Below are 131,990 nucleotides of genomic sequence, written 5' to 3'. Positions count from 1 at the left end.
TCTAAGCCTAAATGTCCCAGTCCTCTTTTTAATTGCTGGCTCTCTGGACTCGTTCTAAACACAAACAAAGGCACAGTGGAGTGGAGTGGACAAGCATGGGCATGCACAAACACACAAGAAAACGATATTTGCCTGCAAGGAAAGATAGGCTGATACAGTAAGTAATTCTGGGGAAAGATAATAGATAGCCCAAACCAACGCTCTGCTGATGGTAAGCTAGCAGGAAATACTTATCAGCTAGCTAACTTTAAAAAAGTAAAATACCCTGCAAGGCACATGTGGTTTTGATCAGAAGGGTGAAGATATTGCGTGATGGAGTACATGAAAAACGCATCTCTCTTTATCTCTCTCTCTCTCTCTGAAGCCTTTCGCACAAGCTGCTGTTGCTCATGTTATGCTTCTGCTGCAGTCTTGTCTTTTCTTCCATCATTTCTGTATTTACTATTTTATAACCCAGCCAGCATTCTTATTTCAAGTATCAAATAAAAAAGGATTAAGTCTCTTCTGATGTTTTTGACTATTTTCTCAATTTCTCTTTGACTGTTTTGAATATCAGGAAACATGGTGCTGAACCTTTGCAGCCTTCTGAAATGGGTTGTCAGCTTGGATTAACATCATCTACGGTGGACCCTCAAAGTCCAAATCACTGTTGCAGGACTACATCATATATGGGATAGCTATTTGCCTTGTGGTCAACACAAGCGAACACACACACACACACACACACACCTTATAATAAATACTTCATAATTACTGAGACCAAGAACAAGAAACAAAACTGTGAAAGAATTATTCATCAGTGCGTTCCTAATAAGTCATTAAGTACAACTTAATAAGAGTTGCTGATTATTAACTGGGGATAAACTATGTAAGACACTAAATAAGAGAATCATTAGGTAAGACTTAGATCTAACAGCCCACTGTATTTGAGTTTTAATACTGATTGCCTCTGCCTCAAAAACTAAGTGGCAGTAAACAGCAAAAGTTCATTTTGCATCACTTTAAGTCATAAAAACATTAATCATACTCAGTAGTTTCTCAGTACTTGAGCATTAAAAAAAAGAACAACTGACTTTGGAGTAATCTTGAGTATTGTTTTGTACCACTCAATTTTTATGGCTAAAGTTATTCAGGTATAATTCATTTAGAAAATGGGGAATTAGATTGATTAGAGATATTTTAAACCAATTATTCCCTAATGGTTCAGTAATAGCATCTTCTAGGCAGTTCTTTGGCAAACAATAATTATCTTTAAATATATCCTGGATCTGGATTTGAGAAATGATAATGAACAGTATCAATAATGAGGTATTTCCCAATTGGATCCTCGTTTATTCTTTAGTAACTAATAGTTTTGTGCTTTTTTAACCTAATTCATTTAAGATTCAAACAGGAATGCCAAGATCAAAGAGCAGGAAATGCAAAGAAATGATCGTTTGGGCTTTTATGGAGCTAAAACCAGGTTTAGCACAATCAAGAAAGAAAGTAATATCCTTCAGGCATTTTTTTCAAAAGGAACATTTTTGATTTGTCGGTTGTGCGGGAAATTCAGTGGGGAGTTTCATCCAGAACTAGTGAAAGTTTTCCATCTCAAAATATGCTCAGTGTTTCTGCAAATCCCAGTAAGAAAAATGCGTAAATTACTCTACAACAGTCAGTAACTGTCTCTCTGTCTGCAGATAATTTGCTCTTTACTGTCTGACAAAAGAGCTTTTGGAGTTCTTAATATTACCAAACTTTATCACCAAAAACAGAACATTTATGAGGAAAAACAACCGCATTTATATAATAGGCCAATGATCGCTGTTGTCTTTGTTTTCTGCACTGTGAAGTTACTGAAATAGCTGGTGTTTAGGTGTCTAGCATTTATGCAGGCAAACATGTCCGGACAAAGGCCAGGAGAGGTAACAGATCTACCCAACAAAAGGACCTCATACAGTCTCCACAGGGGAAAGAGGGGAGACAGTCACAAGTACAAAGTCACTACATGATAATGCACAGACAACACAGACACACACATGCATTCACAGCACTTTCCCCCCCAGGCACATGATGACATTTCAGCACCTCACTGAGACTATCCCACCGCTGTGCCTCTTGCATAACATAATTCCTTCACGTAGGATTGTATGCATGTACGTCCACTTATGTATCTGTCTCCTAGTTTCCCTGTCTACACATCAGACCCGATTATCTTCCCAGTCTTCCATGTTATCTAACAGCATGACTGGGGAAGGTAGTGTCGTGCTGTGAACTGGTTGAGACAGGAAGTAGCCGGTCCTGGAGGATGAACAGAAACCTGTTCCCACACTCCAACCCAAACATTCCTTTATTGGACTTAATGCAATTATCCAAGGAGTGGGAAGAAATTAGTCAGTAGTTTAATGATAACTCCAAGTTATGTACTGTATGTGATGGCATGTTTGAAAAAGCAGAAAACAGAGTTGGTAAAAACAACAACTGCAGGTGGAGAATGTTATGCAAGTAGAGAAGTAGGGGGGCTCCAAAAACATCAGGATGTTGGGGTGTGTTTTTTTGTTGTTTTGCTCTGTCTGCACTCATCATCTGGTGGGATGCTTGTGTAATAATAACGCACACACAGTCTTCTGTCAGCTGTGTGTCAGAGCTTAGGATAGGGCAGGGTAAATGAATATCAAAGCCAATTGACCAGTTGAGTTTTCTATTGAATAAACACTGGTATGAGCACCACTACACAAGTGTATCTGTTTTTCCCCTCTCTCTTCCAGCCCACCTGAGCTGGCCTTTCAGCACAATAGACTCCACCTTTTGATCCTTATCAGATGTCATCACAGTGTGTATGTGTGGGTGGCAATATCAGTTAAGAGCTGACGGGATGAGATCGGTTTCTCATTTCATGGTTCCTGCCATCTCTGTTGCAAAACATATCATATTGAAATTCATGAACATACTGTATTGGAAAGGGAACAAAAAAAAAGTGCACATCCCCACCCCCAACCCGCCAACATCCACCGTGCCAGATTTGATAAAATCATTATCATCAGCCATGCGAGTAGAACTGTTGAATAATGCATGCATTGCTGGTCCACAATAGCACATTCCTCCTGGCCTTCTACCTTTCTCCAGGAGTCATATTAGCTACTGGTTGCTCTTTCCACTGCTTAGGGTCATAATAGCTAGTCTCTATTACATTTTCCATTAGCAGGGGACATCACTATAAAGACACATGTAGAGCGGTATGTGGACAAAGCATGTGTTGAATAGACAGACACATGGACAAGATGCCTACACAGGAAGACACAACTTCACTCATGAATAGTGACAACAGATTTGACTGACAGACTTTTAAAATAAGGTGAGCATCAGTAGTTAGACTACATGGTTGTCTAGTGATTAACATTATGACACATACACAGGAGCTGCTCATCCACAGAAGCCTGTACCATGAAGCTCCCATCACACTCTGTTTGTGCTGATGTAAATACTGGTGTGTAACCTCATGGCTGAGTTGCTGTGGTTCTTAAATGCTTTCACTTTGTAGCAGTACCATGTGTGAATGTGAATTATCTACTGGGAAGAACTTTAACAAACTGTCTCATTGCACTGGTACCACACTTAAATTCAGTAAGCATTTTAGAATAACCCTTTTTTTTTTTCTTTTTTTTTACAAATGTTTGTAAAGGCAGACTGCATGGCTAGGTGCTTGATTTTATAAACATTTGGCAATGAGACAGCTGAATTCAAAGATTACTGTTCATATCACATACGCTGGATATCTTGGGTTTGACAAAAAATGTGATATTTGTTGTTCAATTTGTCAAGTATACTGGGTTATACACACCCCAACATGCAGCCATGTATGTACATAGAGCACACATACTGTACCTTCACTTGTTTATTTATCTCAGTTTCTTGACAAATATCTTCATCTCAACCAATAAAATAAAAGAAACACTATAAAGATCCACATTACTGGATGTGATGCACATATGCTTGCAATTCTATTTTAGATGCTGCAAGTGAATGAATTCTAGTTCACTGTTATCAGCCTAGGAGCTGATAGCCCCTAGGAGCAGATGGACAAAAAGAGCAAATATACTGGTGAGTTGATGTTAACAATTACTAATGGGCTAGCTGGTTATTTCCCATAGACTGCAAGGTCACACAGTACCACATTAGCCTAAAGCTTTGAGTCTATAATGAATATTCATGTGGGAGAGGTTAGTTCATTACCTGCGGTGTGGTTATCGAACAGGAACATTATATATTGTTCTTTTTATTCTGGTCACTCTCATGTTACTGCTCCTAAACCACTGCTGCACTTGTGTGGTTTGTTAATAGGCTTTTACAGCAAAGACAAACATGACCGTAAGCCCATTGCCTGCTGTCTAAAAGAATGGATTTAGTCATTTACAACATTGTTGTGTCAGATGCAGAAGTGTACTATTTCCACAGTGCGGTTAAATCTACCGGAGACGCCATGAAGTTGAGTTAAGCAACTTTGGATTGCCCAGAAAAGTAGGGTGTTCATAATAATTCTTTGTAAGTGAGACGGAAGCTAGCAACATAGTCAGTATTTCAGTATCTACCTAACTAAAGGTATGAACGAAAGTTACATCTTAATGTACTTTGTTACTTTGATGGTCTGGAGAGTTCAGACTATGTTGAAGAAGACTGGCATATCAAGAACTGTACAAACTCTGTTTTTTGCCCTATATGATGTATCTCTATGTGTGTTTGCACATGTCCCAGTAATCACTACATCCATTTTCCTGAAATATATATATATAAAGAAATAACGGGTAGCTCAAGACTTTTCCACTGTACTGTATATTTTTAAACAGTTTCAAAATCAGTACAAGACAAACATAAACACAGAGGCATCAATGGCCTGCCTTTGAGTAAATTAGTAAATCCCTGATTCCCTTTGTAAATGTATGGGCTGTATTACAGTTAGCTCACACAGCTAGCTCAGTCCATACTAATAAAGCACTCACTGAAAAACACTGGCAGCAATGTTTAGCCCTTAATTAGATAACACACTGAAGTTGCAGTTAGACCCTCACAGCAGAACCACTACAAATCCTTTCCCTGGAGACACTACAAAATCATTACTACACTAAACTAATTTACCATATGTCTTTTTGTAGCTTATACTGAGATAAACAGCATGATAAATTAAACAAGATGGGCACTACAGTCAACATGAATTTATTTTGGAATCAGGTGGGTTTAAGACACAATGGTAGGAGCACGAATGTGGGTTGAGATGAGACTAAAATAGTCAATAAGTGCGCAAAGGGAAAGAAATATGTGTGTTGGAAGAGTCAACAGAGATGTAGATCTTTCTACAGAGGTCTACACGAAACAGGGATGCTTTAATACAGTAGAGACGCCAGTTGTATCCACATAGTAATCCATTAAAATATATACAGGGCACCTGAAGAGACAGTGCATCATTAATAATGTTTAGTCAGGATAAACTCTTCTTAATACTCCAAGATGACTAAGCCAGATACAGAATTAAGTTGTGGGTATCTATGTGCAGTTTTTCTGAGGGATCAAAAGAAAAGAAATAATCACTTGTCACTCAGCATAGCTCAGCCCAGATCACCAGAGTAAATACATGAAATCATACTCACAACCATAATAACCTTCAATGTAAACCAAGAATGGAGATAATTATGGTGATGGATTAAAAAACAATTATGTGGGATAGCAGGACATGGGAGTGGTGAAAACACTGTATTTGTTTCTGTTGTTCTTTTGGCTTACTTCAGCTTTCTTACTTGCGCTTATTTGTAAAATACGTACCAACAAGCGGCAGCAAAAATAATACGTGACGTGTGTGTGTGTGTGTGTGTGTGTGTGTGTGTGTGTGTGTGTGTGTGTGTGTGTGAGCCAAAGACAGAGGGAGCAAGAAAGTGGAGAACAATGCGCCATGTAGGTCTGTCATCTGGGGGAGGAGACAGATAAGACTCTGGCAGGGCTCAGATGACTGTGCACACAAAATAACCTTCTGACCTCGTCACAACCTCATGAGCACTAAACTGCACAGCAAATTTCATCATTTCCACTGCCCCATACAGTCTCACATACACTGACACATACACACACCAGACTGCTCTTTTGTTATGAGACCCATGAGCTCAAACTCTTGTGGGGTTACAACCTCAAACATCAAAAGAGTTCACTACTCATCAGGGACTCTTGGACAAGACTTTAAATGGATTCAGATGTGACATCCTGTCAAAGTGCTAATATGTCACGTAACATGGCTCAGCAAGGTAGATGAGAAAGAACTCAAAGGCAATGAAAGGATGCCTAATAACAGAATAATAAACCCTTACTATAACTGATAAAAACTACAAACATATATATTATTATTTCAGTAATGATTTAGATAGCTAACTGGTAGCTGCCCAATGGAAGCACCTGCAAAAACTTCTCCTACGCAACCACCCAATACACACACACATATGTACCTGTGGCAGGTTAACAAGGAGGATATATATTAGTCATTCAACACTGATTATTATTAGTATTGTTATTGTAAGCATCTCTGCAGTATAGCATTCGGCATGTAGCACTCTGCCAAGAACAGCAGCTAGATTCACAGGCAAGAGGTAGCTTTTTTTAAAAGGGGTTATTTTTTTCTTCTTCTTTTTTCTCACCCACTTACTTCCTGCACTTAATAACACATAAAACACACACATACACACACACACACACACACACACACACATTTCCTGCTCATTTAAGAAATTTTTATGTATGGGTTATTTCCAGGTCAAGCCGCAGAGACAGAATGAGACCCTTTCTTGTCCTCCAGTTGTGCTTGTCTCACTGCATCACTCTTTATCTGTAACACACAGCCATCTCAAATCCACATCATCTAGCCCCAGGTTGCCCGTATTGGACAGGGTTAGCCTATAGTGCTACAGGCAAAGTTTAGTTTCAGCATTCAAGATATTATTGTATAATATGACCATTATTATGAATTTTGTAACGATTAACAAATTAATGCACATATTTAATACTAATGAAATAAATGTTTTTTTGTTCTATAGCATTTTTGTTTATCAATTTGGTGATTGGTGCTAAAAAGCCGACAGTTTCTCCCTAAAAGGATTAAGAACAGTAGCATCTTAAAAGGTGTAAAATCACAGCTTTTAATGCAATCACTGCTGCATCCACTGAGTTTTAGCCAGTTCAGCTAAAAGTTGACAGCCCCAGCAAAAGAAAAAAAAAGCCAGCGAGGGAGATAGGGAAAAGAAAATTGGAGATGAGGTTAAGAGGTTGAGTGTGGGAAAAGGAGGGGAAGGAGAGGGAAGAAGGGATTAAAGCCTCAGAAGGTATAGTGTTGCTCTGAAAGATGACGGGCTGATGGCTGCTCCCACAGGACTGACTGGAGGAGTAATCCCAGCAAATGGAAGAGTTTAACAGTTACCACCCACTGAGAGAGGAACATAGAGACAGAGACAACCCACACTTACACAAACCACAACATGTACACAGACATGCACACATATGTACACGAACAGCATGTACCACAGACAATAAACTGATGCACAGCTTTGGGACCATAGAGAAGCTATACACAAAGACAGAGACCAGTTTTTACTAATGCATTTTGTTTTCTTTTTTACATCTGGATGTTAAAATTAAATCATCAGAAAAATAAAATATATACAAATTTGAACAAGCAGACACTAAATGACAAAATCCTCCAGAGTGCATAGGTGGCAGGTATTGTGCTGTGTGGTGTCAGGTGTCCTCATCGTCTAACTTTGAAGCTTTCTGTATGCATCAGCAAAACCAAGGGCCATTGTGCCCTCAGAAGAAGAAAAAAGGGAAAGAAGACAGGACTGAGGGGTTTTTTCTGCTGCTGTGTCTGTGGCAGACTTGGACTGCTGCAACCCTACTAACACATCGTTTGGTAGGTTTATGCTGTCTCAAATAATTAAAAGTAAAAACAGCCAGAAAAATGCAGACAACAGGAGGCAGACAAGGATGGGATTTAGTGATACTAAAATATGCTGCCAAGCCACTGAAAAAGCCAATATTTCATTTGATGATTTGACACCACAAATAATAAACAGACAACAAATATTATGTTATTGTCCCTTTTTTATTCTGAATAAGTAAAAAAAACATGTAATGTCTCACAACATCAAATGAAAAGTGTTCAGATCTCAAATATCATAATAACATTTTTTTATATAGAAATAAAAGACAAAAACAGCAGAACATTGTGTCTTGTATATTAGATTACTTGTTGATTGTTCTGTTAAGGACATGTTTGCTATTATCATTGTTCTTTGTAGGATCTGTATTGTTCGCATTCAAAAAAAAATGCTTTTACAGTAATCACTGTGGCATTTAAACAGGCGATCTGATGCTGAATTAGTGAATTAGTGAATTGATTTTTCAGTAAGTATAATTAAATGGAAAGCACTGGTCATATAGCTCAATTATGCACCATCATAAAGAGATGGGCCCTCTCGAGACGCTCTCGGTTTCTCTCTTGCTAACGCAAGTATCCGCTGCTTTCGGTCGTGTCACAGCAATGGATGCCGACCTTTACGTGTGTGAGGTGAAGCGGAAGAAGCTGTTTTTCATGTCAGACACAAACTGATTGTTCCTCTTGATACGATACTTTTAAAAGAGTGTCAAATTGCCCTTCCTCTTTACCTTTAAATCGATTAAGTGATCAGAAAGTTTGAACCACAACCTCAGGGTCAGTGGCTTCAGTGTCACAGTTAGCGAGCAGCTGCTGATCCTGTTGAAGGGCATCGGTGTATAATATGTAGTTCAGGACTAACCACTCTATCCACAGGTTTAATTTTAATCTTTACCCAAATGTTGTTTAAGCTGAAGAGGGAGTGTTGTCATAGTAACTATCAGCACAGCTGTGATGTGGTGACAGACATGAGAATGGAGGCCAAGTTTTCAGTATAGGAATATAACCATGTGTGTGATACTGCTTTAATAAAACAGCAAAATTAATTAAGAGCAATAAACAAATAAATGGCTTTCTTCCAGGGTTCGCTCCCTTCTTTTATTCTCTTTTGCTGAAGGGACGGAAAGAATTTCATTCATAATTTTAATCCTAGAGGAATTTTCTCTTCCACTTTACCTTTGCCTATGCTCTATAGGAAGTTAAGAACTCGTCCGGCTGATTTACTGTAAACAGCTGAGCAACTGTAAGCACAGAATTGAATAAAAATACCCTGAAAAAATACAGCAAAGTTGGTTCCACTGACTCACAGACCTGTGTATGATTGGTGGATGGATGGGTGATTTTTCTTCCTATACATCAAAATAATTACTAATTGTATAATTCAAAAATAAAACCAAAGACAAACATGCTGCTGAAAAGATTTAATAAATTAGGATACCATAAGCTCAATTTACATCACTAATCCATTCACCATTTTGGTACTACCACTAACTTTTAAGGTAACAAAATAAAGGAATCTAATGTAACACAATTTATATACATTGAAATGATCACAAAATATCCCTTTACTCTAAATAGCAACCAGCTGATTGGGAGATTAAGCAGCATTTTCTCAACTTACAAAGTTCCCTTTGTTCTCAGTCTGATGGTGCGGAAGTAAAGAGCCTGTCAGGTCAAAAGGGTAGAATTACGTAGACTCCCGGGTGTGTTCAACAGATTGACATAATATGATGCATTATTTTGTGTGTAATGATATCAGAAAGGGTAAATTTTTAATTAGAGTTAATTATGATTTGGTATCGGCTGGTATTCACCATGTTAACTGTAACTGGCTGACTGGCGTACTGGCAAACAAGATGAAATTCACCAGTGGTAATGACATATGATCAGCAGCTGGGTCCCATTAAATTTGATGGTCAGTATTAGCTGGGATCCAGTCACATAAATTGTTATGAAGACTTTGTGTTCATGTAAGAAATTGTAAGTAAATAGTGAAGGAGAATAGAATAAAAACTGTATGGGCCCGAGTGTAATTCAGATGTTGCTTTAGAAAACAACTCCATCAGTTAGTACAGTTAACTAGTTTTGTTAGCAGAGCTTGGTCAATTTAAAAAAAATCTAAATTATACAGCACAAATAGACTGTTCAGCCTTTCTCGGGCGCATATACACCAGCAACAGATTGTTCACCTGAAGCCAGTTGGCAGAATGATGACCCTCGCTCTAGCCATCTCTGTGTAATTGCAGGTGTTTTTGACTCACCTCCCTCAGCAACAGGAGTCCAATTAAAACAAGTTAATTGTTGTCCAGAACTAACAAGACTGGGGGCACCACAAGTAATTAATGAGATAACTTTAAACACCAGCAAGAGATTATTTCTATCCCTCGTGTGCACACAGAGATATAGGACCGAGCGTGAGTTATAGTCCTATGCTATGCAGGAAACACAGCCTAATCATACAATTAAGGTGTAGCTCTGATTAATGGTTACATTAATGTAACAAGAACATACTGCATTTAACTGCTTATGGGTTACCTTTGGCTAATTTGCATCAGTTGATATATATTGGTGCACAGAGGAGGTCAAGTGGTCTTGTATCCTCCTCAAGAGCCAATGGCATATGTCGGTTTTCAGAATGTTACACAGATCTACAACAAAATTAAGTAATTTAATGTCATTTGTTTTCCCCTTGTGTTCCACCTTTCCACCAAATTTCATAAAGTTTAGTTCCACAGTATTTGCTGATTTACAAACAAATAATGAAAACACCTCAGCTGAAGAAGATCAAGCAGAAAAGAAAGTCCACACAGCACAACAGCAAGATGCATCTAAGACTACATGCGAGGCTAAATCGTTTGTAGAGGTGAATTCAGAAATTAACAACAGAAAATTAGTTGCTGATGGAATGTTTGCTTCAGTTTCTTAAATTTTAGATTTTCTGATTTATTTAGTTTTATAATTTTTTGCATTTCTGGAAAATAAAATATTTTGGGGTTTTCAATTTTTGTTTGCACAAAACCAAATTTTAAATAACTCATGTTATTTTCTGAGATTTTATAGGTCAAACAATTAAGAGAAAAATTACCCAGCAGATGCAGCCCTAGTGTTTCTCTTCCAGTTCAACTTGCCTGAGCATATTTTACTTTCCAGAAACGTTTCACAAGTAGATGAATAATTAAGCGAAGCATGGTGAGAAGTGTATAATTTCAGGCTGGATGTTTCAAAGGATCCAAAATATGCGCATATTAGCACAGTAATTTCCTCCTTCATCTCAGAGAGTGTGGGGGTCAGAGCCAAGACTTTCTCCTTTATCTGGAATGGACAGAAACAAGAAGAAAAAGACTGTGAGGGAAGGAGCAGCCACATATATATATATATATACATATATACATATATATATATAAAACACCCATCTCGCCCCTGCGGGCAGTTTATCCTTCAAGCTCGTGTCCTCTACCAGAGGCCTGGGAGCTTGAGGGTCCTGCGCAGTATCTTAGCTGTTCCCAGGACTGCACTCTTCTGGACAGAGATCTCCGATGTTGTTCCCAGAATCTGCTGGAGCCACTCACCTATATATATATTGTGGCATGCAGAGAAATCTTTACGAAGAAGCTCACAGAGAGAGATTGAGCTTGTTATTCAACCCCAAGCTGGTAGGGAGAGCTCTTTATTAAAACACTTGCTTGCGCTACACTGTGCTATACTGTGCTTCGAGGGTCAATAACAGCATAACAGAACTCACTTATGGTACTGCATCCTTTCTCCAAAACAATAACTGTCAGTGACTTTGTACCGCAGTATAAACACAACATTCAAGGTAACAGTTAAAAGTAACGTAAACATAAACAATAAAACAAGAACATCTAAACAGCAGCACATGTCCCAAGGCATGATGGGAGAGAACTAGCTGTTCCCCCAACACGCCACACAATATGTATATATATATATATATATATATATATATATATATAGTGGTTTTTATCCTGCTGGGAACACTTCACACCTGTGCAGGACATCTCATGCACACACGCAAAAGAGTGTTGAATGTATACACACAGGTGCACACAGCACAGAACGAAAGGTCAAATAAAGACAGAATGTAAAGTTTCTCCAGGCAGCAAAACCTTTAATTCACTTCCCCTTTTCTGCTCCTGTATAGACATTTGCTTTGATAACAGCTAATGGGGGTATGAATTTCCGTAACAGAATTCTGTTAGCAGGGGAAAATCTGAATGAACCAACTAGTAGAACAAAAAGGGCAGTGTAATATTTCAAACCTATTCAAATCCATTTATACATGTAAAATATGTGGATAAGTGACAAAAATGTCCCTTTTATTTCTTGTGCTTTGATGCAAATGTCGTGTTAACGGCTGTGAAAACACGATATAGTGACCAGAATGTAAGTGCTGTCTGTGTACGCATTTATATAATACATAAAGCCTCCAAAGCTGCTACTCCATAAACTTTTAATGTACAGACAAGACTTAGTTTCACTTTAACAGTCAACGTCCCAAATATTCTTATTAAATTATGATATATAATGCAATATTTGTTTAACATGGGTTACAAAAGCAATAATCATTGAAAAAGATATGTCACTCCCTGTTTTTTTCCCTTTATGACAAGCAGCATGTGGCTTTTTAACATGATATCAAGAACACTGCATGCTCATGAGGTAGTTCATGTCCTAAAGTACACCCCCACTTTACCTCCTGTCTTAGTTCGTATTCGAAAATAACCTATAAAATAAACACTATTCTGCAGTGCATAAGACTTTAAACTGGTGATTGAGACTATAGATTCATAATAAAAGTCTTTACTGTGGCATTAATTAATTGGGAAGTGATGTTATTCCCATACAGTACTACTTTTTGCACCCAAAAGCTTACCCAACTGCAGCATAGAAATAATGCATTTTCAAACAATTTCACTTTTCAGAGCCAGATTTCATCCATATTTCATATATATAGACTATAGTTACATCCCAAGTATAAGGTAGTATTGGAACAGTAAGCCAAAACTTACAAAGCTAGTATAATTGCACATAAAAGCTTTATAAGAGTGAAAAAGAAACTAGGCAAAAATAATTTGTTCATACCGAAACTGCAGATTTGGATCATGCTAATAGCTAGAGATAAAGCCATCCTTTCTAGAAAGAATAATAAGCATCTCCTTGTGTAAAGGTGCGAGTTATAGCTTCCCAAGGCTATTGCTTCACTGAGTTCAAAGGTCAAACCCATAGACTGCTGTTTGACCATAGAGGAAAAAAGGGTTGTGACATGCTAAACTGAATCCTTTTGCTGTCATTTGTTCATGCCTTGCTGAGGCTGGTCTGCTGGGCTGAAAAACATTTTCATATTAATATTACACAAAACCATGAACCTTAACGTTACTTTTATTAAAGGTTGAGAGCGCAAATGTATATTGCCGTTATAAATATCATGAGAGTATTCAGTGGCTTCACTCGCATGATCACATGACACATAACTCAGAGGTCAGAGGTTAGGTCACAGGGGCCTTGTAATTAGTCTGGCTACAAAGCATAGAATAGCATCATAGCATGGGCACCGTTTATGGCATCTCACCCCTGACCTATGGCTCCTAGTCTCTAAAATATCCCCGTGGTAGACAGTGGTAAACAGTATACAGGAAAGTGAACTTTCACCCTAGAGTACAGCAGAACCTCAAAGGGGAGTTACTATCAATACCTCAACATGAGAATTCAAACTAGAATTAAACTTCTATTTTAATTTCATCGGTAAGCGTACAATGTAGTGCTTAAATCCCAAGAGGGGGAGTGTACCTTAAATCACAAATACTGCAGTTAACGTCGTAAGCCAGCCATCCTTCATTTTTTTAATATTTTGCTAGGAATATGGGAAATAGGTGCTCTGTTTTATTGAGAAACAAGCAAACAAACATGCAAATATATTTTAAAATCCAAAAACAGAATTCAAACAATTCTAACAAGCTTGAACATCAAGGTAGGTAGTCTTCAGGAATAGTACTCCAGGCTTCGTGAAGGACATTCAGAGTTCTTCTTTGGATGTTGCCTGACTTTTGTTCTGTTCTCTGTCAAGATGATCTTTGCAAAGCTGTCTGTTAGGTAGACACAATACTGGTTCATCCCTTGAGGTAGGTGCCTTTGTTGCGCTTCATAGGTTATGTTTAAGTGGCTTAACAAACAAAGAAAAATCCTTTTTAAAGGTAGAAGAACTAAACTGAAAACTGAAAGTGAGTGTAAAAGCATCCAATGTCAAATAAAAAAATTCAAAAACAAACTAAAAAAGAACTTCAGAGAGCTTGGACAGCACTTAAAAGCACCTTGGACACAAAACATAAAGCGATGAAGGGTAGCTCAAGACTTTTGCACAGTCCATTACCAATTTATCGATGATTGCATTTTCATTACGAACCTGAATGTGAAGAAATTCCTTTATACACCAGTTAGGAGACCACAGATCTAAACTAGTATTTTTATTTTCTCAATTCGACAACCAGGAATGGACAAAAGACACAAATGGGTAATGACTGAGAACACAGGTGAGCCCAAAACAATATGCTCAGAGATTAAGAAAACACCCAGACGACCTTTACAGTATCTTCTTGGAGTCCATTTCTCAGTGGAATAGAGCTGTTTATTAGGCAGGGGTGCGGCCATGCGTTTTGTGTGCAATTCATAAACACGAATCTGTTAAAGAAAAGCCGGTACAGGCTGTTCGGTTGGAGTGCTGGGCCATACACGTTCTACTGCAGCCTGGGGGAGTAACAGTAACAGCCCTCCTCCAGAAATGTGAACACACTGGTTCTCCTCTGTGGCGTTTCTAAGCACAAAGCTGGATGCCTATTTAAGAAATACAAAAAAACAAAATCACAAGTACAGTACACTCACTCATACAGACACTTAGGCATGCCAGTAAAGTGTCTGTCCCTCTGCTTAGCTTGCATAACTTAGTTAAAAAGAACTAACTGTGAGTCATCCCTATGTGAACACCAGAGGGAAGGCTTTACTATCACAAGTATGACTGTGTAGATGTGGGTGTGTGGTATCGGTTAATAGGCTGACATCTCGTCCTTTCTTTTCTCATATGATGCACACACAGATACATTCGTCACTGCAACTACTTTAGAAACAAATATTCCTGTAAGACTGGTATTTTGGGGAAGAACATACAAAGCCTCTGAATTCTAAGCAGTTCAGCTTTCAGTGAATGTGCTGACAGCCATTTCTTTATTTGACACTAAAAGATTTCAAAGAATGAGAAGCCGTATAGTGTAAAGGTGACAGTGACAAAAATAAACAAATAAATGAATAAACATAAATCTTCCAATATGATCTTCAATCAGCAGCTGGTTAGAGTCTCTGTTGTTTTTCCATTACGTTCTGTGCTTCCATACCTAGTTTTGTTGGATTCTCCGGCTCCCATGGCCTCCCTACCTCAATGTCAGCTGCATTGGTAGTGTCTATTATTCATCACCTCCACTCCCAGGCTATTTATACCAACTTTTACAGGCAGTCTGTCTTTCTGTTCGGCTGGCTGCATCCATCTACTTGAATAGAGCGATCTCAGCTTACAATTTTAGGCTGCCTCAGAGTTCTTGGCCAGATACAAAATCATTTCAAGTTTAAATGCTTTCCCATTTAAAAGAATATTGCAATCTTAAACCCTGCAAATTCAAGTTCTTTTCATAAAATACTTCGTGCTTTCATTTTTTTTTGTAACATTTCTAGTACCTGAATGTGTTCACTAGCAATATATTAACTATTAAGTAGCAAGCACAGCAACATAAATTTTGTTTCATGTGCCTTGTTAGAGTATATGATTATTCTACTCCACATCTTCAAACCTAAACATTTTATTTATGAATTTAAATTGCACATGCTGCAGCTTGCCTTTGGATTGCTCCCTGAGGCGTGGACTTCACTGAAAGAGCCTCCAATCTCCCATTTACCCACAAGAAGAGTACGGTCATGTCAACTCACATGGGAGCAACTTACATTCAAATGAAAATGCAATTTAAGCAGCCACACACTTGTTATCGGTAGGCAGAGGTGTGCATACTGTCTGAGATAGAGACACTGTTTGTGTCTGTATGTATTACTGTGTGTGTGTGTGTGTGTGTGTGTGTGTGTGTGTGTGTGTGTGTGTGTGTGTGTGTGTGTGTGTGTGTGTGTGTGTGTGTGTGTGTGTGTGTGTGTGGGTGGGTGGGTGCTGGTCAGCATGGGTCACAGCTGTTCAGTCAGGTTTCTCGATGAATGGATGGCCCAAGATTTTTTAATTTCAGCCTGGCTTCCAATGTGATATTTCAGCAGTTTGACACTCATCGCCTGTGTGACATGTACATGAGAAGTTTATATTTACAGGAAATAGCAATTAATAATTTAAAGTAAGGATTTTTTTCCTTCTGTGTAGGTCCTGATCAGCACTAACACACTAACTTGTGGATGTTCGCCTCCACTGATACATACATATTCTTTTATAGTTTCTTTTAGTAAAAATGCACAAACTGTGTGACAGGATTTTTGATCTTAATAAAAATACAAAAGCTGTTTGGATTCATTTGTGCTGGAGTACAAAACCAACAGCTAATTGTTACAGATGACTCACCAAGAGTAAGTGCCCCCTCTAGAGGATGATTGTGGTTATTACACAGTGCAGAATTCAAATTCATCAATTTTATGCGTTGTTACCACTTTGCAGGATTTCCCTGCAGCAAAATGAAATTTCATCTAGAGCAAGGAAATCACTGTGAATTTCATTTGCAGTAACTTTATTGTAAATTAGATTTACAGCAAGATTTTTCATTGAAATTTGCAATAAAGTTTCTGTAAAATTACAGTAACCTGTTAATAGTGTTGTAAATGAGAGGTTACTTAATTTACAAATTATTGAAATGTCTTTTTAAAGTTGCCTGATTTTTTGTTTTGAACTATATTGTAGTGGAACATCTAAAGCTAATATTAAGCCAGTTTTTCCCAACCTTGAAATACCTCTCATTGCCTTTGAGATATTTGGAGATAAATTACCTGCACAGATCCTACATCATCATAGGTACTGGCCATTTTTAACCTGCAACCTTTACCAATCTGTCATATACATCAACACTCTTAGTTTAAATTGTACATTCATTCTTTCATTATTCCTTTTGGGATCAGAAATATTCATATACAAAAAACACATAAATGTGTCTATTGTCTCAGTGGCTGACAGTGCCCCACAGGCCTCAATGTGAGCTTGAAGCCATTTATGTTTATGTTCTTTAATGTGTAGGTGCTCACGATACACAGATTTTGAATGAAAGCCAGGGAACTTCGGTAGAACAAAACAAAACTATTCAATCGGATAGTTATTTGAGGTGAATGAAATACAGTTATAGTTTCAAGCAGTTTTAAGCACCACATCTGAATTTTAAACCTTGAAAGACAATAAGTTCAAGCGCTTTCAAGGGTTTCAATAACCCGTATGAACCCCCCTGAGGTGATGACCTCAAGAAGCTCATCGAAAGAATGCAAAAAGTGTGCAAAGCAGTAATCAAAGCAACAGGTGGCTATTTTGCAGAATCTAAAATATAAAACATTTTGAGTCATTTCATACTTTGTACATTCTCACTGAAGGGTATGTTTGAATGTAAATAGTCATTAAATTAAAGAAAAAAAACATAACATGAGGTCTGTCCAAACTTCTGACTGCTAGTGCATGTCTTATTTTATATTTAATCTTTCTCACTACGTTTCTTGAACAAGCTAATATAAGAAAAAAATTGGAATCTTTTAGCCATAAAATAGTCATTGAAAATGTCAGTGAAATCTATGGTGCCCTTTTCAAATAGCTGACTGGTGTTTCATCCTTACATGTTTTAGAGGATCCACACAGGTTAAAAAAGGGCTACCATTTAACTTCAACTACAAGATCACTCACACACACACACACAACAAACAACTTAGATGAACTATTTATTTTCTTCCGTAAGTATACAATTGTTCATCACTTGTGCGTTACCAATTCTTTGGGATGCTAACCTGGAAACATAAAACCCATTCATACAATTGTCATGAGGAACAAACAGGGCAAAGCATGGCTCATCTACTTGACTGCTGATTAAAAGTCACAGAGAACGGAAAAGGACAAACTGTTACATCAGGTAGCTATATTGGTCTTGTTAAGTGCTCTATGACAAACAAAACTGAACTCAGTGCTTCATGTTCTGTTAAGTTGATTACTGGGTAATTCCAATGACTCCACAGGCCAGACGTCCACCAGCATTACCGGTCTTCAGGCTCTCTTCATTTCCTCCTTTTCCCAGGTCATCAACCTTCTCGTGGATCTAATACAAAGGACAAAAAGGTTTTCATAAACAGTTCTCAAAGCTAAGCCACATACAGTAACTTGAGACTTGCGATCTGGCATATCAATTTCACATATATTGAGAATAAAAGGGAAATGAAAATAAGCAGAATGGAAATTAACAAAGTGACAAAGGACTGGTATTTTTCACTTACCACCATAGTTCTTCCAATGATGGAGTCACGACCTGTGAGGGTGATCACCTTGTCTGTGATGTCAATCTTGGCAACATTATCCGCTCCTGCAGTCACATTCCCCAGGTCTCCAACATGCCTGTTTACAAAGGAAAAACAAAACAACCTTGTTTTAAACCAGGGGCGTCAATGTGGAAAATATGAAGGAGAAAATATGGAATATTAACTGTATTTTCATCGTTTTTACAGCTATTCCTGTTGATACAGGTTTCCCCTGATGATCATTCGTACTACAGCAAAGTAATTAAGTACCAGTTAAAAGACAAAGTTAAAAAAGTAAAATATATAAATAAATAAAAATTAAAAGTTCCCGCAGTTTTTTGTTTGTTAGTTAATAGGTCCACAACTTAATTTATTTTTTTCCTTTTCTGTAAATGAGCAAAAACTTTCTGCTTTATGATTACAGGACAGCCTGGGAAATGAGCTACCACAACCTTTTCTTTAGTTTTACATTTATTTCTTAAAGTGTTGTGCTGACAACATGTCTTTGCCCCATTTACTACAGCATGTCTGTATCAGGTAAATAACTGAAACATACTGTTGAAATTGCACTTCTTTTTCTTATATTAAAATCCCTCAGGATTAAATGTGTAGGTACACTTATTTACACCAACGGAAGGGGAATTTTGCTTAAGATCAACGTAGGCTGCATGTGGCCCTTGACGCAAAATGAGTTTAATATCCCTGCTTTAAATCATCTTAATAACTGACAACACAGATGGGAGGTGTCTGTAATCTTGCAACACAATATTAAACCACTTACACTGCTGCTCTGAGCCACATGTGTAGTACATATTGCATGGATATAATATAACCTACAAAAAAAACTTAAGATTAAAAAAAAAAAAATTTAAAAAAAAAATATCCCATTAAGATCGCTCAAGTCTCTTTTATTGTGAATTTTGTTTACATGATACAACACTGCAGAGTGTGACGATGGTATATGCTGGCCTTACAGTTAGGATTTATTCCACATAATCTATCCAGTTTGAAATGAACTGAGCATATTGTTCGTACGTTCCCTTCTCTGACTTTCCTGCGTTGGTTTCAACTGTCAATTTTAATTATCACAGGTTCCACAAAACTGGTGACATTTAAGCTTTAAGCTGTGTTCCACTCTGAATAAAAACCACATACAGGCAAATCAAAGCTACGGTCAAACCTAGTGTTAATTGACAGTTTTAAGCATCATCCCCTAACACAGACTGCATGCAAAATTATGCAAACTCACCTGAGCTATTCTATATAGGAGTAAATCTATTAAAACCATTTGCAACTTTGAGTGAACTAACTGACAAGTAATCCAGGGGTATTTTTGGCGTCCCTTAGAATGACACAGACATATCACAACAAGGCTCCACCCTTTTTTTTTTTTTTCCATCTTTTTTTTTTTTTTTTTTAAATATTGCTCAAATGTCAACCTCATGTCAACCATGATCTGAAGCTTATTTCAAAGCACCCTACTAAATATTTCAGTCCTTTGTAACCATTTAGATTAACTTTTATTGTAGCCATTGCTGATGAGTAGTGATGGTGCATGAACCCCTGTGAAATTGTTGAATCTTTCTGGCCAACTGTTTCACCAGAAGGTAAATCACACGAAGCTCATTTTAAATTACTGACATTTACTGGTCATTCAATGTACAGCAGCTCTGCTGTGATAATACATATGTGCTACATACCAGTGGACATGTACCTCAGAGATTGATTTGAGAAGATGTGTTATTACTGGGAGGTATCATGTCAAAATCCTCCCTAACTGCTGATATATTTTGGACTTTTTGTTGATCCACAATGTGCATAAAATCTCCTTGCAATTTCGTGATGATCCTCAGAATGACCTCACATCCAGTTTATGCAAAAAAATAAAAAGCTAACTCCCATGTCTTTCCAACAGCTCGAATCATATAACAAGGCAGTCACGCAAGTTGCCACGTGATATTCTAAAGAATACAGGCCTAGGCAAAGGTTTCATTTGGACACACCCACTTTGCTTAACACAGGCCTTGGGGCTTCAGTGTCAGACATAACATTACTACTAATGAGCAATATAATAACTTTTTATACTGATACTCTTCCTTCAGACTGAACTCACCTTTCTGCATCATTAGGCCCACCATGATTCTTGTTGTAGGGATTGAAGTGTGGGCCTGCACTAATGCACCCTGGGTAAGAAAATATATATGAAACATATTGAACTATTGCAAATTTAGTCTAGATTACCTAACCTAGGTGATGCAGTAACATTATCAAATTCTGAAAATTAAGAAATCCAAGTCTCTTTGGATTTGGATCTCTTTCACACACAGAGAAACTTACCGTTTGTGTTGTCTCCAAAAGCATGGACATGGAAACCATGCTCACCAGGGGTAAGGCCTTTGATTTCTCCTGTCAGCTTCACAGGGGCTGAGTCATTCTAGCAGATCAAAAACACAAATACAAAAGAAGCTCTCTAAGCCAGGTGGCTAGAAGGATGGGAATATTGAATGAAGATTACTTCCATTCATGCTATTGAATGGAAGTAATCTTCTGACAGACATTCCTTATAATCACGTAAGGAGAGGGAAAACAAAGCCGGGCTGTAGGATTTGGTGCCAAAAAATTAACAGACCTTTCAGATCTACTACAAAAGGCATACTCTCAAATATAAACCTAAAAGATCTTATTAAGTCGAACTACAACAACAGTAATGTTCAATAAGTTTGTTTTAATGCATGGTACAGTTAGTTTAAACTGCACAATCATGCATTCTGAAAGTTATTACTGGAGGGTGCAATGCATTTTCTACGGAAAGGGACAGGTGATCATTCATCACGTCTACACAGCAGGAAATCTCTTAGAAAACTACCTTTAAACCTCCAAGCACCTTAAGGCAACTGTTGTGATTTGGTGATCTAAATTTTTAAAATGCACTGAACTGAATTCAAATGATTGGTTACAAATATTACTTATACACAGTAATTTACACACAAAGTTTGATTTGTTGTTAATGACCAGTCCGTCTCTTTGATAGTGAACCATGTGTGTTTGACGGTTGCACAGTGCACTTTACCCTTATCAAGAAGGCCAAATAAGCGAAAGGCAACGAAAACAAGGAGAGGCAATGACTCGGCAAAAAAATAATGAGCAAATTCGCGTTTGCTCGTTTTGATGGATCACAATAATATCGAAACATTTTGCCGGCTGTTTCGGAGTTACAGCAAAAGCGTTACATACAGAAGTGCTTGCCTGGTTGGTGAAACCACATCTGGCCGTCTGTTTTAGACTGGCTCTGCAAACGTTGAACTTACGCAACAAACGTCCTTCTTATACAAACAGCCTGGGCGGGCCTTAAAAAACACACCTTTAACCATTAACACTGCACAGGCTTTAGTGGCTAAAGGTTACTGCTATAGTGACAAGCCAGTGATTTCATATAGCCTGTTAAATGCGTGGTTTACACAAGCAACCTACCTACTTTGAAGTGCAGAGTAAACTGAGGTTAATTAGCAACGGGGTGACGTTGAATATGAGACCAGACTGCTAGAAAACCCACGCAAATGTGCACGAACTGTCATTCACAAGCTAACGCGTACCTAGCTAGCAAGCCAACAGCAAGCTAACCATTAAGACAAGCTAAAGAGAGCAGAACTTGGCTAGCTTAGCCGTCGGCGATAACGGTAGCGTTTCGCTTTAAAACGGCTAAATGCGTAGTTTGTGGGACGGTTTTTTTTTCCTCAACTTGAACGAAGAATAGCCCGTCTTACCTCCTGTTCAAAATAAACTGTCCCACTAGTGTCGCTAGCTCCCTTCAAAACGCAAACAGCTTTCAGCACCATCTTTGCAGAACTTTCAGACACGAAACCCAGCCTATGAACGCGTGGTCTTGCTTTTGACAAGCGATTACGTATACTACATAACTAATAGGCGGGTGTATGCTACATCAACCAATCAGAATCAAATAAAATTAAAAAGGGCACATTTTGATTGGTCACTGCTAAGATAGTGTCTTATCAGACAGACGGAACAAAATCTATATAACGACTTTATAAAAATAATTAAATATATGAAATACACAGATAAGTGAGAAATATTAATTTGTTCTGAGAAAGATCTGAGAAAGTTCCCAGTACTTAAAAAAATGTCATATGTATCCTTGTGAGTACTACCAGTCAATAGCCTACTGCGTAATAAATTGGTGACGGTGTAGCCTTTTGTTATAGAGGTGTAGGTGGAGCTAAACGTTTTATGCAGTTCCTTGTTGCTGTTGTTGATATCTAGAGTAATGTTAAAAAAAAGTGCATATCAGTGCATATCAAAAATTGGTCCTCAGTAGGCCTTGAACTATCTTAATCACAACCTCATATAAACAACACAATATAACACATTACAATGTCATTAATATTGAACCAGTGTGTGAAAACCTGAGTATATGTTTATTGCTGCCATAGGAGTTGAGAGTAAAAAATCATAATCAAACTGCTAATCAAATTAAATTGATTAACCGATCATCAGCAAGTGTGAACACAGCTACAAAAGCAGAAATTTTGGCAATATGTAGAAAGATATCAGCAATGATCTTAGAGGAGCATCTGTTGCTGTCCATCAATCTGAGAAGGCGTATAGGGCCATTTCCAAACAAAACCAAAGCCAGCATATCAGCACAAGCACTACACTAACTGCCAAGCACGGTGATGGAAGAGTGATGATCTGGGCACCTTATCACTGCGGGCACCAAGCAGACCATGTGGTGGTACTCCTCCGTGTACCACAGTCAAATGTGAGGCCATCTATGTTACAGCTAAACCTTGAACAAAATTGAGTCATGCAGGAAAACAATGGTCTCAATCACAGCAACAAATCTATAACAGAATGGCTGAAAATGAAAAGATTCGAGGTGCCACAATGGCTCAAAGTACACACCTCAACCTGCCTCAAGTGCTGTGGCAGGATCATAAGTGAGCTGTGCATAAAAGAGTGCTTGCAAGCCTCAATAAAATGAGGCAACATAAATAAATTTCTCCAGAGATGTGAGAGACCAATAAAGTCAAATAGAATGCAATTACTTCTAAAAGTGCTAAAACTGGTTCTATGAGCCTCTGTACCATGGGTGTACTTAGTCTTTCATTGCTTCTACATTTTGTCTTAGTTTTTGATAAATAAATTGTCACACGGTGTAATACACCATGCTACCTTTTTACTATTGTTTACCATAGCTGTAAACAACACAACAAAAATGCATTTTACTTCTTTTAAATTCCCAGGAAAGTAATGATTGACTTAGTTCAAAATCACATCAAACTCAGGCCTAGTGCAGGTATGTCCACGTCTGTAGACATCATACATCATACTACATAAGAAAAAAAATTTGAACACAAAAATAATTTGGTACAAAAATAGTTTATTAAAAACAATATCCTATGGTTGAAATATTGAAGATTTTATGTCCATGTCTTCTGCATTTTTTTAACAAATCATAGAAACATCTGTCAATTTTCAAACCACTAGGAGTTAAAAACGTTAAAGCAAAGGGCCTCTGTTGTTCCTTCCAAGTCGACGCGTTTCTCTCAGATAAAGAAATCACAGATTATTAACAGAAATTACTGCGAGTCTTTCAAAATCGTCAGTGATACAAGCATATTTACAGCAGTGTCCCAAGCAAAGTTCTTCATCTCATCGCGTTAGATATACCCTCTTTGTCTCAGTTCGTGTGAAATTGTTCGGGAACAAGTATTATGCTTGCTGAATCTGGGCTTGAGATTTTAACAATATCAGATACAGTATGTCTACAGTGATACAGAGACCAAGTTAGTAAGCTGTGTTTTATCAAAGAGCATAAAAGCAAATAGCTACAGGATTCATTCTGTATTTCCATGTAGTCAAAACTAATTTATGACTGTGATGGATGGACAAGATGGGAAATGCTTCCAAAACACAACAGGACTCTTGTGTGTGATCCAAAAATGGACTTCTACTAAGAGACAAACAACCACGTACACAGAAACTTGTATCTATCCTTGTGAGAAGTGCAAGAAACCCGGGACCCTATGTTATTAGAATTTGGCTTACGAAAATTGTTCTCCCATGTCTCAGCAATTAGGGGACAAAAAAAACAAAAACAAAAACCCTAAACATTCTAGCTCACAAGAATCTAAAGCTATTTACATTTTTCCTCCCCCTGAAATTTGTTAGGTTATTTTCCAGCAAAACATAGTGTTAGGAGTTATGAGTTATTTCTGATCCTCACAGGGTTAATCAAAATGCTCAACATCCACCTAAGCTTGGGCCTGAATATTTGCACATTCTGAATAGTTAACAATAAAATAATAAGATTTTTATCTGCTGAATCTGAGGAAGTCACTCTCTTTCTTTAGCTGAGGAAATAAAAAACAAGATGCACACACACACACACACACACACACACGCACATTAGGTACGAAAGTCGGGGGGGGGGGGGGGGGATAACGTTTTCAGTGGCAGTTTACTTGCACACCTTTATGGTGCAAACATTGTTTTCAAAATTTGGCAGACAGTATTAATTCTTAACTTTACCAGTAGCATCTTCTTTGTTTATACTTTTGATGATCTGTTATTCAAGGTGACACGTTGATTTGCTTGCAAAGGACTTTTATTTAAGCAAGACAATTTCTGAATGTTTAGATCACTCTGACTACCAAAACAAAGCCTACCTTGGGCTTTTATTGACCTCATGTCAATATCAAGGTTAATCTACTTTACAGATTTTATTATAGATTTATACTGCCTCTGTTATAGTTTAGGTTCTTGGTTATGACCAGTTATACAGGTTTGTGTCATATAATCAAATCCAAACACAATAAAAGATTTTGAGAGCGAACACACTGGGATCAGCGATGTTGTGACGATACAGTTCGATAATAACAAGTTTTATGTTTGTTTTTTTAAAGAGACCCTGTACTAGCATGTCTTTAAAAGTAACATAAAAAAACTGTTATGCTGTGACTTTTTAAGGATACGGTATATTTCACAAAATAATCAGTTATTGCACTAAAGCTCTGTTTTTATTCTTACTGATGTGATTCAACAGGCAGAAAGTGGGGACATAACTCAAAGAAGGGCTGTGTTATTATTCCAACGTCTAACTCAAAGTGTATATTACCCAAACATCAAGGAGTTTGTATTTCCCATTTGTCTTCTTTTTTTCCTTTTCCTTATTTAAATTGCAAGCCCTGCAAGTAACTGAATTTGATTTTAAGGCCACAACAACCCCTTTCAAACTTGTGCCTTCCTGGTTGTGAAAATGCAATGAGAATTTAGAGCACAAAAAAAAGCAACAAGATAATTAAAAAACAAACAAAAAAACAAACAAACAAAAAAGCCTAGGTATAATGGAGTTGCTTGAAAAGTTATTCAGTGTTTGACATGATGACAATTTGGCAAATTTAAAAACATTAATCTAAAACAATACCATTTACATCTTTGAAAACATCCTTTTTTCCAGTAAATTAGGGGCGTGAAGTAAAAGAAATGTGTCATACAAATCAGTCGTTTCCTTCGTTGGCAAACCAACTACAGCAAAAACAAATAGGTAGAGCTACATGAGCATGCAAACACTGTCCGTTCTTATAACCTGCAGAAGGGAGAAAAACTACGGCCATTTATCCAAAGTGATTTTCACTTGTTTTGAAACACAGGCCTAATTTTGACACGTGAAGCCTGACGACATCAATTTTCATAAGCTTAACAACATTTGTGGGCGATCTTTTCGACTTACTGCCCAGAAACTGTCAGTCAGTGACGAACAAACTGTGATTAGTTTGAATCAGTCTGCCAAGAACTGAGACTGACTATCATGGCAGAGACACGTTCCTATCCATCAGTGGTTCACAGCAGTCTATGATGCAGCCTCCTCGCTTGTTTCTGTGGGTTCACTTTGAGCCGGCTCAGAGGGTGCCGCTTCTTCTGTAGAAGCAGTTCCCTCTGGAGGCGGAGCTATAAGTTCTGATTCTGGCTTCTTTTCAGAAGCTTCCACACCTGGCTCCTTACTGGTTTCCTTGGTAACCTCAGGGGTCACGCAAGGTTGCTCTGTACTGTTAGGGGTCCGAAATCTGTCCATGTTTTCCAGTTCGGCTAAACGGTCATCTTTGTCCCAGCGTGTGGTCCTCTCACGCCGTTCTGACCGCCTTGGTCTGTCTCCTTTTGCCTCGGCTCCTCTGCCTCTCTCACGACTTCCTCTTTCTGTTCCCTCCCCCCTCGCTCGCTCCCTATCTCCATCATCACCCCTGGCACGTTCCCTGTCGCTATCGAGGCTGCTTCGCCTCTCCCTCCAGTCCCGCCTGTCTCTGTCTCTGTCCCGATCCCGTTCTCGATCCCGGTCGCGATCCCTGTCACGATCTCGGTCTCTGTCTCTCTCCCATCCTCCACCCCGGTGATCGCCTCCATCTTCCTGCCATCCTCCAAGCCTGTCCCTACCATCCATTTTATCACCACCTACTCCTCTCCCTCCATCGCCAAATGGACGCCTGCCACCTCCAAAACCTCTTTCCCTGTCTCTTTCCCTATCTCGATCCCAGTCTCTGTCCCTCTCTAGCTCTCTGTCCCTGAAACCAGGCCTGTCTCCCCTGAATGGTCTGCTATCCATTTCTTCTGGCCCCTCTAGACTCCGAGGACCGCCTGGTCGGGTAAAAGGAGGTGGACCCTGAGGAGGGGGGCCATGCCCATGAGGGAAAGGAGCCCTTAAATTGTGCGGAGGGGGCATCCCAAAGGCTCCTTTAGGTGGAGGTGGCTCATGGTGCTGCATCATTTGAGGGTGTGGCCCCCTGGGCATCATCTGTGGGGGCATGGGGGGCATGCCGGGGTGAGGTGGCCTTGAGCCATGGGGTGGTGGGAAACGCTGCATGTGTGTTGGTGGGGGAACAGGAGGACGCTGGAGGGGAATCAAACCAGGCCGTGCCCCTAGAAGACCACCTGAGGGGGGTGGAATGCTGCCGGGATGGCCGCCTGGGGGCCCCACCAGAGGAGCACCTGGAGGTCCACCTGAAGGAGCACCTGGAGGTCCACCTGGAGGAACGCCTAGATGTCCGCCTGGAGGAGCACCCAGAGGTCCACCTGGAGGCAAGCCTACCTGGTTAACTAAAGACGAAAACCAAAGTATAGCATTAATATAACTACAATGTACAAACACTAACTACAAAATCTTTGGTACTATATTGCAAAACAACTAAGTGACTTTTCTATGTTTATTTAGCAAGAAAATAACGCTTTAATGGTCAAACATAAGTCTCTTTAGAATGGATAGAGGAGAAGGGAAACATCACTTTGATTGGTGATAGGTAAGAAAGCCAGACTGACCCATCTGATTATTAAAGATGTTGGGAGCCTCGAGGGCCTCGTCATTTTTCCGGTTTCCCAGACCTGCTGGGTCTAGAGGGGGGTCCTCAACTCCAGTTTTAGAAGGAGGAGGGGGACCAAGAGGCATAGCACCAGGGAGAGGAAAACCTGTATAAGAGTAATAAGAGGAGTTAGGGTCCTGTTTGATTCAATTAAAAATGACTTGGACTAAGCTGGATGGGTAAACTCTGAAAAGGTGCACTTGTGCAGTTTGTTGAAGTAAAACAGCAAAACCAAACTGCCAAAATCTCATTCATAACATGCATGCAAGTTAGCAAATGAATAAATGTATTTCTGATAAACGTAAATGTGAAAAGAGAGAAATAACACTAGTCAACATCCACTATCCCCCATAAATATTAAAATACAAGAAACATGGATTTTGTTCTGTTTTACCCTTTAAATCTTTATCATTACGAACTTTTTGATCTCCTTCTGACAACATGATAGGAACACAAAAAAATGAAGTCCTGCATGATTTGCTTTCAGTCACAATCATTTTGCTTTCATGAGTGAATTAAGAGCTTTTTAATGACTCAATAAATGGGTTAACTGTCATCATTACATACCTCAGTCCCCAGCTGCCATCATTATTAAATAAAATGAATCACAAGTATAAAATTGACTCTTTTCCTTTTCTTATTTTCTATTACTGGCAGCTTCCAGTGCTGCCCCTCAGCCTCCTAGTTGATGGTATCAATTTCAAACACATATGTCGCTTTATTCTCAAGTTATCACATTCACAAGATTTTTGTAAAACTTGACCTCTAACCTTTAGGTCAAGGTCACTGAGATTCAAACTTGTCCCAGATTTTAAGTGGTAATTTGAAAATCGCCTTGTTTTCCAGTTATCGCATTCACAAACTTGAGTGTCCAACAACAATACCCTATCAGCCTTTTACGGCTGAGGGGTATATAAAAGAAGAAAAAAACCCAAACAAACCTGAGAGCAGACACTGTATAAAAAAAAGACCGTAATCAAAAGTATGATGAAATAATAGAAATTGTTACCTGGAGGCATTTGCATGGGGTTGAAGCCAGGTCTGATGAAAGGAGGCGGCGGGACACCTGGAGGGAAGGAAGGTGGAGGCATGCCTATAGGCCCAGGAAAGACAGGAGGTTGGAGAGAACCCACACCAACCATTGGCTGCTGCATTGGAGGGACCTGAGAACATTTAGAAGTTACAGTTGATTTTAAATGAGAGAAGTGTGAGACAGTGTTTCATGTTGTGTTTCTATCCAGGTATGCCTTTACTGCACTGACAGTGCATTTGGGATCATTGCAATCCTGAAAAATGGAACTGCTGCCAATCAGACACTTTCCAGATGGTGGACAAAAATCTGACCGTACAGATGGCTGTAGACACACTGCTGGTACCCCTCTCCTGCCCTCCTCTGTACATACATGTTTGAAAATATTTTTTTCTTTTCATCAATCCATAAGACCTGTTGCCATTCAGTCCAGTTCTTGTATAAAATTTGGCATTGGTCAAAAACAGTAGCAGAATTTTTTTCCCCATTTCTTTAGGACTTGACTTTCTGTCAATCTCCTGTAGACCGCTATTCAGGCCTGCCACTCCCTCTGTTCTCCACTTGTCAAATGTCCTCAAATGTTTCATGGACACAGCACGCAGCATGCAGCTAGCAGCTCTTGGGGAATCACCCATTTTGTACAAAAATACTATTTTATGTTTCTGCAACAGGCTGCTAGTAATAAAGTGTGTAAATATACAACTTAATTAGCCATGTAGCACTTATTCATAGGTCAGTGCTAAGGGGCTTAACAAAAACGCATTTCTGGAAAAACATTATGGTACAAGGACCAGACTGAAATAAAACCGCATGTGTATATGACACGACATCGATTACCTTTTATTAGAGCTGGGCGATATAAGATTTTTTCATATCACGATATGTTTTTTTTTTTTTCATTTCAGGCGATAACGATATATATCACGATATAAGCCAAATAACTATATTTGTAAGATTTAAATGTGCCGCTGCTCACAAGTAAAATGTGAAATAATCTGCAGCTTGTTTTGATTTAAATATTTATTTCCCATAATAAGTTCAACAGGGTAGATGTACTTAAGGAACATGAGACTTCAGTTTCAGATAAATAAAGGCAAATATTGCAAACTACACAAAACGCAGCCACTAAAGCGTTTAAGTTTCAAAATAGAACAAACAAAACAGACTACTAAATTGTCAATTCCACTTAGAAACAAAATATTAATTCTAAAAATAAATCTTAGTTTGTTTTACAGAAGAACAGACAAAATTGACTAACTTTTGTCAATATCAAATAAACTGAGAACTAAAAGGAAATTCTCAATCTCTGCTTGTTGTATAGCTTAGCTTTTCAAACAGTTTTAACAGTGACTTTAGTCTGACAAAAGCCGAATGACGAATTAGCGCTTTCAGTCAGAGATTGAGCATGCACCGGTTTATTGTATTTCCAGACTTGCTTTCGGCACAATTTACAGTGCGCGCTACTCTGTTTTTTGTCAGACTTGAAATAGCCGAAATACCTTCACACTACGGAACTTCTGTGGCCCTTCCGTTCGAAATTTTCTCTCCGGCATTGGAACCATCATCGGTTTTTTCTTCGGTAACCTTCGCTCACGCTCTCGGTTGATTTTTCTCTAGTCGGCAAACTCATTTCCTTCATTACCTGGGAAGCCCGGCTGCAAAAACAAATACACATGTGCGCCTTGGCACTTGTGCTGTACGTAACAAGTCACATGACGTGACGCTGCGGCTGTGATTGGTTCGGCTCTGCGCTACTTAATTTGGATTGGCTGTTCTTTTTTTTCTTTTTTTTAAGAGGACAAGAGAGATGAGGCCTATCGCAATAGTTTAATTTTTCTATCGAGAAAAAGTTATTTCGCAATACATATCGTTATCGTTCTATCGCCCAGCTCTACCTTTTATGTTACTTTTCCAACACCGTCTCCAATTTTCTCATCAACATAGTCCATTCAGCATTTACATACCCACAACAATAGCAGTCAAACACAGCTGACTGCATCAAGATTCAGAATCTGCTTCTTTCAAATTAGCAATAAGCAATGCCTCTCAGAATCTAAGATATGACGATACTGGTAACAGCTTATATGGGGGTTTTTTTTTAACCTGTGTAGGAGGAGCACTTGGGGCGGGTACAGGTACAGCTTGTGTCTCCTCAGGCTGCTGTTGCTCTGAACGGCCGTTGTGAGTGAGTTCCTCTGGGTGGTCGAGAGCCTTCCTTGTGCCACTCCACTCTAGAAAAGACAGCATTTTTTTAAAATTTATTTATTTTTTTTTTAATTAAAACAATATCTCTGAGGAACAGCATGACTCCTTAACCCCTACAAAATCGTACTGTATGTGTATAATAACTTTCATGAGGATTGGTGCAGCTTACAGTGCTTTACAGTTGACAAGCCAATAATAAGGCAGAGCAAATGTAAAATAACTGGTAAAAGCAACATGAGGTACACAGAAGACAGAATAAAACATAAGAACACTAAAACTAATTTGATCTTTTAATTAAATAACAAAAATGAATTAAACTAAATAATTCCAAATAAAGTGTATTCATTTTTTCTTTTTTTTTCTTCTTTTTTTACCTGGTGATAAAGTGTCCACATCGAGCATTCCTCCTTCTTTAAGCTCCTCTAACTGGTCCTCTCTGACTTTAGACCAAGGTATGTAGGTGACACCCAGCTCCACATCCCAGTACTGCTTATAGTCAGCCTTTATGCCCTTGTTCAAAGCCCAAGCGATCTGATAAGTAAAAGCAACTTATTAGTTTTTTCCTTTCCTAACAAAACTAATACATGACAAAGCAACAATCAGTGTTGCTCATTCACCTTAATGGCTTTCTGGTTAACTTTGAATGTTCCCCTGCTGAGCTTCTGTAGAGCCCTGAAGGCATCTTGCCTATGTATCATGACAATATAAGCACAGCCACGTGGAGGGATCATCTTAAAGAGAGAAGACAACAAAAAAACGAGTGTTTAAAAACAAAAACAAGGAAGTCATAATCATCCACTTTATTAAGCCTGTAATTAGTGTTATTATTTTTTTAAACAGGTAGAGCCTTTGGTGCAAATTTGATGTCAGCATTTACTCCATTTCCATCACACTTATTGACACAAACTGTATCAAATACAAATAACAAAGCTGAGGATTTGAGCTGTCTGTGTAACAAGTTCTATAAAAATCAAGAAAGTATATAAAGTCAAATTTACTACAAGCTGACTGAAAGATTTAGTCAAAGTGTCGGTTGCAGGATGACCTCACAGTTAGATAAACTGAAAGCTGATCTCTGTGAGAGAACTTACATTGATGGACTCTATCTGCCCAAACTCCTCGAGTAAACAGGCGACATCTTGCTGCTGTGTTCTCTTGTCCAGCTGGCCTACCCAGAGAGTAGTGCTGCAAACTAAACAGGAGAAGGGACCAAAAAGTTAGGAACTAAAGAATGTAACTGAAAGTCTTACGACACAACAAAACACTGTGTGCACTTAACATATAATGTATAATAAACAGATGATGACTTACTGCTGACTGTCTCGCTCTTAATTGGTGGAAGACCTTTCTGCCGTCTCTCTCTCTCCTTCTCTCTCTCCCTGCGCTCCTGCGAGCGTGAGCGAGGTGAGTGATGACGTCGATCCCTGGAGCGTGAGCGGGATCGCCTGTGCCTGGATCGACGTGTACGAGAATTGGACCGTGATCTCCTTCGCTTTGGAGATCTGGGGAGCGGGGGGAGAAGACATTTCAACTCAAAGCATTATATTTAAAAAGTGTATACTAAGAAGATTATCTACATATGGCAAAATAAACAGGAAATAAGATATAGCAGTGTGAACAAGGAAACCTAGTTTGAAAAATGACATCCTGTTTTAGATGTTTACCTGGAGCCTGAGTGTGATCTTCGGCCATGTCTGCCATCTCTCATGGATGAATGGTCCACATCCATTGGCAAATCCTGACATAGTATAGAGAAGACACATTATGAGTAAAATCTGTTACAGTGACAGAACTACATTTCTGTGCAAGTCAAAGTTACAGAAGACCAAAAAACAAAACAATTTCAAAACATCAGAATTAGATTTTCTGACATTTTTCTCAATTTGCTACAATTTTATGAAAGTATATAAACTGCCCAACTACAATTTATTGTGACATCTTTATGCTACTGTTTGTCTACCTGTTGTTGCTGGGCTGCATTCTGGTGATGGTAAACCCCAGGGAAGCCTGGAGGCCCAGAAGAACCAGAGAGGGACATCCCTGGCAGCATGTGGCCCATAGGAGGCATCGCAGCAGGAAAGCTCTGTCCTGGCGGTAAACCGTGGACCTGGAGCTGCCCATTAGGAGGAAGAGGAACCTGAGGGGAAGAAAAACATATAACACCATCCCTCAAATCAGTTTCTCAGTAACAAACTCAGTTCTCCGTTTTATTTCAGCTAGAGAGCATATACTGTAAACAGTTGTATGTGCATATATAATATGCCGTAATATGATGTAATCCTATTGTTAAAACAAGCTACAAAATGAGATGTTAAGATTTGTCAATAAAGAAGAAGCTCTTTTTCATTTAAAAGTCTTGTTCTTTTTACCTGCTGTGAGATGTCCTGTGGTATATTAATCTGTGGTTTAAAGTGATCCATGTGCTGTGGAAAGGCTGGAGGCTGCTGCATACTGCGATGACAAAAATACACTATCAGCTCCACAGCTTTTATTTTGTTAAAAAATACATTTTCATCAAAGCTTTCCGCTTTCTGGTATCACAGACTGCAGCATATAAAATAAATTAAGAAGCTTACAAGGGGGGCTGAGAGGAGATTTCATCCTTCTTTGTTTCTTCTCCAACTTCTGGTTCATCATCATAATCAAAACGGTCCAGCAATTTCTGCGAGAGAAACACACAAATAATGATGTTTTCTTCATGTGGCAACGCTTCTACAGCCTCACTTTTCCTTCACTGTGCTATACCATGTGATACCCTTCAGCCTTCTAGCAGATGCACCTATGATATAAATTTGAAAAATCTAGGTTTTAGGTGGGCATCTTTACCTTCTTGACTGAGGGTAAATAAAATAAAATAAAATAAAATAAAGAACATCATGCAAATACAAGAATGCATTGTCACCTTGTCAAAGGCTGTCTTCTGCTGGGAAGGCTGGGTTAGTTGGGCGGGCTGGGAGGGAAGGGGAGGTTGTGGCGCGACCATGCCCAGTCCAGCAGAAACATTTGGGGCCTGTGGTTTAATAATCTGGGGTGGAGGCTGGGTGTTGGTCTCTGGCTTCACTGGCTGCTGCTGAAAGTTCTGCAGCATCTGTTGGAGCTAGACGCCCAAAACAGAGAGTGAAAGAAGAGTCAGTAATAAGGATGTAAAAGACACTTAAGAAGTAACAAAAATACAAGAAAGTGAATGAGGCAACAATCTAATGCCAGTCCGCATTAGTATGAACATACCTGCTGACCCTGTGAGGACTGGAAGAGCTGTGCCACGGCAGCAAAGGCATCAGAGTTGTGCAGCTGAGCAGCAGGTATCATGGTGGAGTTTGCCGTTACCACTGTAACTGGCTCTTTGGCTGGAGGTGGAGGAGAACCTGCCAGTAGAGAGAACGTTTGTTTTCAAATGCCAACATCATACATCAACATATTAATGTTATATTAATAAAGCAATGCACAACCTCAAAAATTACCTGGCTCATCTGCGCCTGTGTTGGGTGCAGCACCACTGCCAGAGCCAGCTGCCATGTCCAAGAGGGGCTGAATAACTTCAATCTTGAACACCCCATTTTTCTGCCACAGGTTCAACACCCGCACAATCTTACTCTATAAATGAAAATAATTTAGCACAGGACATTTATCATTACAAAAGAGCGCTACCCATGAACAGATTTAACTTGGGCAGGCAGGTAATCCAAATATACTAACAACCCCCCCCAACTATAACTGGCAACTCATTTTATTATTAACATCTTTAGTCTTTTATCCTGCCAAGAGAACAATCACATCTCAAGATCAGTTATAGATTTAAGAAAAAAAAAAGTAAAGTCTAATCACTACTGACTGACTAACTAGATCCACTAGTTCCTTGAGAGCTGGCTTTCTAAGTCACAACTGTGGTAGTTCTAGTCATCATGGACAGGAAGTTATACAGCCCTTTTCCACTTTAAGTACTCAGAGTGGCTCCCTACTAGAAGCCACAATCATGCAGTGCTTTAAATGCTTTCTATCTATCACACACAATCACAGTCTGATGGATATGTTACAGGCAATTTGGGGTTAGGCATCTTGCCCAAGGATGCTTCGACATATGAAGTGAAGGAGCTGTGGGTCAAACCATCAACCCTGGGATTGATGATAGACTCACACCATCATCATTCACTTGCCTCCTGGGCAAACTCCAGCTCCTATATCTCTAGCTGGGGACAGGAGTCCTTAAACCAGAACCTGCAGCAGGGGTAGAACTGGTTGATGTGCTGCAATGCCAAGCTCACTGGGACTACTGCACAGGAGTAGTGTATACTGAATAAATTGTTTGGGAAAGTGTGCATATGCTACCAGTTTTTTGCTCCTGCACACACACATCCATATGCCTGCCCCACCCACCACAAGGAGAACGTAAATCTATGGGAAACACTGAGACGCGGCAAATACTCAGGTTAATTTGCAGTGCAATTAAACTGTCACCAGGTTTCTTCTCTTACCCTGTCTTCCACGGGGCAAAGGCAGAGGTTCTCAAAAGTTCCTGTAATGTTTTTGGTGAACCTTGGTCCAAACACATCCTTGTCAGGTCCAAACTGGTGTCTGGACTGCCTAACAATGGAATCCACCACATATAAGCCTGCTACCTTATACTCAGGCTTACACTGGAGGGAAAAGAGGAAGAAAACAGCAGAGTTTATTGGTATTTAGTGAAGAGACACAGTCTGTAAACTTTAATTAAAACAGACTTGGCTCACCTTTTTTATAAACTTTTCCACAATCTGAACCACATGTTTGTAAAGCTGAGGAAGAGAGGAGCAAATGAGCATGCCGTTATATTATAGATCCCAAACATAACAAATTAAATAAATATACAAGAATCATTCTAATGTCGTATTCTTACTTTCATTGCTTTGATGGCAGATTTGGTGATGGAGATCATCTTTGCCCGAGATATTGGGGGTTTGGAGTCCATCAATGAGAATAACTAGACAGAGAAGATAATCATTAGGTGAGATGGAGAGTCACGACGCTGGAGGAGTGTCCAGGGTGGTGCTGATCACTTCTATTTCATCACTACTCCTCATCTCATATCAAACAGCCACATTTGGGTCTTTACTGCATTCACGTTATAATTGCATTAAATGATAGATGCAGACCAGGTAGTTATCCAAGCAATGAATATCCCAGTTTATACAGGCTCATAAAGATTAATGAGGATCTTTTTTAACCCATCTGCTGTAACTGTTGATCTATGTTAAAAGCATGGCTCAGGGTAACTTGAGTTTATTTAGTCATACCGAAAAAGGAAACCGCATAAATAAATGGGTACGGTGAATTCACAAAACACCAGGACCATTATGATGAAAATGAATGGGCAAAAATCAGGCATATTTCCGTTTTGTTTTCATAAATAAAACCACTTCAAAGAATAATGCAGTATTGTATTTCCCACTATAATTCACATCAAAACAGAATTTCAGCTGTTCCTCAGCTCTGCAGAGTTCCGTTGGCCTTTTTGAATGGTTTGCAACATAACTCACATTAGCTACAACATACAGCTTTGTGACAGTGTGCGCTTTTTAGCATGCAAAATGTTTATTCAGAAAAAAATAGACAAGATTGAGAGGATCTGGAGAAAATGTAATTTAGACATCTATACACCTTTGAAAACAAGGTTAAGTTTGTATTCGAATATGAGTCACACGTGTGTGCGTATCTATATGTACCAAATAGTGATTTGCATTCATTGTCAGCCACTACTTTCTCTGCTTGGGTGTGAGACAGAAACTGCAATTGAAACTGGACGATATCGCTCAAGAAGCATCGTGGGCTGTTCACAACCACGAGAGCTCAAATATGGTACAAGAAACATAATCGGAACAAGCGTGTTAAGATGCGACAAGAAATGTCTTTCTGCCCCTCAGTCTCTGTGGTGAGTCAAATCCGCGGGTGCAGGCAGAAACACCAAAACATGGCTTGACTAGTGTTTTGACTGGACTCCTAACAACATCAACCGCCTTTAGTCAGGCCTTGTAGTAACTTGGCCTAGCATCTTCTTACCGAGCACTGGTTTTAACATTAACGAGGCTGTAATGAACATTCAGTCTGTTTGTGTACAGTGTGGTAACAAGCCATTGCTGTATTGATCTTTCTACCTGTGGTTGCGCGTTCTCATTTGCATTGTGTTGGTAACCACAACTTACTCCCACAAGCTAGCAAAGCGGCAGTCACTGGAAACACTACTGACTGGATATTACCGTGTAAGCTTAGTCGGTGGCCGAAAATCCAACTATTCCTTTCAGTAGCATTCGTTTACTTCAGGGGTGCCAAACAAGCGCAACACTTAAGCCGAATAAGATGTCCAGTTAACTCGCCGAGCAGGCCCACTGCTTCGACCAGCTAGGCTAACTCCAGTGCAACAGTAGCAGCTCCATGATCAGCAGCACCACACTAGGGGAGTTCAGACACTCAGCGAAGGCCACTTACCTCGTGGTTAAAGGCGTTGACGGCATCCATGATTGCCAGACGCTCCGAGCCTTCCCTTAAATTCCCGGTTTCCCGCTTACAGCGATGTTTATTAAAGAAAGGGTCGGTACAACATGTCCGCTCCCGGTAGCTAACGCCTGTTAGCTTCGCATTGGAGGTGTTCGGGTCGGCGGGTACGGCAAAGCATGATGGGATTCAATGTTGTTGTTCTAAGTTTTGTCCACTAGGGGGCAGCATGTTGCGTGGACAGGGTACATGGTGCCCTTTGAAGGAGACAAGCTATCGACACAAACATTTGTTTTGTGACTGGGTTGGGCAATGGATTTTCCCAAGTGGCTTATGACAAACTGGGATTGTTGTGGAGGGCCCAATCAGTAAGCTGGAGTTAGTTCTGGTCAATATTAGTTCTTTTTTTTAAATCTGTTTATAACTACATTGGTGCTCTCGTGGCCCCTTGCAAAAATGAATTGGCAACTCCTGGGTTTGACCACTCATCTTTACTGCACTCCAAGCAGACTATAGAATCAAATCAAAAATGGCAGGTCTGCTTTGCTGTCATACTTTTGCAATAAAAGATTTTTGCACTGATTACTCCTTAAATGTCTTATTCTACGATGATATACATATATATACACTAAAATACATTCAGATTTATTATTAACAAGTACACTTTTTCCTCAGTAGCATCAATATAATTATAATAAGTAAATATCTTTAATGTGCACATCATTGTTTACACTTCTCTTAAGTTATATTCACTAGTAGAATGTTCATATGCAATATTATGCATAATATTATGCATAACATGTTATGAAATACACTAAGAACATTTTTTAAATCAAGATATTTAAATATATCAATATGTATGTACACAAGAAAATCATCTAAATCCAGATGCATTTTTGTTTTTCTAGTCAATTGAGCTTAATGCTTTTTAGTTAATGCAAATTTATTAAATTCCACATTTTAACTAAATTATTTGAGTAAAAATATACTTTAACTCATATTAATTGTACTTAAATAAATATTTATTTATATTGTTTAAGCAATTTTGTATTTTATCTATACCTCAGTTAAATGGTTTATTTATTCCACCCACCCATTGTCTCCCACTAATCCTATTTGGGGTCACAGGAGGGCTGGAGCCTATCCAAGCTGTCATAGGACAAGAGTCAGGGTGCACCCACAGAGGTCACCAGTCTGTCGCAGGGTTAATGGAGTGAGACAACCATTTACATCTATGGTCATTTTAGACTCACCAAGTAACCATCTCAGGCGGTTCCATAGTGTTCTGGTTTATACATGTGAAAGGTTGCTGGTTCAATTCTGAACACAAATCCCTTTTGGGTTTGTATCTATATCTAAATCTATATTGGAGGAAGTCAGAGGAGAACATACAATTTCAACCCCAGACTGGATTCAAACCTGCAGGATTATTTCTTACATGTGAAATTATGTTGCATCTGATTTGTCTTCATTGTTGTCTTAGTAGTACGACAAGAAAACCAGACAAAATATATTTAAACAATTTGGCCTTTAATATAACACATTTAAAATTAACAGCTTTGACAAACTGCAGCTTCATTTACAATACTATTCCTTCAATAAGACACGCATGTGTAAAATGTTACCACATAAATACACAGAAGGTTTTTAATGGTGCATTTATTCATCATGTGCTTTAAATATAAATTCAGTCTTAGTAGATTTTGATACAGTATTAACAAGTGCACTAGATTTTTAGAAATGAAGTACTAATTAAATTATTTCTGTGCGAAATTAGTTTCTTTTTAATAAATTAACCAGGAAGGTGTACTTTTTGTGTCTTTTTTAAACACAGTCATTACTCACAGTGGAGGCTTGAAGAATGGGTTATATCTCCAAAATCTGTCCACTGATGATCCACTGATGATGTTCCATTTAATGAGATGTGCCTGAAAGTGTGGTTTTGTGGCGATGTCCTTCCCTGTGCATAAAAGCATTAACTACAAACTCCAGTTACTAAAAAAATGCCTTTTTCAAGAAAAACAGATTTGTTTGAACCATGTTTCAGTCAACATGACTTTCAAAAGAATAGAAGGAATGTGACAGAGATTCTGTTACATTTCTATGAAGTCCTTGTTCACAACATAATGTTTCAAGCTAAAAAAACAAAACAAAACAAAACACTTACACTTACAAAATTTTAGCCAAGCTCTGAACACAGTGGTGGTGACACCATTGTTTGCTTAACTACCTAACTACCTAAGGACCTGGACACTCGGCAGTCACTGAAGAAACAACGCATCAGTCTGAAGTCAAAGTAAACTTTATTGTCATCACTAATGTAAACAGTATGCAGATATGAGACGACATGGCTTCAGCTACTGCAGCCATCCTGATGTTTAAAAGAGGCTAACGAATCAAGACAATGACCCCAAGTGCAAATCAACAACAGAATGGTTGAAAAAGAGGAAAAAAATATGTTTCTAATGGCCAAGTCAGAGTACTGAACTTCCACTCACCCAAAATGCTGTAGCTTGATGCATGTACAATCAAAACATTAAGGAAATTTAATAGTCTGAAAGGCTTTGTGGGGAGGAACAGTCCAAATCCTCTCTACTGTTGTGGAAATCTTATAAGCAGCAAAAAGAAAAGCCCGATTGCTTACTGCTGTCAAAAAAAATCATTTACTTTTACCAGCCTGCTTTATGTGTGACTTTGTGTCATTAATCAGATAACATTTGTTTGTTTCAAATAACTCAGATCACTGTCTGATCACTGAGGGTTTGGATTCCATTAATGACAGACAGACTAGTAATGATCACACCACAAATCAGTAAATAAAATAGTTCCATGAAGTAAAATGCATCTGTGATATCATATCACTGAGAAAACACCAGATGTGTTTCAGCAGAGAGCAATATCAACCCCCCACCCCCAGAGTCCAAACCACACTTATTTAACAAAATTAGCTGCAATGAATTATATTAAAATAATTAAACTATTAAATATTTTGTTAACTTTCATCTGTTCGCTTTGTGAAACATTCTAAAATAAAGCATGACATTTAAACAAGTAATGTAAGACATCAGACTTAAAATCTGACCACTGATGACCACCCTAACCCTAGAAGTACTTCCAAGTCTCAGTGTGTAATTTCAAAATAAATCTGTTTTGTGTAGAGTAACAAAAATAACCTACAGTACGTTTGTATTTAATACCTGTCACTACTTGTGCAGACAAAAAAAAACTGACCTGATGATCTCATTAAAGTTCTGCAGTCTTATTACTTTTAATGCATAGGATTTAGTGCTTGAGCTTGTAGTATAGAAATCATCCAATAGATGGTGCACTTGTGCTATCAGTTCTTTGCCTTAATGTCTGGTTTAGTGTCTAGAAAGCATGGTCCGTTTGGCACTGTATATGCATATCTAGATATACTCCTCTCACTCCTTCTATGCGAGTGAAATGAGGAAAACAAAACACAACAGAAACAGAGAAATAACCCAAACTAAACCCGAATAAGAAGCTAAACTGACACCTTCTCACACAAACTCAAAACATATGCTTCATGCTGGCAGGATTTTTTTTTAATATAAACTGAAAGGGACTATTTAACAATTTTGATTACATAAATTTCCTTGTCAGGTGTTTTTTATATATTTTTTTTTTCAGGGCTTGCAAGTTTACCGAGTAGGAAAACATACATTAGGCAGGCAAACCTGAGCCGAAGACAAACGGAGTAGGAAAATCTCGCCCCTCCCTGCAGGTGTCCTCCTTTGAGTGATGAACACCAGCGTTAATTAGGCCAGAGACTACACCTCAGCCACCGAGGAGGAAAATTGTTCTTTGTCTGACTCTGGTTTACTGGAGTACAACTTTCTATTTTTGGCAGAACTCCGGGTTCAACCACAAGAGGGGAGAAAAAAATCCTCAAATATATGCTAGCTGGTCAGAGACATTGTTTAAACTGGATGATTTATTGCCAGTGGCATATGTGTCATTGTATATGTGCCACTGCAGCTAACTAAAGAGAATCCTCTAGGCGCACAGGCATGGGTGTGTTGGTTTAGAAGGCTACTTTACGCACAATTGTGCCTAAATTAATCACTCAGAAATAAAAGAGGACTAAAACAAATATATAAATATGTATAGTTATTCTGTTGCTGTCTCCCTCTCCTGACTACACGTGTATTCTTGTTCACACCTACAATCCGAGCGCACCACCAAGCGCATGCAGCAAAACGGCGAGGCGGTGGTACCGGGTGGAGCTGTACCCGTGCTCCGCCCGCCTTCGCTGATTGGGTTGAAAATTACCCCGGCTACCAACAACATGTGCATTTTTTTTCTTACCCTCTCGCACTAAGCAACGCCCACACGGAGGACCGGGAAAGTCGCTTCAAACTGCAAAACACGCTGCTTGCTCTCAGACTAATCAGGAGACGAGCGTGTTTGGAGAAGAGAGGCAGAGCTCACCTTCATTAGAGCCGATGCTTGTTGTTATGCTTTTTTTAAAAACCCACCTAAGTGTTAAAATAGCAGTCAGGTTACTAACTTAAGTCACTGAGTCTGTTCCCCCCTTTTTTCTACCGTTTTTTTTTAATCTAAACTCATTCATTAACTTCAGAGTGGTCTCGGAAACTGCTGAGTGAGCTCACTTGGTGCTTTGGGTGAACAGGTGGCGCAAGCTCCGGTACTCGTAATTTGTTATTACGCAGATAACGGAGTTAAGATACTTTACCGGACGTTAAGCATTTAATACCTGCATTTAAAGTGGGTGTGATTCGGACTGCGTATTATCCTCCCTTGTTAAAAGGGGACACTTGACAAGGGAGCTGTGATGCCTGTTGCAGACAGCGACATGGTAGTGGACAACGGGCACGGGTTATACGAGGGTAAAATTCCAAACAGTGCCGGGAATGAGAGTATCCTCCCGGCCTCCCTATGCAGTCCTGTAACGGACATCCTCAAGAACTTTTACCACACCAAACGGGTCGGGAACTATATGATCGGGAGGAAGCTGGGAGAAGGATCGTTCGCCAAAGTTAGAGAAGGTCTCCATGCGTTAACAGGAGAAAAGGTAAGCGGACCGCAACAGACTGTATAAAACATCGCTTCTTAATATATATATATATATATATATATATATATATGTATATATATATATATATATATATATATATGTATATGTATATGTTAAAATCTATTTTGTGATCTCATGACATGTCATCTGGAATTAACAGTTGGCTTGACTCTTATAATTCATTGTCTTTTTGTCATTTTAATGAATTTTCTTTTTAATTTGCTGAGTTTTAATTTTGACTGTGCCTCACCATTTATTGCGTCTGTAGTGGTTTTAAATTACATTTCATTGGACAGAATCAGATGTCATGCGTGCTTGGCAACGCATTCCTTTCGGCTGCATGTGAACAGTGGGAAAAGTTGTTTATATTGCGATGCAATGCGCCAATCCAGGACTTCCTAATTAGTGGTTCTCTCCTCAGAGAAAGTGATCAGCTCTGATTGCGCTGAGCCTTTGTTAATTAGCGCATGCGGCATCACACCAGCAGCTGCTGAATGCCGAGTATAGGTTGTGCACAGCAGGAGCTCCTCTAGTGACAATATTTGCTAATTGTGCGTGAGAGAGACACAGTTATCTATGGGTGTTTGTCCCTTCTCCAGCCCCGCGGATAACGCGTTGATCGCCCTGCGTTTCTGAACCTATGCTTTGTTTGCTGCTGCTGGTGATCTCACCGTATCTCCGCGGTGGGCGCGCTAGAGTGTGACAGGACCAGAGAGGAAAACTGCCGGGCCTATAAGAGAGCAGAGCTGCTACTTGAATATGAAATCTTGTCGTTGATAAATGGGCTTCAGCCTCATTATGATTCCGCCATCGCGGGGGGGGGTTGATACGGGCTACCATTGGCCACTGGTTGCCTTTGTCTCTTCAGGCTTTTTTGAGAAGGAGCCAAAAAATTTGCATATTGGAAAAACAAGTACGTCTCCTTTTTTTTCTTTCTTTCTTTTTTACTGTTCGCTCCTGCATTAAATGCATACCATTTCTATAGGTAATGCGCAGGCTATAATTTGCGCATGTGTCACTGAAAATTCCTAAATTTGCATATTAAAAATATTTCGGATCACACCCAGCTCCTCCCTTGCTGTAAAGCAAACGTTCCTCTCACCCACCCACTCACACTGTCTTTGTTGAGGATGATGCAAACGCTGGCAATCGCACATCCAAACACTCTCCCTCACTCATTTGAATACAGGCGTCCAGCAGGCGCTTGCAGGGTACAGGAGGGTAATGAGTTTATTCAAGCACATGGGGGTGAAATACAGGAGGATTCCCAGATCCCCCCACCCCCACTTTTATGTTTGTTTTACATTACTAGAAAGTCAGAGTAAATGCATGGAATTTAAAAAGCAGAAAAGGGGTATGGGGGTGAGAAGAGGAGAGAGATGGGGCTGTCATGGGCAGGCAGCTCAGGAGGTCATATGTGTGTGTTTTTAATGTCTGTAACCCACTTTCCCCTCCATACCCCCCACCCCCTTTCTGTCTGAGGGGCGCCTGATGATAAACAACCGAATCCCTCAATAGCCCCCAGGCAAGAGCGCACACCCCTCCCCCTCTATATCCCACCCCCTCCTCATATAGAGTAGCCAACTGTAAATACAGTGCCCACCCCACCCCATACATACCCTGCACTCCTTATCCATGCTACATTGTGTAAACACAGGCCATCTATTATCGTGACAGAACACTGCACACACACACACACATGCATGCACATACAGGCAGGTTTAATTAGCAGTTGTAAAAAGGTTTTCAGCACTGAATCAATTACCAGTCCTGAAAGGATGAAAGTAAAAATGAAAGACAAGCTGAAGGTCAGAAGAAAGAGAAAACACACACACACACATATGCACACACTACCACTTTGGCCCTCACCATTTCATTAATGGATATGGTGATTAGGTTCACTTGTCATGCCTTTCCATGTCTGTGGGCTCTCCTTGAGATGATTTGTTGTGCGTGGTAGCCATGCTCTTGAACTCAGTCTAGACGGGATACAAGGAGACATGGATGAAATAGAGTAGATGGGTATGTTATTGAATGTAATTATCAATAAAACTGAAGGGGAGTCATTGAGTTAAAGGACATGTTCTGGGGCGTTCGTGAGGAGATTCTGTGGCTTTCCATCTGTATTTGTCTCAGCTTCTTGTGTGTTTGGCTGCAACTAAACCTAGACAAATGGGGGAATGTTAACTGTCCATTTGGCCTTGGTGCCTTCTCAGCATATAGGGTAACATTTGCTTTTCATCCCAGTTTATGATGGTTCATTAACCCCTCCAGGTCCTTCTCACACACACACACACACACACACACACACACACACACACACACACACACACACACACACACACACACACACACACACACTTCCCCCTCAGCTGCAGGGCCTTGTGGCTCCCCCACTAGTAACAGCTCTGAGGGAGAGGTCAGTTTTGAGTTACATACTCTGAGCAGCTCTTCACCTGTTACGCCTGGGCGCTCTGAAATCAGCACTGTGCTCCCTTCTCCATGGATATTATTCACAATATTGCATGCTGCACAGTTTACAAGCCCAACAATAGCTGTTAACTTAGTGCTTTGTAAAATATAAAAATAACCTCACCCTCCTCTCTCCTCCTGCATTTTTTTTTTCAGGTGGCGGTGAAGGTGATCGACAAGAGGAAGGCCAAGAAGGACTCATATGTTACCAAGAACCTCCGGAGAGAAGGTCACATCCAGCAGATGATCCGCCACCCCAACATCACTCAGCTGCTGGACATCTTGGAGACAGAGAACAGCTACTACCTGGTGATGGAGCTTTGTCCCGGTGGGAACCTCATGAACCACATCTACGACAAGAAACGCCTGGATGAGAGAGAGACGCAGAAGTACATCCGGCAGTTGGTGCTGGCTGTGGAGCACCTGCACAGGGCTGGTGTGGTTCACAGGTAAAAAACCAAACCAAACCCCAAAAACATTAGTATATAAGCATATAATTACTGTTGCATTGGATATGGGTCAAAGTTAACTTTAAGACTTCTGGGTCAGACATGATCCTCTTTCCCAAAGTGTGGGTTAAGTCTTTCTTATGCACATTACTATTAATCCATGAAAGCAGATCTGTCTTCACAATAACTGCATTGTAATAATTTAATGTTTTCCATTTAGGTGTGAAGAGCAAAAACATTACAGCAATGCAATCACAGTATTGTTAATTCTAGGGTTTTCTCACATAGATTTATGGGAAAAAACATGCACTGTTTCTGCATATGTTTCCCAAGGCTCTTGTGAGGAATAGTCTTTGTTATTTAGAGCCTGGGAACTGAATTTCTATCACAGTGAGATGGCCTCTGTGGATAACAGGATTTCTGCTACTGAGGAGGGATCTGAAGATACACAATAGACTATGAAAATTAAGCAGCATGACCCACATTAGGAGGGGTTATGTCACGGTTCAAGAAGCGGGGGGTAGATTGTGTGATACTAAAGGTTATCTAATCATCTAATATAAGGTTATCTAATATAAACATGGACCTTTGTTTTACAGGGACCTCAAAATAGAAAACCTCCTACTGGATGAGCAGGACAACATAAAGCTTATAGGTAAGCCCCGATGCTCTGAATGTTTTTTCTGTGCACAAAACGTTATACAGAAATTCTGTACATGTATTCAAACATAAAAGAATCCACATGGAAAAGAGTAATGTTCCCTAAGCTCTCACCAAAGTGCTAACACCCCTGTGTTTCTTTAATGGGCAAGCTGAAATAATAAACCCACTCCCCCCACCACTCCTTTCCCTCAGATTTTGGCCTAAGTAACTGTGCTGGCATCTTGGGATACTCTGATCCCTTCAGCACCCAGTGTGGAAGTCCAGCTTACGCCGCCCCTGAGCTACTCTCTAGGAAAAAGTATGGACCAAAAGTGGATGTCTGGTCCATGTGAGTTTAAAGTTGTTTTAAGACATTTGATAATAAACATCAGTTTTAATTAATGAGTGCACAGAGAGCTGAAGTGTGTATTTGGGTCTTCCAGTGGTGTTAACATGTACGCAATGTTGACTGGGACACTCCCGTTCACCGTGGAGCCGTTCAGTCTTCGGGCCCTGCACCAGAAGATGGTGGACAAGGAGATGAATCCGCTACCTCCCACGCTGTCAACAGGTAAGGAATGAAAACACGACGGCACAAACCTGCTGTGTGCAGATAAAACGTAAAAGTGGAGGGTTTTTGTGATGTGAATGAAATCTGATTGGCTGGCCTTCAGAATTTCGAAAAATGATTTTAAAAGCTGCTTACTTAAAACTCTAGAAGCAAAAGGATAAATAACTTGAGGCTTAGTGGCTTTGACATATTTAAGATTCGTTATTACTTCTTATTTTAAACCCTTCAAAAAAAAGTTCTGTTTTCATATATCCTGCTTAAATGCAGTTAAAAACCGAAAAGCAAAAAAGCAGAAAGACAGGTGACGGGTGGAGGGATGTACATTCGTGCACATCATTGCACACGACAGCAAGAAATTCTCAGTGATTTCACTAGTAACCATTCCATCAGAAACAAAAACCTGATAACCTTTTGTGCCTCTTTATCAGGGATTAGGTAGCTCTTCCAGTGAAGCCGCTGGCACAGATTCAGATTTTTTTCTACAGTTTTTCTTTTGTTTGTTTTGTTTCTTAAAGCAAATGATTCAGTTCCTGAGAAGGTTGGTCAATGTTTTTGTAGACTTTAGGAAACTAAAATTGCTCATAGGCTTGACTTTGCCTTAGAGTCACTAAATATAGTATAAATGTCCTACATATATATTTAGATATAATTACACAAATAAATTCAAAGGTAGTTCCTCAGAAGCTTGCGTGTGTTGTGGAAAGGGTGTGCATAGGTATGACGAGAATATCAAGTGTCAAATTCATTTCACAATCTCTGCACTCGTTCTGCAGTCACTCCTTCACGGCACGTCAGAACAGTCGTTTGCATTTCACTTATATGCAAACTAAAGGGCGATACCTTAACTCACTTTTATAAGCACCTATCATTCTATAACGACATGCATCTGACTTCGCAACTGGGTTCATTATGAAACAATTTACTTAATAATGATAACTTTATCAGTTTCATCTATTTTGTTGTTGCATAAGCAGTTTCACTTTGCAGCGTTGGTAATTCAAAAGAATCTTGAATCTTAAGAGAGCCAAGTTTGTGGCCTGGGCATAAACACAATGATAACACGACATGATTCTAAAACTTGTGGTAACATGTTCTGGACCGAGAAAGCTGCTCCTGTTTTACGCGTTGATGAGCTTGCAGAAAGAATAACAAAACACATTTTGATTTTTCTCGTTTCTCAGCTGCCATCTGTCTTCTGAAGAAACTTCTTGAGCCAGACCCCAACAAGCGTCCCAATATCCACCAGGTGATGGCTGACTCCTGGCTTCAGCTGGCCAATAAGAACACAGGGGCACCATACCTCAACAGGTAGATGTACACAGATTTAAATTGCTCTGAGTTTGTGTTTGCTGTAGTTTGCATTTAAAAGCTTAATTTGTCAAGCATTGTTAAATATTCTTTTTTTTGCGTTAAGGATCCACATTGAAGAAATCAACCACACGGTTTTGCTGCATATGACGGAGAAGATGGGCTACAAGCACAGTGAAGTTCTGAGCGCCGTCCTCACCAATCGCGCCTGCCACACTTTGGCTGTCTACTTCCTCCTCAACAAGAAAATGAAGAGACTCTCCAAAGAATACAGGGTATGTATATTCATATACTTTCCTGTTTGACGTCAGTGAGTTTAATGAGAAACGTTTATTTTACTCACTTGCACACCCTTTTTCCGAGGAGTTTGTCATAGTAATATTTCAAAAGGACCAGGAGTGTTTTTCACACCAATAAAGTGTTGTGACGGGATGACACAAAGCATTTAGTCATCAACACGTGGCTGCACAGCACGTAGAGTCGGCTTTTAAATGTTGCTTATGTGTCTGTTAAGGAGATGCAGTTCCAAGAGAAAAAGAGAGGAGAAAAGCAGAAAAACGAATACTTCCAGACCCAGTGGAGGAAGCACGTCGATAAGCTGACCATACCCCCGAAACAGACGCCCGTGTACCTGGCTGTCAGCAAGGGGCCCAGCAAGGAGAAGAAGCACAGAACAGGTGAGGATTTGCACAGTTGAGTGCAAAAATAATTAAAACAACAATTAGGAAGCAGTTTTTTTTTAATGTTCACTTTATTTATTGTATCTATTTTATTTACTTTTATTCATACAGGGTAGGTTGACTGAGCATGCATGTTCTTGTACAGCGACCTGTTTCACACACACATAGTTACCCAGTCATCCATCCATCCATCCCTCCATCCATCCATCCATCCACTGTTTGTCTGTGCGTTCATCCATCTAACCACCCACTCATCCATCTGAGAGGAAACATCCAGGACAACTTGCCAGTCACTCGTGGGGCAAACACAAACACTAAAATCTTAATCAGAAATTACTTAAGAGAGCATAATGCAGAAGTAAGTTCATGATATAGAAATAACTGAACTGACTCAAGCTTACAAGAGAGAGATTTGTACACACCTAAACTCCCTTCTCACTTACCTTTAAGTGGTATTGAGAAAGTCTGTGTGTTACAGATTTGTCTTCTGTACCTTTGGCTTTACATCTGCTGTCAGATCATTGTGTCTGTCAGGATCTTGTTAATGGCATACAGACAATGGCTACTCAGGCAGAGGTTTAAGAAAAGATGGGGTTCCCACTTTTTTAATGAATTCATTTTAATTTTCATTAAATATTACAGCAAAAAACAATGTTTCACAAAAGCTAAAGTGTTTCTAATTTCATCCTCAGGTTTACTGCGTGCCATAACTGGTGGGCATCGTAATTCACCTCTGGCACCTCCGGGCACAGTTGCTTCTTCCTCCATGGAGTACCTAGAGATCCACCCTCTATTCCCCAACACGCCACAGCAACGGAGGCGCCTGGCCACCCTTCCGCAAGTCAACACGAGCCCAGAACACAACATTCCCGCTCCTCCTGCGCCGTCGCCGATTGGCATGCATTCCTTCGGCTCGCTCGCCAAAGCCGAACAAATCGAAGACACCCCATCTTCGCCCTGGTACAAGCTGACTAACGGGACCCTGTCCCCTCCCCGCCACGTCTCCGCCTTCCAGCCTGACTCCTCTTACTTGAAAAAAGCCACAATCCCCAGTCCGCCTGTCCTCATTGTCAATCCACAGCCCAAGAAGAGCACCTCGACAGATTGGTGTGGTTCTTCTGACACTAGTGGTAGCCCTCCCAGCACTATAGGAAGTCCCCCAGGGAGCTCAGCTTTTAGCCCTCCAAAGTCTGCCTTCAGTCCCCTCAATCCTACCTCAGCTTTTAGTCCTCCTTCCAACAGCGGTAGCAGCGATCCCGAGAGCCCAACGCATCGCAGCAAATTCCCCTCGATGGGAATCGGACAGATCCTAAAGAAGAAGGTCCAGCTGCAGCCATTTACATTTCGGCCAGAACAAGTCATCGAGGAAGTTGTGTCCCCTCCTCCCTACCCCATGCAGACTCTCCTCTGTGCTTCAGGTGCACTAAAGACCCTCTGCTGAGTTATAAGATGATTTAAAAAAAAAAAAAAAAAAGTTGGACTGAACTCGAGGCCCCTTTCAACATTTTTATGTTGGGAGAGGTCTTCCAGAGCGGCCTTTTGAACTGTGAACTGTCCCTTTATTGCGACTGAGCCACTTTTCATGACAGACGTATTTTAAAAAAAAAAAAAAAAAAAAAAAAAGGTGGTGAGAATATAAAATGTATTACCTCTTGTTACCACACTTATTATGTAATGTGAGAAGTGACACTGAGGAGATAAGATCTGAACGGATCCATGAGCAATGACTAAATCTCTCTGTGTCCTAAATACGGAGTGGACATGGGACATCGTGTAATATGAGCCTTGCCAATAACAATTGTACACAAGCACACACACACACACACACACGAGTACACACTGAACGATGTATTATAGACCAACTTAGAGATACTCTCTTATGTAACATTGGTGTAACTGGTTACTAATTGAGCCGCAAACTGATTCACACCAGCTAACAGACCCCAACTTTTACCCTAACCCTGATTTTACATGTATAAATGTTTTGTCTCTGTGAAAACTACTGTATAATAGCCACTGACATCCAGTCAGCTGGCACTGTGTCCTATGCTGACTGGATGAAGAAGCTCACTGCACTATTCTTGAAAACCAAAACGTATAGTTAGAACGGTGTTTAACATCTTTTACCTCACTGCATTTATTCATGCATTAAATGTGGAACAGCAGTCGGCTGTGACATGCTTGTGTGGATCGTGTCACAGTGTAGCAGTGTGTAAGTGTTGCCATTAGAATCAACACACTAAAATAGCCGTAGGTTGCAAGAGTAGAAGCATATTCTCACTTTTATATAAACGTCCTCATAAACCTTCACTCAGCACTGATAGCAACTTTTTTATCCACAAGTGTTGCATCACCTCTAAGACCCACAGGGAATCTGTAAAAGTCTTGACTTTCTCACAGCAGGATATGCCTGTTCCTAGTCAGTTTGTAATAAAAATAAATAAAAGAAAAAAGAATAGAGCATCAAAAGCCTTATGAAACAGATCAACCTCACCACAGGTTGAGTGTATGAAAGTGGAAAGAACTGCTACTAGGATCATCTGCGGAAATAATTCACTTCCTTTTGTCTTAACGCTGTAGTTTGTGCAATAGTCTTAAGTGTTAACTGCAATGATGAGTATTTGCCAAGAGCTCTGAGACATGTGAAAAATGTTCCTGTAAATAACAGTGCAGCTCCTGTGTTCCTGTTGCTTACTCCGTTCTGTATGAACAGAAGTTTAAGACGTTTATCTGAGCCGACACTGTCACAAATTAGTTGCCTGTACAAAACAAAGGGGGAAAAAACGAACAAAAAAAAGGCTTCCACGGGCACACGAGGCTTCTCACTGTTAAAATACTGTAGAATCTCTTCATGTCCAAATGAAAAGTTGCATGAGTCAAACTTGTGTTGTCAGCATTTGAAATTATGTCTTTGTACCTTTTTTCTGGTTGATACTGAGATTGATACGGACTTGGGTGGGGGGGTGTCTTTTTTTAAGATTTTGTAAAGGATGGTTTTGTTTGAGTGTCAAGAGATTTCTATGCTGTATAAAGTATTTTAAATATTTATACTGAATCCTTTATGTGTCTGTCTAGTCCTTTAAACGCACCTGCATGCTGTCTGGCTTCATTCTTGCACGTCACATGTTCACATGGCACATCTGAGACTTATTGAAAATACACAAACTTTTAATTATGATCATTAAGTAATAATATGGTACTCAACAGAATCCAATATTCTTGCTAATTTATGTACATTTTACCTAAAGTCTGACATCTATACTTCATCCTTAAAGCTCTCATCTACTGGAGGACTTGATGACGATGTGTGAAAGGATTTATGTTACTGAATGTGCCACTTGTCTCACATACCATATGCATTTCCCACGAAACACCTATGAGAGGTTAAAAAAAAAGCATGACACTCCCATGCAACAGCTGAATGATCCTTGGTTTGGCTACATGCACACACACACACTCACACATACGCTACAAGCCCTTCCTTCTCACGAACACACACGTTATAGACACTAATCTACTCAGCTGTGCCTCCCTAAACCTCTCTGGGTGACGCTGCCCTGTCGAGACACAGAAGGGGGATCACCAGAGCTTTGAGACAAACAAGCACATGCACAGGACACCACAAACAGGGCTGTCCGATTAAATCAGCGTGGCTAAGCTGATAAAAGCAGAGGGGCAAGAGGAGCCCTCAAATATGTTAAAGCCAGAGCCTTTTGTTTATCAACGACAGGCCAACGGTTAGTCAAAATCCCTGGTTGATCTGGTGACATAAACAAGCTCTGACCAGGAATACTATGCATGAAGGATATTACTGCACACAGACAGATAATATCATGAAATATAGTTCAGTGTTGCTGCGGTAATTGTGTAATTTACCATTAACCGATAAAGTCAAGGACCCAAAAAGGCGCCGCTTTTGACTAAACACGTATTGTTTCCAGAAAGTGAGGTGATAGATTGTGGTGGTGAAGGACATGTTGTAACAGTTTCTACCTCTTATTTCAGCAAAATCAATGAATCATGCTTACGGCAAAATAAACCGTGGCTGTAACCGAATGCACGAAAACTTTTGCCCATTTCCCGAACACAAGCATTTGCTTTTTTCTGGTGTCAATATGAATCTCACACGTTGTTGGTTGAACAAAATACAGTCAAAACCATAAACATTTGAAGGGCAATGCAATTTGCTTCACTTCAAATCCACCTTAAAGGACTGAAACCAATTAAGATATAACTGAAGTGTAGACCTGTAGCTTCAGTTCAAGAGGTTTTAATGATATTAACATTTAATATATTTATGAATTAGAGCAATTTTTCTTAAGATAGTATCTGCATTTCCTGAGGCTCCAAAGTAATTAGACAAATGACTCAGCAGTGGTTTGGTGGCCAGGTGTGGCCTTGTTATTTCATTAAAAATTCTACAAAGTAAAAGCTCTGGAGGGTGGTGATCTTGTTTCGTTATAAAGAGTAAAAGCTCTGGAGGGCAATTTTTTTTCATTAACTGTTCACAGGAATTTAGGAAGTAAAGGACGCTTTCAGTGGGATGAAGAAAAGAAAACACACCTAGGGCAATTTAACTACATTGTAACTACCTAGAATAGCATGGAATTATTGGCATAGATAAAACCTCTTCACAGCATGTAGCAGAGTGTAAAACACTGTCACAGAGGTACATGTAACCTGGTCGAAGTCTACGATCAAGTGACGCTTTAATAAATTTAGCATTACCACCGTTAACAGTAGAAAGATAAAATTAGTAGTCGATAGGAGACCTCTAAAAAAACGCACAAACAGATGTTGTAACACTCATTATGGGGGATGGTTATTATGTGACTTTTAATGATTTATTTAAATAGTTTTTTTTTTTCGAGTTGGAATAATTCACACTCCAATCCACACAGGGTCAAGTGTATAAAGGCTAAAATATATACATACTTTCACTTACAACTTTTAATATATGGAGCTGAATGCATTTTAATTTGACAAGAAGAGGCCTGTTAACTTCTTGTTAGTGATTACAATTAACAGCAACTGGTAGTTTCTCAGGTCTAAGCTGGGAAATTAACCTATTTAAATTCTGCCTATAATAAGGGTCAAATATCCAGCCAGAAAACTTCCAAAAGCACATGTATATATTCAAGCATATATGTCTAAAATCCAAAATAAATTCAAAATTTTAATCATTAAAGGTATATGCTGTACAATCATTCCACCCTGGAAAAAGAACCGTTCAAAAAAATCATGAAAAAAGCTCAAATTTAGGAGTGACATTCATACCTGCGATTGTATATAAAGATCTAACCACAACAATCCTTTGGGTTTAATATACAATATACTATGCACCAAGAAGCCCTAACAGCTGCTGTAAAAAAAATAATCATTAAAAAAAACAGTCAGTGGAGTAGAAACAGTTAGTCAACATTAAGTCATCCAGACCAGCTCATTTGCAGCTTTCTCGTCTGTTTTTCTGCTTAGAGATCTTACATCTGTTGATTCAAGCTCTGAAAAGTGAGCAACTCACATTACACTAACAGCTCTAACAGTCGCTAAGAAAACAATCCTGCTGAACTGGAAAGATGGATAGAAACCTTTCAGTATTTCAACGGCACCACTCTGAATACATTTGCAAGACAAAAGGCATTAAAAACAAATAACATAGCTTCTCTCAAATAGATATTGGATACTGTTTATCAAAGTCATTTTCTCGCCTGACTACTTCTACCATTACTGCACCAGTGACATAAATACCACCATTTCCCACATCCCCAGTGCCAGGGTGCATGGACCACCTCATAGCCTGTCAGCTGCCACTTGTATCATAGTAATCTGAATTGTGACACCCATTTTAAATGGTAAATGGTAAATGGCCTGTATTTGTATAGCGCTTTACTTAGTCCCTAAGAACCCCAAAGCGCTTTACACTACATTCAGTCATTCACCCATTCACACATAGGTGATGGCAAGCTACATTGTAGCCACAGCTGCCCTGGGGCGCACTGACATAACATACTGTGCAAACGTCTTTAGACAACACTTTCTTCTTTATATTTTGTAAGGAAAATAGGAAAAAGGAGCTGTGACTTATTGAAATGTGTGAACACACATGGAAATGGAGTATATAAGGTGAAAACAGAGTTTGCAAAATTTTAACAAGCTTAAAATTCAAAATGACGATCTTTATTCTTCAACACTGAAATGCTGCCCTAAACCATGACAGAGCCTCCACACTGTTTCACAGGTAGCTGTCGACACTCACTGTTGTACCTCACTAGTGAACTACATGCTGATGAAAATTTAACCCAAAAATCTTACATTTGAATTCATCACTCCATAAGACCTTTTTGAAAGAATGCACACAGCTCAAATAAGTTATGGGAACATTTCAACCCCACATCTGATACCAGTGAACAAAATATTGAACTTGAATCTAAATATCATGCTACCTCTGATCTCTTCATCAAGACAAAACTAGACTCAAACTTTCATACAATGTCTTATCTTTAAAATTGAACTTAAAATTTCTACTGCCTTTATTTGTATTGGCAACTTTTATACTGGTATATGAAGATTCTAAATATCAAATATTTATAGTTTCCCTCCGAATAACATGTCACATTTGACCTCTGACCTCACTTTAACATTTCACATCTGCCTTTCTTTCAAGTTTACCTCAAAATCTTGTAAGAAAATCTTGTCAAGACAAAAAGAATAATTCCAGATAAATAAAAACCAATAAATAAATATGTTCAAAATTATTATTATAAGTATATTAAAATCAATTTTAAGAGGACAAATAACAAAATCTTGCACTTTCCACTTGTTTTTACTGCACTGCAAACTTAATCTTTAACAAGAAGGCAGAAAACAACATAAATGTATTTAAATTACAATACTATTCCCTTAAAAGTAAACCCTGTCCTCTTGGAGTGCTTCTTGTTTTGGTTTTTTGTATTTTCCACGCCATATCAACTGTTTCTAAGCTGACTGAGCTGAGCCAGTGATGTGACCCAATTAGACCTTTCTTTATCTACTGAAGACAAAACTCAGGGCAGGAAGACCCAGAAACAAAGAGCAACTGAAGATAACGCATGGCAAGAAACTCAGCATTTGGTGTCCATCATTTTCAGACCGACTAGAGTTGTTTCTCAAATTACTGTTCAGTCTGCGAAAATGGCTGTAATTCCTAAACTGTTATTGCAACATGTCCGTTATTGTGGTGAACAGAGGCAAAAAAAAACAACCCAGTATCATCCAAATATTGAAGGACCAGACTGTGAGTCCCTATGTAACTTTGAGGAAAATGATTTTTAACCTCTCACATTTTCAAGGTTGAACAATTTATGCAAAGAATAACAGAGTTTCAATAAAAGTATTTGGTGAGTTAAAGCTTCAGACTGCTTTTTGTAAGAATCTGACTATAGAGCCATTAATCTATGTAGTCTCAGGAAGCATTATTGGGAAAACGGATTATTATTAAAATCAATCTGTGTATAAACAGATCAAGTAGCAATAATAAGCTTGTGATAAACACCCCACCAACATATGAATGGAGCATAAGTGGATATTTTTATCTCTTTAGAGGAATGTTAACATTGCAGCTTGTTACATATCATTACATTTATAAATATAAAGACATTGTAACACTTCTTCTTGTTGTCTGGTTACACAGCAGATACAGAAATTTAATTTAATAAAACCTTATCCTGCCAGATTTAGAACAGAAGTTGAACAATTGTGACTTTGCTGTCAATATTCAAAATTGTGCATGATTAATAATTCTCTTTGGGGAAAAAAAAAGAAAAAAAATAATAATTCTGATTAGTCAGATGGCTGGCATCCTTTTAATGTGTGGCCAAACTGACCACTTACTGTCCAGCAGGAATTTAGTTTTGTCAGTCTGTTGAGGCTTAGGTCCTGATGACACTAATCCCTTTTTCAGCCCCCTGCTCGTCACATATACAGATAGACACACGCACACACTCTCACCAGGGTGTCACTGGCAAAGGGACGAGGCTTTGTGTCTGAGAAAAACAGACGATTAACCTGCTACACACACCAGGGATGTTTGCACACAGACAACCTGAACATCCAGGTCCAGCCACACAGACCAGTACAGCCTCCCTCAGCAGCGCTCACACCAGCAGAGGAGGAGGAGGAGGAAGAGGAGGAGAGAGTGAGAGGCAGCCAGTCTACCTGGCAGCCACGGTTGTACACAAAGACTTAGGGGGAAATAAACAAGCAGATGTTTCTAATGAAGTAGGAGGCTTTGTTTGAGCACTCAGAGGGGATTGGGGTTATTCCGTCAGACGAGTCACCGACTGGCCGGTTATATAGTTCCATCACAGACACAGAGGAAGGTCATCAACCTTGAGAGGGCGGCAGCCTTTGCAGAGACGTTTTATTAGTTAATATAAACTGGGTGAAGTTGAACAAAGGCTTAAGATCATCCTACATTTGGGAACCTCCCAGATGAAGACGTTTATTAACCGACCTTCCAACAAATCTGTGGGAAACAAAGACAAAGATGTCACCAGACTGTCTCCTTGACTTAAATGTAAAAAAAAAAAGAGAGAGAGATTTTATTCAAGCATACTGTTGGTTAGTCAACCACGCTGGAAAAGTAGGGGCAATCAGCCATGGCAAAAGTCCAGTGGGATTTTTATACATTTGTTAAGTAGATAATTTATTTTTTAATAATTATCTGTTTATTACATCATCATTATTATTATTTATTAAACAATATTTTTAAAGCACTCAGTGTTAGGAGGCACAGGGAACATGCACAGTTTTGTGTAAAATGAAGGGTTAAACCAGGAAATGGTCCAAAACCAGCTGTGAGCAACTGGTGGGGTGTGGTCCCTTTGTCAGAGGAAAACCAAATACCATGATAGGAAAAGGCAGAAAACGAGGATTAAATAAAGTCATCTATTGCGCAGGTTGAAAAAAATAGTACAGAAATAATGTTTTCAATGTTTTCCTTCACAAAACATCTGACGCAACCATCTCATTGCCACTCTCACCCTCATGTATTATCAGAACCAAATTACAAGAAGCATCATATTTAATGCTCTCAAAACCAATAAAACAGAAACATTTGCCTTCTCACAAGATAATCCTTTTCTATCCATCGAAAAAAAACCAAACATATTTTCAAAGTTGGCACACAGGTGGCACTCCCTGAGATATTTTTTCCTCTCCAAAAACAAGATCAGAAATTCAATCAAAGAGCAGAGCACAGCCAATCAGCTCGCAGAGTCCGTGGCAATAACAGCATCAGTCTGAGCAGCCATTGGTCCTCTGTTTCACACAGAAAAGGCTTCAATTGGCTGCTGCCGTGCCGAGGCTTCATTGCCTCCATGGCAACATTGCTTCCTTATTGCTTAGGGAAGGTGAAAACAGGGGAGAGAGGGGAGGCGACTTTCACTCAGACGCTACCTCTGCATTATTCATCCTTTGTCCCCGAGTGCTTGTAGAATGAGAGGTACTGACAGACGTGTGTTTCTATGTTGGTCCTGGTTTGGGTGGTAACGATTGGTTCAGACGTAAGAGGTGAACGGGGTGAAATCGGTGCAATAATTGCACTCAGTAGTGCAACACATCCACCAACACCAAGTCTATATATAAAAACAGCCAAATGAGTTCAGAGGCTATCCACTGAGCCGTTCCCTGAGATGCAGACTTTAAACAGAGGTAACAGCCTTTAAGCTTCATTTCTTTCAATGGGGAAAAAACAAAGCAAACTGGGAAATGTATTCCAAAACGAGCTTGCTACCCACCCTGTGTAACAGGGTGCAACAGCGCACATCTGGACTGGTCGGCTGGCTTGCATCATCCATCCGCAGGATGCGAACAGGCAACTCATCCTTAAGCGAGAGCTGGATAAAGACAACACCTATGCTGCGACCACCGCTAACAGAAACAACAAAAACCATGCGGTTTGTTTGTTGTTGTTTTGACTTCGCCCCCACCCCTCCCCAACTACCAACAACAACAGTCGAGGGTGGGGAGAATTAGCGGGAGGGGGAGGGAGAAAGAGAACCAAGGGTGGAGTTACGAGTGAGAGAGAGAGGAAAACATCACACAGAGATTAAGGTTGGGGGGCTGGAGGGGTGAGCTCATTCACGACTCTTCCCTTGTGTGTGGTGTGTGGTTGAACACGAGTTGGGGGGGGGGCTAACGTCTGTTGACAGGCATGCTGGCCAGCGAGCTGGCTGGCTGTTCCTCCGGCGGTGAACACGATGACGAGATGGCAACAGGCAGTCAGCGTAGCACGTGCTCTCAGTTGCCATCGCAACCTGCCCTTGGATACAGCGTGCTGGTTGGCCGTTTCTCACTGTTGTTGTTGTGTGAGGCTGATGAAACCTCGTGGGTGAGGGAGGGCAAGCGGTACGGCGTGGAGCTGCTTTTTGGTAGAAAGTGTTGCTAGGCACATTAGAGGTCAGCTAACAAACAAACACTTTTTAATGCGCTAATATTTAATCAACCCACTGACCCCGAGTTAAGCAACCTTCCCAGTTTTGAAGGTCTTAAACTGGTTGTTTAACTCTTAAATCCAAGAAATACGTCTAATTAAAGACAAAGCAGGATAAGCCACTGATCCCCAAACAATTTAAGTGCAAAAGAAACATTTAAAAAGATTATCCTGACAGTTTAAAGTTGTCTCGCTTGGTTTAAACTGCAATGTGAAACTGACAATGCTGGAACATGTTTGAAACTTCAATGCTTTATTACGCAGATGAGAAAAAACACGTAACTTTGAGAACAAAATGAACAAACCAACAATGATTAACGCACAGAGAAACAGATGGTAATTTCCACCCATTCTGAAAAATTCGGTCATCATTGGAACAGAATAATTCAAATACTCTTCAGTTCCTGCGACGACTGGACGATTAAAAGCATGTATCCAAGCCTGATTTCAAGGCTCCACACTTGAGGGAGAGAACAAAGAAGAGTGTGTGGCCTTGAGTCGAGTGGCCAGATCAATACAGCATTGTGCTGAGTGAGCAGCCTGTTTGATGAGATCCCGAACAAATAAACATTCTGCTCGTAGCGCGCATTCATTCTGCACTACGACCTACAGGGAAGACTGTGCCATGAGCCGCGAGAGCTGGCAACGTGATTGATTACAAGTGCAGGGAGGCTTTGTTTCACCACTGGTAATCAGGACAAAGCAGAGTGGAAGCTTTGTGTGTGTGTGTATGTGTGTGTTTTTAGGTGGTGCGGTCAGGACGACTCATGTAACTCGAGGAATATGTCACAGATAAAAGCGTTAATGTAAAGGTACAGCTGAGCGGTGTGGATATTAAACATCGCTGTCAGGCGTCATCGCATCCCTCCTGAAGGCCAGTCTCGATCTCCTCTAGCCTGTGTGCCATGGACATGACCAGCATTTTCATCTAGAAAAGATTGGGGGGGGGGGGGGGGGGGGGGGGGTGTGTTTCATGGAAAGAGAGAAAAGGATGGTTTAGAAATTGTGTTGCGTTTTGGGCAGGTAGAGGAAAGAGAGAGGAGGGAGGGATTCAGAGCGGAGAAGAAACAAAGGGGGAAACGGGACAGGTGGGAAATGAAGGGAGCAGCGGGAAGCAGCAGTGAGGAAGAAAGTGGGGAGGAGGAGTAAAGATAATTGGTACAGGGAGACAGTGAAGAAGAATGAGGTAACCCAGAGAGGAAGTGGTCAGGGGCAGACGGGTGCGAGGGGCAGTGAGAGAGTGGGAGGGGTGGGGGAGACAGGTCACTGAGGGTAGAAGATTAAAAACCCAAACAAGTGTCTGCAAGTCACAGACAGACAGACGGAGGGACAGGGAGGCAGACAGACAGAATACATTAAGCATGGCATCAGGAGCCACGAGCATCATCAGATACCTGAGAACAAAGACCGGGAGCAAAAGGGTTCGGAGAGAGAGCACGAATGCCACCTGTGTTTACCAAAACTGCTGCACGATTTTTGTTTGTTGTTTTACATTTTGCAATGAGAATAAAAACTATCCCCCTATCACACCTTCCTTTCATTTAACAAAATGGGCGCACGCAACAATTTTTTGTTTTTTTAATCTCATAGTCAGTGTACGAGAACTGGTAAAACAGAAACAGATGCCAAATTATTCACTCCGTGCTGCAAACACAGGGACGTGTTTTTCTGTTTTTCTAACTGAGTGGCAAACAATGATGCCAAACTCGTGAAAGCATGGAGCTTTTGCACACCTGAGTTACATGCCAGCCGTTTTTTCCTACGCTTTCTGTTTCTTTGTTTGTTTGTGGTTTTTGTTTGTTGATGTGGAAAGCTATGGGATCCTTGATGCAGAAAACTATTTAGGACTCGATAAAGGTTAGGCTCTATAAGCAGAATCGATAACAGCACCTGTATCTAGAAAATCTGAGTTACCGTTCTGTTGTTTATTTCCCCAAATAATCAGGCAATCCTGATATAAAATGCCAGAAAACAGTAAAACATGACCTGTACTTTAACTTGGTTATCAATAAATGTCATAAACATAAACCAAAATTCAGTTAACAGACTAAAATGACACTTTTCAAACTCAAAAACATTAAAAACTGAAGAAAGTTCAGACCCGTTGCTATCAAAACATTTTACCGAGCAATAAAACGTTTAACTTTATACCTACATGAGCCTTGGATTTAAAAAACACCCAGCTAGATATCGCTTAAAATTGAAGCCTTAAAGTTGAAACTGGGTTTTTTAAGTGTATCATCTTGATGTAGGGTTTTGTCTGCAAACAAGTAATAATAGAAAGCGGCGATGTTAATATCTGATCTGATCAAAAAACCTTTATAATCTTGTTACAATGCACCAATAGCTAACAAGACAACCTGGCTATAAACCAGAAATTAATATAACTGTTGTGTAGTTATAGTCTGATTAATCTGTAATATATATAGACAAGCACTAAAGACTCAAAGCAAGATGGATTTAAGAAGTAAATCCAACCCAAATATTAACCAAAGCTAGTATGAGGTAAATATCTTCACTTCATTATGCACTTTCCTGGGGTATCCCTTTGTCTGCGTCACACACAGTGTAGTAATATTCTCACAGCAGTGACACTGGTTTAATTTAATCAGATGAACTGGAGGTTTTTCACGTATATCTTTTGGCGGATCACAAAAATGGAAAAGGAAGAGGGAAGGCAATTATACATGGAAAATACTCAGGTCACGGACAAAAAAATTTAACAAAGCGTTTAACGAACTTTAGACACACCTACAAATCTTTCTAGATATTTAAAAACACATATGCTGCTCGTGCTTTGTTTTTCTTGTCCCATAAGCAGCATAACCTGTTCTGTTCTGATATACTGCTGCACAGATAACATCTCAAAATACAATGGTTCACATGGTCCGTGATGAAAACTCACAGGTTGGTGCAAAGTGAAAGCAGAGCACCGCGCACACACACCAAGCTACCGTGACAAAAACACTCCATGACCAAAACATGTTTTTCTCCAGCGAAGATTCCTCAGCATGGTCCATATCACATCTATTGTCCCCGGTGCAAGAGAGTGTGGAAGGGCTGGCAGGCGCTCCTGCGCGCTATCGCCGCCTACTGGCCAATTAGTGGTTTTGTGGGATATTTTAAACAAAGGGTGATTTAGACTTCAACTTTGGGAGTCACTCCACTATTCCCATGAAAAATCTGACTAGAATTCCTGAGCAGTGATAATGAGAATTATAAGATGACACTAAATTAGGGTGAGGAAATTAAAATTGAGATATTGGATAACTACAAACAGAAGGAGATTTGGGTGTCAACACCCTAAACATATTAACATCACTGCTATTATTTCAGAGAAAATGGTATAGTGCTTGCAGAAGAAGAGACGGATAGATGAGGTAATGTCTGATATTAGTGTCTGCCTGCCCGTTACAGCACAAAGGGTTTCCCAGAAGTAAGCTGATGTCACCGTTAGTACAACCTATGCATTGGGCATCAACGAAAGTGCTGCTTGTTGCTAATGAGAAAGTACTATGACAGAGACAGGTCAATAAAGAAAAACTATTTCTGCTAAAACCTTGCATAGAGTTTAGATCTGCTGACCAGATTTTGATTTTTTAACATTAATACTTTTTGCAAAGCAACAATACAATTTTAAGGACTAATGTCAACCTGTGTTTGGAGATATAATCAGTTTACAGTGAGCTTTAGAGCAGAAAATCTGCTCATTACATGAAACATTTTGTTCTTCCCAAAGCAAGACATCATCAGGGAAAGCAGACAAAGAGAAGCAGCAGTAGTAATTTACCTCTGTCAGCTGTTGTTCAACAATGCCTCTGTACTCCAGTGTTACTGGCTGCTCTTTGGGGCCCTCTGCTGCCAACATCTGGCCTCCAGAGCCGAGCACGTAGCTGAAAAAGATTTCCATTGTCAATAAAGTTGTAAAAGGAGGATTCACACCACGAACACTTTACGATTAATGGTATTAAATACAATATCATGACCAGAGACAGTACAGCTTATTGCAAAATAACTAAAATATTAATAAAAATTTGTTCTAAAAATAACAATATACAACATGTCTCATCTCTTCTGTTTGATATGTAAAACGTCAAAGCTTTGTGTCTCAGTTATTAATCTACTTTAACAAACCACCAAAAGATTTTATTATTTAAATCTTTGTGAAAAGTTGCACGGGAGATTTTACTTCTTCCTTTTCTATTTCATCGTGAGTATATACTAAAGATCCATGTTTCAAGTGGGGGTACACTGCTGGGTACACTTTGCTAGCACTGGTTTAGATGACCTTTTTGCCTTCAAGGTTCAAAAAGATCGACAAGATTTGTTGTAGATTCAAAAAGGTGCTGAAAACACTCCTCAGAGATTTTGGTCCATATTGACATGATGGCATCACACAGTTGCTGCAGAATTGTTGGCACATCAGTAATGTTAATTTTCCGTTCCTCCACATCCCAAAGTTTCTCTGTTATAGCTTCCCTATAGTGCACTGAGCTCATTGTCAGGTTCAACAAACCAACTTGATTGAGATGATTTGAGCTTTGCAATGTGATGCATTATCCTGCTGGAGTCAGCCATCAGAAAATGAGTAAATTCATGATCCATGTTTTGTTATTGTTTAAACTAAATTCTGTCCCAAAAACGCACCTGTCGATGTTAGCGACATTGAAACAGAAGGTAAACCTCTTGTGGTCCAGGTTCTTAGGGGTGGATGTGTACACCATGCCAAGCACAGAACGGCAGCTCCGACAGATGAGATCCACAACCAAACTGTAGAGAAATTAAAGGGGGAAAAAAACACAACATTCAAACAGAGAAACAGATTTACTCCAACAAGGACACACATACATATATATAAAAAATGCCAAAAGAATGGCTTACCCTGCTCCTGCCCCAACGGACGCTGTGGAATCAGGCATGCACATGTGGTATTAGTGCTCTAACTGTACTAAAACTGCAACGCTTCAGAGGTAGATCTATATCAGATTCCAATGCAGTTGTCTGACAACTATCAACACTTTTCATAGCTGAAAACGCTGTTCACAGAGTACTGAATATTAATGGAAAGTTTGCATGAAGAGGTGTGGTGTGGTAGGAAAAAGTGAACTAGCAGGAGGGATCATTGCAGACTTGATTGTCAAGAAAAGTTGATTCAAGAACTTGGGAGAACTTCACAGTGCTCTGAGGTTGCTGTCACCACACACAGACAACTGTTGTACTCCAAATATCAAGCCTTTCCTTTGCTAGAGACAACTGAAACATCTACAGCACATTCTTCCATCTGCTGATCACCTGATGTTATTACTAACTCCCCTGACTTGAATCAGAGAGAGAATCAGTGGGGTATTGTCAACAGGAAGATGACAAACACCCCATAACACAGACCAGCTGAAAGCCACCGTCAAAGCAACCTGGACTTTAAGAACACCTCAGCAGTGCAACAAGATGATCACCTGCTACCTATGCATCAAGCTTTTCAAGGGCCACAGAACTGAGTGAGGAGTGTGAGAGGTCCATCCAGGTGATGTGACTGAAACAAAAAGTATTATCTGTTCAACCTCATTCCACAATCCTCTCAGGAAGTTTTTTATGAGTAATTTCAGACTTCTAAAGTCAACTCCCACATGGTTGGATGTGTAGAATTTGACACTAGCATCAATCAAAAAAGGAAAATCCAATTCCTTACTGAAAGTAGAGACCATCTTGAGTTTTCAAATGGCTAATGGTCTTGATCAAATAAGAAATCATAAAAGACTCCTATGTGCAAGTTCTGGTGCTTTCACCCACTTGTGAACATTGTAAGTTTTGTGCTACACTAGTATTAAGTAGTAGTAAAACTAGGTGGTAGTAAAAGACTGGAATACATATTTTACTGCTGGGCATCATCTTACCAGAGACACTTTTTACTTGCTTCGTACAGTCGGTTCTCCTTTCCAATCATGACATTGTCAGTGACCCCTAAGGATAAAAAATAGGTCAGCTGAACACAGCTCAAAAATCTGTAAATTCACATCCTCTAAAACTGCATGTAAACACACCAGCCCATCAGTCTTTTCATTCATTTTAACATGTATCTCCTTTTTAAAGTAATAAATATGAAAGGTAAAATGCATATGTCAGAAGGGCACTTTCATTAGTTGAGGCACAAAGTTACAAATATATTAACACCGACTTTAAGTAGGGGGTGTTTTTACTCATATGCTCATTTAATCTATTAACTTTTTTCATTTTTTACATTTGAAGTTTACATAAGAAAATAATATTTACATGTATGTTCAATTCTTTATGATTGTTTTGCCCTTTTGCAAATTTCAGAAGTAGTTTAAATAGTTAACTTTGTACAATGGGTACAATGCACAAACAATCAAGCATTGATAACATATAGTTAATATTGCTGGTGCTGGGGTGGGTGGTAGGCGGTGAGCCTACAAGGGGGCCCCAAATCAAATTCTGCTTCTTAAGGCCCCATAACAACTTGGACCGGCTGTGGGCTAAAAGGGCAAACAATCTCCCAAGCCAAACTTACGCTTCAGTCTGATTTGGTTTAGATCATCTTCACTTCCATCCCAGGACAACGAATCGCCGACAGGCAGCTTGCACTTCGCGCAGATGAAGACCACAGGTCCGTCATCGCCGTCCTCCACCTCCTCCTCGGTGGGGCGGAAAAGCTTTTCCCCGACCGTGGTGGAGTCTATGCTGGACGCGTCAGACGTGGAGTTATTTACACTTTTAGTATAAGATTTTTCCAACTGTTTCCTCGTCGCCATTTCTACTCGCTTTTTCAAACAAGCTATTTTGAACTTCGGCGGGTTGTTGACGGTGAAGTAAGCATCCGAGAGGTATCCGACGATACGAAACGTTAACCTGCACGCACTTCCGCTTTTGTCCTTCCACTCGGATGCATTTTTTTAAATAATCATTTTAAATTTGAATATTTGTTAGCTTGTTGTTGTTTGTTGGTGTTCTTTAACGTATTTATTTATTAGCTTGTGGCACTCAGCCCGGTGAGAACAAAGTGTATATCAGTGGCGATTCTGTTGGGTCTCTGGGCAAATAAATAAATAAATAAAAAATAAAAACAAATCACAGGGGCCCCCTCTAACCAACATTCATCATTCACTGTGTTATAATTAATTTGACACCAACAATAAAAACAGCAGGTCAGGTAAAACGTTACTAAAAGTTGTGAAACTCCAAAGAGTAATTTTTATTTATTTATACAGCACCAAACCACAAAACCCGTTGTCTCAACACACACAGAGATGAGTAGAGATGGTGAAGGTGAATGAGAATAAATACCTAGGGTCAGTCATCCAAAGCAACAAACAATACACATGAGATGTGAAGAACACAGTGCAGGCATGGTGGATATGAATGTAAAGACAGAAGACAGAAGGATAGCAGTGAGCATGAAAGAGAAGCTTTGGAAGATTCTAGTGAGATGTGCCATGATATTTGGTTTGGAGGCAGTGGCACTCCCCAAAAGACCAGAGGTAGCTAAACTGAAGATACTAAAGTCTTCAGAGGGATAGTTCAGGTTGAACATTTTGGAGACAAAGTTAGAGAAGCACAGCTGAGATGATTTGGACATAGGAGGAATGGTGGACACAGTGGGGAAAGGATGATGAATATGAAACTACCAGGGAGAAGGGAAAGAGGAAGAACAAAGAGAATATTCAGCGATGTAGGGTGAGATGGAAGCAGATGGTCTGTTGTAATGACCCCTAAAGTAAGGAGTTGAAAGAAGAAGAAAATGTCAGAGTGTGAGACTGAATCCAGACTGATTCAGAACAATAATACAACAAAAGAGCCAATATCACTTGTAAAAAATGTGACCAAATTGGAAAAGTCAAAAATTTAAGACATTCTCTCCACATTTTTATTTAGGTAGGTTCATGTTGTTTTGTTATTTTGTTGAAATTGTAATTTTTAGTTTTATTTCAAGAGTTGTAGCTTTGGGTTTAGCTTTGGTTAGCTATACAATCCAAGTCTACAAGTCTCTTTAGTTTCGTCGAACTGAACGGAAATGGAGGCGATCTATGTTAAGTTTTTCTTCATCTTTGTTTCCCCACAGGAAAGGTGAACCGGAAAGAGTGTGTTGGAAAAAAAAATTTATATATATTTTTATTTAACTTACCAACTGTCATTTATTACGCCTGTTTATCTTTTATTTAATTTTGTATTATGAAATATCTTAGAAAATATAGAAAAACATATGTCTCTCGTTTGTTACTTGACGTGTTTTGCCCTGTGTTCTCATTGGCCGGTAACCAGGAAGTTATTGGAATGATTCTGGGGGCGCGAAAACATTTGCCGTTTTCAAGAAGACGTTTGTTTTGGTTTGTGACGGCCTTTCAGTAGGGATGTGTGAGAAGATTAAGAAGGTATTTTTCTGTTTCGGGAGCATATCCTGTTGACTGCTTTTGCCGCCCCGTGTTTATACGTTCCTGCTTGTTGTGGCATCCTCAGGTGAACAGCTGGCTCGGCGCCGTGTTTGGTGAGCAGGTTGTGCCACAGTTTGAAGTCAACACACGGACAGTGGACATCCTGTACCAGCTCGCCCAGTCCAGCGAAGCCCGCTGCAGTGACACAGCTCTCCTTATAGAGGACCTCAAACAGAAAGCAGCAGAGTACCAGGCTGAGGGTGAGTAATTTACAGGCAGTTATACAAAGTTCATTTAATCTAGGGGGGGGATAAATATGCTGTGGGTTTAAGACAGCATCCAAGTGCACTTGCACTCATTTTAAAGGCATTTAGCAGGTCACAGTATAATAGAAAGTCAGTTAAAGTTCAGGGATATCAGTCTGTCCAACCAGGAGGCAGAAACTGCTGATAGGGTAGATGCAGGTCATTCACAGGCAGCAGAGAGAGTGCGACTTCTCCAGGATGGTACATCAGTACGGTTTGCTGTATCTTCCATTATGGTCTCAAAACAGTGGTGACACAATTAGAGCTGGACAGGGTTGAAGGGCATCGACCGAGCAGTGAGATCAGTATCGGCCCCTTTGTGTGAGGAGGGACAAAAGGAGTGCTGCCAGAGCCCTGCAAAATTACCTCCAGTGGGCTAATCATGTGCATGTTTTGTTACCAAACCTAAACACAGACACTATGACGGTGGCATTAAGGTCTGAAGTCCTTTAGTGGGACCTGTGCTCACAACCGAACACCATGCAGATTAACTGGCATTCGCCTGAGAACACCAGAACTGGCAGGTCCTCCCACCAGCGTCCCGTTTTCCTCACAGATGATGTTGCAGGCAGCGAAACGTTCACCATGGTTACTCCAAACTCTTTCAGGACTGACTTTTGCACATGGCTATTATGTGATGGATGAGAAATTAAAAATTCAAAGTGCCTACAACCTTTACACTGTAACGTGTGGTGTATTATAAAGTGTGTTCACATTATACTTGGTATACAGAAACACATTTGTCTAGTCTTAAACTAGTGAACAGATACTGATAGTGACGTAATAAACAGTATACAATGATTTCTACATTAAAACCATTTAACTGTTCATCTAAGATTTCTCTTTGTATGTTTGCCTGGTGCCTCATCTGTTTTACTTTTGCACTGTGGTACTCAGCCTCTGATGCATATCGGCCAAAAATATTAAACAAAATCCAAGATGTTACAAATAATATTAATAAGTCTTTATTTATAATTTTTTACTTTTCTCTGTGCTATTTATGTGAGACATTAACTTCCACCTTAAAGTTTTCAGTGTTTTCTCCACTCAGGTGCTCATCTCCAGGATGTTCTTCTACAAAGTGTTGGCCTGTCGTCTGTCAGTTTGTCAAAGCCAGTTGCTGACTGCTTATCTGCTTTAGTAGACAATGCTATGGTGCTTGGAGTGAGAGACACTTCACTGGGCAGGTATGTTTTTTTTCTGAGTCCCTAATTCAATGAAGTTGGCCACTTTAAAAAAACAGGGTGAGATAAACTGAGTCGTGTCTCGTCATCTTGTGTGCAGCTTTATGCCAGCCGTAAACAACCTCACTAGTGAACTTCTGGAAGCGGAGAAGTCAAATAGAAGACTTGAGAGAGAGCTCCGGGCCCTCAGAAAAAGACTCGGGGCAACTCTGGTGCTCCGGGGAAGTTTACAAGAGTAGGTACACAGAGGATGACACTAACCTGTTCTTATATGGATGATATGTAGCATATTTTGTAATACTGGCAATCTTAATTTTCAGGGATATCAACAAAACTGTCAAAGCTCAGGCAGTGGAGAGCGCTAAAGCTGAGGAGAAGCTGCTCAAAATGGATTTTGTGACAGCAAAGGCGAACGAGCTCAGTAACAGACGGGAGCGGTGCGAGGTATGTTGTTCGTGTTTCATTAGGTATACCTTGTTAGTGTAGAGTTGGACCCCTTTTTCTCACGTGACCAGGCTTTTTTCATATCATTTTTCATATCTTTTTTTAGAAATCCAATTTTTTCTTAGCCCAGGCAAATTGTGGCCTCAGTTTCCTGATCTTAGCTGACAGGAGTGGCACCCAGTGTAGTCTTCTTCTGCTGTAGCTCATCTGCTGCAAGCTTAGTTGTATTATATTCAGAGAGATTCTTCTGCATACCTTGGTTGTAATGGGTGGTTATTTGAGTTACTTCCTGTCAGCTCAATGCAGTCTGGTCCTTCCCGTCTGGCATCAATGAGGCGTTTTCAGCCAGAAGCTACAATAATACAGTACTCCTGTCTGCATCTCCAACCATCAACCAGGTTCAAAGTCACTTTAATCCCATTTCTTGCTCATTCTGATGCTCAGTTTGAGCTTCAGCAGATGATCTTGATGCTCTGAGTTGTGATTGGCTACTTATACTTGCATTACCAGTACTCCAGTAGGCAGACTGAAAATGTGTATATTGCAGTGATATCTGAGGCAGTTTGAAAAAGAAAGAAGAGCTAGTGATAATACTGCCTGTACCATTTTTGCAGAACTAATCAAGATATTTAAAAGTGCTCTGTGTTTCTTTGTGTTGACTAAATTAATGGGAGGTTTGCTTTGGATGAGAAACTATTACAAAATGTACAAATAAGATTTTGCTCTGCAGCTTAAGAGGTACTGTTACCCACCAGTTACAGTAAAAATATCCATCATCAGAAGCCAAAAAGATCAATTTTATGTATATGAAATTCTAAGAATGGTCATAGTAACGGAGAAAAGATGCAGAAGAAAAGGTATTTTTAAAAAAAGTTTGAGGGATGGTATGACATGTTGACAACACTACCACAAAAAAGAGATAAAGGTTTCAAAAAATATAAGAAAAGGTGTAGAAAAATGCACTTTTTTCCTCATTGGGATGACCAGTTTTCCAGCTTTTTTGTTATGCATCAGTGTTTGATCTCCCAGATATAATGTGTGTATCACATTACTGCCTCTAGTTTAGAGAACAGAGATGTTTCTGCAGAACAGGTCCAAGAGTTCCTGTTAAAGTCAGGAGGGAGCAGATATTCTAAAGATCACTGATTTTATTCTGCTCTTTCTGTCCTGCAGGCTCAGCTTGTATCCAGGAACATGGACAAGTCTATCACCCACCAGGCTCTTGTGCAGCTGTCAGAGGTATTTCAGCTTTTCCACATGCGCCCCCATTCATTGCCATGGAAATGAAAATGTAATACCGTCTGCTTCCAGGGTCTGAAAAGTGTCATCTTATTTTTCTCTCTACAGGAAGTCACCGAGCTGAAAAAAGAAATAATCCCCTTAAAGAAGAAACTGGAGCCTTACATGGACCTGAGCCCGGTATGTTTGTTTTCACTCTGTTACTGACTTTTAAAGACTCCACGACCAAACCTCTTAATCTGTTTTTATCCTTTTGGATAATGTTTTTTGCGCACAAATGACTTTATTAAAACCAACCTGAAGGAAAGGGTTGAACCGTGTTCAGACGTGTGGAAACAAATTTCCTGAATTTGGGTTTCTGAATTTTGTTTTTCCTCCTCTAAACAGAACCCGTCTCTGGCTCAAGTGAAAATAGAAGAGGCAAAAAGAGAGCTGGTAAGCATCCTAAAAACTGGCTCAATAATGGATGAGATGTGGTGGCTGATTTATTGAATTTGATCCTATTTCTTTGTTTGTTTTCAGGCTGCACTTGATTCCCAGCTTGAGATGAATGTGGATTTTAAATGAAGATTTGTCTAATGTTACTGTATTATTTACTGTGTTTGTTAAATAATAAAAGTCACTTAAATTTCTTAGTGGCATTCCTAGCGACGTGCTTTGACAGCCACCTTCTGGCTTCTTTTTATGCAACCCAACAGATCTGTGCAGAGACAAAAGTCTCCTTGTGCTCTAAAAGTAAGAGCTGGTCAGAGGCACATTTTTCAAAACTTCTAGCTTTAAAGTCTTGTCAATATTATTCTTTACATTTCTCTTTATTTCACAGTTAACTATTAGAGTATTTCACTGGCACTGTGACCTCTCTGCAGTAAAGAAAGAACTAGGGGGTGAACAAAAACATTTGGCTTCATCTGTTTTCTGTTCCTTCACCTCTTCCTGTTTGTTACAGACATCATTAACACTAATCAAGAGCGTTGTCTTTATTTTCTGTTCACTGCAGTCTAATTGAGGGGTTGTTTCCCCTCCGAAGAAGTACTAACAACATGTCGTGAGAGTCTGATCTTTCTGCCCAAATACAGAAACGGTAAATGGCATTAAATGAATAGCTTTGTTGTGATGGCAACATATTAAAAAAACAGGATTTGGTAACCACGTAAAAGATGTTTGTCTCCCAAATACTTATAGCAGGAATGTCAAACTCCTCTTACATCATGAGCTACATACAGCCCACCTTGATCTTTAGTGGGCTGGACCAGAGAAGCTTCTCAAATCTGCCAACACAACTAAATTGTAAGAAGTAAATGTGTGAAAATAACGGGAAAGGTTGTGGTATTTCACTGCCCAAAAAAGTGAAACTATACATTGTTTCATTATTTTTCTATTGCTTATTTACTTTGGTGTAGTATAAATGGCCATGGTGGAGGTTTTTATCTGTAGAAGAAGCTGTAAAACTTTTAAATATACAGTTAAAAATCCAAAGATTTCCTTGAAATTTTCCAAAGCTGCCCAGTGGGGCCAGATTTAAGCCTTTTGCAGCCAATTCTGGGCCCCAGGTCTATGTTTGACACCCCTGATTTATAGTCTGTGTTATTACTGGTAGGTCTCCTGTGGTGAATGTTGACATAGTTGTCTTGAACAAAAAATTATAATAAAAAGCATTATTTCTATACTTTTAAAAAAGACTGCATCATCAACACATTTCAGAAGCCTTTCCACTACCTCATTACATGAATTTCTTGTTTACCCATGTGCCACTGTTATTTTACTGACTAGCCTAGATGGCTATGTTACGTCTTAAAAACAAAGTGCAGGAAACCTTTTGTGATAGACAGCAGACTTCCACAGGCTTTGGAAGGATAACGGCACGTAAAAGTGGTTTTGGGGCCACTCCCTGAGCACCCGGAGCCAAAATACGGAGAATGCAACAAACTTGTCCAGTTTATATGCAAAATATCCCCCTTGTGATCCAAACCCACCCTTGCCTCTCTCCCACTTATGTGGAGCTGAGCGTGGAGACCCCAACTGTCTCTGTCAGTTTGACTGTTGTACGTCTGCTGTGCAGTCTGACACGGAGACTGACTGGTTACCATGGAGTGGGTCATGGATGTGGGCTGGGGAGCAGTTTACCCAGTAGGCCCCCAGCTTCACTGAAAGGCGCCATGGTTAGGGTGTCAACAGATTATGAGAAGAAACTGAATCAAAATGTCACTTAAAACCTCAAAATTTGGCACTTCTAATTCTAAGAGGTTTTCTACTGATTAAACCTTTGCACAATGTCCTATGATAGTGTTTCCATTACTTTTGTGAAGATGTAAGATTAATATGCGAAGAAAGCCAAAATATTCCGCCAAATATAATACACTGGTATAAAGCTATGATGTGAAAAAATAAAATAAAGCTTAGGAGTTGTAGAGAAAGGCGAAGGAAACGGGCAGAATAAAACAGCAAGTTCCAAAAAGTAAACATGTGCCTCGCGGAGGGGGAGGGAGCCAGTGCGTCATTACCAGCGAGTGTGTCGCCCCTCTTCCCTTTAAAATAGTTTTATGCGCCACGCCCACATTATGATTCCCGCTCAGCTGTTACTGTGGGTCGCCTTCAGTTTCCACATGGATCCATTCACGGATCTGCGGGCTTGAGCGTTTGGGAAGTCGCCGTGGGAGACTCGCCACTCCACGCGTCGCTCGGATCCGTCACCTCGTCTGTCAGTTTTGAACAACTTGTTGCGCAGCTGCTATTCCCAACCTCCTCTGTGGTCCATTGCTGCTGCTGCTGCACACAGCGGCTGATCTTACTCAACCCCAAACGGCCGCTGTTTTTCTCTCTCTCCTGTGCTGCAGGTGAAGACGGATGAAGAAGTGATTTGATCTCAGCTCAGGCGACACAGAGATGAAGCTCGGTATCGCGGCCTCTTTGAGCGCCTTCACCATCTGGCGTGGGTTCTTGTGAAGTCTGGGAAGTCCTAGGGTGTGTTTTTTTTTAAGCGTCCCAGCTTTTAATATGATCAGTGAGACGGGGGATGCGAGTCATGAGCTGGACCCGTTGTCGCGGACTGGACTGGAGCCACAGCCTCTTCTGTCTGACTTTACTCCTGTGGACCAGAAGCATGAGTGGACTGGCTGACTTCTCAGGTAAGATGATGGTGATGTGGGGGGATACAGGGTAGTGGTGGTGGTGGTGGTGCAGACAACAAGAACACAAAGTATTGCTGTTACAGCAGGTTGGGTATGAGCCCCACTGTTATATGGTGTGTAATAACAGCTGCCAGTGGGGTTGGGTGGCTGGGGGGGGGGGGGGGGGGGTTAACCTTCTGTTTGCCGTTTTTATGTATGGTGTTATAGATAATGTGGCTGTACTCTTTCTCATTGCTAGTGTTCATGATACACCAAGAAAGCCTGAATGGTATAATGTAACACATCTTAATTCTCTATTTTGTGTCTTCTTGCTGTATTGGTAAAGCTGACAAAATGATGGCTCAGCATTTCTCCTCATATTCTAGTGTTTTATCTGAACCATCTCCCCAGTGTTGGATTTATAAATGTATTTATCTTTGGATACACTGTGCACATCTTCAGCTAAACACCTTGGAATCAGTAAGTCATGTAATGTATAACCGTACAGCACAGGGCGGTTGTGTTTGTTGAATGCCGGTTCGCCGAATATGCCACTTTGAAAAAAAAAGACAGTGAGGCAAGACCACAGTGATTTTTTTTTTTTTAAAGCAACCTGAGACACCTGCAAGAGCGCCAAAGAGGCCACGCAACCTGCTCCGCAGCTACTGATGCAGTAGATCCAAGAAAAAAAGTGTTTAAAATTACTGCAGTTTAGTTTTTTTTAATTGAGTACGATTAGGTGGAATTCTGAATGTAATGCGTAAAATAAGCAAAGTCTCCCTTCTGTGCATGCATGCATGTCTTCTGTCTAACAGACTACCTGTCCAGGATCATTACCAGCCACTCTGCCCACGCGTGTGATGGGCAACCTCTGCGGCTCCACTGTCCACGCCACTCCACCATCTCCATCCAGTCTGCCTTCTACGGGAGCAGCGAGATGCAGCTTTGCGGAGTAGATCCACACCCTCCACTCAGGGCACACAATCACAGCTGCTCAGCTTTCACAGCCCTACAGGTGCATTTTATATGTGGGGTAAAGAGCTGTTTTCACTCTCACTGGGTCAGCTGTTACTTAGTGGCTGCTCGTCACTTTCACGCAGTCTCAAAATCGTCATGTCAACCAGTTGGTGCATAAGCTTGGTTCTTTGCATCTGATTTGGTTGTCCTTTCTTCACTGTGGATGGTGTTTGCTGACTGTCGTCCATGTTTATTGTGCAGAAGCTTTTGTCGGAGTGTCAGAGCCACAGAGACTGCCAGATGCCTGTCAATCACCTGCTATTTGGGAAGGACCCCTGCCCCGGCACTACCAAATACCTCCATGTGGACTACAAGTGTAAACCTAGTGAGTTCATCGGGTCAAATTTCACTACTGTTTCAGCACAAGTTTTCTCACACATTCTTAAGCGAATAGCTACACGGCCACACATAAAAATCCTCCCCACACCCAATTCCAGCCGTCAGTTTCCTACCACCATCAGACCCTCCTCCAAGTCATTTTTACTCCTTTTTTCCCCCTCACTCAGCTGAACACAAAAGACATGTGGTGTGTGAAGGAGAGACCATGGTCCTGCGCTGTAAGCCCCCCAGGGTGCTGAACATCTATGCAGCTGTCTACGGGCGAAGGCTGGGTCACACCGACACCTGCCCCTCACACCTGACAAGACCACCCCCGTTTGGTGAGTTTCTAGCAGACGATTCCAGGAATGAAAGGTCTGAAGAATAAACATGAATAAGTTAAAGAGGACGCAGTTTGTTTTACATTTAGAGTACAGCACTGTGAAAGTTTAAAGAGGGTGACATATTGCTTCTCAATATAATTAAATAATTCATTGTATAATCTTGTGAAACTGCTGTGTGTGAGACCGTGATAAGGTGGCAGTTTGTGGAGGGATACTTATTTAATTGCTGCTGTTCCCAGACCTGGTTAAGCAGAAGAAAATGTTCTGATGTTATCATAAACAAATATCTGTTCACATTTGTCTTGACATTTCCCATAGCATGAAAAAGCAGGTGCAGATAATAACATGAATAATGGAATAATAAATCTACTCATTTGAGTGTGCCCCAACCATTGTTATCATTTTGTTCTGGGAACTTTTCCTGGTGTGACATTCAAACTGTACGTGACTGATTTCACATTGTACAATGATAGGATACAGTTAGGTTTCTGGATGCTTTTGATTTTATTCAAATTTAACCACAACTATGTTAGTCCTGTGTCACATTGGCGACCTGTCCAGGGTGCACCCCGCCTCTTGCCCTACAATAGCTGAGATAGGCTCAAGCCCCTCCCACGACCCTGATATGGATAAGCGGAAGACAATGGATGGATTAACTACAGTTAATCAATGTTTCTTATTCAGTAACTCTTTTTGCAATTGACTCTTTCCCTGCAGAGTGTCTGAACCATGAGGCCGTACACTTGGTCTCCAAGTCCTGCTACAGCAAACAGAAGTGTGCTGTTCCCGTCAGCAATCAGACCTTTAGGGACCCATGCTTTCCAGGAACCAGGAAGTACCTCAGTGTGATCTATTCTTGTGGTAGGACCCTCTCTGTTTCCTCATTCACTTTAATTGCAATCCCTGTGATGAATTGAACATAGCTGTTTTAAAGTAGGCGCACGTACACAAAGGAAGGTTTTTGTTTTGGCCTCGTTCGTTACGCGGTAGCTCCATCGGTGAACATTTCTAACTTCCTACTCTGGATTCTTATCAGCTGATCCCAGCCATCAGCTGTTCTTATCCCATCACACCCAAGAGCGCAGTTGCAGGGGAAGATTGGACTGTGAGCAACTGATGTGTGAGTTGGAGTTGACATCCTGATAAACTTCCTGTGATTGGCACAAATGCCATCGAGGTCACATTCATGCATCGTAATTTGGAGCCTGGTGTTGAAAGAATTCTTCTGACTGGATGTGTTGGCTCCACATAGAGCAAAACAATGTGTGTTAGCCTTGAAGGGCACTTATTATTAATACAATAGTAGGGAAAGTATTTTCGATTTGAATGTGTAACTCCATTGTTGGCTCAGTTTGGATGTGAGAAGTAGCTTGTTTGAAACGGTCTACTGAGCCACTGAGTCATTTTGTTCACAGCTATACAAAGACTTCTTCTGTCCTTTTCCCAATAGTACCGCAGAGTTTACTAAGGGTGGCAGACCCCAACATAGTAAGCCTCACCTCATCTCCTAGCGCGGGCACAGAAAAAGGTACAATAGCGTCATGCCGTCCATGCAGTTCCAAGATTTTATTGTGACTTCTTCACATCGTACTTGTAATCTTCACAATCTCCTCCTGCAGATCTGGAGGAGCCCTTTCCTAAAGGCTCAAGAAGGCCCGACAACTCAGGAGCGATGATGAGCAACTCTCTCCTGACATATGCTTACATCAAAGGTATTGACACACATGCGCTCATGAACTAACTCTCAATCCATGCTTTATCGCAACTCCCCCTCTTTGTTTCCTACACAGAGCATCCTGAAATGGCAGCTCTGCTGTTTACCTCCAGCGTGTGTGTTGGTCTCCTGCTCACCCTGCTGGCTGTATCTGTTCGAGTGACCTGCAGGGCACGCTGGTTCAGAGATCACAGACTTGCACCCAAGCCGGGAAGCCCTACTGTTAAATATCAGGAAGATGACGAGGATGAGGATGATGATGACACAGATGAAGAAGAAGATGACCATGAAGGAACGGGAAGATCTTTGCTCTCAGCCACAGAAAGGAAGGCGATATACGGTTGGGAGGAAGTGACTTATGTGAGCGAAGCGGCCGAGCGGGCGGAGAGGATCGAGCGCAGAGAGATGATCATGCAGGAGATCTGGATGAACGCCTATCTGAATGGCAGCTCGTGTTAAATAACTCATGACCTGTGGATGCTACTCAGCATCTGGTGTTTTTTTCCAGCAGGTATACCGATCACCACCGCAAGAAGCTCCTTTTTTAACATTGCAGTTTGTTGTGTTTTGCCATTTTTGTGTACAATATGCGAAGAAAAAGTTTTCAAAAGTTTCCATGATCAACAAAGTTTTATGCTGCAAAAAAGATTTGTGTATTTGTTTTTTTCCTCTGTCTTATACTTTAAAGATGTTTGCACCAAATTCTCACCTTCAATCCAAACATCACAGCTGACCGTGATTTTCCAGTCTTCACAGTCCAATTTCAGTGACCCTGTGTGAATTGTAACCTCAGTTTTGTGCTCGTAGCTGACAGGAGCAGCAGCCAGTGTGGTCCTCTGCTTCAAAGATGCTTATTTGAGTTACTGTTTCCTTCCTATCAGCTAGAAGAAGTCTGGCTATTCATTACTTGCTGTCATGTGAGTGACTGATTAGATATTTGCATCTCTTGAACAGGTGTAACTAATTAAGCAGCCAGAGGGTGTATTACTGCACTAATTCCTGATCAAGCAGTCTCATAGCGGCTGTGTTTGTGATATAAACCGAAGAACATGTCAGGGAACAGATCCTGTAATCTAAAGAGATCACTAAACTAAGAAATACAAATGCATGTAAAGACCATTTGATGTATTACAAAAAAAGAATCAGGAGGAGGGGGATAACATTCCAAGGAAAAATAACAAATGTTCAAGTCTAAGGTATTCTCTGAGACTAGTGATAACTTTATGACAGATATTTCCTTATCGCCTCCTATTAGATATTCTTTGATTGGATCATCCTGCGGACTTAATACACAGCAAGTGACAGCACCTTTGGTGATGAGGTTGATATAATCTTCTAGAGTAAAGCCTTGACCAATCAAAAAAGGAAAAACTTTAAGAGAATTTCAGACTTTTTGGAGGCATTTTGTGAAACTTGATAGAACTCTCTGGATAACTGCTTCGTCTCTGTCAACAGTTCAAGGGGATGACAACTGAGTCTGACCTCTACACACCTTTCTCAGTCCTGCTGGGATGGCCTGAACTGTGTGGAAACTTCCTGACTGCGAGCAACTTTCACAGGCGTTTGTTTATGTCTCATTACCGAGAAGACAAAGAGAGGAAAGGTGTAGCATCCTTGTCCCTGCACTCCCAGGGATGTAAAACTACTGATATTGATAGATTTTTGTGTTCACATGATCAAAATATAAAACATGGAATAAACTTTATTTTTTTGTACAGATTCAATAAAAAAAACAACATGGTGAAAATGATAAAGGAACATTGGGAGCAAATTTATATTTAAATAAATCAAACACCAGCCTCAGTTTCACATTATGTCAGGATCTGAACTTCAGGACGGTTACAGAGTAGGAGAAACTCCAAGATATAAGAGCACACAGGCTGAATCATTAGTACTATCTGGATGATGTCACATGAGACCAAGAGGAAGCTCATTTTAAGATTTTGAAAAGGCAACTTGTCCAGCTGAATACAGAGCTGTTGAACTCCAGATGACAGAAGTGGCTCCGAGGTGGGTTTGTAGAGTGGTGCTGGTGTTCATCTCGGCCCCCATTTGATATTAGTGAGACCCTGAAACTGTCTTTTGAGGGTCTGCCTGTCTGACCACTCCGAGTCCAGGTAGCTATCATCGTCCGCCTCCTCCAGTTTCTAAAAATGTGACAAAGAAAAGATTAGAATGTTTGTTCAAAGCCAAATGTTTATAACATGTGACACATTTCCTCACCTTGACCTCTTCCTGCCTTCTGTAGTAGTGCATCATCATCTGTTTCTGCTGCTCATCGGTGATCACAGGTTCTCTCGCTGGCGCCCCCTGTCCTTTCTAAAGTGAATAGCAAAAGGGTTTAAAAAAAAAAAACCTCTCAAAAACATAATACCTCAGATATGATGAAGGTCACGGGCCTCAAACATACTTTAGATTGAAATGGCTCTCACCTTTTGGATTTTAACCACTAGCTTTGTCTTTTCATTTCTGCCAATGTAGTCCTGCAGTTTTTTGCCCCTCTGCATCTCTTTGGCAGCCCACCACAGCTGGCATTCATCCTCTGTGATCACCTGCAGAGACGCCTGAGATGAAGAGAAAAGTAGCAGAAACAGTTGAGAGAGGGCGAAGGCAATTTCATGAGCTTCAAATTAATTTAAAAATAAGACACCTTTTTAAAATAACACCTCCAATGATCATACCATAAATGGAAGATAAAAATTCCTATAGCAGTTAAGTTAAATGTTTCTGCTAATTTTATGTGGCCATCAGCCTCCATTTCAGCTGTTTCACCTGTGTTCCTGAAAGGTCTTCCTTGTCTTCTAATTCCATCCTGATTGGGTCGTGAGGAGGCAGCCCCATGGGGTACACGATCATGACCGCCCCCCTTAGCTGATCCAGTGCTTCCTTTATCATCTCCACAGTGACACAAACATTGGCTTGAACTTGTTTCTGCATGATAAAGAGAATGACGTAATTTGTTTGTGACGCCCTTTTTGAACAAAGCAAAAAGTAACAATCAACCGTTAAAGCAAATAACTCACTTTGGAGATGAGCGCCGTTGCAGCCTCCACCGTTCTCATCAGCACCTCTTTCATTTTATCATTAGGCGCTAGTAGAAGGCAAAGAGATGGTTTAAACATGCATTCTTGAAAATAAAAAGGATTGCTTGCAAAACTGTCATCTTTATAAAGGAAATTTGAGTAGTATTATCTACAGCTGTTACGTGCTATCAGATATCATTTCATATAATTGCACAAAGTCAGGAAACCAGGCTTTAACTACAGAGCTATGTTAAATCATGCAAACCCAAACGGATGTTACAGTCTCACCTTGTCCATTCCTCCTCCCAATCTCATCCTTTCTAAACACAGAGCCTCCACTGGGGATGCACTTTTCTCCCCATTCATCCCTCAGGTTTAGCTCCTCAATCTGCTCCTCTGTCAGCCCCTGCATGTTGGGTGGCAGTGAGATGCCATGGTCTGCAAGCTCGGGAATCTCTGAGGGCACACAGAGGAACAAGCAGGTCTTTGTCAGAGGTCCACTTACAGGATGCTATTTGGGGAACTCAGAGACACGAAACTGGTCAAAATAGAGTGCACCAGCACTGATGTAAAGTTTCAACAGTAGTGAGGTGCAGGTTTAAGTCGTGGCAGCACCGAGGGTGTGTTTTCACCTGAACACAGTCTCTCCACTTTGAGCCTTCCGTTGTAAATGGCAGTAATTTGCTGGATCAGAGTTTCCAGAGGGGTGTCCACGGTGGTGTTAAAAAGAAAAAGGCTTTCGTCTCCACGCTTCACGTGAAGTTGCACCATTTCGCCAAGCAACACCTGCTTACCCCACCTTCCTGAAAGAGAAGTTTGAAAGAGAATAAAGTTGGGGCCTGAATGAAACTTGAACACCACCAACCACTTTCCCTCAGTAGGACAACAGTGCGTAACCATAGCGACAGCAGTGCCTGTCGCGGATGCTTCCAGAACACACGTAGCTAACATTAGCTCTATGGAAGCTAACTGTTATGGCTGCTCACAGTGACCAGCTCATGTCTGTTGTTATTTTCTCACAGTGACCTACAACGGTGACACGTACCTATGCAGTAAAACGTGAAGCACTGTGTTCGGTCCCTCCAGTTTAACCTGCGCTCACACTAAACAGCTCACACTGTTTACAACCGGTGGCATTACTTCACAATTACGATTGGTCAGCCCGACTGCTTTCTTCGACTGTAATTTGGAGGACACTTCGTGCTATAAAAGCTGCGACACTGCCCCCTAATGGAGCACAGCGGCAACACTGTGCTCCATTTCCACTGTGCAAAGAGAAACCGGCTAGAAGCGCTCACCTTGTTTGCCATGCTCGTCACGTGAAAATCCTTGAATTTCCTCGTTACTCATGATGGCATCTTAAGGAAATAATTAGGATCTTTTCAAAGTCCTCAATTTAAAATAAATATTATGGAATAACAATGTACTGTATGTTTCTAAAATTTCAAAAGACTATCCAGGAATAAGGGGCATTTTTATGCAGTCAAAAACCAACAAGTACTCATGTCAACATACATTTATTTATTTTTTGCATACACACAACATAAACTGCTTCATACATAAATGTGCTGTCTGCTGTGCACATAAATTATGGAACATTGGATATTAATGTGAATTACAGCTCCAAGTTTTCACTTTAATACATACAGAATATGTTCCACAACACAGACTCTTAGTTACTATGGATTATAGCAATAAAAAGGGACATCAACCTCACAAAAGGAGCATTTTATTTCCTATAAAATGTCATCTCGAACTGTGACATGACACAAAGCGCTGGCTAGTCACCTACTGTTAATGCAGATACAGTATCTACTGCACACTTTGAATAACACAATAGATGCATTTTAGAGATGACACTTACATGTAAGCAGAGGCAGCCGATACACTTGCTTACATAGAGAGCTACTGCCTTCATTGCAGTGAATGAAGATTATCTTTGCGTATTTTACAAGTGTTTGAACAGAAAGCAGAAGCATTAGTTAGGTGGAGCGTTCTTAAATCTGATGTTCCTTTCATGGACCACTGTAATGCTTTTCAAACAACATAATTCCTGAAGGCTGGGGGAAATGGCATGTGTCGAGGCATGGTACCTGTTGCTCATCCTTCTGCAAATCTATTGCTTATCATCACCGTCAACGTTAACGCTGACTAACAGCAGTGAAAAAGTGAAGTAGGTAGTACAGGACAAAATACTGACACATCACCTCTGACAACAACACACACACACACACACACACACCTGAAGAATGGTTACGATATCAGTGAGGCTCAGTCATAAAACACCCTCAAACAACTAAGGGATAAATATCACATGTGGATCAGAAAAAGCTGAGATTTTGACACCCAACACTCAAATCAAACTTCTGTCAGGAATGTGGGCCACACTGGAAATGTGTTCTGCTGACGCATCTGGGTCTGAGCAGAGTGTGTAGTTCAGTCTAATGAAGTCAGTCAAGATGGTACTCAGAGTACTCAATTGTACAGAGGCATTCTTATTTAGATGGAGAGTGGCATGAGAACCCCCCCCCCCCGAAACAGTCCTGTCTTGTATTGTCAACATTGCTGCGTAACAGTCTGTGTGTAGCCTCTGGCAGGCCGAGGGAATACATACACAGCTGCAGCCAGGAAAAAGTGAATACAGTAGCTGTTAGTGCAGAGCCTGTAAGGAAATACACCGCTTATACTCAAAAGGGAAAAGTTCCGGTATTCCACTCTTAAGTCTGTAACACGCACTCACATCCAAACACAAATACTGTCAAACACGATAAGAGACGATTATGCACTTCAAACACATCACTTCTCACCACAGTAACATTACGATTATTCAGATTAAGTTCTATTAGAATTAAGAAGCATTTTAAACAAAGACTAAAGTGGAAAAAAAAGTGCCCTCTTGTTGATGCATGGCATGTGCTTGCTGCCATGAACACAGATCACATCTTTGTACAGTACACACACACACACACACACACACACACACACACACACACACACACCACATTCTTTAATAGTTTAGTGTGATGCTTTGGATGAATCAAGAAGGATCAAAATAACAGGAGGGAGAAACGTAAAAAAAAAAAAAGCCCTCTTATGCTCACTCAGTCTTCAGGCTCTCCATTTATGAACAGCCAGGAGTGCACACGCAGTGCATTTCAGTTACTCTATGCAAACCACTGACAATGATCAACACCCCACCCACCCACCCACACACACACACACACCCACACACCCACCCACACACTTACTTAGCAATTATTTTCCATACTGAAAACACACATTTATACATAACTTCTATGTATAGGTTTTGATAGAGGGCTACAGAATATGTTCAGCTAAGCGTAAGAAACCTGAATGAACAGAGAGAAAACAAAATGCATTTCTATCAGCTGGATGAGATGATATTAAAGAGCATGGCTCCCTGGGTGAGCAGTCACATTAACTGACTCGTGCTGTCTTTTTCCACACTGTGGCTTTAGCAAGGAGGTGATGACAACCTCCAGTGCAAAATAAAGTACATTCATGATAAAAGCAAACATACCATGTAATGCTTCAATTTTTATCTCACATACAAAATAACAGAAATAAAACTTACAATTAACTATATTTGCAAATCAAAGAAAACTGCTGCGGACAGCAGCAAACATCGGGGCAAATGTAAACCTGCAGTGCATAACCTTCTGTGACGATACTGTGAAAAGTAGATTAGCATCAACTCTGGCGAGGAGCTCATTCAAAATGAAGGATATGAACCGTGGTGTGCAATTTTAAAAGTTACACAGGTTTAGGTAAAACTTTGCAGCCAAATGCAGCGTGGTGCACGGCCAAGGAATATTTTGATATTGCACAAGTGACTACACAAATGATTTGTGCGTATAGATATACTTTGATTAACATACTGTAGACACAGGCACATGTTTGCTGCCATGAATAAAAAATAACGATCAGAATGATTCTTAGTAAAATAAGTGTTAATATCCGGGAACGTAAAGTCAACAACACACTTTTGGGCTCATACTCTTCTCATCGTACTGCTCGAGGTACAAAGCCTTTCCTGTAATTCAGAAGGGAATTGGTCTATACTTCTTAAATACTGTCTCTTTTGTACATAACACATATACACATTTATCATAGATCTATACATATCTGGATATGCCCTTTACATATGAACTGTGATTCTATCTTTCCATTGAATCCCTGGGGAATAAGCCGTTGCCACTGGGTCCCTCTGGGAGCTTTGGGTTACTGGTTGCAGTTCTATTTGGGATGGGAGGAGAGAGGGTCGGGATTGCTGCAGGCATGGAAGATAACCACTCTGGTTCTAAATTAAACACAGAGCTGGAAGGCTGCATCTGAGTTTGGGGCACGAGGGAACTGGAAGGAAAGACTGGGTTTTGTGAAGTTTTGCTTGGAGGTGGAAAATCATCATCGAAAGTGACCCATTGCTTAGCTTGCTTTGCTACTGGGCCAGGTGGCTGGTGTCGAGGCGCGACGGCAGGTGGAAGAGATGAGGGTGCCACCATGGGTAAAGTGGGAGGAGGAGATGGGTTAAGGGCAAGAGGGAGCAAAGAAGCAGGGGCAGGATTAAGACTGGATGATGGTCCAAACAGAGACATGGTCCTTTGGAGTTGGGTGGTGGGTACAGCTGCAGGAGCTCCTGTTTGAGCTGGGGTGGGTATCAGTGGTGGAGTAAGAGACACAGTTCTCTGAGGGTTTGCTGTTGGAGGCGAAAGCTGAAAAGTGAAGTCAGGTGTGAGCGGGCGCCGCTGCTGCTGCTGCACCAGTGGGCCAGTGAAGGGGTTGGTGCTGCTGGGTCGGGCAGGAAGTGGGTCAGCTGAGAAAGGGTTGGGGGAGGCGCGTAGCGTCTCCTGAGAGCGACTGCGAGATGGGACAGGAGGAGGAGGGAGCAGCGTCGAGGCAAATGGTGAAGGGGTGGAGAGTGAAGAAGAGGAGGATGAATCAAAGGCTTGCAAATCTTCTAGAGTGGAGGACTGGTGGGAGAAGGATGATGGGAGAGTGGTGGAGGAAAAGACAGTTGGCGTACGTCGGGTGGATCCTCTGGTCAGTGACTGGGTGGTGTGCCAAGAAGATGAGGAGGACAAAAAATCAGATGTAAGTGTGTCAAAGGGGTCGGGCTTCCATTGTGCTTCTCCTTGAATCCCATTCAGTCCATTTGTCTAAGAAAGGACAAAACAAAGAAAATGGTTCTGAGAGACTACAACAAATGCACTGTGTGAAGATATGAACCACGCACTAATATGACTGGAGTACTTAACTATCAAATGAACCATATATTTTGAAACAAATGTTGAAGGGACCCCTTGGATATTCCTTGTAAACAAACTAGACACTTGTAGACTTGAATGACATTCATAATACAACACTGCCAAAGCTTTTTTTCCCCTCCAACTTGTTTCCCCACCCATAAATGGTGTGACACACACACGCACGCACGCACGCACACGCACGCACGCACGCACTCTACATACATCACCAGGATCTACAAAAAATGGTTACAATAAAACAAATCAAAGGAAATGTCAAAAAAAATTATGTCATTGGATATGAGCTCACTCAACATCTGCAGCACAGTGAACCCATATGAAAGGACAAGTGACAGGAAATGGATAACAGCAAGCATCACATTTTCATCTGTTTTTCTTTTTTTCCCATCCTACTCAAATCTTTTATAGTTTGATATGTTGACGGACAAAAGAAGTAAAAACAAATGACGCTCCGCTTTATGAGCCTAACACACAAACACAAAAAATATGCAAGGCCTTATAGGAGAGCAAAACATTCAGGTTTGGCATTAAAGATAAAATCGATTACAAAATAAGAAAAAGGGAAGTTACTGGGTTTAATGTATGAAAGGTTTTAACATCAGGACTGTGCTATGGAGGATGAGACAAAAAGGTGGTTTAATATCAAGTACCTTTCACCCTGAGGGCTTCTCCAGCTTGTGAAAAAGAGACAAATGTATCAGAAAGAGCAAAGCAGGAAGAAAGACAAAGAACACTCAGCTCATCTGACAGAAAAGGAAGCAGAAAAAGATCTTTTTCTATTTTTGTAGTCTTTAACCCACATCAGTTTCATAAGTAGGTGTACAACATCTTATTTAATTAACAGGAGTTCAAAATCTGTCAAAGCGAACCCAAACAGCAATTTGGAAAAATAATCTCACTGTACTAATTAAATAACTGTAAGTGTGTGTTCACTACTTCCAATAATTAAATGAAAAGAAAGTTGGCAACTACCTGTGCAGCTGGGGCAGTCTCAGACTTGGCAGCGTCAGGCGGCAGAGCATGAGAGGAGCGGGAACGTGGTGGGGGTTTAGGAGAGGCTAAACTCGGCTGAGGCCCGGCAGGGGCGGCAGCAGCAGGTGCAGCAGATGGACCTGCTGCTTTAGGGGCTGGCGCTGGCTGTGGCTGGAGAGGAGCTGGAAGTGTGGGCTGCATTGGAGGTGGAAGCTGAGACTGAGCTGGAGGGGCAGCTAGCTGAGGCTGCATGGGAGGCTGCATGGGTGATGAAACCTGGGCCTTCACTGCAGGTGGAGCTGCAGGAGGTGCTCCTGAGGGTTGAGGACCTGAAGAAGTGAGGCAAGAGTGAGGAAACAGAAAACGGTTAAGGCTTAAAGTTGCTGTGTCACAACAAAAGACTTATTAATCAAATTTCCAGGTTTATTTTTTTCTGTGTATAATTAAATTAACTGCCCATTTGAACACCTCTAAATGTAGCCTCTGTCTGAGATGGGCTGTTTTAGCTCCTGTCTCTTTTAGCTGTCCTTCCTTTGAGCCTAACATGTCCTGACTGGCCCGCAATAGGAACCTGCCCCTCTAAGCCTTTTATCCTTACAGAAACAAACAGTGGTAGCTGGATTTCACCAATTCATCTTGTTCTTCAATCAAAATGGCAATTTATTAAACACACCAGAAGCCGTTTTAGTTTGAAGGATGATTTTGGCGACATTTTTCACATTGGAATATCTCAGTAATGCCCCACTATCGATAATATAATTCATTAACCTCTATGAAAACGTATTTCTTTACCCAGAGGCAGGTCCGCTGGTTTGGTCTGGGCACTGGGCACAGGTCGTGGGGCTCCAGGGTGGGTATCTGAAATAGGGCGAGGGGCCCCGGGATGCACCTCTGGAATGGGCCTTGGTGCTCCAGGGTGAGATGGAGGTGGTGGGCGAGACTGAGGTGTCACACTGATCACCCCAGCTCGAGGAGGGATATTCTGGAGGGTGAAGAAAGAAAAGGGAATAGAAATTTAGAGGCGGGCAAAATCAAAAAAAAAGAAGAAGAAGAAAAAAAAGAAAGAATGATGATAAATCTTAAGTATTAAACTCACTGGTCTGGAAGCACCTCCTGGTCCAGGTGCTCCTGCTGCTGTCTGCCCTCGACCTGAGAGACAAACAAAGTGTAAGATAATTTGTTCCAAACAATACTGACCATGCAGGGTGTGCCCTGTCGGTTGAGATTCACAGAACAGGGACTTTTAAGATTAATAATTTCAAGCTAAAGAAAATGTAAAAATGGCACTAAATATCATTCGAACAGACTGCAAACTGACCCGAACCTATGACAGACCAAATTCCCTGTGGCTGACTTCATAATTAATGATGACTCAGTCATTCCTGAGCTGCAGGAGGTCTGGGAGAGAGGCAGGCCTTGTTCTGTGAGCCAACTGCTTACCACAGAGAAAGCATACTCCTCATCTTTCACTATTCTCTTCTTGAGCTCCTCTCAGAGCGTGCAAACATTTTCTCACGCCACTTGGATGTCTGTCTCTGTCTAACTAACTCTGTTAACTATACAGTCACCCCTGCCAACCACACGCACCCTTAATGTAACAGAGAGATTTAGCTAACCAGAGTCACCATACAAATGAGTCAGGTCACCAATAGGCTATTAATCCAAACCCTATCCTCCAGCCCAGGACAGGCGTATTTTGTATCAGGGTATTAACACATACCCAAGTAAAACACAACACAAAGATAAGCTCCCTTGTCTTTAATAGTATATGGATGCTCAGTGAAGCTTTGCATGCTATCAGGCACTCACCTGCAGCATCTGGCCGAGGAAGAGCAGGGCTTTTTTGTCCTTTGCAGCACAAAGGAAACCAAACCACATTTTGTTATACACAAACTGGAATAGTACTGATGGGATATACGTGCCCCCAAGGATAGTACGGTATAAAAAGCAGTAGCAAAAGCATACGCTGGCAATAATGCAGCAGTGCAGTGAAGCCTGTGATGCTGTGAACACCCACCTGCCACCTCCAACTAATCAAAAGGGATTAGCCAAACTGAATTAAAGACCACCTCAAAGACCAAGAGATTTCCCTTCAACTCACATCATCTCCCCAGTTTTGACGACAACAATCAGACAACTACTTGTTTAGTCCGTAATGACAAAAGACACACTTGTCAGGTATCCTTTTCATCAGTATGTGCAAATGGTTTTAAACAAAGTATGGAACTCATGGCCCCTGATTTATTCTCATTATCCAACTTTTTATACAGTTGTAAAATATATTTCTAGAACGCAATGACCTCTGGTGGATGTCATGTACTGCCAGTGAATATTAAATGGGAAGGAAGAAATATAACCTAACCTGCAACACATCTCTCTTTCTCAAACACGCACACACAAGATTTAAAGAAAAAAAAAAAAGACTCAGAGTAAAACATCTGTAAATCATCAATGTCATAAAAAAGTCTAATTCACATTGATGACTGGGCGCAAAAATACAGGGATCAGGACATTTAAAAACAACTCCTCTCTGGTTACCTTGACTGCCCCTCCTACCAAGCCGTGGTTTGGGAAACTGGACACAGTCTTAAAGTCAAAGAGGGAAAACGATGTTTTGAAAATAAAGTACAGAAGGACACATGATAACCAATTTATTAAAACCAAAATTACTAAGTTTTGGTGTTGTTGAAACATCATGACAATGTCTACTATGTATATTACATACTACTCAGAAATCGAATAAATACAAGAAAGAGTAACCAATGTCTAAAACACTAAGAATACTGCAGGACTCACAGAGGGGGAGAAACTAATGACTATATAAGAATTTATATCAGGGGTATCAAACATAAGGTCTTGGGGCCATAACTGGCCTGCCAAGACTCCAACCTGGTCTCTGGAAAATGTGAAGGACGTCATACATTTTGAACTTTTAACTGCGTTTTAAAAAGTTTTACTGCTTTTCTTACTGATGAAGACCTCCACCATGGCCATTCACAACACATCAACATAAATTATAATTAGTAATGTTACACATTTACTTTTTAGAATTTAAGCCCAAAGAGTCATACGGACAGATTTCTTTCACTTACCACACCAGCATTTCATTATAACGTAGCAAAACTGAGACCAAATGTTGAAAATAAAACTTCTTTATGCTGACATAAATCACTGGTTTCACCGGTCTGACCCATATCAGATCTAAATAGGCTGTATGTGGACTGCAATGTAAAATGAGCTTGACATCCCTGATTTGTATCAACTACAAAAAACAAACAAATAAAAAAACCACACACACACACTATGGGGAGTACTGGGAGGATGCACATTTAAACTTGACCTAAGTGGTCTTCAGCACATTTCAACTGACAAACTTCATAAACACAGTTAATCTTGTAGCTGCTCCCTGTAAACCAAACAGATCCAAATATCTCATTTCAAGTTTTCATGACATCCCAGCTGAAAAGCTCCAGCTAAATCCACAGTCCATCCAGATGTGTGTACATTCATTAAGGTTCAGGTATGTGTTGAAATCTCATAGCATATTCTTGTTTTACAGCACACACACACACACACACACACACACACACACACACACACACACACACACACACACACACACACACACAAGACTAAATGTTCCCAAATCAGCACAGATTCATTGCTCCTGTCTGCGTGCAATTCAAATGAAAAACAGCATCTGCTACATCCAGTGCTTACACACATCAACTGCACAGCAATCACTTTACCTCCAGAGTGCCTTCTAATTGGCTCAGGGCTCATGCCTCCTTTAGAAATAAGGCAAAGCATGCGGGAAAGTGAAAATGTTAGCATCTGCCTACATGCCATACAATACCGGGGAAAAATATTAAACTGCAAATCCAAACTTCAAATTAAAGATTTATTTAACAATTTTTCTCTGCATAGCTCTAATGGAAAACAGCACTTTCTAAAAGCAAACGCTTACGTAATGTAAGCATTTAACTACATAGCAATCACTTTACCTCCAGAGTTCCTTCTAACTGGCAGAGGGCTCATGCCTCCTTCAGATATCAGGCAAAGCATGGAAAAAAGGTGAAAATGTTATTATCTGCCTATATGTCACAAAACCAGGCAGAATAATTAAAAAAAATATATCCAAACTTCTAATTAATGATCATTTTTAGCTGCTTATCGATGTGTAGCTGGCATATAAAACAGTGCCTACTACATGAAATGCTTAAGCAACCTAAGCATTTAACTGCACAGCAATCACTTTACCTCCAGAGTGCCTTCTAACTGGCAGAGGGCTCATGCCTCCTTCAGAAATAAGGCAAAGCGTGGGAGAAAGTGAAAATATTAAACTCCACAATGCAATACCAGTCAGAACAATCAAATCTACAAACTTCCACTTAAAAGTGACATCTATTTTCTCTAAGGTTGCCTGCTTATTTGTTCTTAAAAATCAGGCTTCAATGAAATGTATGCATAAGACTCCAGAATTTACTCTACCTGAAGGTGGTGGTGGGCGTTGTGGAGGTGCTGGTCTGGCAGGGGGGGCGTTGGGGCGAGGAGGAGGTGGACGTTTGGGTTCCAGGCCTTGAGCTGTGGGGGCACCAGGCTGGAAGTCAACAGGAGGCCCTGTGAGGAAAAGATATACATGCAAGAGGTAAATTTATTTATTTAAAAAAAAGTAAGTAGATTAGGTGACAATTTTCACCATTTCCAAATGGGTTGAGAAAATGTATTCCTGCCCAGTTTAGAGACATTGTGAAAACGTGCATTTTCCCCAACGGTTTTTATACAATTTCTTGATCTAACAAAGCAGCTGTTTAGTTTGGACTTAAGAAAAGATTACCTTAAAAATGTCACTTAAACATCTCTCAAAGAGAAAACAAGTAGTTTACTGTAATATACACATCATCTGCCAACACTAAACACAAATTACATCATCACATATAACATTCCCTGATATTCCTTCCTCAGTTACAATGGACTTCAATCTGCTCCCACACATTACAAACAACAAAATTACAGTTTACATTCCAGCAGACACAGACCGCCATGAAAGCACTTCTTTACTAAGTGCCGTATTTACCTTGTGATGGTCGGGAGGGCTGTGCTCCACGGCTAGGTCTGCTGGGTGCAGCAGGTTCTCCATGGGTGGGGGAGGGACAGGGGCTACTCCTGGGAGAAGGGAGAGGGGAAGATCCAGGGCCAGTCCCTGCTCCAGGCTGCAGGTGCTGAGGAAGGATCTCCTCAACCTCCTCGTCCACATCACCTGGTACAGGACACAAGAGGGTATGAATTAATAGCTGGAAACAGTGCCCTACAGCCATCATTTATAGTGCACATTTTTCAGGATAAGGACTGGGATTGCTTGGCAGCCATTCTTCACCTTCCATGTCGTAATCATCATCACCCATGTCTGTATCTTCAGCAAGCAGGGTGGAGCTGGCAGATGTGGGAATGCTTCCACAAATCCTCTCCACACTCATCTCTTCCTCCAGACTCTTGATCCAGCCTGGACTCTTCAGACGGATATCAATCACCTTGCCAAGGACCTTAAATGTAAACCAGGTGATACAGACAAGGCAGAATAAAGAGAGTAGTTACCACATACGCCACCGACAAAAAGGGGTTGATAGACATTTATATGAGAGTTTAATAGTGATAGAGATTTTCAATTTTTTTCTTTTAGCTTTGGAATAATTTTATACTCGTGAAGACTTACAGTGGAAGCACTGAGAGACAGAGCAGCCAGAGCAGAGTACCCTTCCAAGAAAGTCACCCACATCTTCTCCTCAACAAACCTGCCCAAACAAGGCCAGTGTCAATACACACTAACCATCTGAAGGTGATATGCCTGCCTCTTTGTATTAGGATGTCAGGCTCACCTAATGAGGATAACTTCTCCAAAATTAGCAAACTTTTCCAGCAGCTCGTCTATGAGTGCATCATCAAAGTAGTCGTCAGGCCCGGAGGAGCAGAGTGACACCAGAATGGTACCATCTGGAGGCCCCTGCCGGGCAATGACATCCTTGTAGACTTGATGCCGAGCCTCTGGGTCCACTTCTAGGATGTCCACATCTATCACTGCCACCACAGGCCTACAGATAGATACAAGGGAACGCAGGTCACTCCGATGATAGCGGCACTTGATTTACAAAAAAATGCCACATTTTAACCACTGCCGTTTCTAATCTATGTGATGAGATAGTTTAACTTTACAAAGTTTAATCTAAACCTTCACACTTCTATGCATGCTGTGAGTTACCTGTGGTCTGAGGTCTTCAGCTCAGCCCTTCCATAGTACTTTAAAGTGCCAGGGCTCCAGGTTTGTTCTACATCATCATCACTATCTCTAGATGAAGAAGCTGCTCCTACTATATTCATCTCCTCGGCTGTAAAAAAATACACAAACACAAATATATATCAATGCAAGCGTATCCTCTGAGCTCCTATTTCTATTTTCCCTGTGTTGCTTTAGAGATCTGTAATAAAAGGGGAAAATAATTTGGTTTAGATAGGTTATACACACTGACTTTGCATCTAACCTGTTTTGTCAAAGTTCCACTTTCTCCTCTTCCAAAGTATACGGTCAGTCCAGGCGGGCGTGCGGCACTTCTCACTGGTGTCATAGTCTTCTGAGAAGAGGTCATACTTATAGGTGGGGGCAAAATCTAATTTTCCCTCAATAAAACCTCGAAAGACCTGTGGAAGACATTTTTAGATTAATATCTTCATCACAGGATCATTTTTGTAATCCAAAGTACATTTACATGAAGTAAGAGACTATACTATACTGTCATTTTATATAATTAACATTACAACACAGAACACTCACTTTTTTTTTTTTTTTTTACACAAACTTTTGAGTACCAAAAGTTTGATATCATGAAAAGCACAACATAAATTATTTATGTAAATCTGACATATTGCAATATATATTGAAACAGTGAAAAATACTGCTCTGCTGGTATCATCACATTGTTTTCACGATGTAGCAGATGTCCAGGCTCAGTCCCACAAATTAGCAGACACTCAAACGTGGATGCGTAAAGTATAACATAATTATGCATGTGTGCTGTAGGCTTTACCAAACCGGCATTCTTCTGGTCCAACAACTGGTCCCCTGCTGTCAAGGCATCCCAGTTCTGCTGCTTGATGAGATCTTTTACTTCCTCATTAGGCAGACTTATACGATAGTTAAAGTCTCCACACCAGAACACATAATCATGTGAATACAGCAGACGGCCCTGGAGGGTAAGATTGATGTTATTAAGCATTTAACTTAGACAACAGGGTGTTTTCTTGACTTAATAATGTTATGGTTATTACCATGGGGAAGCTGAGTCTGCGTGTGATCTCATTGTAGTCGTCATTCCTCTCTTTGACCTGTGATTGGCCGGCAGCAAAGTGGGAGCAGATGAAGCAGATGCTGGTGGTATGGAACAACAGGCGGATTGCCACACCTCCCTTATTACCTGTGGCGCCACCCATTCCAGTTTTTACAGTATCAACAGCTACATCCCTGGAACACAACGAATATCAGATTACATCTACTACCATACACCCCTAATTATATAACTACTAATGTGGTTTCTGTGCAGCTTATACCTGATAAATGGTGCATGCTGTGGGCGGATGAAAACAAAAAGACACACTCCCACCAGCTGCTCTGAGGCAAGCAGCACATACTTGTGGTCCCGTGAGATATTTTTTTGGAGCTCAGCTGCCCACAGCTTCTGGTTGGTAGTACTGAGACAGGAACAAAATGAGGCATTACAGTGCCGATGGAGAAGTTAACAAAATTATCATGTTAACTGTCTAACTGTTAGAAAACCCTCAAAGTTCATGTCATAGTTCTGGCATTGTCTAATGACCTGAGCAAGTTTTAGCAAACTCAGGTCAAAACTGTAAATCCACAGCCATTGATAGAAACAACTTTTTTTTCTACTTTATTTATTTTTCACTTTTAAAGCAATCAGTGTATCGTTAAAGTTTATATTTCTTATCTTCAGTTTTTTAAAGGGAAAAAAAAAAAGCTCTAGTGTTGTAATAACTACGAGACAAAGGTCTTTAATCTTAGATCACGATCTTGCACACATACCTGGCACTGACAATGTTTCCCGCATTCAGTTCAACCATTTCCTCAAAACCGATGGCAAAGATATCTATAGGGTTTGTTCTGCTGTCTGTAAAAAGGACAAAAATCTAATTAATGGTCCATAAGTGTAAACATTCTAATACCTTGATATATTCCATCATAAGAATATGGAGGTAGTTTATAGATTTCAATAAATGTCTTTTAACTACACATGCATTATTTAAATTTTAACTAATAAAAAGTATGTTGGCATAGTATTGCATAATTACTGTAGGAACAGCAAAAGTGATTAACTATACTGTACCTACAGGGTTCTGATAAAGGACAGCAAGCAAGTATATAACTGTACAAGTTAGTCAGAAAATATCAGCATCTTAACATTTATACCAATAAGCATTAAGTACCAGAAAAGGAGCATGAAAATGTATTCATAACAATCCACCTTTTCTAGAAGCATTAATTACAATTTATTGTACTCTATAAACGTTAAATGATCAGATTTAGATGTGACATCAAACTTATTTTGCCATTCCAATTGCTATCTCAGTTTCGTGAACTTATATAAGCAGTAACTTTTCATATTTAGTATAGACATGAGAATTCTTCCCATCTAAGGGAAAAATGTGCAAATTGTCAGGAAAAAAACAAACAAAAAAAAACCACCCAAATATTTCTCTTACCCAATAAATGCACCTAATAAATCTAAAGATATATAAATATATATCTGTAGATTATATATACAAAAAGTCCAAAACACTGACATACCCTGGAACTCAGGATGTCCTGCATTCTTTGGAGCATCCAGCAGCCAGTCGTTGAGTGTCTGGTTGCGGAAAGCAATGCTTCGAAACTGTTTACCCCCATTGACATTCCAGGTACCGATGCAAACACGAATCTGCTTGGGCCTTGTGTATTTATGGTAGTTCTGACACATTCCCAACAATACTCTTGGAGATGCTGCAGAAGGGAAAGGATTTGAATTAAAATGTAATTCTACAGTTAGTTTAGTAAGTTTATGTATATATGGACGGCTGCAGTCAGGGTAACAAAACTAGAATGGGAAATGCTAACCAAAAGCAACAAAACCAATGGAAAGGTGGTATTCATATACTATGAATGAAGACCACAACAATGTCATAAAACATGGGGCATGGGAGAAAAGGATGCAAATTAGAGCTTGTGCTGAAATACAACAAAAGGTTCACATAATCAACCTTGGTAATGGTTCACTGCTGTCTGTAAAATTCCACTTAAAGGCGTGTTACATTTCAATGCAAAATTAAAAACATCTTTTTTAAAATTACAGTTTAAGAAGCCTGATGATATGCAACAGATAGTCAATTAAACCACTACCAACACCGGTTTTCAAACAAATGGAAAATAAAAAGTAAAACAAATTATAGGACAAGGTTATGACAGGGTAGAAAAAGATCCATCCACTGGTAGCAGTCTGCCAGTTACTATACCTGATTGTAAGACAGGCTCAGTGACTACAATTGTGTGCGAAAGCAGAGAGGGAGAGAAGGGAAAGAAGTGTGGGTTAACCAGCGCTGTAACAGTTAATACTGGCAAAGCAGTCAGTCAGGGCGGAAGAACGTTAATATTAAGCTTCCCACTTTAGTGTCACAGTAGCTTTTGGCTAACAGGGCTATAACATACAGGAGCATACAGAAAACGTATCTAAGCAAAGAATTTTCTCTTAATGGCAGAGAAATAAAATTATATTATGAACATTAAAATGTAACTATTCACCCAAAAGTTTTAGGCAAGATACACCCCCCACCCCCCCCAGCATTTACCATAAAGACTGGAAGTGGTGAGCAAAGCCCGAGCTTTGTCTGCCAAATCACTGTTGAGTGTGGAGCCTAGCCTCAGGATGTCTATAGCCTCCTGCTTTGAACTGTCAAAGAAGTTGTTCTGGATGGTCCGAGTCACAGAACGAGCTCCATCTTTCAGCTTCCCCGCCTACAATAACGACAGTGCAAAAAACAATTACATAAAGCCACCTTAATTTTTAACAATGCTCTCATTTGGTGTGAAGAGTCTGTACTTTCTGCTCCAGCAATGGAAGAGAACAAAAGAGGACCACTTCAGAGAGATCAAATGAATACAGATTGTGACAGAAGAACTTTAAAATGTCACTGATTGATGCGCAAGACCGTTTGATTTACAGACACTGATAATCTACACTGATTCTTTCAGGTTCCAAGAAGATATCAGACAGTGCCCGATGATCATTCATTTTTTTCTTTTCATATTTATGTAAATCAGTGATGAGATCTCCATGGAGTGTCCACAGCAGGTTTTTCTAGGACAGGGAACTCTCAATGGCAATACGACAATGAAATAAACAGAGGTCTGAACTAACCCTCAATCATCATCACCATCCTCATTTAACCCAGACATGGAAATCAATAATTCACCACGACGGCTCAAAACAAAACATCAACTGTCTTGTTAACTTACCACACAGGTAGAGAGGTCCAGAGGACAGCCGAAAGAGACAGCACACAAGAGTTAAGAAACAGAAGCACACAGTTCTACACACAGAAGATCAGCTGTTCATGCAGAACTGTCACTGCAGGTACTACATGCCCATTATTTATATTACTTACTAAATCCATACTTGTATTATAAACTGTAATTTATGCTTTAATATCCAAGTTAAAACTAACATTTTAAAATTTCATCATGTCAAATAGGATAGGATCGTTCCTATTTTTAATTACAGCTTTTTATGCTTCCCCCTCTGTTTATATACTAGAATAAACCCATCTTTGGTTCGGTGCATGTCTATCCAGTAACATGACTGCAGTTCAGACATATCGAATGTAGATTTTTAATATTTAAAAGGTCACACCCTTTAAATATTAAAAGTTGTGACCCATGTAGTAGTAGTAGTAGTAATAAAAATGCTGCTAATAATAATAATAATAATAATAATAATAATAATAATAATGATGATGATAATAATAATCATATATCCAGAAGCAACAATTAAAGATTGCTGGAATATGCTGCGCTTTATCAGGTAGGCCATAATCTGGCTGCTGGGAGGGAAATTGAAAAATTATTTGAAGTGCTTCAATTGTGAATTACTGCTAACCTGCGTATCGTGTGCATTTTTACTGCAGTAAAAGTCTGTACCTTGGCCTTGCCATCCAGGGCCCCGGTGCCTGCATAGATCTTACTGACGGAGTCACCATTAGCAGACCACATGGTCCTAAAAACCTCTTGAAACCTGGCCACCAGCTGTGGTTTCTCTGTCAAACCCATTTGTTCCAACTGCTTAGGCAGCATCTGAGGAAAGGAGGGTGACAGGGGTCAAACTAAAATCCTCTTTAAAGACTACAGGAGCAGACAAGCTCAGCAGTACTCTTACCTCGAGAGCAAAAAAAGCTTGGACACTGTTGGTTCTATCCAAACAATCCAGGCAGTTGGTCCTCATAGTCCCTCCCTGAGTCCTAAAACCACACAATAAAGAGTTATTGCAGCTTTTTTCCCCCCATCATGTACACTTAAAACTTTCAGTGGTGACAATGGCATAATAAAACACCTGTCTACACAGGGTATCATTAAACGCATTTAACTTATTAGTTTACATAGTGCTAAAATTGCTGCATGACTTGTGAACATATCATGAACAGAAGCTTCAACTCAAATAATAATCAGATGCAAGTAACAAAAAACAAAAAAAATTAAAAGGTACAAGGGAATGTTTTGGGTTTGTTTTTTTGCATAAATAAAAGTGATTCTGTGTTGTAACAGTAACAAGAAATATATTTAAAAAATCCATCCTCTTCCACTTATCCACTTCAGTGTTACAGATAGGGGCCGGACCCTAACCTATTTCTCATGGGGTAAGAGATCAGGTACGCAGGCATGCAAGCACCAATTTCTCACCTTAATATCCCAGTTTCTCCAGAATAGTAGAAGAAACCACACTCTTCTACGAATTTGTTGAGCTGGGGCTTGAGGACACTGTGAAGTTTGTCTGCCTTTCCACCTTTCACATTCTGATGGTAGTCAAAGTTCACCATTTTCACTGCTGAAGCATGTTCTGATGCTTTCAGGTGACTCTAAAATGGAGAGACAGGTAGATGACTTACTTCCTCAAAATCAAATCTATTGCAAAACTATTTTGCATGTAAGGTGTGTGGCCTTAACTGAAGAGCAAATTAATTTGCATTGCAAATCATTGACCTGAATTCTTGAAGTATGTCATAGTAATGTGTGAACATCCCGGTCGCATAGTCAGAAACCATTTTATATATTTTAAACACAAACTCAGCTCACTGATGACATCAACAGCATTTATGGCAATTAACCCTAACATATGACACCTTAAGTCCCAACATTTCTAGCTGCTGCTAAACATGTAACATCTTTTGCATTTGCAGCTATATGGGGTTTTATACTTCATTAGGTAAACTTCCTGTGTGGTTTGAGGGCAACTACAAGACCACAGAAAAAGACAGGGTTTGAGATCTTATGATAAAGGGTAAAAATAGAGGATGCTGTGGTGTGCAAATATGTAAAATAGAAACAAATGAATAATGCTCTTTACTGACTCATTCACCAGAAAATACAGTAAGAAACTGAGGTAGTCTTTCTTGAGCAGCAGTACCCACCCACTTGAAAATTTTTTTCCCTGCCCTTATGGCGTGGGCTTACATGGACACAACAGAGAGAATCTGTTTGAACACACATAGCTTACTGCTAGTGTATTTTGGAATGTCGTCCTCAGATAAATATCTTACAGCACGTCACTGTTAACAGACAATGCATTGACCTCTCACCTGAAACGCTTTGCTGAGCATGTGTTCCCCTTCTTTACTTCCAAGCAGGTTGATTATCACCTGCTTACCATACAACCGCCTCAGTGCAGTAAAGTGTCTGCAAAACACACAATCTGATATAGTAAGCACTTTATAAAAATGACATTAAGCGGATTTATCTTATCCTTTACAAATATCGTTTAAAAAAAATAAAATAAAAAAAAAAAAAAAAAATCATACTTTGTAACAATAATTAGGACAGACAAATACAAACGACTCATCTATGATTAATCACCAACAGCCTAGTTTGCATCAAAAGTCCTCTGTCACTGTAGCAACCTTAACACACAACTCTGTAGCGTACTGTTGTGTTAAACGATGCAAACGCGAGCGCTTCACCCACATTTGCAACTTAAATGGGACCTGCAATAAAAACTTATTTAGAGGCAGCGTATGAATAAATAGTCTGACAACATTAAACTCACGCAGCCCTCAGTTCTTAACAACAACACTGATAACACAACAGTAGCAGCAATGATGAGCCTCTTTGCACACCGTGAAGTGCAAAGAGGCAGACCCGTTACTGAGACTGTGAAAGAAAACGTGTTCCTAGTGTCCAAAACAGCAGCACTGTTCCTCTAATCACTATTAAAGCCTTTATTGAGAAAAAGCTCGTGGGAGTCCTTCATCAAAGCACCTGATCAACAAACTAACGTGAAGAAAAGCCAACTTTTTAGCTGCTCAATCCACCGCAATCTGTTTTACACAGCGAAAAATTGAGGCTGGGACTGAAAACTGATGTGAATAACTTGTTATAGCTTTGCAGATCTTGACAGATCTGAATCCTACTGAACACCTATAGGAGACAAAGACAGTGCTCTTTATCACCACTAAACACCAAAAGACGGATTATCTTTTATATGAATGGTGTTCAATCCCTCCAGTGATATTTGAGAGATATGGAGAACTGTTGGTGCTGTTCTGGCAGCATCTGGTGGCCTAATACTTTCCAAGACACTTAATATTGTCTGTAGGCCTCTTATGTTAATGTTCCTCACAGCTTAAGATAGATATATCCACATGTGGCTCAAATGTTCTCAAGCTGTTTAAGCAAATGTTCAAAGCTGTTCTGAGCCGCACTCTCTTGTTCCATTGTCACTTGTAAGGCCTGTTCCTACCTTTTAATCTACCTTGCCCCTCTTATGAGATTTCCTCTACAAATGAATGCGGGTAGAATCCAGAAAAAGGACATTTCTATCCATGTCAACCAAAAGCCTGCACAGGACCTTAAAGCCTGCCTGGAATCCTTTCTGGTTATTTCGTTACAAGGGGGTTATAATCTTACTATAGCCTGTCTGTTAACACCACTGTTAAGATATGTGCTGTATTAAAAGTGATATGTAAAAGCTTTGACTGCAGTCATATTAATGGAAAACAATACATGTGTAAAAGGAAAGCTTTAGAAATGACATTCTTGGCTGCAAACAAAAACTAACCAGATATCACAAAGGATGACTCATCATCCCTTAGCTGAATAGATATTAGAAAGATTAGTAGCCCTGACAACTACTTAGAGGGAAAAAACAAATAATGTGTTACACAGTACTAATGATTTAAAGTCTAATATACATTCATATTCATAACTCCATTAAAATGCTTCATAAAAAATGTGTAGAATCCAAAAGATCTGGAAATCAAAGAAGTGCTGACAGAATTCACAGTGTAAGACATATCTGCTGGAATGCATAGTGAATGACATGGCTACTTTGAGACTGGTTGGGTAGCTGCTGTGGGCTGATAAGAATGGAGTTCATACTATCAAGGTGTAACCCACAGATTAGGGTCATCATTTTTCTTCTTGATGACCTGAGTGTATGCTTCAGCAACAATGCACTGAGCTTAAAGCAAAGGAACTAGCAGCTCTGTTCTGTTGTTAACCCTACATCTGTAATGAGCCAGTTCACAGCGAAATTCTAGAAAAAAGAAAAAAAAAGTTTTATTTTATAAAGACTAAAGTCAAATTGTTCTTATTCGGAAAAATCTTAACTTATTTAATGATTATTAAAACATTTGTGTACATAAAGAAACATTTATTTTTAGCAGACGGACATTAAGACATTGAGAGCAGTTTCATTTTTCACTTTTTTGATATTTAAATTTAACCAAAAATGATTGTATTTAATGATGCACAAATAAAGATAGCTGTCAAGAACAGGCACACACACACTCATTAATTGAAATAATGACTTCCAAATTGAATGAACTGCCTGTGATTAATGTAAACTACAGGTTATCAAGGCCGATGGCTAAATAAGGGCTACTAATAAACCAACCTCTGAGGACACACTGCAATTAATGTCTTCTTCACAGACCTTAATAGTTTTTCTCTACTGTGACGAGTACATGAGATATACAGGAATATTATAGCATTTCCTCTGTGGTTCAGAGGAGTGGCTATCTGTGGTAGGCCAGATAAAGCTGCAGGAAACTGCTGCACACAAAAAGAGCTGTGCACACAAAACAATTTAATTACCTTTCAAATGCTGGCGCATTTGCCTCAAATCCCCTTGAGAGTTTGACACGATGAGAACCAACCTGGAGAGACACAAGTCACAGTGTCCTTCTTTGGTGAAAGATACAAAAAAAGAAGTCTGTTTTCTAAACACAAACACATTGCAGATTACCAGAAAACCTTATGATGACAAATGGATTTGGGAAAGAAAGTGTAGACATTTGAAATGAGGAAACGAGCTCTTAATAGGGCCCAAAAAGAGAATTGCTTAGGAAAAGAGCAACATAGGTGCAGAACAGGGAGATTTGTTCCAACAAAGACACTGAGCAGCAGATAAATGATACATTGTAATTGATCAGCATTTTCCCACATTTAACCTCTTTTTCTCATATTAATTCTCATTTTGAAAGTATGCTAATACTGAGTAAATCATCAGTCTCATAGGCAAACATGACCACACGAGTAGGCTTTGCAAGACATTGGCATTGTGACTGTACTACGGAAGTCTCTTGACTCTGCAGAGCATGTCTCTGCTTGTTCCTTTGTTTTCCCTACCCATTTCTGCCTCACTCTGAGTTTACATCTTCTCTTCTCATTTGGGCATGGTGGCTCAGTGGTTAGCATAGCAAGTAGTCCTGGGTTTAAACCCAGGAAGGGCCCTTGCTGTGTTGAGTTAACATGTTTTCTCTGCTTATATGGGTTTTCTCTGGTTTCTCCCACCATCAAATAACATGGCAGCTTAAGGCTGGCTATCTGGGCCCAGGACACTCTTGCAAAAGAGACTCTTAGTCAGCAGAGTTTTACTTCCTGTATAAATAAAAGTTGATTCTCTCTTTGTTCAAATATTTCTCTTACTGTCTGTGACAGCTTGTTAAAACAAGAAAAATACAACAACACTCCCTCATATTTCAGCTAGTGGCTCAGGATGCTTTCTGGGTCTAAAAAACTGTAGTTTCTCTGGAGATAATACTGAGGTCTATTACCAAGTACTGACTTTCACTGTGTTGTGGAAGGTTTTTACTTCCTTAAGAATCTTATATTTCCCTTTATTCTGCAGTGTTTGTTGAGCTTAGAATTAATCTGCTTTGTTTGCTTCTATGCGCCAATGTGGCCGGGCCTGGGCATGTGTGGAAGGGCTAACATTTTTGCTCCATGCTGTTGTCATGTGTCACTCCTCTCTTTCTCTACTGCTGAGCAGGTCTATGCTTTGCATATTTTATAACTTCCTGAGATGGTATCTGAAACTATTCAGGTTACAGCTGTACAACTCAGACCTGCAGAATAACTGCGGTCAAATCAGTTTTCTTACTTGCTCTGAATTTAAAAGCATCTGCTGTTCTAATATGCAACATTAACTAAATAAGCTTTGTCACCGACTACAGGAAGAGTTTTTTCACATTTTGTCTACTAATCTATAAAGCAGTAACTTATTAAATAAACATTTTCAAAATTATTTAGAATTAACTAAGAGGGATCAACCAATCACTTTAATGTTTTACAGCCTTAATACTACACTACAAATATGATTTGTAGACTAATTAATATCTATGTCTAATGTGCACTAACTGAGAAAAAAAAAATCAGTAAATTTTACCATTGATAAACCAAATGTACAAAACCTGCTGAGGAGATATTAGAGAGTATGGGGAGGAGAGCTTAAAAGCCACAACTGGTGGGGATGAAGATCTAAGGCAGTGCTTCAAAGCAGGAGGACTACAGTTTTGTCTGAAAACAACCCCAAGCCCAATACCCAGTGTTTTGACCAAACCAATGACTTTGTGGACTGAATAGGTGATTAATTTGGTCTTAGCTTTTTTTAAGGGCTCCTGCAAAATTGAAAAGCTCTGTCCATATTATCAAATTAAATACTCATCCAGTTGCCTGGTGAATATCATCGGACACAATGAAGGGAAGTGCTTCGGGAATGTTTTCAGATCAGGTTCTCTCACCTGACCAAAGATGTCTGGGAGCTGAGGAAAACAGAAGAATGCCCTTTACCAAACACTATCACTGTCATTAACCTCCCCCACATCTGATCTAATATTCCAGACTGTGCAATGTCAGGATAAAGGGAAGAAAATCCCACTTGTGTTCTTTGTGATGCAAATTAAATATGTGATTCCACTTCCTGATCAAAATATCAAAAATGTTTTTACTCTGTACAGATACTGAGTATAGGAAGAAAATTCCATCAAGGGATTCCCCGATTTTCACAGATATCCTTTGTCATTGCACAGGGGAACACCTATCTGCAGTCTGAAAGCACCAGCACCAGCACCAGCAAAGCCAAAAAAACAACACAAACAAAAAAGTTATACCAGGTGGAGGTTCTCAGCCAGTCTATTAGGGTGCCGATTCTCATTCAGTTGCAACAAAACACCCTTAATGGACTTTTTCTGAACACAGCAACAAAATGTGTTAAAAAGTGTGTGATAAATATATGCACTGCAATGACAAGGAGACTCTCCATTCTCTTCACACTGCCTTAGACAGACACATCAGCCATTTATATACAGTAAAACTTTTTTTGGCTTGTTTTGCAAATGACCAGCGCCAGTTTCATCAGTTCTTTAATTCACGCACACTGTTCCAGCAAGCCAAACTGAGCCTCATCTATAACTACAGCATCAATGATAATAATGACCAGCTTTTAAAAAAAACAAAACACCCCCCCCCCACCACCACAAAGATCAGGCCTACTTTCATTTTTTTACTGTGTGGCTTAATATAGGAAAACCACAATCAACAGTTGTATGGGATTAGGGATGGGTATCGTTTAGGTTTTATCCGATACTGGTGCCAAACCGGTACTTTTGAAACGGTGCCGGTGCTTAAACGGTGCTCAAACCGGTGCTTAAAGAATGGAGAACACAAAATTGGTCCAAAAACCTCTCATGTTCAGCTGTTTTTTGTAAAAAGATAACAATGTTAGCCTTTTCTGCAGCTATAGGGCATATATGGTATCACTCTTGGCTGGAAGCGGTGCTTAAACAATGGAAAAAACACAAACTTTGTCCAAAAATCTCTCATGTTTAGCTGTTTCCCACTTTTTCTTTGGTCATTTTAGTCTTTTTGGCCAGGGTGAAGGGAGTATCTGCCATCAAACAAGAAGACAGCCTACGACGGTGTTTGCTAGTTCACCTTACATGCATTAATGTAATAATGTGGTTAGCCTACTCAACGTGAATTACACACGAACAACATTAAGCTACTCACGCAGAGAAGAACGGCTGCTGCTGCCATCATCATCCTCATCATTTCTGCTACACTGGCAGGGCTAGGGGCCAGGACTCTACTCTTCGGGTTCTTGGGGGATGGTGCTAACTCCGGGTCCGATAACAGGCACCACACCCGCAGTAGATGTACACGGCGTGAGGTCTCGCAGCAAGCTATCAAACACGGCGCATTTCTCGGCTTTTAAAAAAAACGCTATGCGTCGCCAGGTGTTTCATCAGATTCGAGGAGTTACCTCCTTTGACAGTATCACAGTATCAGCTTAAAGCACTTGTTGCAGGCTGCTGAGTTTGCATCTTTTGCTGCGAAGTACAGCCAGACTTCTGACCGCTTCGCCTTGGGCATTTTTAATCTGCAGCTCTGCTCTAAAAGAACGTACGTACCTGGGCCCGCCTACTATCCTCGGAAACGTAAAATGATTGGCTAGAATTGGCTCAGGAAAAAAAAGCACCGAAATAAAGCACCGAAATGTGAGCTGCTTTTCGGTCTGGTTACTACCGTTTGTGTCAGAACCCGGTACCCATCCCTATATGGGATACATTTAGCTTTCATTACCTGGATTCCTGGCTGTTCCCAGAAAAGAGGAATGGACCCACGGATCTGTATGAAGGATGAGACTTTGTCATCCAGGAAAATAACCTGTTCAAAACAAGATTAAAAATTTGGTTTAGTGTATAATGTAACATTTTATGAAAATAAATTAAACCCTAAAATAAGTAAGATGGAAAAAAAACTAAACAAAAAACACACATTGTATAAAACATCCATCTGCATAGGTGTATACTCGCGTGTGGTTTGTAGCTGAATTTTCAGGAAGCAAATGTAATGTAAAGCAGAAATCATAAAACAGACTATGTGTCGTTATAGGCCATGAGCACAACCTGTCAACACATGTTTGATCCTCAGCTTTTTACTGTGTCATTTTTTATAGCAAGTATAAGGTTCCAAAAACTTTAACAGATTTCACCTGCTCAGTTTCCACAAAGTTGGCCACTTGTCCATCATCATTTGTTCCTCGGACATTGAATCGCGTGCCGGCACGCTCAGAGCTTAAGCGTGAGAAGATACATGCCTTGGCTTGTTTGTGCCCTGCATAGATGGTCCTGATCTCCACACCCCCACACATCAGCCTCAGCAGCCAGTCGTCACAGTTTACACCGTAATGTTTTAGGTGCAGATGTAGAGATTGATTCCTAGTGATTCAGAAAGTCAGATGTAACAGTAAACACAGAGAGCAGTTTTGCAAATCACAAAAGTTCCCCATATCACAAAATAAGAAAAACCATAAATTATAGCATATCTATAATATTGGAACAGTAATGCTTTTAAGTTCCTACCAAAAGAAGCGGTTATCTGTAGTGTCTTCTATGATCCTGCGATGTGCATTAAGACTCAAGTCCATGCTGACTCCAGTGGAAGACCAGGCAAAGTAGAAATGTCCTGAGTTTAGGACCTTTCGCACCTCAGCAATTCGTTCCTCATCTCCTGGATCATTCTTCAGTGATATGAAGTCTGTCTGCGTGACCCTGAAAACTTCTGAATCCTGCACCTTGCCCACAGAGCTGCAGCCTGTCACAACCACAAGACTGTGGAGCATGGAGTCACCTGTGAAAAAAAATGTGAATATGAACAAAAAAAATTACCATATCTAGTACACACCCTTCTCTTATTTCCAGTTTTCATATTGTTTTTTTTTTTATTCTTTGACACTACTAGGATATCTTTCCAAGTTCAAAATAATTCTTTATCTTATACTGGGTGTGGGTGAAGCTCCTCAGTTCATTCACTATCTGAAGCAAGCCATTTCAGCTACTCTCCTTTAAAAGGACAAATTCCCTTTAAGCCAACTATCATTTGATGGGCTTGCAAACAAACAGACTGAACAGCAGGTGGGTGGGGCTGCTATGCTCACAGCCAGAGTTGTGTGCCTGATATCACAATATGAAGGATATTCTCTCTTTCTGACATCATGAAGATGCAAGAGTAGAAAAAAAATTCCTGGATATCAAATGTTTAGAACTTGATAATCTGACCTCACTATTTAAAACACAATTTTAATATGAGCATCCACAACTGTAACATTATATATATATATGACAGAAAAAAGTATTTTATATCCACTATAAAGAAAAGAAGGAGAAGAAGCAGTGCTGGAGTGTTCAGAAAGGAAATACAGAAACATTACAAAATTAAATTCTGGACAAAAAATGGTTAAAATCGCAAGCCAGACAAATCACAGCTTTAATCGTTTACAGTGCTTTTTTATTGTTGTGATAACAAGAGCCTTGAAGGGCACATGGAGGACATGAGAAAGCAGCTTAGAAGAAAGCAGCAATGGTGACAAAAATCAGAGCAAGTTCACAGTCAATCAGGAATGGACCCATCTAGGAGCAACAAGCAAAACACATTCTCTCGTCTTACCAAGGTTTAGGCGAAGAACACCCAGAATTCCATAGGCATCTACTATCTTGGTATATGTGTTTTTAATAGCATCCTTCTCTGCTGCCGCTAGAAGACAAACAATGGCAACAAAATTTAAGGAAAATATTGCACCACCTTCCTTTGAAAATCATAGCAATATATCACATCCACCACTACACAATAGGGGATACACATCTTTTAGTTGCATTGCTTTTACAGCTTCCTTATTTGGTGCAATGGCTTAAAAAGAATGTAAATCATATCTTATCATAGTATAATCAAACAAGATGCCTTACACAGAACAGCAACAGCTGCTGATTCAAACATGAGGCATTCCTCCCTGGCCCTAGTTTCCACTATGACACTGTAAGGTGGTGGGTCCAGCTTGTGGTAAATACGATATCCCTTGCTGAAGGCCATAATTGATCCAAGCTGGAAAAACCCCCTATGTTATTACCTGGAAAACAAGAGAAATTAAAAAAAGAATGACAATAGATCAGAAAAGAAATATTCTCACATAAAACACCTGCAATTTAATGACGATGAAAGCATCAGAAAGGTGACCTCAAATCTGATCACTTTTTTTTTTAAAAGATGTCTGGCTCAAGATCAAAGTTATTACAGTTGTATAGCTAACAGACTAAACCAAAGGTAAAGACATAAACTTTTCCATAATTTTGCAACACTCTTATTGTGAATTTAATGATTTCGGGGTTTCTTTTATTTATTTTTTTCAAATTTCAATTTAAACTCATAATTAGGCAATAATTAAATTCCCTAATCCGGAAAGGGGGTAAACTTGCATTGCGAAATCCGAAGCTTAACGTGAGATCAAGTGCAGATGCAGCTCAGGCCCACGCCTATAATTAACTAATATAAAAAATGAGCATTGCAGGTAACTCAAGATTGCGAGTATCAGGAGCACTGCGACTGATAACGGTACTTGACAGTTAGGCCGGGGGGGCTTAAATACCATCCATTGGACAGTCACGACTCCGTAATGCAAAGGCAGAACAAACGCTAACGTTCACCAGCGAGGTAGCTCAAATGCTAGGTTTTGTGCAATCCTAGACCGACAAGTAAAACGACAGATGACAGTATAAAACGAAAGTAGTAGTAGCTGCCTTTAACCTCTGCAAAGCTAACTGGTAACGTTAGCCAAGTTAGCTGGATGAATCATAGGGATAGCTATGATTCGCTAGCCTACAATATTTTGATGGTGGCACTTATCTGCACGTCCGGGGTGATAAACTGTTACTATTATATACATTTAACAAAGTCGGCCATGTAAAACATTGGCACGCAAACATAATTTACATTTCTGCAATTCTTACTACCGACCGGTTTTTAAAGAAATTATGTAGAAGTAACACAATTTATCTGGTCTTACCGTCTCCCCCGCCGGGTTGTAACTCCGCTGTCACAACAAAATCCTTCCCGGTGTGTTGGCAAAATGGTACATTCCGACGCAAACGTCCGCCTACCTCACGTTACCGTAATAGCCAAGGAAACGTAAAGCGCATGCCTTAGTACAAGAAAGGCATTGGAGTATGTAAATTAAACGTTTTGCAAGCGTGCAATATTTTAAATTCGTGTTAATATGCAGTTATGAACTACCCGACTTAAAAAAAGAACCCATGAAATGTTTTGAGCAATTCCACCCATGATTGACAGCTGCTTTAATCCAATGAGTCCAACAGAGAACACTGCCGTCCAATCGTGTGTGCCTAGAGGTGGGACATCGGTATTTCATAACCTCTGACATTTCTGTATAAAACAAGCGCTCCGACCTTGCTCATATAAACAACATTGGCCGGGGGATAAGTAATTATGATGTGTGTGACCCTGACGATTTTTTAAACAGGTAGGCGTCAAACAGAGGTAGCACTGTCTTGTTTTTCACAACATGCTAGAGAAGGTTAATGCTCATCTGCTATCTTCCGGTGGGATCTCTTCCAGCTTCTCAAGCAGGAACGTCGTTAGATTGTCTACTATTTCATGTAATATTTCAGCCTGTCAGGAAATGTTGTTTATCGACGTTGTAGTTCAATGTCTCTAAAACAACCAAACAAATAAAGTATGTTTGCTTCCATGTAGATCCTTTCTTATTATTTAAATCGACTCTCTGTTACCAGACTCTGGGTTTTTTTTTGTTTGTTTGTTTGTTTTTCTGTTTGTTTGTTTTTTTGGAGGTGCCTGTTTACTTGTTTACATGACTGTTAAAGATCCAAAAGTTTCAGCAAAATAAAATGTGCTTAGAAGTTTGGGTTTGATATTCTCATTTTAATTTTTACCACAACAATAGCCATGTATTATGCTGTATTTGATTGTTTTAAATATCTGACAGTGCAGTGTATTGTTAATTTTGTGACCTGTGTTCAGGCTTAAATCTAACTATCAACTGTCTTTCATATCTTCTCTCTGGATACTTTTTAGCCCTTAAACATGAAGAGGCTTTTCCTCGTGGAGCCAGTGGTGGCCCTGTATGCTTTTGCCACTTTCCTCTACTATCCGCTTGTGCAACAGTATGTATACAGGAGAATCTGGCTGCAGGTGACAAACACCACCTACCTGAGCTCTGACAACACTTCCAGATGTGTGGCAAACAGCAACAGCAGCAACCAGTCTCACTATAATGAGGTTAGTCTTTAATCACTAAAGGCGTGTTATCCATTCCTGAAATTTGGAGTATCTTATTTTCTTTCTTTTTTCCCACCACACTGAAAACTAAAAACATTTTGAATATAGCAAGGATTGTTTAAGAATGAATGCCATGAAAAAAATCAATATTTGGTGCAAACATTCACCTTTAGACCAAGACACAGATTCTTTTAGGTCAACAGCTTTTCATGGTGTTGGGTGGGCACGTTGTTTCAATCATCTAAAAAAACTGTCTGGAGCTTTTATGTGAGTTTCTTACATATTAATCCCAGACTGACATGTTATGGATATGACTCTGGATTATTTGCATGTTTTTATCAGTATGAAGGTAGTCCCTAATGACTCCGTATGTTTATATTAATTTGCATGACTTGTACACTACTCAGATGCCTCCACGATGGTCTTGTGTGAGATATTTTAACTGCTTAAAACTTTCGCACAGTACTCTAGTAATAATAACTCGTACATGTACGGTATAACAAGTTGCCTACTCAGAATTTGTAATAGCATTACTAGTTCCATGTCTATTTTCAACGTTTTTATTCATACATTTTTCCCATAAACATTTAACTTCCTCTCTTTCACAGTTTGGGTTACAAAGATTTTTTTAGCTTCTAGGCAATAAGGTGACGTGCAAAGAATTTCTTATGACTACAGGTCTGTGCTCATACAAATACCCACATACTGTGGTAGCTACACTATAGCTAAAAAGTGATAATCTTACAGAATACAGATATGATGGTACAATCTTTTTATTTGTAGCATGTTTGCAATAAACAAACAATTTTGTAACAAGGATGTAAAAGAGTATTGTTCTATGAGCCCCAAAAGGTTGATTCTGTTCATCTGGACGTAGTCCTTTCAGTGGGAGGATGATTAAGCATGCATCAAGACATTGTTCTATGAGGAACAATGTCATTTTACTTTAACATGCATGTATAGATTGAGAATTACACATAAAAGAGAAGTGAAAACAACAACAGGACAAAACTTTTTTTTATCTGTAAATGGCCACAACAGCACCTGTTGTATTATAAAAAGCTTTTTTTCCCACCTCCCCTTTTAGTCCTGAACATTAAAAGTTCTCATGAAATGTCTGAAAATAATTTGTTTTTTTAATTTTTTTTAATTCTTCCACTGTTTAAGGTATGATCAAGATATTTTGATCTGGCTCCAAAAAATTTCTTCTCCTTCAACATCCTCTATTTGTGCACCCCTGCACTGCTTCCAGCACTCCTGTTAACATTAAATTCAGGTTCCAGAGTTGCTGTTGAGGAGAGCTGAGGACATCTAGCATTCCTCATAAATGCAAGCTGACAGAATTTAAAGGGCTTTACAATTAACCACATTTTTCTCTCTCTCTCTCTCTCTCTCTCTCTCTCTCTCTCTCTCTCTCTCTCTCTCTCTCTCTCTCTCTCTCTCTCTCTTTTTTTGCTTTTGCAGGAGGTACAGAGGCAGACATCTATCTTCTCCGTTTACACAAACATCCTATCCACAGTCCCATCTTTGGTGGTCACTCTCATACTGGTGACCTACAGCGATCAAGGAGGACGCAAGATAGCCATCATCATGCCTGTGATTGGCACATTGATCTACACATTGTCTTTGCTGACTGTGTCCTACTTTGAACTCAGCATTTACTTGCTCTTTGGCTCCTCAATTCTTAGTGCTCTGTGTGGTGGTTTGGGCACATTTCTGGGTGGCTGTTTTGCCTACATAGCAGACTTGTGCGAGGATGATGATCAGAAGACGTATCGCATGGCTGGATTGGAAATGATGATTGGCCTGTTGTCTGGACTGGCTGCATTATCGTCAGGCTACTTTCTGAGAACTGTGGGATTCAACTGGCCTTTCCTAACCTCTTCGTTGATACTCGTTTTGATCCTGCTCTATGCCATCTTTGTCCTTGAGGAGACTGTGAAGAAGGCTCCAACTGGTGCCATTACTTTAGATGGATCTCCTCGGTATTTAGGCATGAAACAGATGCTCCGTGGGGTCTGCCAGATGCTTGCAGGGGCCAGCTGCAGGTGGAAAACTGTTCTGGCCCTTCTCATTATTATCTTCACTTGCGTTTCCTTTGCATATGTAGGAGGGATCTCCGTGACAACACTGTACGAGCTCAGTGAGCCGCTGTGCTGGACTGAGATTTTGATTGGCTACGGCTCAGCACTGTCCACCACTGTGTTCCTGACCAGCTTTGCAGGAGTGTCCCTGTTTACATACTGTGGTGTGCCCCAGCTGCTCATTGTCCTGTTGGGGATCCTGTCTGTTGTATCAGGCATGCTCACCGCGGCATTTGCTAAAACAACCTTGTTGATGTTTATAGGTGAGGGGGAAAAATGCAACTATTGGAATGTACAGTAGTTTTGATTCTTACATAAAATGAAGAGATTTACTTTTTAACCCATGTTTGTAAAAAAAAAAAAAAAAAATATTTTTTTTTTCTTTTTTTGTTGTTGTTTTTTTTAACAAGGTGTGCCATGAACTAAGTCCATAGTTTAGTTGTATCAGTTTTTAGCACCCTGAATTAGGAAATAGCTTATATATAGTTTCTGACACAAATTTAGTCTTTAGTGTTTTGCATCGATCTATTGTAGAATTTGTCTTAATATGCAGTATGAACAGAGGAAAAATGCATCAACCAAAGCCTGTTTCAGTGTTCATTGTGGATATTAAATGGTCGGGTGTAAAAACACAGAATGTGTCATATTAAAAAAAATAAGGACAATTTTAGCTGCAGGAAGTGGAAATGCCTTATGTGCTTTTTTTTTTTTTTTTTGTAGATAAAGCACATAAGGCATTATAAACAGAGAAATGGCACCCCGAAAATACATTGCATGCTAGTGACTTGGATTACTAATTGACAGAATAGGCCTTTTTATTGTGGCTTTATAAGGTGCACAACTACTACTAGAGACTTCTAATTTTTTTAGTGCATTGTAAACCTATAAACGGTGTAATTATGTTATCACTCATTTGCTTACTTTAATTATCTTATTGCAACAATCTAATTGAAAACACACATCTGTTACATTTATAACTTCCACATACTCTTTTTCATAAATAACTAAACAATTTTGCAAATATTAATTTCCCCGTGTATTACATAAACATAGTTTTATGCAGTTACATTAAAACTACTACAGCATTATGTAATGCTGATCTTCTGTTTTTCATTTACCACAGTGAGGATGCCAATGCTATTGTCTGTCATGCCTTTCCCTGTACTGCGCTCCATGATGTCAAAGATTGTCCCAAAGTCTGAGCAGGGTGAGTGACTTTTCAGAGCTTTACATGAACCACAGAACCATGTCTGAGTGTGTTTGTAGAGTCAGAGTCCATTGAAGGATTGCCTGTTCCAGCAACCATGGCTCTCCAAGTTTCTGTTGAACTTAGCAGAGGGTTATCTTAAAACTAAACATCAGAAGTTGTTAGTAACCCTATGACCTGCAGATTTATTTTATTTTTTTTCTGTTTGTCTGATTTTATTTTATTTTATTCTATTGCAGGAGCCCTGTTTGCCTGTCTTTCCTTTATGGAAAGCTTGTCCAATAATGTATCATCTGTAGTGTTCTACAGTGTTTATGCTGCCACGGTGGCGTGGTGCCCAGCCTTCGTCTTTCTGTTGTCTGCAGGACTCTGTGTGATTCCTTTGACTGCCTTGGGGTAAGTCAATTAGTAGGCCAATGGATTTCCCACAACTTTAAAATAGCCAGGCCAGCTTTTTTGCATCTTTTACTTCAAATTGCAGTCTTACCAATAATTTGGGAAAATCTGTCCTTCTGTTCAGCCAGTTAGCCTTACTCAAGCCCATTCATCCGATCCACTTCAAACTGTAGTTGTAGATAGATAGATAGATAAAACTTTATTAATCCCTCGGGTGGGTTCCTCCAGGAAATTCGGTTTCTAATAGCACAGCACCGACAGAAGTTACAGAATGTGAGCGGAAATATGCCATATATACACATATATAAATGCAGAGACATATATAAATACAGAGTATACAAAGGGATAAATAAGAATACAAGGGAATTGCACATTGTGCTGATGGTGAAGAACATAAGTGCAATGTCTAGTTTGAGACATTGCAGATAAGCAGTTGTCATTTTTGTTCAAAGTTGTTCAGTCACCAGTGTTTAACCTAGAGGAGAAGGGCTGCACACACAGGCATGTTGTTTGGGCTTTGTGATGACAATCATTGACAGTACAACATGCCTCAGACTCCTAAGTTTAACCATTGCAACTAAAATTACCCAATTGTAATTTTAGTCGGGAGGGATAAAGGTCGACCAAAAAAAGGTTAATTTTTACACAATGTTGTACCTCTGATCTATAACTTTTTTTTTTTAACAAAGATAGCTGGACTAAATTTCATTAATTATATAACTGTTCAAGTCACTCACTCACTCATGATGTTTGATGAGCAATTGTTGATAAAGCCGTAAACTGTAATCTGCCCTTCTCCAGCTATAAAGGTATAACCTTAGTCATTGTGCCTTTCATAACTGTTTTCTTTTTGAAACAGAAACTCAATTAATGGCTGTGATGCAATTAGCTGTAGAATTGTAGCTATAAAAGTAACCAGGGTTACGCTCTCTGAACGGGCACTGCACTGGCAGTTATAATTGATGTGTAGAGTAATACATTTCCAAACTAATTTCCTGCTGTACCTCCCAGACATTATTAGTTTCCATTCATTTTACTATGTCATAAATATCAGTCACATGAAATGGTTTAAGGTTATTCACCTCAGGTCTTGCTACTTTTGTTCATGTTACCGTGTATTTTTAGTGCATTGCTCACAGAAGCCATTATCTACCACCAAAACTCACTGTCCTGTATCTTGTTTGTCCTGGATTTTGTTAATGATCCAGTTTGACTGAAGGCATGTGAGTTTTTTTGGGGGGGGAGGGAGGGGTGTCTACACCATTGCGCTGTGATCAGATTTCAAGTGAGATCAGACTTCACAACTCTGCACTGTGTGGATGGAGTTGCATTACAAGTTGCCAAGTCACTGTTTATCAGTTATTTAGAAAAGGGAAGTGTTTCTGCTTAAGCAGGAAGAACATGGGAAGAATCAGTTCCTCATTCATTATCCAACTCCTTTTACAAAAGAAGTCCTCTCTTATAACTCTATGACATGCATAGTATCCCTTCGATTTGATTTTCAGGCTGTTACAGCCTTGGCTTTGCTTTTAATTCAACTAAAGTTTAGTTTATTTTTTTTCTGTTGAACTTTATTGCACTACTTAGTCTGCACTGGGTGTAGTGAAAAACTCCTTCAGTGAGTAAAGCTCTTGTCACATTTCCTTCCTGTTACGTAGCAGCTAGTCATAGAATAACAAAAGCACTGGTTTAGCAATGTCAATGTCATGTCTAACAACAGAAAAACTAATTGAATTCAGCAGGAGACTATATTTTTCCTTTTGAGTGCATAGAGTGGTAGCATTTTCAAGCCACGTCAGCACTCACATGAAACTGATGTGGTTTGGCTGTTGTTGTCCTTATTTGCTAAAAAGAAGCTGATGAGTCTTGTATTTATATACAGCAGATGAGCAGACAAAATGGGATTTTTTTTATTTTTTTTCCCCCGATATCTACATCCACCACGTTGGTAGTTGTAAAAAGTGTATGGATGTAATCTTAAGATGGACTACTAGAGATGTAGTGGAAGAAACTGACACAGAAAACAGTTGGCCAGTTTATGTTGAGCTTTAGCAGACATGTATCCCCCTTTTTTCTTTTGCTCTTATATCATCCCCCTTTTCTCCGCCTCATTTCAGCGTGGTGAGCGTGATAGGAGTGGATGTTGCCACAGAGGTCCAAAGGCCTTTCAGTTCAGAGGAGGAGAATCCTGTCCAAGATCAGAGTGATCACAGCCCTCTTCTTACCTGAGACGCCAGGACTACCAAACACTAACAGCACCTTGCTTGTTAAGATTTGTGTGTTTTTTTGTTGTTGTTGTTTTTTGTTGTTGTTTTGTTGTTTTGTTTTTGTTTTTTTGTGTGTGTGTGTGGTTTATTTTATTTTTATTTTATATGGTGTTAATGTAGGTCACATTTTCTTCCTTTGTTGCTGTGCTTACTGGAGTGCTTACTGGAGATTTCTCTACCTCTCAGGTTTAACAACTCTATTTAAAATTGGTGAAATAAGTCTGACCATGACGATGACATTTTTAAAAACATTTTGAATGGATACATTTTAAATGTGTAATTTTTTTTTTTAATTTTTTTTTTACTTTATTTTTTATTTAGCAAATTAAATTTGACCTTGACATCACATTTTTGCTCAGGGAAAAGGTAAAAGACCAAGCCACAAATGGTAAAGGGGACTAAGATTTATGGTAATCATTTCAAAGTATGAGGACTAAAGTTCTTTCTGGAAACAACCCACCACTCTGTATTTTGACCAAACCGAAGACCTTGTGGACTGAATTGGTCACTTATTAGGTCTCTGCTTGCCTCGGGGTTCGACAAGTTTGAAAAGCTCAGTTTTCCATACTATCAATTAAAACCTTTCCAATTATCTGGAGAATATCAACAAACTAAATGAAGGAAAGTGCTGTGGGATTTTCTTTCACACTCTGGTTTTTGAGAAAAACAGAAGAAGAAAGCACCAGCACAAAGATTCCACTACATACCTGAAGTTTGTAAGATTCAACCTCTGTTCAGATTTTGTTGTATCTAAGATACTACAATTTGGGTGTAGTAGTCTTAATTATTGTGTCAACACAATATTCACAACAGTCTAATAAAAATAAAAAATGTTTACCACTGTGGACCAAGCTTCTGTATTTTAATACAGACCGGAAATTCACAACTAAATATCAGCACCACATCACTTACCTTTTTAAAACTGTATCAAACAAGGTGATGTTTAATACATATGTAGGGTTTTTTTTCTGATGGAGATGAAATGCTAAGAACAGTTTTAAATGTAATACTGTTTTCTATACCCAGTGACCTTCGTAACAAACATAACAAATTGTTTCCAATTTTCTAGCTAAATCCCAGCACAATATGATTCTGCAGAAAAATTCATTTCATTCATTCAACATTCCTGTCACTTTTTTGGGGGAAGGTACTTTTACACATCCTTTATTTATCCAGGTAAAAAGTGTCATTGACATTAAAAATGTCTTTTTCAAGAGAGATCTCTAATATATAACATCACAGTTTTAAAAATACATTGTATATATTGGCCAAAAAGGACCGGACTAATTATAACGTAGGTAAAATAACACAGAGTACTTGTAAAACAGGCCATTTTTGTATTTTATAGCTCCTCCATAATTCGTATTGACTACAGTCTATTTACCAATATAAATCAAGATATTAGACACTTAAAAACCATAGAAACATTGCTAATTGCTTCGGCAGTCCATCACTTTTTCCTGCTTACTGAATGTCTGTAAATTATATGATAGCCAATATGTACACCATTATTGCACGTGTACTGTTTTCTAACATAGTCCCATTTAGGTCATCTGACGTTAAGTTTTTTCTATGTGAAATTAGTACATGAAAAAAAAACTTGTCAGAGGGCTTCAGCCAACCAGCCGGCCTCACAGGTGAACTGAGTTGGGGCTTTAATTTCCAGAAACTCTGGCTGGCCAATCAACCTGCCTGGTTCACTTTTACTTTTACTGTCAGGCAGGAGGGCCACTGGTAGTGTCCATTTTCCCAACGTCCTAAAAAAGGTAAGGCAGCACTTGATAAAATCCTGGTCTTGTTTTATTCACTCGGTGTGCTACTTCACCATAGATTTATCACATATTAAACTTCATGATACCCAACGCCACGGATCTACCACAAATTACCATTGTCTGTGCTTCTGTGCCATATTTACTTCAAATTAGACAGGGTGAGTTTCCGCGTGCTTTAGTTACTCCATGTTTAATTCATATCGTTGACCTCAGGGTAAGGTCGAAAGCTCTAATTCAAAAACAGAATCTATCAAGTATACCAAAAGTAACCTGAATTTTGCAGCACTTGGCTTGACGGTCTTTAGATAAAGTAAGCCAGACAAATCACTCCGCTCACTGACGTCAGCTGCCATGATGTCCCCATGACAACAACCACGTGACAACAGCGTGTGAATTAGTCTGTTTTTTTTTTGTTTTTTTTTTAGTCATATTGGAAAATATATCCAAGGCTAGTACTCCCGACCTTTTATTGATGGTGTTAACAATGTTAGTTTGACCTTATTTTTTTCTTCACTCCGAGCAAACGGAACAACTTCTATTCACTTTATTGATCCTTGCCCTCCTCCAAAAAGCCTGTTTAGCGTAAAAGTCTGAGTATGTTCATACTGAGATGAGGGGAAATGAGCGTTGTACTTATTTCCCCTCATGAAGGGGCCATCTTAAACTGAGTCACTTATCGGGGCAACAGACTATACACCTAATGCGCTCCCAGGCTGGTGCCTACCTGCTCACTATTGCCGCTCCTGAGAGTTCTCTCAGTTCATGAAATTTAGTCAATGTGTCACTCACATGACGAACTGATATGAAGCAGCTGCCTCAAATGCTGTTTCATTTCCTCATTCATGCATTTTCTTTCAAAGTGCCCTCTATATGTCCTCCTTCACAACCTCTGTTTTCATATTTACTGTTAAACCGGTCTCCTTCTCATTCGTTCACGCACATTCTGACTTGGTTTGAGTGACATTCATTCCTCTTCTCTCCAGAGCATAGCTCCACCTCTTCAGGGTCTCATCTAGCTGCTCCCCCACTCTCACTATAAATATCAAAAAATGTAAAGACTAATTAAATAATCACTAATTAAAATCACTCTCTCCTCCCCTCCTGGTCTTTTTGAGATAAAATGTCATGATCCACACTGGTATGTATTATTATTTCTCTGTAGGCTGGATTGCAGTAGAAGCTCTGCCCTTTATTTTCTTGTTGCTATGGTGAATCCTCGTATTGGAGCTCCACTGATGACTACTTTGTTTCATTACTCATGCACACGCTGAACACAAACTAAGCATACTCAGGGCAGATTGAAGAAACTCTGGTTTTCTGGAAGATGAGTTTCTCATGTTGGATTGAAGTTTGACTCAGGTTGTTAAACCTGCGTTCTGGATCCACTTTATTTACTTATTTTGTGCTTCCCTCTGCTTGATTGAAAACCTGTGAAATCGAGAATGAAGCGATTTAGCGCTTCCTTCCTCTTTCACAAACTATTAGTGTCATTTTTTAGGATGATCACTAGCCCAGATGTCATGTTGGAAAACTGGCTTTCTTTATGTGTAAATGCGAACTCCGACTGGGAGGAAAAAAACTAGTATAAATCTGTCTTGATTTACAGAAGGAAAAAATTGTCTGTCTTTTCCTAAGTAATATCTTTCATTGCTTTTAATATTGCAGACAATACATAGAACAAATTGTTAATGTTTGCCCTTGTTTAGTTTTATATCCTGCTTGTATTTCATGGAGGACTAGTTTGAGGTTATGTTATACATACGATTGAATTTTTGCACATTCCAGTCCTCTTAGTCTGGTTGTTGAACATCAAACCAGTCAGATCTGGGGATTAGCTGGAGGCAACTCCAAGAACACCATGTTAAGGCTGCTTTCTGTTTGCATTCACGCTGCTTATAGGAAGCCAGCATTGGCTAAGTTCACAACCTTTTGTTGCGAACTTTTACTTTCTTGTGGTGCTGTTTCAGCTTCTTCAGTTTCCCTGATATGGCACTGGTGCATTGTGTGTGTGGTGGATGCCTTGTCACAAGTTAAGGGGAAAAGCTGAGTCAAAACGGCATTCTATGATTAGGGGAAAATTGTATTTAACTCTTTTGTTTTGTACTGAAAATGTCAAGTGTTTTTACACTCAGATTGTGCCATTTGAAAGTATGCATGTATCCATCTTTACAGAGCAATAATTAAAAAATTGTTTATATATTTAATCAGTATTTTATACCATGTTGGTATTTTACTCCAGGCTCTGTGGTTAGATATTATACCAGTGAGTCTGTGACAGTCTTTTTGATATACATCTCCAAATATCACACAAACCTGAATGCTGCCTATATACACTAAAGTACCACAGTTGGAGTAGAATACCACAGAATGTTTGATACAGTATACAATTGATCAGTAATGTAATGCAGTTTTCTTGAATAAATAAAATACAAACCCAATCAAACAAATATTGCCCATGCAGACAGTTTCTTATACATTGAATCAGAACTGTAGTTTTTAGTAGAGTAGAGTAACTGTTGTGGGTTTTGTTTTTTTAAAAAAAATCCTATGTCTTGTACAGTTGCAACACTATAAAATCACTGACCAACTGGTTTCACCTGTTTTAGATTGCTTTCTTTTCTTAAACTATAGTACAAGAATGGCCATGCCTTCTTCAGGCATGTGGAGTGATCAAGTTTTAGTTGTCACTTGAGTTCAAATCTAATCATTGTCCTCGTTTCTTGTTCAGGACATTTTCCAGCCCTCCTCAGAATGAAGCGTCTCTTGCTTCTGGAGCCTGTGATGGCCCTGTGCGCTTTTTCCTATTTTCTCAATGCTCCACTTATGCAGCAATATGTTTACCGGAGGCTCTGGGTGCAGATGACAAACACCACCTATCCCATCTCTGACATATCCAGATGTACAGCAAGCAACAGCTCAAGCAGTTATGAGGTTTGTCATTAATCACTGGCTCGAAGGTAGGATTCATGGGTACCAAAAAGGAAGGACCTACTATAAAATAAGGGCATGCACAGCTATCAGTTAAGTGGAGTAAAACATGAAGAAATCAGCATTAGCTGCATCTGCATTATACTTTTCTTAAAACTGTTGCACTGAATACTGTCATTGATACTGCAGCAGGAAAATTCAGATTTAATGCTCATTTCAGATAAGATCTGGCATTAGAAATTTACAAGGGCATGATGCATGTGAAAGTTTCTTCAACTGTGATTGAAGTTGCTTTTGGCTCTAATTTAATGTTGTTTTTGTTGTTGTGTGGTGTGGTTTTTTTTTTGGTTTGGGTTTTTTTTTTTTTTTTTTTTTTTTTTTTTTTGCATGAGCTATTAGGAATTAAAGCCATTTCTATACACTCCTCCATTTTCAGAGGCTTCGAAATAACTGAACATAACAATTTTAAATATAAGGATAATTCCTAATACTTCACTGTAAATCGTATGATAAATGCCAGGACTGTAGAGCACAGAGTGCCAAATACAGTTTCTTCTCACTTTGAGATGCTCTTCTAGTCCCTCACTGCAGCTACCTTCAATTGTTGCTTGGTCTCTGACTTCAGGGATCAGGTGACTGAAGAACATCTCAAGACAGTATTTCTTGGTATTAAGAAACTCTTGGGTTGCTTTTGCAGTATGCTTTGGGTCATTATCCTTTTGCATGGCTTTGAAACACTTGGAATCAACTGCAGGGAACATCCCAGGGAATACTGGCTATGAAGCTGCTTTTTAATCAGTTGTGTTATTACTTTTGACCCTCTGTTAATGGGCACTATATAAAAATGGCTATAATTTCAAAACAGTTGAATGTGGTATTGTTATTAAATTGATTAAGTTCTAAGATGATTTGAAGCTAAAAAGTTGCACTTACCAATCTGTGGTTTATTTTTAAAATCCACTCTGGGGTTATACAGAGGCAAAACTTCAAAAATGTCTGTGTCCAAAAACATAGATACCTAACTGTATTTTGGTGAGTTTGCTTTTGCAGTTAAAATTATTGAAATCTGTTTTGTCTCTCCCTCTCTGCATTTCTAGGACGTACAGAAGGAGGCATCTCTCTTCTCCCTTTACACAGACGTCCTCTGCACAATCCCATCTTTGGTGGTCATTCTCTTGCTGGTGACCTACAGCGACCGAGCAGGACGCAAAATCACAATCATCATGCCTGTGATTGGCATGTTGATCAATACCTTGGCTTACCTGACTGTATCCTATTTTGAGCTCAACATTTACCTTCTCATTGGCTCCTCAATCCTCAGTGCTCTGTGTGGCGGCTTGGGCACATTTCTGGGTGGCTGTTTTGCTTACATAGCAGACCTGTGTGATACCCGTCGCCAGAAGACTCTGCGCATGGCTGGAGTAGACATGATGATTGGCGTGTTGGCTGGCGGGGCTTCAATATCAACAGGCTACTTCCTGAAAACTGCAGGATTTAACTGGCCTTTCCTAACATCTGCATTGATACTGTGTTTGAGCCTAATCTATGCAGTCTTTGTCCTTGAGGAGACTATGAAGCCTCCAACCGATGTCGTTATTATGGATTTGTCACCTCAGCGCTCAGCCATAAAACAGATGGTCTGTGGGGTCTACCAGATGCTTGCAGGGGCTAGTCGTAGTTGTAAAATTGCTTTGGCCCTCCTCATTGTCATCTTTATCAGCTTTTCCTTTGCATATATTGGTGGGGTCTCTATGATAACACTGTATGAGCTCAATAAGCCCCTGTGCTGGACTGAGATTTTGATTGGCTACGGCTCAGCACTGTTCACCTCCGTTTTCCTGACTAGCTTTGTGGGAGTGTCCTTATTTACATGCTGTGGTGTGCCCCAGCTGCTCATTGTCCTGTTGGGGATCCTGTCTCTGGCGACAAGCATGGTGATGACAGCGTTTGCTAAGACCACTTCATTTATGTTTATAGGTGAGGGGGAGCGGCTTTACATTTTAGCACTCTTAACTAGGCAATCAAAATACTGGAACTCTGCAAATTGCTTAAGTAATTTATATCCATAAAAACCCTGCCATATTGAGCAAGATGTGTTTGTGCTGCTCTGCCATGATGAGTAAAAGTAAGCTGATCATGCTGGACTCGGAGGCTGGTTTGAAGACTTTGCCATCTTAGTTTTCAGTAAAACTGTTCAAAATCTATTAGCTCTCAAGTCAATACACATTTTGTCAGAGCTACAAAAAGAGGAACACTGCATTAATGTCAACACCAGTAGAATATTGTTCTATTTGCACAATGAGTGAGGTAGATGTGATTACAACTGCAGACGCATCATAGCTGCAAAGGTCTGAATTGTCTTTGCCTACAGCATAAATCTATTGACTCAATCCAACACTATAAATCTACATTACTAACTGGAAGTAACCAATGGGATTTTGTCCAATTTAATCATCAGTTACCACTGTTTTGCGTAATCCTCTTGTTTCTAATGCCGTCTAAGAGATGTGCATCTTTATCAATGAACGGGAAATTAACATTAAACAAATCTAAAATGTTCATTGGCCCAGATTTCGATGTAGTTATATTATAATGCTGAAGTATTTTGCATAATATAAAAGTAATTGTCTGTTATGCATTTTCCCCTCCAGCAATTGCATCAATGCTTCTGTCTAAAATGCCTTTCCCTGTTCTGCGCTCCATGATGTCAGAGATCATCTCCAAGTCTGAGCAGGGTGAGTGAATTTAGTGCTTTACAATAACCACAAACCCATGTCTGAGAGTGTTTGTGGAGTCAGTCCATTGAAGGATGGCACATTCCAGAAGCTTGTGGGTGCACTTAAAAACAAAGCACTTTAAGTTTCTGTTGGATTTGACAGAATTAAACTCTTAATCTTTAGGGTTTGTGTAACCCTTTCACCTTCTGAGCATGGTATTGGTGTTGTTACTGTTATGATTGTTATTTATTTTACAGGAGCCCTGTTTGCCTTTATGTACTTTCTGGAGATTTTAAGCAACAATGTATCGACTGGAGTCTTTAACAGTATTTATGCTGCTACGGTGTCATGGTGCCCTGGCTTTGTGTTCCTATTATCTGCAGGACTCTGTGTGATCCCTTTGTCTGTTATTGGGTAAGCTAATAATTATGCCTTAGGTGTAACAAAGTTTCAAAGGATCATACCACTGCCTTTGCAAGTTTCACTAAAACCAGAGATGATGTACATGAGTTGTGACAAAATGATTTATTATTATAAGACAATAACAGTAACGGAGTGAACTAATTAAATAATACAATATATTTCAAAGTTCAAAATATAAGAAATAGCTCAATTTTAAATGTCAAGAATATTACAGAGGTGAAATGTGTATGATTGACATATAAAAACAGGCTGTAATCACCGTAAACTTTAAACAGTATGTCTGTGTCACTGTATGTTTTTAGCATTTTACATACACATAGCATCCTCAAAACTCTGTGGTACATTCAAGGCTGCTTTCATGTGACATTATTTTTCAATTGAAGTATGTCATTGAGGTAAAGTACCTGAAGGTGTTTGCTGAATTTTAACCAGGGCGTATTTATTTAGTAAACCAAAAAAGGGGCAGTTTCCTTGTTAGGAGTGACTTGGCAGAAATGTTTTAAGCTGTCTAACTTTACTAGAAAAGCATTTCTGCTTGACTGGGCACTTGGAAACTAGAAGACTCAGTTCCTCTTACTAATCCAACTTTTTCTCACCGGGCAAGTTCCTCTTTTGCATGTTAATATACATCTCTAGTATCTTCATAATGTCTATTTTATTTAACACCACACATTTTGAGCTTTGTTGAACCAATTGCTTTGTTATTTAATATAACTTAAAAAAAATTAAAAGGAAAAACACACGCTTTTATTGTGTCTTTTAAGAAAAAGACAAACTGCTTTATATAAAAGGCATCAACCAGAATAACTGCCACAAATAAATCTGCCAAATCAAACATGTGGAACTGTCTGCTGTAGTTCCCTTGTGAACTGTGTACAGCACTGTGTATCTACCAGATGATAGATTTAATACATGTTCTTTTTCATGTGTATGTCTTACTGTAACATTGGAAAAACGACCGTACTTTGGTAGTTTCTTGGAGCTATGTTGGGCATGTCAGAAGGCTAATGAACATATGTATAAAGAAAGCATGATGATATGGAAAAATGGATGCACAGTTGGATGGAACTGCTAACATAGTACTATATCCTTTTTCTGCTTAACACCTGTTTGTCCTCATTTCAGGGTGGTGGTTCTGATGAAAGTAGATGTTACCCAAGAAGCCCAAATGACAAATCCTTTGATCTTAGAGGAGGAGAACCCTCTTGAAGGTCCTAGTCAGAAGAGTCCTCCTTAACTGAGACTCTTGGTCTAAGATTTTTCTTGGATTCGTTGTTGTTGTTTTCTGGCTTCATGTGTTGCTTATGTAGATTGCCGTTGAGTTAACTTAAGTTACAATGAGCTTGTGTTAATATTTAATATTAATGTGCACCATAAAATATATTTGAACTAGGTGAAGACCAAGACAAACTCACAAAAATGCATAAAATTCATCAGATTTAATGTTAGTACTGTGTTTTGATATATGTTAAATACAAATCTTGACTATCATTGCCTGGTTTAGTGCCAAGTTTGTGTGTTTATCTAGAACTGCTCAATCATTTATGCAATCCACCAGATGCGCATTATTGATGTATTATGTTTATCAAAGCTGCCAGCAGAATTTACAGTATACATGAAAACACCTGGAAACAAGTGGAGCAAGTTCAGCTCATAGGCCAGAAGGGATTTTCAAGGAAATCTTTATTTTCTCTTAAATAAAATAATATTTTTAAAAAGTTCATGGTTCTTCTTTAGTGTTAATATTGTAAGGAATAACTATAAGGAAGGAAAGCCATTAATAGCATTTTAACAGACTTTGTGACCTGAATAAAAGAGTAACATGTTCTTTCTTCCTAAAATCTCTAGTATATTCAACAGCCTCCCATTGAAACTAATCTGATCTAATTTACCTGCATGTGCAATTGTTGGACAAAAGCTAAATAATCTTTGTGGTAATGATTTTGGGTGTGCATTTAAAGCGCAATCCTTGCTCTTGTCAGAGAGGTATCCAGAGCCCAGAAAGTAGCAGAAGTCCAGTAAACATCACTATCAAACCAGCCCCTTCTCATCACACAGAAGTTACTGAAACACCTCACTCATTTGGAAAAATATTCTGGACCACAACAGAAGAATGGTTAAGTGGTGTCATGTCTTTTGTGTATCGACCACTAGATGCCACTCTTGGTCCAGGCTTGAAACTTGGAGTATTAATCTCAGTACTACTGTGTGGTTCCTTTGTTTTCTTTTTTCTTTTTCCATGCATTGTCTTCAAAAATGAACAAAAAACTCTTTTGAACTTCTCATACGTTTAAACTTTTCATTTACGGTATATATGCTGAATGTATTACTACGGACTTCATTACCTTGTTAGTCCAGCCAAGGTTTAATTGAATGATCTGATAACCTGTTAAGAGCCACATCATGTCTTGGGATACATTTAATGCAATCAATGCTCCCAAAGTGATGTGTAGAATATTCTAATAAGTGTGATGATGATAATAATAACAATAAACATTACTTGGTTTTCCTGCGTGGTATTTCTATCCCTCTGTCTTCTTTACAGAAAGAACTTTACTCAGTGGACATGTATATGAAACAGTTTCTTACACTTGAATCTCAATTCAATTATCAGAGTTTTCCATGTAAATCTGATTAGACCTACACATGATGCTTCACATAGATAGTTTAGGTAAAGTTTAAACTGGACCTTTGTGCTGATGGGGTGTTTTGATTGCAGCTGTGCTGAGTGATGGGACTTCCACATGAGAGCAGGAAATGTTACAACCGAGGTTCATGTTCAGTGTGGTGACCAGGCTATTTCTGCCTTTAATATAGAGGACCACCTTGCACTTCAGAGAAACAAAATCTTGTTGCTTTTTAAAATTGCAGACGTAAAACATGACAGTTAAAGTGTGCTCAATATCCTTTTCCCTTATTTTTGAATATCTTCGCTATTGGTCTACAGGGCACGTCGGTTTAAATTGGCTTGATCTGTGGAAACCCAAATGACGTCTGACCTTAATGCGCAGTTATTTGATTTCCATCCTCAAGACTTGAGGTCCGTGACTGCAGCTTGATTGTACGGTAATGTTGACACTGCGTATGAATTAGGTCGGTGCCGGAGGTTACAAAGGGAATCTTCTGAGGCAGGGCTTTCTTGGCACCAAACATGAGGTTTCTGGTTAAATTAGAGACGGAGGTGTGGTGAGGAGTAACACTGGCTTGCGCAGAATTCCCAGGGTAAGCGGCTCAAGGGGAGACAGTCGTGGTAGTGGCTCGAGTCTGTCTGGCATGCATGGGGTCGCTGACGATTAAAGGGAAGTTTGACAGAGTCTGGTTGAGATTGGAGGCAGGGAATCGGGGTCTTTGGTTTCTGGTTTCTAAAGTAGCTTAGTCAGCAGTTACGCTCATGTGCAGCGCACCACATCACATCAGATCAAGAGCCTAATCTCAGATGTTGATCCAGAAAGTTGCAAGCAGACCTCTTTATCTCAACCTTCTGCTCCCCCGGAGGAGATAATTGACAATAATATGAAAACCCATTTGAGGTGGTTTGCGTGATTTAAACGAAGAGGTGGCGGGACAGACTGGCTTCTCAGTCGAGATCAATTTGATGATCTGAGAATGATTTGTTCACACCATGATCCACTGCATATTCCTTTCAATGCTCAGTTTTTTTAATATGCATGCTCAGTATAGCACTGGAAATTACACTGAAAAGTCAGAAGAAGAATAATTACACATTGAATCCCTGAGATATCCTAATATAAGAAAAATAAGTACAATTTTTATAATGCATTCATTTTTTTTTTTTTAATGAGAAGACTATCGGGACAACTTTTTGGACTTAAATTGTAAGAAATGTGTAAAATTACGGGGGGGGGGCGCTTTAAATTCTGTAATAGGCAAAAACAGAACTTTTCTGCCATTTATTTGTATGTTGGTTAAATGCTTTGATGTCATATAAATGGACATGGTGGAGGTCTTTATCGTTAGGAAAAACTATAAAACTTTGGAAAAAATAAATTGTCTTCATAAGTTGTCCAGTGGGATAGATTGGTGTCTTTGCCAGGCCAATTCTGGAGCCCGGGGCCTTATGTTAGACACCTCTGCCCAATGAGCAAGCACTTGGCGACAGTGGGATGGAAAAACTCCCTTTTAACAGAAAGAAACTCCTGGCAGTACTGGGCTCAGGGAGGGGCAGACATCTGCTCCGACTGCCTGGGGGTGAGGGGAGGGAGTCAAAGCATGTTGATAGCTCAATATTTGCAGTCTCTGTTTATTCCTTTGATGAAGGTGACAGCAGAAGTTATACCAGCACATCTTTTCCACTATTGTCATCTAAACCCTCAGCTGGAGGACGTTTATCTTTTCAGTTTTCTTCCAACCCCTTTTCTCTCTACAAAAGTCATTCAACTGTGTTGGTTTCCTCCTGCTGGCAGCCCTGCCACGAGCTGTGGATGATGTGTGGTGGTGATTTTTTTTTTTTTTTTTTTCCCCCCTCATTGCTGTGGCCATTCAATGCTCAGCACATGTTATCTGTGTGTGTGTGTGTGTTTAGATGGATGTTTGTTTGAGTTCTGTGCCTCTGCAGTAATTACTCCTTTTTCTGTGAAGGCTTCTAGTCCCTTGAAGGTAAACCGATATCCACATCAAGTTCTGGATTTTCGGCTCCCCCCCCATTTTTAGTATTGCATGGTTGTTTGTTCTCTGATTCATCTCGTATTGCTGAGATAATCACATTTGCCCACCTTTTTCTGTCACATCTGGATCCCACGGCTTCATGTGGTTGCCACTGCTTCCACAGATGTCTTCTGTCTTAGCTGCCAATAATGACTATTTCCTGTATTCCCCTCCCTCCTCCTCATCATTCTTATTTGCTCTGCACTACTTCACATAAGAGAATTAAGTTTTTTTTTTTTTTTTTTTTTTAAAAAGAGGTTTCAAAAATAGATCTTTAACCACAGACCCCTCATCTCCCCTTTGCCTTTCCAAGCTTCTATCTTTGACTCTACTTGTTTAAGGTCCAATTTACCGTGGATATCTTGTATGTATGTTTCATATCCTTCCACACAAAATTCAAATGCAAGCTACTTGTTTCGTATTGAGGTGCTATGATATAATAATAGGCTCAATGATTAAATAGGGTCATATTTAATCGTTTCAGATAATGATTAGCATAAATATTTCTGTGAATGTTAATTCTTATGTGTCTTTTTCAAAGTATCACTTTAAAAACCTGCAGTTTAGGGGTTTCCCATCAGGTTTTAATATTTATTGCTGGAGTAAGATTAGAAAAACAAAATTAAAATAACATCATGGTGTTGATGGATATAAAATGTAAGATGAAGAAAATTCCAATTTTCACAATTATCCCAATAAACTTAATGCAGGCACTCTGTTTTTAAAGCTCCAGTTGAGGCCCTGTGCAGGAGGACCAGACTGAAGACTGGTGATTGGCTGTGTCACCCTGCTGAGAGCACAGTGATTACTATCCAGTGTCTTGGAAGCCATGAATGTCATTTGTGCAGAGCAAGGTTCCTGTCTTTAGCCATGTAGTCTTAAAGAATGCAACCCCCCACATCTCTAGAAGAGTGGCAAAGGAAAGGTCACTGTGACAATCAATACTCTGCCCGGTTCTGCTTCAGTGAATCAGACTAATCAGCCTGCTACCCGAGGTGGGGGAGATCTCAGGACCTGATAAATGGAAAGATGAAGGAAGAAGAAGAAAGCTACCAGTGATACACCGGGCACACACTTAATATATTTTGAAGGGATTACCGTCAGCATTGCAGACCCTCCTGAAATTCCCATAAATTCTTATAATTATCCTAGCCATGAAAAGGAAAAAAAAAAAATCACATTTAGTGAATCCAGACCTTTGTCTAGTCTCAGTTTTCCTTGTGAAGGTTTTATTATCTCTTTGGGTTTATTAATGTGCGCATGGGTCTTAAGTGTGCTCACACTCACTGCAGTTGGTTAGGCTGTGCTCTTAAAGACACAAAGACATTAGCACACAAACTGAGAGGTATCTCTGGTCAAAACAGAAGCTCTTCAGTTTCACTCTAACATTACAGAAACCACAGCCTGTAAACCCTCTGTTTAGCCCATAGACTGTATATACAGTCTCTGGTTTAGCCACACGGACAAAACAGTTAACTGGCATGCTATGTGTGGAGTGATGTGAGAGCACACAGTCACATCTGTATTTATCAGATTTTCTCTCAGCCAGCCTCTGCTCCTGTTCTTTGCAGCAGATTCATTTTTACAGCCTCCATTTGGCCTCATTGGCTTTTTGCTGGTCTATTAACAGGGTGTTCCTCATTTCAACTTTGCATTACAGTTTCCACAGGACTATCAGTGTTATGGCCTCAGTGTGGAAAGTTCAGAATCAGTATTAACAATTGATACATAATGCTACTTTCTTCTGTCTTTGCAGTATTTTAGTTGGCCTGTGTGTTTGGTCTCAGAACAGAAACGAATAAAACCAAATGTACAAGTCATAGTTTTCTATAACTGAGCAGTTTCATTCAAAATACCAAAAGCAGTTATTGAGGCTAAATACTTTTTAAAAATCTAAATGCTTTTTTTTTTTTTTTTTTTTTTTAAACTGTATTCAAAATAAACATGCTTGAAAAAACTGAAGAGCTAACAAAGCTCTTACATTGTGGAGGACTATAAATACCTTGGAGTACACAGACAATAAAGTGCTATCTTTATGGTGTTGCATGCTGGGGCAGCAGGTCGAGGGTTGCTGATGCCAACAGACTCAAACTGATCCGCAAAGCCAGTAATGTTGTAGGTATGGAGCTGGACTCTCCTAAGGTGGTGTTGGAGAGGCGAATGTTGTCCAAGATAAAGACAATGTTGGATAATACCTCCCACCCACTCCATGACATACTGGCTAGCCACAGGAGCATGTTCAGTGAGAGACTAAGATTACCAAAAAGCACCACTGAATGACACAGGAAATCATTCCTGCCTGTGGCCATCTCCCTGTACAACTCCTCCATCTAATGCACTGTAAACATGGCAATAGTTACATCCTTTTTGCACATGCTCTTTTCTTACTCGGTAATGGTGCTGTCAATTTTCTTGATATTTATTTATAATTACATCTGTCAATCCTGTATATATTTATTATTTAGTGATTTGTATATATTGTGCTATTCCTTATATCTTAACATATTGTATTGTTAAATAGTCTGTTTTTGTTAATGTTACTGTACTGGAGCAAGTGTAACCACATAATTTCCCTAGGGATTAATAAAGTATACTGATTCTGAAAGTTTATTAATCTTATATTTTGACTAAAAATCTAGTCAGCTATCTTTATGCTGGATTGCCCGACAGCTAGTTTAGGCAGCCAACCTGACCGCCTTGTGTACCAAACATAAGGTGGTACTTCAGCCAAAATATTGCCCACTGCTTTCTTACATCGATGCCTGACCTCCACAACCCTGAATTCCACCTATAGACCCTGGTGGATCTTTTTACATCATTCTCACGTTTCAATCGTTTTTGATAAACTGATGACCTTAGAGGTTAGATGCCAAACTTTATTTCTTCTACAGCAATAAAGCAACCATTTTAAACATGAATTGTATGACTGGGGTGCCTTATCTACAGGGTGGGCCATTTATATGGATACACCGTAATAAAATGGGAATGGTTGGTGATATTAAAGTCCTGTTTGTGGCACATTAGTATATGTGAGGGGGCAAACTCCTCAAGATGGGTGGTGACCATGGTGGCCATTTAGAAGTCGGCCATCTTGGATACAACTTTTGTTTTTTCAATAGAAAGAGGGCCATGTGACACATCAAACGTATTGGTAATGTCACAATAAAAACAATGGTGTGCTTGGTTTCAACGTAACTTTATTCTTTCATGAGTTATTTACAAGTTTCTGACCACTTATAAAATGTGTTCAATGTGCTGCCCATTGTGTTGGATTGTCAATGCAACCCTCTTCTCCCACTCTTCACACACTGATAGCAACACCGCAGGAGAAATGC

At 39.8% G+C, this 131,990-nt stretch overlaps 10 protein-coding genes across 24 annotated transcripts; 5 read left to right on the top strand and 5 right to left on the bottom strand.

The window, feature by feature from the left end:
• Window positions 1–17,886: 17,886 nt before the first annotated feature.
• On the bottom strand, window positions 17,887–22,369 carry sod1 (superoxide dismutase 1, soluble). The gene is made up of 5 exons (XM_063487580.1): window positions 22,231–22,369; window positions 20,804–20,900; window positions 20,580–20,649; window positions 18,446–18,563; window positions 17,887–18,270 (listed from the first exon to the last, which is right to left on the bottom strand). Exons 1-5 carry the CDS (start codon window positions 22,300–22,302, stop codon window positions 18,163–18,165), a joined length of 465 nt encoding a protein of 154 aa, XP_063343650.1. The 5' UTR covers window positions 22,303–22,369; the 3' UTR covers window positions 17,887–18,162.
• Window positions 22,370–23,855: 1,486 nt separating this feature from the next.
• On the bottom strand, window positions 23,856–37,695 carry scaf4a (SR-related CTD-associated factor 4a). Its single transcript, XM_063487575.1, has 19 exons — window positions 37,529–37,695; window positions 35,943–36,026; window positions 35,797–35,841; window positions 35,542–35,703; window positions 34,531–34,663; window positions 34,298–34,434; window positions 33,972–34,166; window positions 33,646–33,731; window positions 33,439–33,520; window positions 33,030–33,206; window positions 32,734–32,807; window positions 32,381–32,571; window positions 32,161–32,261; window positions 31,687–31,800; window positions 31,444–31,600; window positions 30,968–31,095; window positions 28,844–28,997; window positions 27,794–27,940; window positions 23,856–27,574 (listed from the first exon to the last, which is right to left on the bottom strand). Exons 1-19 carry the CDS (start codon window positions 37,556–37,558, stop codon window positions 26,337–26,339), a joined length of 3,435 nt encoding a protein of 1,144 aa, XP_063343645.1. The 5' UTR covers window positions 37,559–37,695; the 3' UTR covers window positions 23,856–26,336.
• A 4,208-nt stretch (window positions 37,696–41,903) lies between these two features.
• Window positions 41,904–51,770, top strand: hunk (hormonally up-regulated Neu-associated kinase). The gene is made up of 9 exons (XM_063485989.1): window positions 41,904–42,590; window positions 45,222–45,514; window positions 46,114–46,169; window positions 46,370–46,505; window positions 46,600–46,727; window positions 47,909–48,035; window positions 48,142–48,310; window positions 48,550–48,712; window positions 49,408–51,770. Exons 1-9 carry the CDS (start codon window positions 42,351–42,353, stop codon window positions 50,154–50,156), a joined length of 2,061 nt encoding a protein of 686 aa, XP_063342059.1. The 5' UTR covers window positions 41,904–42,350; the 3' UTR covers window positions 50,157–51,770.
• A 7,729-nt stretch (window positions 51,771–59,499) lies between these two features.
• Window positions 59,500–65,990, bottom strand: mis18a (MIS18 kinetochore protein A). The gene is made up of 5 exons (XM_063487967.1): window positions 65,713–65,990; window positions 65,078–65,144; window positions 63,834–63,956; window positions 62,977–63,079; window positions 59,500–60,114 (listed from the first exon to the last, which is right to left on the bottom strand). The coding sequence occupies exons 1-5, from the start codon at window positions 65,951–65,953 to the stop codon at window positions 60,034–60,036; spliced, it is 615 nt and encodes a 204-aa protein (XP_063344037.1). The 5' UTR covers window positions 65,954–65,990; the 3' UTR covers window positions 59,500–60,033.
• Window positions 65,991–67,490: 1,500 nt separating this feature from the next.
• On the top strand, window positions 67,491–71,327 carry haus1 (HAUS augmin-like complex, subunit 1). Its single transcript, XM_063487778.1, has 9 exons — window positions 67,491–67,570; window positions 67,656–67,830; window positions 68,927–69,062; window positions 69,160–69,294; window positions 69,380–69,503; window positions 70,677–70,742; window positions 70,851–70,922; window positions 71,130–71,177; window positions 71,265–71,327. Exons 1-9 carry the CDS (start codon window positions 67,550–67,552, stop codon window positions 71,307–71,309), a joined length of 822 nt encoding a protein of 273 aa, XP_063343848.1. The 5' UTR covers window positions 67,491–67,549; the 3' UTR covers window positions 71,310–71,327.
• A 1,980-nt stretch (window positions 71,328–73,307) lies between these two features.
• eva1c (eva-1 homolog C (C. elegans)) lies at window positions 73,308–77,890 on the top strand. 2 transcript variants are annotated; one of them, XM_063487787.1, is made up of 8 exons: window positions 73,308–73,867; window positions 74,665–74,864; window positions 75,068–75,191; window positions 75,373–75,525; window positions 76,246–76,389; window positions 76,979–77,056; window positions 77,148–77,240; window positions 77,319–77,890. In XM_063487787.1, exons 1-8 carry the CDS (start codon window positions 73,756–73,758, stop codon window positions 77,699–77,701), a joined length of 1,287 nt encoding a protein of 428 aa, XP_063343857.1. In that variant the 5' UTR covers window positions 73,308–73,755; the 3' UTR covers window positions 77,702–77,890. The 2 variants fall into 2 exon arrangements, with proteins under 2 accessions (XP_063343857.1, XP_063343856.1); XM_063487786.1 differs by having other exon boundaries at window positions 74,665–74,882.
• A 1,066-nt stretch (window positions 77,891–78,956) lies between these two features.
• Window positions 78,957–81,449, bottom strand: cfap298 (cilia and flagella associated protein 298). Its single transcript, XM_063487788.1, has 8 exons — window positions 81,311–81,449; window positions 80,898–81,068; window positions 80,554–80,721; window positions 80,266–80,333; window positions 80,015–80,173; window positions 79,675–79,806; window positions 79,466–79,561; window positions 78,957–79,389 (listed from the first exon to the last, which is right to left on the bottom strand). Exons 2-8 carry the CDS (start codon window positions 81,034–81,036, stop codon window positions 79,279–79,281), a joined length of 873 nt encoding a protein of 290 aa, XP_063343858.1. The 5' UTR covers window positions 81,037–81,068; window positions 81,311–81,449; the 3' UTR covers window positions 78,957–79,278.
• A 2,025-nt stretch (window positions 81,450–83,474) lies between these two features.
• synj1 (synaptojanin 1) lies at window positions 83,475–109,070 on the bottom strand. Of its 14 annotated transcripts, XM_063488213.1 has the most exons (36): window positions 108,947–109,070; window positions 107,853–108,013; window positions 107,557–107,643; window positions 106,473–106,740; window positions 106,103–106,328; window positions 105,691–105,774; window positions 103,851–103,871; window positions 101,923–101,984; window positions 99,411–99,507; window positions 98,515–98,690; window positions 97,994–98,075; window positions 97,759–97,911; window positions 96,411–96,576; window positions 96,078–96,101; window positions 95,377–95,568; window positions 94,615–94,699; window positions 94,122–94,262; window positions 93,843–94,035; window positions 93,602–93,760; window positions 93,059–93,215; window positions 92,779–92,905; window positions 92,399–92,611; window positions 92,236–92,314; window positions 91,900–92,065; window positions 91,600–91,782; window positions 91,014–91,142; window positions 90,783–90,821; window positions 90,527–90,565; window positions 90,272–90,310; window positions 89,061–89,108; window positions 88,332–88,370; window positions 87,619–87,671; window positions 87,315–87,504; window positions 86,523–86,851; window positions 86,201–86,224; window positions 85,334–85,442 (listed from the first exon to the last, which is right to left on the bottom strand). In XM_063488213.1, the coding sequence occupies exons 2-35, from the start codon at window positions 107,974–107,976 to the stop codon at window positions 86,204–86,206; spliced, it is 4,191 nt and encodes a 1,396-aa protein (XP_063344283.1). In that variant the 5' UTR covers window positions 107,977–108,013; window positions 108,947–109,070; the 3' UTR covers window positions 85,334–85,442; window positions 86,201–86,203. The 14 variants fall into 14 exon arrangements, with proteins under 14 accessions (XP_063344269.1, XP_063344270.1, XP_063344278.1 ...); XM_063488199.1 differs by lacking the exon at window positions 86,201–86,224 and having other exon boundaries at window positions 83,475–85,442; window positions 108,947–109,069; XM_063488200.1 differs by lacking the exon at window positions 86,201–86,224 and having other exon boundaries at window positions 83,475–85,442; window positions 96,411–96,567; window positions 108,947–109,069.
• Window positions 109,071–109,313: 243 nt separating this feature from the next.
• LOC134637675 (lysosomal proton-coupled steroid conjugate and bile acid symporter SLC46A3-like) lies at window positions 109,314–116,987 on the top strand. The gene is made up of 6 exons (XM_063488165.1): window positions 109,314–109,420; window positions 109,993–110,196; window positions 111,661–112,543; window positions 113,404–113,487; window positions 113,727–113,883; window positions 116,001–116,987. The coding sequence occupies exons 2-6, from the start codon at window positions 110,002–110,004 to the stop codon at window positions 116,110–116,112; spliced, it is 1,431 nt and encodes a 476-aa protein (XP_063344235.1). The 5' UTR covers window positions 109,314–109,420; window positions 109,993–110,001; the 3' UTR covers window positions 116,113–116,987.
• Window positions 116,988–120,673: 3,686 nt separating this feature from the next.
• On the top strand, window positions 120,674–125,227 carry LOC134635324 (lysosomal proton-coupled steroid conjugate and bile acid symporter SLC46A3-like). Its single transcript, XM_063484718.1, has 5 exons — window positions 120,674–120,853; window positions 121,948–122,827; window positions 123,502–123,585; window positions 123,825–123,981; window positions 125,116–125,227. Exons 1-5 carry the CDS (start codon window positions 120,674–120,676, stop codon window positions 125,225–125,227), a joined length of 1,413 nt encoding a protein of 470 aa, XP_063340788.1.
• Window positions 125,228–131,990: the final 6,763 nt, after the last annotated feature.

Source organism: Pelmatolapia mariae, linkage group LG10_11, assembly GCF_036321145.2.
Source record: "Pelmatolapia mariae isolate MD_Pm_ZW linkage group LG10_11, Pm_UMD_F_2, whole genome shotgun sequence".
NCBI lineage: Eukaryota > Metazoa > Chordata > Actinopteri > Cichliformes > Cichlidae > Pelmatolapia > Pelmatolapia mariae.
Note: the sequence above shows the minus strand (reverse complement) of the source record. Positions and strands in the feature narration are given on the sequence as shown.

Coding starts and splice junctions, on each gene's coding strand:
- cfap298 (XM_063487788.1), bottom strand. CDS start 81,036: ATGGTGCAACTTCACGTGAAGCGTGGAGACGAAAGCCTTTTTCTTTTT. Junction 80,722..80,897: donor AGTGGAGAGACTGTGTTCAG/GTGAAAACACAC, acceptor GTGTGCCCTCAG/AGATTCCCGAGCTTGCAGAC. Junction 80,334..80,553: donor TGGGAGGAGGAATGGACAAG/GTGAGACTGTAA, acceptor GCCTTCTACTAG/CGCCTAATGATAAAATGAAA.
- eva1c (XM_063487786.1), top strand. CDS start 73,756: ATGCGAGTCATGAGCTGGACCCGTTGTCGCGGACTGGACTGGAGCCAC. Junction 73,868..74,664: donor TGGACTGGCTGACTTCTCAG/GTAAGATGATGG, acceptor TCTGTCTAACAG/ACTACCTGTCCAGGATCATT. Junction 75,526..76,245: donor GACAAGACCACCCCCGTTTG/GTGAGTTTCTAG, acceptor CTTTCCCTGCAG/AGTGTCTGAACCATGAGGCC.
- sod1 (XM_063487580.1), bottom strand. CDS start 22,302: ATGGTGCTGAAAGCTGTTTGCGTTTTGAAGGGAGCTAGCGACACTAGT. Junction 18,564..20,579: donor GGGCCTAATGATGCAGAAAG/GTGAGTTCAGTC, acceptor CTTTGTAAACAG/GCATGTTGGAGACCTGGGGA. Junction 18,271..18,445: donor TCATTGGAAGAACTATGGTG/GTAAGTGAAAAA, acceptor CCTTTGTATTAG/ATCCACGAGAAGGTTGATGA.
- hunk (XM_063485989.1), top strand. CDS start 42,351: ATGCCTGTTGCAGACAGCGACATGGTAGTGGACAACGGGCACGGGTTA. Junction 46,170..46,369: donor GGACAACATAAAGCTTATAG/GTAAGCCCCGAT, acceptor CCTTTCCCTCAG/ATTTTGGCCTAAGTAACTGT. Junction 48,036..48,141: donor GGGGCACCATACCTCAACAG/GTAGATGTACAC, acceptor TTTTGCGTTAAG/GATCCACATTGAAGAAATCA.
- synj1 (XM_063488199.1), bottom strand. CDS start 107,976: ATGGCCTTCAGCAAGGGATATCGTATTTACCACAAGCTGGACCCACCA. Junction 92,906..93,058: donor GTGGAACTTTGACAAAACAG/GTTAGATGCAAA, acceptor ATTTTTTTACAG/CCGAGGAGATGAATATAGTA. Junction 86,852..87,314: donor ACCAGCGGACCTGCCTCTGG/GTAAAGAAATAC, acceptor TCACTTCTTCAG/GTCCTCAACCCTCAGGAGCA.
- mis18a (XM_063487967.1), bottom strand. CDS start 65,953: ATGGCGACGAGGAAACAGTTGGAAAAATCTTATACTAAAAGTGTAAAT. Junction 63,957..65,077: donor GCAAGTAAAAAGTGTCTCTG/GTAAGATGATGC, acceptor ATTTCTCTACAG/TTTGGTTGTGGATCTCATCT. Junction 63,080..63,833: donor AATGTCGCTAACATCGACAG/GTGCGTTTTTGG, acceptor AATCTTTTTCAG/CTACGTGCTCGGCTCTGGAG.
- LOC134635324 (XM_063484718.1), top strand. CDS start 120,674: ATGAAGCGTCTCTTGCTTCTGGAGCCTGTGATGGCCCTGTGCGCTTTT. Junction 123,586..123,824: donor CATCTCCAAGTCTGAGCAGG/GTGAGTGAATTT, acceptor TTTATTTTACAG/GAGCCCTGTTTGCCTTTATG. Junction 123,982..125,115: donor ATCCCTTTGTCTGTTATTGG/GTAAGCTAATAA, acceptor TCCTCATTTCAG/GGTGGTGGTTCTGATGAAAG.
- haus1 (XM_063487778.1), top strand. CDS start 67,550: ATGTGTGAGAAGATTAAGAAG. Junction 69,504..70,676: donor ACAGACGGGAGCGGTGCGAG/GTATGTTGTTCG, acceptor TCTGTCCTGCAG/GCTCAGCTTGTATCCAGGAA. Junction 70,923..71,129: donor CTTACATGGACCTGAGCCCG/GTATGTTTGTTT, acceptor TCCTCTAAACAG/AACCCGTCTCTGGCTCAAGT.
- scaf4a (XM_063487575.1), bottom strand. CDS start 37,558: ATGGATGCCGTCAACGCCTTTAACCACGAG. Junction 36,027..37,528: donor TCAACGCCTTTAACCACGAG/GTAAGTGGCCTT, acceptor TTCTCTGTCTAG/TTATTCTCATTGATGGACTC. Junction 27,575..27,793: donor CATCTTTAATAATCAGATGG/GTCAGTCTGGCT, acceptor TTTCGTCTTTAG/TTAACCAGGTAGGCTTGCCT.
- LOC134637675 (XM_063488165.1), top strand. CDS start 110,002: ATGAAGAGGCTTTTCCTCGTGGAGCCAGTGGTGGCCCTGTATGCTTTT. Junction 112,544..113,403: donor AACCTTGTTGATGTTTATAG/GTGAGGGGGAAA, acceptor CATTTACCACAG/TGAGGATGCCAATGCTATTG. Junction 113,884..116,000: donor ATTCCTTTGACTGCCTTGGG/GTAAGTCAATTA, acceptor GCCTCATTTCAG/CGTGGTGAGCGTGATAGGAG.